Source organism: Manis javanica, chromosome 14 (assembly GCF_040802235.1).
Source record: "Manis javanica isolate MJ-LG chromosome 14, MJ_LKY, whole genome shotgun sequence".
NCBI classification, from domain to species: domain Eukaryota; kingdom Metazoa; phylum Chordata; class Mammalia; order Pholidota; family Manidae; genus Manis; species Manis javanica.
This window is the reverse complement of record NC_133169.1, coordinates 60,915,481-61,059,448: the sequence shown is the minus strand read 5'-3', so window position 1 is coordinate 61,059,448 and position 143,968 is coordinate 60,915,481. Positions and strand designations below refer to the sequence as shown.

The window sequence follows — 143,968 nt, the reverse complement described above, 5'->3', positions numbered from 1 at the left end:
TATCTATGAATTCATTTTGTTTTTAGATTCCACATATAAGTGAGATCATATGGCATTCATCTGTCTCTGTCTTATTTCACTTAGCATAATGCTTCCAACGACTATCCATATTGCAAATGGGGAGATTTTATTCTTATGGTTGAATGATATTCCATGTATATATCTACATGCCACATTTTCTTTATTCATTCATCTATTGGTGGACACATACGTTGCTTCCATATCATGGCTATTGTAAATAATGCGGTGATGAATATGAGGGTGCATTTGTTTCCAACCTAATGTTTTCATTTTCTTTGGAAAAATATCTGAAAGTGGAATTACTGGATCATGTGGTAGTTCATTTAATTTTTTGAGGAAATCCATACTGTTCTTCATAGTGGTTACACCAATTTACATTCCCACCAGCAGTGCACATCATTTCCCTTTCCTTCACATCCTCACCAGCACTTGTTATTTCTTGCTATTTTGATAACAGCCATTCTAACAGATGTAAAGTGATAGTTCAGGTGGTTTTGATTTGCATTTCCCTAATGATTAGTGATGTTGAGCATCTTTTCATGTACCTGTTGGCCATCTATATGTCTTCTTGGAAAAATGTCTATACAGGTCCTCTGAACATTTTTGATTTGGACTATTTGGGTTTTTTTGCTATTGAGTTGTATGAGTTCTTTATGTATTTTGGATATTAGCCCCTTATCAGATATATGATTTGCAAATATTTTATCCCATTCAGTAAGTTGCCTTTTCATTGTGTTAATGGTTTACCTTGCTTTGTAGAAGCTTTTAGTTTTATTCCCACTTACTTATTTTGATTTTTGTTTCTTTGCTTTTAGTATCAAGTCAAAAAAATTCATTACCAAAAACCAGTATCAAGGAATTTGCCCCCTGTTTTCTTCTAAGAGTTTTATGGTTTCAGGCTTACATTCAAGTCTTTAATCCATTTTGAGTTTACTTTTGTGTATGGTGTAAGAAAGTGGTCTAGTTTCATTCTTTTGCACGTGGCTGGTTAAGTTCCCAACACTATTTATTATCCATCTTTTCTTCAGTGTATATTTTGACTGCTTTGTTGTTAAGGAATTAACCATAAATATGTGGGTTTATTTCTGGACTCTCTATTCTTTTCCATTGATTTATGTGTCTGTTTTTATGCTAATACCATGCTGTTTTGATTACCAGAGCTCTGTGACATAGTTTTAAATCAGGAAGCATGCTTCTAACTTTGCTCTTCTCTCTCAAGATTGCTTTGGCTATTCAGGATCTTTTGTAGTTCTATTTATATTTTAGTTGTTTATTTTGTTCTGTGAGAAACGTCATTGAAATTCTGGTAGGTATTTCATTGAATTTTTAGATTGCTTTGGGTGTTCTAGGTGTTTTAACAATATTAATTCTTCTAATCCATAGGCAGGGAATAGGTCTCCATTTATTTGTGTCTTCTTCCATTTCTTACATCAGGGTCTTATAGTTTTCACTGTACAAGTCTTTCAGCTCCTTGGTTAAATTTACTTCTAGGTATTTTATTCTTTTTGATGTAATTATAAATGAGATTTTTTTCTTAATTTCTCTTTCTGACAACTTTTTGTTAGTGTATAGAAATGAAGCAGACTTTTGTATAATGATTTTCCATCCTACGACTTTACTGAATTTGTTGATTAGTCCTAACAATTTTTTGGTTGGATCTTTAGGGTTTTCTATATATAGCATCATGTTATCTGCAAACAGTAATAGTTTTACTCCTTCCTTACTAATTTAGATGCCTTGTACTTCTTTTACTTGTTTAATTGCTGTGGCTAGGACTTCCAGTACTATGTTGACTAAAAGTAGAGAGAGTGGGCATTCTTCTCTTGTTCCTAATTGTGGAAAGCTTTCAGCTTTTCATCATTATATGTTAGCTATGAGCTTGTCATGTATGGCTTTTATTTATGTTGTGGTATGTTCCTTTATACCCACTTTGTGAGAGTTTATCATGAAAGGATGTTGAATTTTTGTCAAATGCTTTTTCTGCATCTACTGAGATGATTATATGGATTTTTTTCTTCCTTGTTGTTAATCTGTTGTATCATATTTATTGATTTGCTGATGTTGATCCATCCTTGTATCTCTGAAATAAATCCCACTTGATTATGGTGTATGATCCTTTTAATTATTATATAATTAGGTTTGCTGATATCTAACTGCAGATATTTGTGTGTTCATCAGGGATACTGAGCTGTAATTTCCATGTGATATTCTTTGCTGGCTTTGATAGCAAGGTAATGATGGCTTTAAATAATGAGTTTGAAAGTGCTCAGTTCTATTTTGACGAAGAGTTTGAGGAAGATTGCTATTAAGTCTTCTCTCAGTATTTGTTAGAATTCACCAGTGAAGTTACCTGGTCCTGGAATTTTGTTTGTTTGTTTGTTTTGATTTGAGGTTTTTGATGACCCATTCAATCTCCACACTGGTATTCAGTCTGTTTAGATTTCCTATTTCTCCATGCTTCAGTCTTGGTAGGTTTTATGTCCATTTCTTCTAGGTTGTCCAATCTGTTGGTATACATTTGTTCATAATAGTCTCTTACTTTTTTTTTATTGCTGTGGTATCAGTTGTAATGTCTCCTCTTTCATTTCTGATTTTATTTAGTGACATCTTTTTTGTGTGTGGTGAGTCTAACTAAAGCTTTGTCAATTTTATCTGTTCAAAACACCGGATCTTAGTGGTACTGATTTTCTGTTATCTTTATTGTCTCTATTTATTTCCACTCTAAGCTATATTATTTTCCTTCCTATGACATTTGGACTTCATTGGTTCCTCTTTTTTTAGTTCCTTGAGGTATAAATTTAGGTTGTTTATTTGAGATTTTCTTATTTCTTGGCATAGGTATTTACCACTATCACCTTTCCTCTTATAACCACTTTTGCTGCATCCCATAGGTTTGGGTGTTTGCATTTCCATTATCTTTTGTCTCAAATACCTTTTTAAAATTTCTCTTTTCTTCTTTGACCCATTCGTTGTTCATAACATGTTATGTGTTCATAACATATATGTGTAATCTCCACATATTTATGAATTTTCTGGTTTTCTTCTGGTAATTGAGTTCTGGCTTCCTACCACATGGTTGTAAAACATACATCATGCTATGTTATGAATGAGCATATTTTTATGTAACCCCATGGTTGGACATTTATATCAATTCTACTTATTTTTTCTGCAGTAAACATTCATAAATATAACCTTGTGGCATGTCTGTTCAAGTATTTCAATTAACTGGATAAAGGTAAGATTTAGCTCAGAAAAGATGAAGCCGTACCAAGGCAAAAAAGTTAACTTTCTGTTAAATACGTTGCAATAGTTTTCCCAGTCATCATTTACTATTAATCTGTTTATAATATGTTCTAAAAATAACACTTATTGAGATTCTGCTTTAAATCTCTGTATCCACTGTTGAAATTTTGGAAAACACAGAAAAGCAAAAGCAAATTTTAAATACCTATAATCACATCTTCGAAATTATATTTTGTCAAAATATATGCTTACTTGAAGTGTATCATACTAAACAGACTGTGGTGCAACATAATTTTCACTTAGCTAGATGTAGACATTTTTTAAGTATTTTTAAGTACTTTAAATATATTTCAAGTGTCTGTTTTAAGGTATTCATTTACAACCAAATTTTGTAATAAGTGTACACTATTCATCTTTTAACTGTTTCATAAACTATTCCCATTTTATAAACTGAATTGTCTAATTTATCATTATTATGAAATTCCTTCACATACATTTTTGCACACAACTCTTATTAATTCCATCTATAATGAAGACATAAATCTGTCATATGTGTTGCAAATATTTTCCCTAATTTATTGCTTTCATTTTAGTTTTATTTATGTTTTTCTTTTGACTTAAAGAAATTAAATCTATCAATCCTTTCCTTAAGGGATTCATCCCTTGCCTTTATGTTTTAAAAGACCTTTAACACCCTGAAGTTTTTTTTTTTAATTCTTTTCCCTGGTAGGATTTATTTTGGCCTATGATATGACATTTACTGAACCGACTTTATTTTTTTTGGAACAGTTATGGCTTAGTTCACCTTCAATAAGGCTTTCATTTCTTTATTTTGTTATTCTATCAGTCAAGAACTGATCTGAGTACCTCTTCAAGCCATATGTAAGAGCAAAGGTGGGGCTTCTATTGACATTCCAAGTATTGCAATCCTTGGGCATAGGAAACTGATGGGTTGAAAAAAGGACTGTTTCAAGGAGAAGAAATAAGTGTGCATAATTTAATCATCTTAATGAGATGTTAGAAAAAGATCTGAAAGCGCAATTCCAGAAAAAATCTTCACCTATGTCCCTGAACTTCAAAACATCTTTCTATGGCTCATTAAGAGTTGTAAAAACTAGATTCACAAACTGTGGCAAGTTGGAGTCCCCATTAAAACTCACATAATATATTAGTGAGTACTCTTTCTGTGCTCTGAGAATATGAGGAAGGTATTAATAACAAAAGCTGTCATTTAGTGGGTACTTACCACATGCAAGGCATTGTGCCAAGCTCTTCATGTGGTATTTATTTAATCCTAACAGTGCTCTAAAACAGAGGTACTATTATGATCCCTCCTTTACAGATGAGGAAACAGGCTTAGCAGAGTAGAAAAACACTTCCAATGGTCACACAGCTAGCTGATTATGTGAAAGGACCCTCAACTTTTTCTCAGCAAAATTTAGTCTATTCAATGGTAAGAATAGGAGGGAAAGTCCTAGTTGGGTACATCATAAGGTATGTCTCCAACTTCCCTACTCCGGGACTTACCTGGAAAACTCAGGCTAGTTTAAGTCACATCTGGTTAATACCCACATTTGATAATGATTTATAAAGCACATTCACCTCACAGAGTTGAAGGAGGCATGGTCAAGGTCATTACTATTTAGAGGTGCTAAGAGGTTAAGTGGCAGAGCTAGGATTTAGAACTGGGACTTTTAACTCTCTGCCATGAACAGTTCTCCTGATCTCCACAGAGCAAATTTGGGGTGGGGGTTATCTCTTTGGGAACTTTTTTGATACAAACCTCAAAGTATTATGATTTTGTTGTGGTGGTGATGATGCTATTTTCAGACCACCTCTGACCTTCTCAGCTACTAATATGCTATATTTTAAATTCTCATTACTATAATCTAGGCCATCTTATACTTTATTATACATATTGAATATGAAATACTTTGGTGTTCTTGTATCTAGTCCATTCTTTAGTGAATGAGTTATGTAGTTTGGACTTTTCCATTTAATTTGTTTTCTGAGAAGACGTAAAATTACTTTATATGATGTTAACATATGTGGGTAAAATTATAATATTTCCAGAATATCTCGCCTGGCTTTAGTACATCTGCCTATCAATAAGCGTTCAGAGGTGGAAAGAAGTATGGCTTTAGTGCATTTGCATCATTCCTCAGGGCTGGAGAGAAGTTCATCTCCATATCAGTGGGTAATCACCTGGGCAAGGAGGGCTTATCTGTACCAGAGAGGTGAAGGGGGGGTGGCTAGTTTTACTTCTGCTGGAGCAGGAAAGAGAGAAGGCCCCAGACTGCTGTTTCTAAGCAATAAACAGGTTTTAAACTTCATTACTCCCTTTGACTGATTTCAGTTTTTGAGGTATTTTGCCCTGGGATTTGCTCTCTCCAGACTTACATCTGGCGCAGTTGGCAGGTTTCCTCTGAACCCGAAATCTGTTATAATGGGTGCAACCTTTGGGAGGACCACCCCTAGAAATGATGGGGAGAAGTGGCACTTGCACCAAGGGACATGTGGTTGTGGAGGCACCACCACTGCTGCTGACCGCACTGACCCCGGCCTGTGGCTTGAGCCTAAGGCTACTGCTTCTGCCACTGCTGCTGCTCCTACTGCCAGCCGGAGCCTGGTCACAACTATGGAAAGGAGCAGAGGTCCGGGTCACCTTGACAGAGAAGCAACTGGCTGCTGTGTACCATGCCTTGTTGGCTATGGAGCCCATCACCAGAACAGCTCCAACCAAGGTAATAACCACCTATCCCGTCACGGGGTGAGTGAGAGACTGGACCCAAAGGCCATAGAGTGGTGTGGCACAGACACCTACCTTTTATCATGTGACTGACCACTTGCCTTTGGCATCCCCAGGGAATGGTGAAGCAGATGCATTGGCCCAGGTATGGTGGCTAGAAGGAAAGCCTGCCTCTGATGTGGCCCAATGACTAGACCACTGTTTGTTGCATGCAGGGCAAGAGACTGTGTGGGCCCATCAGTGGGGCTTGCCGTTGACCTCTGAAGAAGTCAGCCAAGACTGGAAGGAGTGCCCTACACGTTGTGCAGATCAACAAACCACCAATAGGGGCCTAGAGCATCTCTTTGCACCTTATGGCTGGTCGCCAGTGATTAACAGTGATCAAGGCACCCACTTTACTGGACATACGTTGCAAGGATGGGTGCAGCAATGAGGAATGAAATGGATGTGGCCCTGGACATTTTGACACATGGACTGATGATGGCTGGCTCTTCTGGCACCTTGAGGAAAGGCCTGGCAGCTGACCCCCTGTGTATTCCTGGAATGACAGCAAAGTGGCCCACCAAAATCATGGTTATTTGATTCTACAGTCTTTGTGTCCTGGATGCGCCCCCTGGGTGCAGCTTCCATGTGATGGCTGGAATGGACGAGCTCTGTACTTAATCTGCATGGGACTTTGAACCTAGCTGAATCTTCTGGCTTGACAATTATCATGATTGTGTTGCTCTTGTCAAGAAAAAAAAAGCTTAAAGAGAGGCTTAACTTTCTATGATGTTTGGTAAAAGTTTTGTGAGCAATCTAGCATGGTTGTTAGGAATGAGTAAACAAGTGCAAAAACATATTTTGTGCTTAGAAAGAGATTGTGCTGTAAAGTACATTTACTTAATCTGCATAGGATGACTCCTCTGGCTTGAGGATTATCATGATTTTATTGCTGTTGCTATTGTATATCATTAGTTTTTTTGGAAGAGAGGGAACAAGTAAATTGTAAAGCAAGATTTCTGGAGGGGTTGCCTGTGGATAAAATTGTAATATTTCCAGAATATCTCGCCTGGCTTTAGTATATCTGCATATCAATAAGTGTTCAGAGGTGGAAAGAAGTATGGCTTTAGTGCATTTGCATCATTCCTCAGAGCTGGAGAGAAGTTCATCTCCATTATCAGTGGATAGTTACCTGGGCAACAGAGGGCTTATCTGTACCTGAGAGGTGAGAGGGAGAGCTGGTTTTCCTTCTCCTGGAGCAGGAAAGAGAGAAGGCCCCAGACTACCATTTGTAAGCAATAAACTTTATTACTCCCTTTGACTGATTTCAATTTTTAGAGGTATTTTGCCCCAGGATTTCCTCTCCACAGACTTACATGTATCATTCATTATTACAGATGATATTAAAGATATCATTCTTTAACACTTCTTTATAACTACCTTCATTTCTCTGATAGTGCATATATTTACACAGAAAAAAATGGCTTTTCTGTATGTAGAAAAAAATTTTATATTTCAATAACTACATTAAAAAGCAACTTCTGAGCACTTCCCTGAAAAGAACAGTAATTTTACAGATAATAGTATAAGGGCATTCTTAAGTTTTTAAAATCTTTCATGGCCTATACAAATGCTACCTCTTCTGTGACCTCCCTACTCTGAAATATTTCTATCCTTTGAGCAACATTACAAGAGTTTTTAACATTCCATTATAGTAATAATCCCATAGTATACCTTGTACAATAGTAATTCATGCACATGACTATTTGGATTAAAACCCCATTTAGGATGAGATCAATGTCTTAGTCTTCTTTCTCTCACCATATCTAGCCAACTTCCCAGAACAAAAATTTTAATTGAATAAGAGGATATCAAGGTTTAAATAGTGAAAAAAATTGATAAACCTTAAATATTTTTGGTGGATGTATGTTAGCATATGGAGCATGCCAAACAAGAAAGCCAGTATATCTTAAAGCTAGCTCTAAAGTAGAAAGGACAATTTAAGGATTTTTAAACATAACTAAGAATAAAATATTAAATCTGTTATGGTAGAAACAGTATGTGTGTTATAATTTATGATTATATAAATCTTATGCAAACAAAGTAATATATATTTTCCACTATTATTTTAAAATCCTCTGATACCAAGGTCAATAACTTTATGTACAAAAATCCAGAGACATAAAAGTGTGAAGTTTAAGATTTCTATTAAAGCTAAATTATTATGAGGTTGAAAAAGGGTGTAATGATTTTTAGATATTTTATGTAAACCTCATGGCAACCACAGGGGAAAATCCTGTAGCAATTGGACAAAAGAACATAAAGGAATCAAAGCATACTGATGCCAAAAAGCATCAAAACCTGAAAAAAGGTATCAGGATAAGAAACAAGGTACAGTGGATCTACAAAACAACCAGAGAACAATTAACAAGGTGGCAATAGTAAGTCTTTACCAGTCAATAATTACTCTAAATGTAAATGGTTTAAATTCTCCAATCAAAAGATAGCAAATGGTTGAATGGGTTTTAAAAATCCAGTGATATACTTCCTATAAGAGACTCACTTTTACCTTAAAGACACACATAGACTGAGAGCAAAGGGATGGAAAAAGTCATTTTAAGCAAATGGTAACCAGAAAAAAAAAAGAAGAGGTAGTTCTACTTGTATCAGACAAAATACACTCTAAACTAAAAATGGTGAAAAGAAAGGTCATGACTTAATGATAAAGGGGTCAATCCATCCAGAAGATATAACAATTGTAAATAATTGTACACCCAATGTCAGTGCACCTAAATATATAAGGAAAAACTAACAGCTAAAAGGGGAAAAGAAGAGTAATATGATAATAACTGGGGAGTTTAACACCCCAGTTTAAACAATGAATGGATCATTCAGACAGACAATAAATAAAGAAACAGTGGATTTGAAGAACACTATAGAGCAAATGGACCTAAAAGACATGAATAGAACATTGTATCCAACAACAGCAAAATAGGCATTTTCCTCAAGCACACATGGAGCATTTTCTAGGGCAGACCATATGTCAGGCCACAAAACATGTGTTAGCAAATTCAGGAAGATTGAAATCATACCAAGTATCTGCTCTGACCACAATGACATAAAGCTAGAAATCAATAACAAGAGGAAAACTGGAAAATTCACATACACATGGATATTAAACAACTCTCCAAAACACCCAGTGGATCAAAGAAGAAATTAAAGGGGAAATAAAGTTTCTTGAGACAAACAAAAATGGAAACACAACATACCAGTACATATGAGATGCAGCAGTTCTAAGAGGGAACTTCATAGCAATAAATGCCTACATTAAGAACCAAGAAAGCACTCAAAATAAATGACCTAACTCTATGCCTTAAGGAACTAGAAAGAAGAATAAACTGAGCCCAAAGTTAGCATAAGGAAGGAAATAATAAACATCAGAGCACAAATAAATTCTAGACCTAAAAGACAATAGAGAATATTAACCCAACTAAAATTTGGTTCTTTGAAAAAAGATAAACAAAAATGACAAACCATTAACTAGACATACCAAAAAAAGAAGAAAATAAGAGAGGACCCAAATAAACAAAATTATAACAGAAAAAGGAGACATTACAACTGACACCACAGAAATACAGAGGTTAATAAGAGGCTACTATGAATAGCTATATAGCAACAAACTGGAAAACCTAGAAGAAATAGAAAAATTGTTAGAAGCACACAACTTACCAAGACTGAATCAGGAAGAAATAGAAAATATGATTATAGCAGGTACTATTATTATCAATTACTGATTGAGTCAGTAATCAAAAACATATCTAAATCAAGAAAGTCCCAGAACCAGAAGGCTTCACTGGTGAATTCTACCAAACATTTAAAGAATTATTAACACCTTTACTTCTCAATCTCCTCCAGAAAACTGAGGAGGAGGGAATACTACTGAATTCATTCTAAGAGGCCAGCATTACCCTGATACCAAAACCAGAAAAGGCCCCTACTAGAAAAGAAAACTACAGGCCCATATCCCTGGTGAATATAGATGAAAAAATTCTCAATAACATGCAAGCAGACCAAATTCAGCAGTACATTAAAGGTATTATTCACCATGATTAAGTTGGACTTATTCTTGTTAGGCAAAGCTGCTTCAACATAAGCAAATCAGTCAATCTGATACATTGCATTAATAGAATGAAAGAAAAGAATCATATGGTCATCTCAACAGATACAGAAAAACATTTGACAAAATCCAGCATTTTGATAAAAACTCTTAATATATTAGGTCTAAAAGAAACATATCTCAACCTAATCAATATCATATATGACAAGCCCATGGCTAAGATCAGGAACCAGACAAGGGTGCTTACTTGTACCACTCCTATTCAACATTGTACTGGAAGTCCTAGCTAGAGCAGTCATGCAAGAAAAAGAAATAAAAGAGTACCAGAATTGTAAAGGAAGAAGTAAAATGGCCTCTTTTTGCATATGGCATGATTTTACACAGAGAAAACCTAAAGACTCAACCAAAAAACTGAGATCTAATCAATGAATTCAGTAAAATTGCAGGATACAAAATTAACATACAAAAATCAGTAGTGCCTCTATACACTAACAATGAATTTTCTGAAAAAGAACTGTTGAACCCATTAATAGTAACATCCAAATCAATTAAGTACTGGGGAATAGATTTTACCAAGGAGATATGAGATCTCTACTCCAAACACTGTAAGACATTGATGAAAGAAATTGAAGGAGGCACAAATAAATGGGGAACTATCCTGTATTCATGGAAGAATTAATATTGTTTAAATGTTTAAATATTGTTTAACTCTATACCTTAAGGAACTAGAATTGGAAGAATTAATATTGTTTAAATGTAAATACTACTAAAAGCCATCTATAGATTCAGAGCAATCCCTAGCAAGATTCAAATTACATTTTTTTACAGAGTGGAAAAAACACTCCTAAAATTCACAGGGAACTGCAAAAAAGACCCTGAATAACTAAAGAGATCCTGAAAAAGAAGAAAAAAGCAGAAGGCATTACACTTTTCCTGATTTTGAACTATACTACAAAGCTATAGTAATCAAAATAGCATGACATTAGAATAAAAACAAAAAGACCAATGGAACAGAATAGAGAGCCCCAAAATAAACCCAAATGTATACAGTAAATTAATTGACAAGGGAGCCAAGAATACTCAGTGGAGAAAACAGTCTCTTCAATAAATGGTTCTGGGACAATTGGGTATTGACGTATAAAAAAATGAAACTGGACCCCTCTCTTTTACCATTCACAAAAATTAACTTGAAATAGATTACAGACTTACATGTAAGACCTGGAACTATGAAACTTCTAGAAGAAAACATAGGTATAAAGCTCCTTGACATGGATCTTGATAGCACAAGCAACAAAATAAAAATAAGCTAGTGGGACTATATCAAACTAAAAGTTCTCAACAGCAAAGAAACCATCAACAGAATGAAAAGACAGCCTACAGAGTGAGAAAAAATATTTGCAAACCATATATATGATTAGTTAATATCCAAACTATATAAACAACTCATGAAACTCACTGGCAAAGACAGCCCAATTAAAAAATGAGCAAAGGGCCTAAAGAAGATACACTAAAGGCTAATACACACAAATAAACCCAAAAAGATGCTCAACATGACTAATCACAACCTCAATGAGATATTATCACCTACCTGTTAGAATGATCATCATCAAAAAAAGACGAGATAATGGATGTGGAAAAGGGAACCCTTGTTCACTGTTGGTGGGATTTATGGATTGGCAAAGCCAATATGAAAAACAGCACAAAGGATGTTCAAAACATTAAAAACAGAACTGTATGATCCAGTAATTCCACTTCTGAGAATATATCCAAAGGTGAAGAGAACACTAACTCAAAAAGACATCTGCATCCCTGTTCATGGCAGCATTATCTGTGATAATCAACCTATGGAAACATCCTAAGGGTCCATCAGTGAGTGAATAGGTAAATTGTGGCATACAATGAAACACTATTCAGCTATAAAAAATGAGGAAGTCGTATAATTTGCCATAAAATGGATGGACTTGGAAGGCATTATGCCAAGTGAAATAAGTCAGACAAAGACAAATACTGTATGATCTCTGTTATATGTGGAATCTAAAAATCAGAAAGCCAAATTCATAGAAAAAGAGATTATATGTATAGTTTTCAAAGGCAGAGGATACAGTAGGGGAAATTAGAGGAAAGTGGCCAAAGATACAACCTTCCAGTTACAGATACTAGGAATGTAATATACAACATGATGACCCTAGCTACCACCGCTGTTTGGTATTTGAATGTTGTTAAGAGAGTAAATTTTAAGTTTTCTTATCACAAGGAGGAAGTTATTCTTTCTTTTCTTTTTATGATACTTATATGAAAATATGGATGATAACTACACTTATTGTGATAATCCTGTCATAATATATGTAAGTCAAATCATTATTCTTACATCTTAAGCTTAGCTGGTACTTTATGACAATTATATCTCTCTAAAACTGAGGGGAAAAGCAAGTATTTAAAAGTACTCCCCAAAAAACCTAACAAAAATATGCTTAAAGGGTAAAACTGAAGGAACAAAATAGCAGCAGACTCACAAACTCCAAGGAGGGACTAACAGTTCCCAACGGGGAGGGGAGGGGAGGGGGAGGTTGGGTGGAGAGGGAGGGAGAAGGGTTGAGGGGCATTATGATTAGTTCACATGGTGTGTGGGGGCAGAGCATGGGGAAGACAGTGTAACTCAGAGAAGACAAGTAGTGACTCTGTGGCATTTTACTACACTGATGGGCTGTGACTGCAATGGGGTATGGAGAGGACTTTATAATATGGGTGAATGTAGCAACCACATTGTTTTTCTTGTGAAAGCTTCATAAGAGTGTATATCAATTATACCTTAATAAAAAATATGCTTAAAGGGCTAAAGAAAAAAAATGAACAAGGAAGTAAAGGAAAAAAATAATGAGCACAATGAGAATATCAACAGAGAGAGAGAAATTATAAAAGAGAAACCAAATAGAAATTTGGGTATGAAAAACAGAACTGAGGTGAAAAATACACTTCAAGTGTTCAATTGTCTACTTAAAAATGCAAAAGATCTGAATCAGCAAGTTTGAAGAGAAGTCTTTTGAAATTACTGAATCTGAGGAGGAGACAGTAAAAGAATGGAGAAAAACAGCCCAAAGGACTTATGGAATACCATACGTAGATCTATATGCACATTAGGGGAGTCCCAGAATAAGAGAGAGAAAGCAAAAGGGACAGGGATTTTATTTGAAAAGGAACAAAGTTGGAGGCCTCACACTTCCTGATTTCAAAACTTCCAAATTTGAGAAGATATATGGGAATACAAATCAAAAGAAGCTAAAGACCATCTAAGAGGGAAAAACCTATTATAATCAAACTGTTGAAAGTGAATGCCAAAAGATCTTGAGAGTAGCAAGATCAGGAAGGAAGAGGATACGGATGCCCCGTTTCACCACTTCTATTCAACATAGTCCTAGAAGTGCTGGCCAGAGTTAATTAGGCAAGAAAAATAAATAAAAGGCATTATCCACACTTGAAAAGAAGAAATAAAATGATCTCTGTTCATACATGACATCTTGTATCTAGAAACTATTAAAATTTTTTTCAAATGTTAGAACTAATAAATGAATTAAACAAGGCTGTAGGATACAAAATGTACAGGCAAAATCAGGTGTGTGTCTATATATCAACATTTAATGATTCAAAAAGGAAATTAAGGAAACAATTCCATTTACAATAACAAAAAGAATATTTTGGAATAATGTTAACCAAGGAGGCAAAAACTTACACACTGAATGCTACAAAACATTGCCAATAGAAAAGATGACACCAGTAAGTGGAAAGACATCTTGTGTTCATGAACTGAAAGACTTAATATTACTGAGTTATCAGTGCTATTAAAAGTGCTCCATGATACAATCCCTATCAAAATCTCAATGATATTTTTTTCTAGAACTAGAAAACCCATCTTAAAATTCATATCAAATCTCAAGGGACCCTAAATGGCCAAAAGAATCTTGAAAAAGAACAAAGTTGGAGGCCTCACACTTCCTGATTTCAAAACTTACTACAAATCTATAGTAATCAAAACAATGTGGTACTGGTGACAGACCTACAGATCAATGGAATAGAATACAGGTCCCATAAATAAACCCTCACATATATGGTCCAGTGAATTTTACTGAGGGTATCAAGACCATCAATGGAAAAAAGACAAACTTTTAAAAAACAGTACTTGGAAAACTGGATATTCACATGTAAACAAATGAAATTGGACCCATACCTTACACTATATTCAACAATTACCTCAAATTGGGAGTGAAGACCTAAATTTAAGAGCTAAAACTATAAAACCCTTAGAAGAAAACATAGGGAAAACTTTCACAGCATTAGATTTGGCAATGATTTCTTGGATATGACACCAAAAAGGCTACAAAAGAAAAACAGATAAATTGGAGTACATCAAAATTTAAAACTTCTGGGCAGAGGACACAACACAGTGAAAAGGCAACCCATGGACTGGGGGAAACATTTGCAAATTATTTATCTAATAAGGGCTAATATCCAGATTCATAAAAGATATGTAAAGAACTCCTACAACTCAAAAACAATAAAGAAACCCAACCTGATTAAAAAATGGCAAAGGACTTGAATAGACATTTCTCCAAAGAAGATGTACAAATGGCCAATAAGCACATGAAACGATGGTCAACATCACTAATCATCAGAGAAATTCACATCAAAACCACAGTGAGGTATCACTTCACACCCTTTAGGATGGCCACTACATATTTAAAAAAAAGAGTTGTTGGCAAGAGTGTGGAAAAATTTAAATTAGTGTTATGGGATTATAGGACTGTCACTTTGTTGTAGGACTGTAAAATGGTATAGCCACTATGGAAAAAAGCACGATTTTTCCTCAAAAACAAATGATAAATAGAATGGGCATATTGTATTGTCAGGGTTCTCCAGCTAAAAAGAACCAGCAGGTTTCTTTAGAGAAATCAAACAACAGGAAATTTATTATGAGGAATTGGCTCAAGTGACGATGGAGGGTAAGCTGTCCCACAATCTGTGGTCTCTATGCTAGAGACCCACAAAAGCCAGTGGTGTAATTCTGAGTGTGTAAGTCTGAGTCTTAAGGCCTGAGAACAGGGGAGTCAATCCCAGTCCAAGGGCAGAAGAAGATGGGATGAGGTGTCCCAGCCCCAACAATAAGGCAGGAAAAAGGGATGAAGTCCTCCTCCCCCTGCTTTGAGTTGAATTCAGGCCCTCAATGAATTGGATTGGGAAGGGCAATCTACTGAGTCCACCAATTTGAACACCAGTCTCAGCTGGAAAAGTGAAATAAGCCAATTACGAAAGGACCAATAGTGCATAATTCCACTTACATGAGGTAGCTAAAGTAGTCAAATTCATAGAGACATAGAGTGTGGGCCAGGAGGGGGGGAACCGGTGCAGCGGGAGATTTCACGCTTTCCTCATCCTCCATCCCATGGAAAACCCCCCGAATGACCCTGGAGAGAGCTACCTTTGGACCTGCCACAAAGAGTGCATCAAAGGCCAGCCATGTTAGAGAAACTGCAACAAACGCAAATGAGGATATAAAGGCAGCCCGACAGTAACTCTGTCCCTTCTCTTGCCTCCCATCCCCTTGAGCCTATGAGAGGAGCTACAGCTGGAAAGAGGAAGGAGATAGAAGGTCCTAGAAACTAAGCCGGCTGCGCTCCAGCACACTGCTGGGTGGCCGTGGAGTGGAAGAGCAGGAAGTGCCTCTTCTCCCCTCAGAATCCCCCAGCTCACAAGCCTAGTCAGGGCTGGGAGCGAGGTGGAAGTTCATGATGCAGGAATTGAGTGATTTAAAACATTTCAGTAAGTCATCTTTTTACGTGGTTCAATATTAGAAAATAACTAAAGCTTACAGGGTGAAAAATCAACCTTCCACATCAGAGTCCCAGACAACTAGGGGCTCACCAATCCTCAGCCATGGAAAACCAGCATGCTCAGATTTTTGTGCACCCTGGAGAACTTCTGTGCATGCAGAAGCCACAGTGACTGTTAACCATGTTGGTTTTTCCATTTAAAAGTAAAGAAAGTGAGCACCGTAAGGTACCCCCTACCACAACGAAAACAATAAAAAGATAGACTCTACCAAGTGTTGACATAAATGTAGTAACTGGAATCATCATACATGCTGGCATCTACTCAAGAAAACTGAATGTAGACATCCTCAAAAAGACTTGTACAAGTAGTTCATGGCAGCTTTATTCATAATCGCCAAAGATTAGAAATAACACGAACCCATCAGCAGGAGAATGGACAAATCGTGAATATTCACACAACAGAATCCTGCTCAACAATACTAAAAAGAAAAAGAATGAACTGCTGATATATGTAATAACAGGGATAGATGTCAAAAACATTATGTGAGTGAAAGAAGTCCAGAGAACACCTTTGTGTACCTTTTGAGACAGCATGCACTCCCCAAAGCAAAATGTAAATACTGTTCTGACGTCTATCATCATGGATTAGCTTTGCCTATTCCTGTATTTCATATAAATGGAATCTCTGCAGCAGCTGTCACAATGGTAAGTCTGTGACATACAGAACAGGTTTCTTGGTTTCTGTTCTGTTTCAAAAAGCAAAGGAAGATGTGACATGTGAAATAATCATTTTTAAAATGGTTAAAGTAAATACTTTCCAGTGTGGTAAATGCTAAGCCTCAGTCACCCGGAAAATCTACTTAGATGGAAAACTGTGTGCGCTCATATGGCCAAACAGATACATTGTCACTATACTAAACAGTATATTAAAAACTAAATACAATTGAAAAGGCAACCAAGAATGCCTTGGCAGCTGTTACTTTAATATTGGTATTTAAAAAAATCTAACAGCTTTATAAGGCATAATTGATGTGCAATAAATAGTATATGTTTAAGGTATACAATTTGAAAAGTTTTGGCATATGTATAAACCTGTGAAACCATCACATCAATCAAGGTAATGAGCATATCTATTGCCCCTACAAGTTTCCTTGTAGTATTTTGTAATTCCTCCATGCTCTCCTTTTCCTTACCCTGCTCCCTAATCTTGATCAACCATTGATCTGCTTTCTGTCACTACAGATTAATTTTCACTTTGTAGAATTCTCTATAAATATAACCATATGTTGTGTATAGTTGGCCTTTTTGTTGGATTTCCTTCACTCTGTGACTATACTCTGAAATTTGAAATTCATCCTTTTTGCATGTACCAAGAGCATTTCTTTTTTATTGCGGAATAATATGCCATTGTATGGATATGCCGTGGTTCATTCATTCTCCTGGTGATGCATATCTGGACTATTTCCTGTTTACCTACAAACAAGGCTACTATGAACATTCAGGTTCAAGTTTTTGTATGGACCTTTGCTTTATTTCTTGGGTAAGCAAACACCTAGGAGAGGAAAAGCCAGTCTATTTAGTCTACCTAATTTTAGCCATCTTAATTGTTGTGAAGTAGTAGCTCATTGTGGTTTTATAACTAGTGATGTTAAGCATCTTTTCACACACTTAGTAGATATCCATCTATCATTTTTAGCAATACCTCTGATCAAATGATTTACCTTTCTAAAAACTGAGTGGTTTGTTTTACTATTGACTTTCAAGGGTTGTTCATATATTATGAATACAACTCCTGTATTAGATATATGATTTGTAAATATTTTCTCCCATTGTGACTTGGTTTTTTCCACTCTAATCAGTGTCTTTGAAGAGCAGTTTTTAATTTTAATGAAGTTTTTTTTATCAATTTATTCTTTTATGGATTGTACTTTTGGTGTTATATGTAAGAAAGCTTTGTCCACAAAGGTTTTCTTGTATGTTTTCTTCTAGAAGTTTTATATTTTTTTATTTTACAGTTAGATCTATGAACCATTTGAGGTAACTTTTGCATATGGTATGAAGTATGAAAGAAGTTTCAGTTTTTTATTTATGGACATTCAATTTTTCCAGAACCATTTGTCAAAAAACCAATCCTTTCTTCACTAAATTGCATTTGCAACTTTGTTGAAAATTAGCTGCCTGTGTATATGTGGCCTTTATTACTGTAGGTTTATAAATCTTGAAATCAAGTAGTATTAGTTGACCAAGTTTGTTTTTCATTTTGAAAGGTTTTTTGGCTGTTCTAGATCCTTTGTATTTCATGTAAATTTTAGAATCAGTTTTTCAATTTCCATTGGACAGATTCCATATGTAAGTGATATCATATAATATTTATCTTCTTATGGCTGAATAATATTCCATTGTGTGTGTGTGTGTGTGTATATACATACCTCATTTTCTTTATTTATTGATCTGTTGACAGACTGTTAGGTTTTTTCCACTGTCTTGAATATTGTGACTATGATGTAAAGAACACAGGAATATACAGACAGATACCTCTTCAGGATACTGATTTTGTTTCCTTTGGATATATATATATATATATACCCAGAAGTGGAATTGCTAGATCATATGGTGGATTTGTTTTTTAAAATCTATTGGGATGGAATATGATTTTTATCCTTCATTACGTTAATGTGGTATATCATATTTATTGATTAGCTTCTGTTGAACCATTCTTTCATCCCAGGGGTAAATCCCATTTCACTGTGGTGTATGATCCTTTTAAATGTGCTGTTGAATTTTGTTTGTTAGCATTTTGTTGAAGCTTTTCACATCTATATTCATCAGGGATATTGGTCTGTAATATTCTTGTAGTGTCCTTGTCTGTTTTTGGTATCATGGTTAATACTGGCATCATAAAATGAGTCTGAAAAACGTCCCCTCCTCTTCAGTTTTTGGAAGGGTTTGAGAAAGACTGGTGTTAATTTGTCTTCAAATGTTTCGTAGACTATACTGGGAAAATCATCTGGTCCTGCACTTTAATTTGTTGGGAAGTTTTTTAATACTGATTCAACCTCCTTACCAGTTCATGGTTTTCTTGGTAGGTTGTATGTTTCTAGGAATCTATCCATTTCTTCTAGGTTACCCAATTAGTTGGCAATATAATTGGTTATAGTAGTCTCTGTATCCCTTGTGTTTGTGCAGTTTTAGTTGTAATGTCTCCTTTTTCTCTTTAGATTTTGAGTCTTCTCTCTTTTTCTTATTCCAGCTAAGGGTTTCTCACTTGTTTATCTTTTAAAAAACCAACATAGTTTCATTGACTTTTTTTTTTTTTTTAGTTTCTATTTCATTTATTTCTGCTCTGTTGTTCGTTATTTTCTTCCTTCTGCTAACTTTAGGCTAGTTTTTTCTCCTTGTGATCTTTTTTCTTAATGCAGGCATTTATTGCTATAAATTTCCCTCTTATAACCATTCTTACTGCCTCCTATAAATTTAGATATGCTATGTTTCCATTTTGTCCGTCTCATGATATATTTTCATTTCCCTTGATTTCTTCTTTGACCCTTCGGTTGTTCAAGACTGTGTTGATTAATTTCTACATATTTGTGAATTTTCTGGATTTCTTCCTGATATTGATTTCTAGTTTCATACCATTATGATTAGAAAAGATACTTATGATTTCAGTCTTCTTAAATTTGTTAAACTTGTTTTAATGTCACATATGACCTATCCTGGAGAATGTTCTATCTGTGCTTGAGAAGAATGTGTGTTCTGCTGCTATTCAATGGAATGTTCTTTATATGTCTGTAAGATCCATTTGGCCTGTGCTGTTGTTCAAGTCCAATGTTTCCTTATCGATTTTCTGTCTGGGTGATTTATACATTGTTGACAGAATATTGAAGTGCCCTATTAATACTGTGTTACAGTCAATTTATACCTTCAAATCTATTAATGTTTGATTAATATATTTAGGTGCTCTGATGTTGGATGCATATATATTTACTATTGTTATATCCACTTGATAAATTGACCCCTTTTTCACTATTATAATGACCTTTGTTGTCTCTTATTATGGTGTTTGGCCTGAGTCTATCTTGCCTGATATAAGTATAGCTACCCCTGTTTCCTTTTGGTTTACATTTGCATGAAGTATCGTATTTTCAGCATGTGTGTATCCTTAAAGCCAAAGTAAGTCTCTTTAAGGCCAGTCAGGTCTAATTTTTTTTAACCCATTCAGCCATTTTATGTCTTTTGATAAGATAATTTAATCCATTTAAAGTAGCTATTGATAGGTAAGTAGGTAAGTGTTCATTATTGCCATCTTGTTCATTGTTTTCTGGCTGTTTTGTAGTAGTTCCCTTCTTGTTCCTTTCTTCCTCTCTTGTCTTCCTTTGTGACTTGATGATTTTCCTTAGTGGCTTTGATTCCTTTCTCTTTATCTTTTGTGTATCTGCTGTAGGTTTTGCTTTATGGTTCTCATGAGGCTTACATAAAACATCTTTTGGTTATAACAGTCAATATTAAGATGATAAGTTAACTTTGATCTGATACAAAAGATCTACCATTTTACTGCCCTCTTACATCTTGTTTTTGATGTCACAATTTCCACCTTTTTTATATTGTGTATCCATTAACCAGTTTTTGTAGCTATAATTATTTTTTAACACTTTTGTCTTTTAACTTTTACACTAGAGTTAAGTGATTTTTATGCTACCATTACATTAGAATGTTTTGAATTTGATTATATACTTACCTCTACTAGTGAGTTCTATACTTTAATATATTTTCATGTTATTAATTAACATCTATTCATTTCAGCTCGAAGAACTCCCTTTAGCATTTCTTGTGAAGCAGGCCTAGTAGTAATGAACTTCCTCATCTTTTATTTGCCTGGGAAAGTCTTTATCTTTCCTGAATTTATGAAGGATAACCTTGCCAAACAAATTATTCTTGGTTGGCAGATTTTTCTTTCTTTCAGTATTTTGACTCTCTCTTTCCATTTTCTCCTGGCCTGCAAGATTTCTGCTCAGAAATCTTCTCACAGCTTATGGGGGTTCCATTGTATGAGACAAATTTCTCTAGCTGATTTCAAAATTCTCTTTGATTTTTGACAGTTCTTTTGTGATGTGCTTTGGTGGATTCCTCTTTGGGTTGAATCTGTGTGGGGACCTGTGAGCTTCATGCACCTGAATATCCATATCTGTCCTCAGATCTGGGGAGTCTTCAGGCATTATTTCTTAATGCTTTCTGTCTCTTTCTTCTCCTTCTGGGACTCCCATAATGCAAACAATGTTTCACTTCATGGTATCCTATGATTCACAAAGGTTTTCAGCTTTCTTAACTCTTTTTCATTATCTTTTCCTCTTCCAACTGAATAATTTCAAAAGACCTGTCTTCAAATTCACAGACTGTTTCTTCTCTATGATCCAGTCTGTTGTTGATGTTCTCTTGCATTTCCATTTTATTCATTATAATCTTTAGTTGCAGTTTGGTTCTTTCCTATGATTTCTGCCTGTTGAGATTCTCATTTCATTCATGTGCTCTTCTCCTGATTTTATTGAGTTGCCTGTGTTCTCTTATAGCTTGCTGGGCTTCCTTAAAGCGATCATTTTGATTTCTCTGTCAACTTGTAGTTCTTCATTTCTTTGGGTTGGTCTTAGAAAATTACCTTGATTCTTTGGTGGTGTCATGTTTCTTTGACTTTTTTCATGTTTTGTGTAGCCTTGTGTTGATGTCTGTATATTTGGTGAAACAGTCATCTCTCCCAGACTTTACAGACTGGTTTTGGTAGGAAAAGACCTTCATATGGCAGGTGGGTGCAAGGGCACTGACTGCATGGGGTGTAGCGATTCTGCCTCCAGGGAAGTCTGTCCCAGTGGTACAGTCTCCACGCAGCTCTACCAGTTGTTAGTGTCAGCAGACTGCTGGGATCCTCAGTGGCTAAGGCTGTGTTTGTCTGAAGCAGTGGCAGGGTCTGATAGGTTTTCAGTAGTGAAGGCTGTCCTATAGGAACCTCCTGATCTCTTTTCTTCCCACTGGGGATGTCATGCCTAAAAGGATTCCTCTTGGATCCAGGTCTGGCTCATAGGCATCCTTGTGGTGGAGATGGCTCTGGTGTCTGATATACAGTCGCCCATGAAGCAGCCCTGGAGGTGGGCTCTGGAGCACAGGTGCTCACAGAGTGACAGTGGCTCTGAGATTTAGGTCACTGGCTAGCTCAAAGCTGTAATTGTTCTAGTGTCTGAGACACTGAGCAGCCATGGAGCTGGGGGCTGGCGAGCAGCACATTTGCAGAGACAGCAACTCTTGAGTCTGGGGCACTGCATAGCCTCCAGTGGTATTGGCTCTAGTGCCTGATATGCAGATGTGCACAGAGCAGGTACACACAGAGCAGGTACCTAGTCAGGGTCTGAAGTTTGGGTGCATGTGGAGCAGCTAAAACTTTGGAGTCTGTGGTGAGTGTGGGATTTGGGTCGGGCAGGGAGGCTGCAGTGCCTCCTCTGGGGTCCATGGTGGCAATGGCTGTGGGTGACCTCAGTGGTGAAAGCTGCCTCCAAGTTCCATACCAGTGAACACTGTGGGATCATCTGTGGCCGTCATGTTGAGATCCCCAGTGGCAAAGGCTGGTGGGGTCCTCCACAGAGCAAGCCATAAGGAATGCAGTGGCATTTGATATGTGGCTCATGCTGATAGCCCCCACCCTTTTTTATTCCTAGCTGTCTCTAGATGCCAGCTATTCTAACCTCGCCAGAAATGCTTTCTGTGCAGTTATTCTCCATTTTTGGCTCCACTGTGTTGCTGTAGGTTCTTAGCTTAACTCTTCAGAACTCCCAGGGCTGTTTTTATTCCTGATCGCAGTCTACTTGTTTTCTGTTGAAGGATGAAGACATCTCCTACTCCACAATGTTGTTCTTTTTGCCTTATTTCACTGGCCAAAATCTTTTCATATACTATTGAATAGAGACAGCAAAAGTAGGTACTATTTTGTTCTTGATCTTCAGGAAAAGCATACACTTTTTTCATTAAGTAATGCTGGGTGGAGGTTCTTTGTAGTTGTCTTTTATCTGGTTGAGGAAATTCTCTCCTACTAGTTGGCTGGGAGTATTTATTGGGAATGTATGTTGGATTTTGACAAAGGCTTTTTCTCACTTGATCATGAGCATCACTTGTACTCACAACTGGCTATTGCCACATCCTATAAAATGCTTTGTACCTTATGGATTTTAAGGCCACCTTAGATTTCAAATGAGTCTGCCTACCCTCAGTCCCCCTTTGGTAGCAACTTTTTGGGCACAGGCTTATAAACAGATGGGTCTGTTTTCTTCATCCTCCTCATACATTTACCTCTTAAGTTTCAGTGTGATTAGCAGTAAATCTGATGTTTATAACATAAACTGTTCCTCTGGTTCAAACAGGTTTGGTATTACTGTTTTGTATTATATTGTTCTGTACTCTTACTAAATCTGAGAAAAGCTCTTGACATGAAACAATTAACCACATTATTAAAGCTTTTATTAATAATGTGACTGGAAGCTTTTTTTACTATGCATCACAGTAACTAAAACTGTCATAGGAAAGGCAGAACAATGAGTATAGACAATGGATGAGAAGGAAAATGCCCAAGTTTTATTTTGCCCATTCTTTGTCGTTGATTACACGAAGGGATCAGAGGCCCACTGTCAGCTAAGTTCACTAATACAAAGGGTATAATCTCTCCAAGGTATAATAGGAAGAAAAGTATTAATACTTTAATTATATGGAATTTTACACTAAACAAAGCACTTCCATATAGTGTATGTGTGTGTGTGTGTGTTTAAATAGACAAAATATACACACAGGCACATGTCAGATATTACAGGTCTGGTTCCAGACCACCACAATAAAGTATCACAGTAAAGCAGGTCAAATGAATTTTTTGGATTCCCAGAGCATATAAAAGTTATGTCTACACTATTCTGTAGTCTATTATGTGTGCCACTGCATTATATCTAAAAAAGCTATGTATATACCCTAATTGAAAAATACTGCTAAAAAATGCTGTCACCTGAGCGTCCATCAGGTCACAATCACTGACAACAAAATACTGTAAGAAATGCAGTAACAATGAAAAATTTGAAATATTGAGAATTACCAAAATGTGACAGAGATGTGAAGTGAGCAAATGCTGCTGGGAAAATGGTGCTAATAGACTTGCTTGATGCTGGGTTGCCACAAACCTTCTATTTGAAACAAAAAAAAACAAAAATAAGACAGCATCTGCAAAGTGCAATGAAATGAAGCACAACAAAACTAGGTCTGCCTATAAAAATATAATAATAAATGTATATATATAATAATAAATTGATGAATTCCTCAGTTTATTTGATCTCAGTGCAATGGGCAGATTATTATTTCATTGGTAGCAGGGCATGTCCCTGGGAATTGCTGTATCTGTGTACACACTGCGGTATCATTAAAACAACTATTGCACACAGGCAGCAGATCTCAAGGTGGCTTCAGGCCAGAACATACTAGGTTGATGACCGTTTGTCTTGTGACGTATACTCTTGGATTCATGGACATGTTCAGATTGATCTGGACAACGATTCTGTGGCTCAAGCAATAAAATGCAAAGAGTAATAGTGGAACCAGTGAAACCACCTGACAACCTTATAGACTTCAGAAAGAAAAGGTAGACCCAGAGGAAATTATGGTGCAAACTCCTTTCCGCTTCTTTTCTTTCTCTTGCTTTTCCTTTCTCTTTTTCTTTTTTTAAACCATCTTTTGAAAGACAATTTGGGGCATCATTTGTTCCTGGCAAACACTTCTACATGCACAGGGAGGTAAGAGAGAAAAGAGAATGGACTGATAACAGAAGAAGAGATGGTGGGCCACATGTGGGCTGGAAAATATCATTTTTATTGGTGAAAAAAGTCTGTGGGCTAATGACGTCTGAAGACTGTTTATAAAGCTACTTTCTATTTGGTACCTCTATTTTCTTTGTGCAAATTTTACACATTTCAGTTAGGTACCTAAATAAACTGCCAGGAACCAGGCCCATTCATCTCACCTACCAGCAATGAAGCTAAGTCAGGAGCTGAGACTTTCTTCCTGGAGGCAACAATCAGGTGAACACAATCTTCTCCAATCTAAACATGATGACTAAAGCTACAGTCTGAATATTAAGGGCTCACATTCTTGATGACGTATACTCCGAACTGGACTCAAGTCACGTGCTGATGGTCTTGCTTGGAATTCTGAATTTCTCTCGGGACAGCAGATGGAAATTTTGGTAATCAAATCTTTCTCTTTTTCAAGATTATGGGAAGAAGTTGTAGAGATGAAACAGTTCTTTAATGCAATTCAATCCTGCTCAGTCTATTCACTAATATGAGAATTTGCTAAAGAATTGAGTAATAATAAACTGCAGACCTACTGAGCATAGTCTCTCACTTACTGGGTTGTCAATCACTGAAATGTACAATAATAAAGTAGGATTTTGTAGTAACATTTTTTTTTGCTCTAGCCAAGTTTCATCCTAAATATTGAGGAAAATTCAGCACTCATTCATGCATCTGCGTGCTTTTGACTAGTTAACCATGTTAATCAAGAAAAGTGTCATGTTGTCCAACTATTAGATAAGTAATTTGGAAAAGAAAAAATATTTGTCTATGAATTTGTAGATGAAATGTTTCCAAGAAGAAATTATAAATGGGCCCTATTTTACTTCTCTCCTCTTATGAATGACAGGTTTAATATTCTTAGAAACCTTAAGAATATAACGACTACGTATTTAAAAGCCTCTAAGGATTCTTGTACATTAATGCTTCAGTCAGTAAATTATTTATCTATAAATTAATCTTTCTAAGCAGATTTCTGCCACCCGATTTCCATTTGAAATCTAAACTTCTGAGTTTCTACTTCAGCAACTTTATGTCTGAAGTCTACATCTGTAAAAACATTTCTAATGAAAACATGAAGACAACCCCCAGAGAAGCAAATAAAATGAGATTTAAGAAGATAGCATTTCTACAGTTACATTCCTAACAATAGTGGACTCTAATTTGATGCCAAATTAAGGTTATGTAACAAAATCAGTGAGCATTCTAGCTCTTTTTCAGTGAAATGTGTAAGTGCTTCCATTCTGTATTTCCCCGTTTATACCAAGAGCTGCGTTTCAGCTTTGTCTTCCAAGTTACAGAAGCAGAGGGCGCATCGGATAAGCGGCAGTGTGATGATTCTGCTCTAGTTCAGGGAGCAGAACAAGTGCATGCGGACAAGTCTGGCCTCTGAGACCTACGTTAAAGTGCCAAACATAAATATCAAAGAGATATTTACATTTTCAAGTCATACCATATTAAAAACTACTCCACGAGACTCCTACATCAGTTTATGAGTAAGACCACTGACCTACAATAAAACTACCACCAACAAAAAGATACTAAGCATAATTTAGGGAATTAGTAATCTGCTGTGAAAAATGATCTCTCCAGTTTATGTCCATGGTCTGGACTATCTGCTAAATCAAACAACCCATGTTTTTGTTTTGTTTGGATTTTGTTGTCATTATTCTTTTTTAAAAGGGTGACAAGACCTCCATTTTATAAAACATGAGGATGTGACAATTCCAAGTTTTAAGGATCCTTATTTTTACTGATTTCAGGTTTTGCTATTAACAAAAGTGCTACAAACATGTAATGGAGTATCTGACTCAGTCCTATAATCAAGGAAAGAGAAGACAGTAGGTTTAAGAGTGATTGGCTAGGCAACTCGTGCAGAAAACTTCAGCATAAAAACCCAAGGTCAGCAGGGTGGAAGCAAACATTGTTTTTTAATTGTAGTAAAATATTCTTAACATAAAAATGTAATCATTTTTAAGTGTACAACAATGGCATTAACACATTTACAATGCTGTGCAACCAGTTCCACTCTCCATAATTCAGAATTTTGTCATCCCAAACTGAACTGTGCCCATTCGACAGCAACTTGATTCCTGCTGCTCCCAGGCCCTGGTAACTTCCAGGCTTTCTGTCTCAGTGCACTGGAAGGAAACTTCTAAAAGGCAAAGCAACCCAACAAAACCCCCCAACTTCAAGGGCTTGCGGGGTGAGCCCAGGACAGCCTCTGTTCCCAGCAGCTGCCAGCATTAACTTCTTCTATCTATTTTGGCTGGTAGACCACATACAATCCTTTGTTTCTTTCTTTACAGAATGCAGCAAATACTGAGTACCTATATGTGGGCTGGCCCTGTTTTAGTCCTGGCAGAGGGCAGAGATAGGCCTGAGCTCTGTGCTCACGGGCTGCCTATGGTAGTTAGCTAGGCTGCTTCTCATTATTCTCAAGGCTCTAAAATGTGGAAAAGTGTGCAATTTTGAAAAGATACCAGTGGCATGACACATGCCTTGGATAACAACCCCTTGCCGGCACCACAGGATTCCTCAGAGATGTCAGAGCAGAACATTATTTAGCTTTCGCTATTATTTTTGGTCAGTGCTTTAATAAGTAATGGCTAACAGGGCAGTTGAATTATATCCTTAACTGACTGATGAATGTTTTACCCTTATTCTGGCCTCTGCATCTCTGTACCATTTAATTCACTACCTGATAAAATGTATACCATAGAAACCACTCATAGAAAAATGTTTGAGGTTTACTAATACATCTGATGTTACATAGCAAATTTGGGATGCCATTTCTATGAAATGTCCAGATTAGGCAAATCCACAGACAGAAAGTAGATTTGTGGTTGCCTGGGACTGAGGGGACTGAAAAATGGGGAGCAACTGCTAATGAGAATGGGGTTTCTTTTGGGGAGGATGAGAATGTTTCAGCATTAGACAGTAGTGACAGTTGCACAACTGTGTGAACATAGGAAAAACCACTGAATTGTATACTTTAAAAGTGTGAATTTTATGGGATATGAATTATGTCAATTAAAAAAATATCAAGTTAGGTATTTAGCCAAGTGGAGCACCATGGTATTGAAAGGCCAAATCTTACAAGTCTATAGGTAGTTACCAGAGGACCCTTCTTATAAATGGCAAGAACCAAGTTCATCCATTCTGCGGTGTCAGAGGACAATCAATATTTCTGGGGAGATCTGAGAACTCAGGTTTCAGGCTGGGCAGTATCTGGACAGAACAGTAAGTGGATGAGAAAGTCATCTGGCCGGACTAGACTGTTCTACTCTTCAGTTGTTTGCGTAGTGCCCTGATACGCCCTTAAATCATATTCAAATTCCCGCGTCTGCTCAAAGCAACATGGACCCTGATCTAGATGGAAGTCACTGGGATATACCTGAAAAGCAACTCCTCCAGTTTATACACACACGGCACCACATATGCCTGGTAGACATGCTATGGCCCGCCCACGCACATTCAATGCCCAGGCCTGGTGGTAATTTAGGATAGCAATCACGTGAAGTGCCCTATAAATGAAATGGCATTTGCTGAAGGACTACAAACAAGTGTTAAAATTTCAGACTGTCCCAATTTTAAGACATACAGAAGTTAACTGCAACAAAGCACTTAAAACCCCAAAATTCAAAGTGCCTGCACACAGGTAGTACAGGCTTACTCTGCTCAGAAACAAAAGTAACAAGACTGCTCAGGAACTCAAGCCGCGTGCAACTGTGATCTTTATTTGTTAAATGACACAGCCAAAAGATCGCTTTACAGAAGGCAAAATAAACCACACATCCATTTTAGAGAAGTCCTTTTTGTTTCTTTAAATCTAAGGCCCCCTCTAGTGTTTGAAAACAGTCACACGCAGTGCACAATGGAAGGCCAGGAACAGCTAAAATCCCCAGACCTTCCGAAACAAAAACAATACTGCTGTTCCATTCATGTGGCACAAAAATCAATGACAGAAAATATCTAACATAATTAGTATTTCAAATTCCTGATTCACATATTCATTATTCTCTCACTCAGTAATTTTCCTCTGTTATTTACTGCCCAGTTGTTTTTAGGAGATTAATACTTTGTTAATCAGAAGAAACAAAATGTGTATAGGGACTTTAATTTGCCAAACAAGGCATAAACTTTCTTGAAAACAACAGAAAATTAATTTATTGTTACCAAATAGCCTATTCTGCTTTTATGGAAGTTGCCAGTACATCGTATACACTTCCGAAAGTATACTTAAATTTATTATATTTGGAAATCAGAAACTTTAAACTACATATATTTTAAGACAATCTGTGAATTTGCTAATAAACCTTTTCAGTACCCTATAAAAGGAGGTGGAAAGTGTGGCTTTGAGGGCCAATACTGGCTCAGAAAACGACGACGACGTAAAGAATTCTTTAAGCTTATGCAGACATGGCACGGCAGGAGCCCATGACTTAATCTCAGGTGCTTTTGAAAAAGACTGATTTAAATTAGGGGAAGTTAAAAGTAGTAGTTTTTTACTCTACTTTCTCAGCTAAAGTCCTTTGTGTCTGTTTCCCCTATACTATAGGGGGTTTGAGTTAATGACTAGTATCACTATTATTGAGGAAAAGAAAAGAAAACTCTACTCTCAACAAAAGAAACTAATGAAGTCTTGAGCAGGAGACCGACAGAGAAGATCTTATTAAGCTATCACTTTATATTCTTAAAAGTTGAGAGTACCCTGAAAAATTTGAAATTCAGTAGTGGTTGAAACAAGGTGAATTTGTATTAACTTTATTTCAATAAATGACTAATTTGTTATCAATGTCATATGGCTTCCCTGCATTGATTCTGCTGTTTTCAAGCTTGTCACTTGTTACAAGTTAAAAAGACAGGTCACCTAAAGTGAAATAAAACTGGTTACATTTACAGTCGGTCTCAACATTATGATACTAATTTCTAAATGATCAGTACATAGCATCTTTAACGTGCAAAATACATTCTTTTGGCTCAACATGAAAAATTATGTAACTGGAAATTACTGCTGTCATTTCTCTGAGAACAAATTTATGCAAAGCTGTTTTAAAAGTTAGCCATGAAATTATAAATTATGAAAAACGCTGAAGTCATTAAAAATGAGTATGAAAAATGCAATTGCAAATAAAACCAGAGTGGGAGAGGTAGTATAAAGTAAATAAAATCAAATAAATACTATACAACAACATACAAAATTTTGCTTATAAAAAGTTGAAAACTGCATCTTAAAACATCCATTTTCCCTTCTTTTGAGGGTTTTACAATGAAACTAAAATTTAGACCTGGAGTCTCTGTAAAGATTTTCCAAGTGTTATTAATTACTGGCGTTATTTTTTGCCAAAACCTCTCTGATCTGTCGGTCGAGTTCACTTATTATTCGGTCCTCGTGATTGTACACACCCGTCCTCATCAAAGTATCCCTTTCTTCTATTAGGCGGGTCAAGTAATCGTCCAGACCTTCTTCCAACATGTTGCCATGTGGCTCATCCATTTTTCCACTTGCAATCTCTCTGGAATCTCGGTACCGGTTTTGTTCTTGTTGCCTTAACCTGCGAAGTCAAGAACAAATGCCACTCTATGGCAGGCAGCAAATACTGTTTTGGTTTTTCATGTTTTGCTTAACAACACCATTTTAAAACAAAATCATTTAACAGTAAGATATGTTTTTAGTAATACTTACAGTAAAATATGTTTTTAGTAATACTTTCAGGAGAAAATAAAAACAAGTATTGTACCTGGCTACCCATAGTGAGTACACTTGTTAAAAAAAAAGCAGTTTTAAAAACATACATTTTTCTAATGATAAAATACATTAAAAACTAGAAAATTTGCAATTGTGTAAAAAAAATCATAATCTTATCCAGAGATAACCAATCACAATAATTTCTTGTACTTTTTCCAATTAAAAAAGCATATATTTTAAATACATATTTTTCTAAAAAATTTTAGATGCAACGCTCTATGCATTTTCATGTATTAATATAATGAATGTTTTCCTACATCATTAATTGTTCATCTAAATGGCTTCATAACATTCCATAACTAGGATATACCATTATTTAGTCAACCTCTATTGGTGATCTTTAGGTTGTTGGTATACGTTTGTTGTTACTGATGTTTTGAACATAAAATTTTCTTCTAAATTCATTCAACAAACATTTATTTGTATCAAGCAGTGCTAGGTCTGGGGGATACTGCAGCGAATCAAGAAGAAAACCCCCTATTAGAGAGCTTTTATCACTAGTTATTCTTATTTGTACGGGTACCTCATGCTTGTGAGGGCCTCATCCAGGTGAAGAAAGGAGAACAGGTGGCAGCTGGGACTTGCCTCCTTCCGGTGGAGTGAGCTTTATCATACTGCCTTGAGAGTGGACAGTACACTTAAAACACTTACTAAGTGACAGTAGTGGCAAGTATGGACACAGAGTGTCTTTTAGTTTAGAATGTATAAGTTAAGATATAATTTTATACTCCTCTATGTAACTGGTTACAAAAATGTTCATATGCAACTGCTCCTAAATTTCGTCATTATAAATAAGTAGGAGTTGAGTCTGAGCCCCTCCTCCTGGATGGTCTTCAGAGTAAGTAAACCAATGAGAACCAAATCCCCTTCTGGACTGACGTTGCTGGGGAGAGGGTGGAAGAGCCTGTGGAGAGAGTCCTGCTCTGACATGGAGGACTGGGCCCCACAAAGGGTGGAGGGCCGACAGTAGTAGATGGTTTCATTTGTTCAGATGACTCTGTGAAACCTGAACTGGCACCTAAGATTCCCCACAAAAGAAGAGAAAACAAGTATACAGTCCTAGAACACCAAGTATCTCCATCTTTCTTAACAAAAAAACCCAGTAGAACGATGCGCTTTGGGATGAGGGGAGAAATCAGTAGTTAATGAGATCCTGGTACATCCGGAGCAATGCATGTGGATAGGGAGGGGATTTCTGAATAGTTGTTTCTCTGACTAATTCTTAGAGGTTTCTGCGGGGAAGAGGTTTTCCAGGCAAATGAATGACAAATGTCAAACTATGTACCAGATAGTTCAACCATTTCCTTGTTTGTCTGTTTATGCATGCAGGACAAATGGAATTGTTATACAATTGAAAGTTTATCCCTACCAAATCTTTACTAAAATGCTAATCATCAGTCATGATCACAATGGGATTTTAGAACCCTGCAGCTGAAGCAGCCCATGAAGTTATTAAAAAAATTTTACTTCCCTGACAAACACTATGCCTGTCACTAGGAACCTACTATTCTGTCACCTGCCCTGTTAGAAAGTTTCTTCTTTACTGGACTTAGTATGTGTCCTTATACTTTCCAATAAGTGCCTATGATTCTGCTCAAGAGGATGCTACTTCTTTTCACTACGGTAGTCCTCCAGATAGCTGAAGGCAGCTATCCAAAACTTTGCCAAAAGTTTCAAGTTCAAAATCCCTCATTCTCTGACCCACTTTCTGGTCACATTCCACTGGAAACTCTCCAGGTGGCTGATTTACTTGTAGGGTGCTGCCTGTCGGTAAGCACGCCACAGAAGTCCCCTCACCAGCGCTGAGAACTGAACACTGCTCCTGCAGGTGCCCCGACACTGCGCTGGCTCTTTGGCAGCCGAGACACACTGCTCCTAGGGGCCGCATGAATCCTCCTGTACATCCTTCCAGGAACTGTTTTATTATGTCTTGTCCCTCACTTAAGAGAATTTTGTTACAATTTATACAGAATTTATCTGATTTTGTTTCTAGTCCAGTTGATCTTGTTGGCTTAAGTTCTCTCTAGGTTCTCATTTATTAAGATGTTAATGATAAGATCCAATTTCATATGATACACAAATCTGACAGGCAAATGACTATCTTCATTTAAACCACTGAAACACTGCTTAGCAACCAGCAGAAGCTTAATATATAATTTGCTACAATGAAACCAGAAAAGTGTTGTATGTGACGGCAAAAATTTGGAAGGCAAGAAACATAATTAATTTGTAACATTTTCCGAGTCTACAACATGGTAGACACCAAATAAATATTTACTGAATACAAAGAGAAAAATAGCACAAACTGAGCCCTGTAGCATGGCACTGTAGACCTCAATCTTTTCTAACTGATATTTTTACATTAATATTCTAAAGGTTTAATTCTAGTTGTTTAATTCAGCTGTGAACACATCTAATATAGTGACTGACTTTTCCCAGCCCATATAGTGTGTCACAGTGGGATAACTGTCAAATGTCAGTGCTATGGACTGAACTGTGTTCCCCAATTAGTATGTTGACACCCTAACCCCTATTGTGGGGGTATTTGGAGATGATTAGGTTTAGATGTGGTCATGAGGGTGAGGACCTCGCAATGGAATTAGTGTCCTTAAGAGAGAAACCAGAGAGCTTGCTCTCTCCTTTCCCAAACATAGGAGGACACAGTGGGAAGGCAGCTGTCTACAAGGCAGGAATAGAGTCCTCACTAGAAACTAACCAAGTCTGCATCCTGATCTTGAACTTCTGGCTTTCAGAACTGTTGAGACAACAAATTTTAGTTGTTTAAGCCACTCATCTAGAGTATTTGGTCACGACAGCCTGAGCTAGGACAGCATGCTTTGCCGAAACAAAAACACTCATGTCTTGATAAACTAAGATAAAGCCTTCTCCCAACTTCCCCTCCAAAATGACTAGAATTTGTTCTTACACTGCTTACTAGGGATTACTTTTCTAATATGAAATATGTTAAAATTGTAACTAAGATAAACATGCATGACACTACAGAGAAGCCCAGTATCCCACAGTATTTAAAAATAATCTCTGCAAATGGATTTGAACTCTGGCTCTAGGATTTACCAGCTGTGTGACCTTGGAAAGGGTACTTAAATCTCTTAAATCCTCAGTCTCTGCATCTCTAAATGGGGATAATACCTTCCTCAAAGAGTTGCTCTGAAGATAAAAAAAAGATGAGATAAGCATAGGAGGCATTTAAAATAGCTCCTGGCACACAGTAAGGAAGGGCCCAATAAATAAGAGCTATTCTATTATTAATAATATAACTAAATTTGGAAATGTTTATATTCTATGTAATTAAAAACCTAGTATAATCAATTACCTTTAATAGTAGTAATAACCCTGAAAGTCTCATAAATCATACACAAAATTTAAAGTACTAGTGCTATGATTTTAAGCAAAAAAGCTAAATAGAATTGATATAACTATATTTGTGGCAAAACATGAGTATAATATGGTCTTTGGCATAGATTTCCGATAAATGTCGGCTACATTTGATACATGACCTACTTTTATTCTTCAAAGACCTGATGTTGTACTTTCCCGGGACCAATGACCAGTTAAAAGGTTGTCCTGTTAGAACTTTTGGTTCTGCATGAAAAGAAACATCATTTTTTAGCAATTATACCTGTTCAATTCATTTCTTATATCCAATAATTCTTGTCTCTCGGTTTTTACTGTATCTTTTTCCTCAGCTGCCAGGTAACGTAGTCTCATCTGTTCCAATTCTTCTTGCTGCTTTTTAAGACGAGCCATTTGACTTTCTTGTTCCCGCTTGAAAGAAAGAACAAGCCAGGGAAAGTACAGTCAATAATTCTGTAGCGTCCTTCTATGTCGACAGATCGTAACTGCACAAAATGGGGTGAGGATCTAGAAATACAGGTAACTGGCGAACCATGTATTGTACATTTGAAACCAATATAAGATTATTTATCAATGATACTTCAATAAAAAATAAAATAAATAAAAAAGAAAAAGCCACATCTCTAATGTTAGGAACAGATATTTCTCATGTGCCTTTGAGTTGTGATATAATCCTATTTGACAGTACCAGTGATATTGCCAGATACCGCCAACTCTGTGAGTCAGATATTACCTAGAAATGCCCAGGTTCTCTTTAAAAACTCTTTCCATTACTTCTGCCCTAAACCATAATCATTTATGGCCCCATTAGTGATTGAGGTTAGCTGAATGTCATAACAGAAGCTGAAGGGAAGAAGGGGTCCACTGTCAAAACCGAGCTGCCACAAGGGCCAATGGTAAGAGCAGCATCTAAGAAATGGTTAGTTATACAAAGATGTACCAAGAAAAGTTCAATGACTGTCCCTGCTCAGGTCACTGGTTCACTTCCACCTCAGGGAATAGTATGCCTTTCCACTCTATTCTCCAGGCTCATATAAAAAGGTCTGTGCATTTATGGTAAAATTTCTTTAAAATGTGTAACACTCCACAGAACGATATTCCATGATTTGGTGAACCACTTTCTTGATAACAATTTTGCTACTACAGTGCTGCAATAAAATCCTCATCATCTAACATAGTTAACTCATGAATCTTTCTACACATTTCTTTAGGGACAGGTGCTTCTCTTTCTTTAGGACAGAATCCCAAAATGAGGGTGCTAGATCAAACAGCATGTGTTGGCATCCTTGAAAAAAAAAAAAGATTTATTGAATAACAAGAGAAAACTGCCAAATCAAAAGTATACAAGATAAAATTTCACAAAGTAAACCACTCACATAACTACCATCCAGATCAACAGATTAGAATCTCAGAAGTCCTACCGTTTCTTCCCAGACACTAACCATTCATCCTTTCCCCAAGATAACTAGTACCCTAATTTCTAATCCCACAAGTTAAGTTTTGACTGCTCTGAACTTTATATACATGGAACTGTATAGTATGTATTATGTCCGACTTCTTTCACTTAACAATATTTTTCAGATTCATTCATATTATATGTATTTGATGATTTGCATTACTATACATAGAATTCTACAGGATGATATATTCTATTTATTCCACTGCTTTGGAATGAAGGGACCTTTGGGTTAGTTTCTGTAAAACTATGGTACTTTTTATACTATAAAGCTGATGTGCACATGTCCTTTTTGATACATAATCATATGCATTTCTATTGGGTATAAGCCCAGGATTCAAACTGCTGGGTTACAGGGTATCAGCAAATACAGTTTTCAAAGTAGTAATAGTAATTTATCCATCTGTGAGCATTTTAGTGTCCCATATTCTTGCCAACATTTCATAATGTCAACTTTTTTCATCTAAACCATTCTGATAGGTTATGTAGTGTTATCTTTTAAAATTTTTATTATTTTTTATTTTATTATTAATCTACAATTACATGAAGAACATTATGTTTACTAGGCTCCCCCTTCACCAAGTCCCCCCCACAAACCCCATTACAGTCACTGTCCATCAGCATAGTAAGATGTTGTAGAATCACTACTTGTCTTCTCTGTGTTGCACAGCCCTCCCCATTTCCCCCCCATTATACATGCTAATCGTAATACCCCCTTTCTTCTTCCCTACCCTTATCCCTCCCTTCCCTCCCATCCTCCCCAGTCCCTTTCCCTTTGGTAACCGTTAGTCCATTCTTGGGTTCTGTGAGTCTGCCGCTGTTTTGTTCCTTCAGTTTTTCTTTGTCCTTATACTTCACATATGAGTGAAATCATTTGGTACTTGTCTTCCTTCACCTGGCTTATTTCACTGAGCATAATACCCTCTAGCTCCATCCATGTTGTTGCAAATGGTAGGAGTTGTTTTCTTCTTAAGGCTGAGTAATATTCCATTGTGTATATGTACCACCTCTTCTTTATCCATTCATCTACTAATGGACATGTAGGTTGCTTCCATTTCTTGGCTATTGTAAATAGTGCTGTGATAAACATAGGGGTGCATCTGTCTTTTTCAAACTGGGCTGCTGCATTCTTAGGGTAAATTCCTAAAAGTGGAATTCTATGTAGTGTTATCTTATTGTGGCTTGACTTTGCATTATTTTGAAGACTAATGAGGTTGAGTATGTTTTAATATTTTCAGTGGCATTCTGCTTGTGTAAAGTTCCTCGGCACTTTGCTCTACTTGTCTATCCATCTTTTCTTACTGAAAGGCTTGCAGTCTTCATATATACTGGATAAATGCATTGAATTTAAATTACAGCTATTTTCTACTAGTTATATCTTGACTTTTCACCTCTTTACTGGTGTTTTTGACTTAATTTTAAAATAGTTCAAAATTACTTATTTTTTTTTGGCTAGGCCTGTGTCCAATTTAAGGAAATTTTTGCTTGTCCAGTCTTGAAGATACTCTTTTATGTTATATTCTTGAAATTTCATTTGTATCAATAACTCACATGAATCACATGCAGTTGGTTTTATGTATGGTGAGGGACCAAATTTCTTTTTCTCTCCATATACAGCTCCAATTGACCTAGCAACATTTACTGAAAAATACCATTCATTCCCCACCTCCCCCCACTTGGCAGTATCACCGTGACATCACCCCTGTGCACATACATATAGGTTTGTTTCTGGACTCTCTAACCTGATATGTTTCCCTGTCCTTGAATTAAACTGTACTGTCTTAATTACTCTCACCCTTGTACATTAACTATTGCTATATGATAGTATTTTCCTTTTACCTTTGGCTGTTTTTCAAAATTCCCTTAGCTATTCTTTACCTCTGCATTGTCATATGAATCTTAATTTCTAGGGCTGGAGTTGGTGAGACAGGGGAACCTGATAGGATCTGATTATAATTATGCTGAATCTACAGATCAATTTGGCCAAAACCAGGATCTACAATACTAATTTTTCACTCAGTAAACATTGTTTACCTCTCCAAGTATCTAGATCTTTAATTTTGTTTAGTAGTATTTTATACTTCTCTGTATACTAAGAGTAACATTTCTTCATGCTACTAGGTATTTTGTGCTTTTAGATGCTATTATAAATGGCAGAGTTGTTAAATTTTCACCTCCTGTCTCTAGTAAAACTGGTATTTTACATACTAATTTTGTATTCCACAAACCTGCTAAACTCATTAATTGCAGGCCACCTGTAGATACTTTTTGGTTTTCAAAGATTTTTAACAGTGTCATCTGCAAATAATGCAGTATATTTTTTCCTTCCCGACTAACATATCCTTTCTTTCTCTTGGCTTATTATACTGAGAACCTCTAGTACAAGGCTGATAAGATACAGTGATCAAGAGCATCCTTCATTCTTGATCTCAGGGGAAAACTTCAAGACTTTTTATTGGTTTTATGTAAATATTCTTTATTAGACTAAGAAATTTCCCTGACAGTCTTAGTTTGCTAACTATTGACTTTTTCTGCATTTTTGATAGTCACTTGATTTTTTCTTTATTTTTTTTAAGGTGGTAAATAGCCAATTTTGCCTTTAATAAATAAGCTTTGTTGTGATGCTTAAGTTTTATATCGATGTTCATGAGACTGGCCAATTAATTTTGTTCTTCTAATATCTCTGTCAGATTTTAGAATCCAGATTCATTAAATAAGAGAGAGAGAGACAGACAGACAGACAAAGTGTTCTCTTTTTCGAGTTCCTGAAACTGTTTCTTTCTAAAATGTTTTTTAAAATCAAATGTGAGGCCATCTGGGTCTGGAGGCTTTCTTTGCGGCACAGGTTTTCATTACAGATTCAATTCCCTAATAGTTACATGACTAGTTATATTTTTCTGTTTCTTTTTGTGTCAGTTTTCTAAGTTGAATTTCTCAAATTCACATGAAATTCTTCATACCCTTCTCTTACCCTCTTTAAACGTCTGTGGGATCTGGAGCCCTGTCCTTTTTCCTCTATTTCTGATACTGGGAGTCAGTCTGTCCTTGAACAGTCTTTGCCAAGGGGAAGGTCCTTATCAAAGAAACTTTTGGCTTTGTTGTACATTTTATCCCATTTCAATAGTTCTTAATTATTTTCTTATTTCTACTTTCCTTAATTTCTCATTTTACTGACCCTTTGAAAGGGATAGAGAATGCTTTTCTTATTTTTAAAATGCACTTGAGGTTATAAGTTTCCCCTGAGCAAATATTTTATTGTGTCTTGGGATGCTGTATTCTCATTATTTTTCAGTTAAAATATTTTCTAATTTCAAATGTGGTCTCCAGTTTAGCCATTGATTTTTAGAAGTGTATATTCATTATCTTTTAATTATGAATTTCTAGTTAATTTATTAATTAGCTTAATCTCACTGTGGTCAGAGAACATATTGTGAACTATAATCTTCTGAAAATTGTTGAGAACTGTTGTTTGATCCTGCATATGAGAAATTTGGCTAAATATTCCACATGCACTAGAAAATGTGTACTCTGGACTGTTTTGGTGAATAGTTCTACATACACTAATCAATGGTTGTGTTATCTAAATCTTCTAAATATTTACAGATTTTCTGTTGCTTGCTCTCTGAGTTCCCAGGGAAGTTATGGTAAAATCTACCATTATTATGAATATCTATTTCTCCTTTTAGTTCTTCTGATTTTTGCTTTATTTAAATTTGTGGCTATTACCAGGGGGCTACAAACACAGAACTGCTCTCATCTGTCAGCTGAACTGACCCTTTTATGATTATGAAAACTCTATCTATATTAATGCCTCTTGCCCTAAAGTCTAATTTTCCTCATATGTTTACTAGACCAGCTTTCTTCAGTATTAGTATTAATGTAGTATATACTTTTCCCTCTTTGAATTCAACCATTCTGCATCCTTACATTTACAGTGTGTCCCTTATAAGTAGCAAACTGTTGCTTTTTTAAGTCAGTTTTTAATTTACTAATTGTCTTTAATGGGAGTATTTAGTCCATTTGTATTTAAAGCAAATAATGATATATATGGGCTTAAGTCTTTACATATTACTACTTTATGTAAATATACATCTATTTTGTGTTCCTTCTTGTCGTTTTTTTAGATTAATCTAACAATTTATGTCATTTCATTTCCCTTCTATCAGCTTATTGTTCATTGTTATTCTTAGTAATATAGTGACTTTTAAAACTTCACAGATAAAATGCTTGAAGTATGCTACATTAACTCTATCCCTTCATATCTATTTTATTTTTATTAAAGTATAGTTGACAATGTTAATTTTAGATGTATAACATAATCATTCAACATTTATATATATTATGAAGTCATCACCATGATAAATCCAGCTATATCACTTGTCACCAAAGTTCTTACAATATTATTGACTATATCCCTATGCTCTACATTGCATCCTTATGTCTTATTTATTTTATAATTGGAAGTTTGGACCTCTTAATCCGCTTCCTTATTTTGTCCATCCAACATTCCCCCTCCACTTTCTTTGGGCAACCACTATTGTTCTCTGCATCTACGACACTGTCACTGTTTTGTTTTGTAGGTTCCACATATAAGTGAAGTCATTTGGTGTTTGTCTTTCTCTGTTCAACTTATTTCACTTAGCATAGTACTCTTTAGGTCCATTCACATTGTCACAAAAGGCAAGTTTCATTCTTTCTTATGACTGAATAATATTCCATTGTATGTGTATGTGTGTGTCTCTCTATATATATACACACACACACACACACACAAAATATCTATTGATGAACACTTAGGTTGCTTCCATATCTTGGCTATTGTAAATAATGCTGCAATGTACATAGGGGATATAGATATCTTTTCAAATTAGTGCTTTTGTTTTCTTCAAATAAATACCCAGAAGTGGGATTACTAGCTCATACAGTATTTCTATTTTTAACTTTTTGAGGAACCCCCATACTGTTTTCCATATTGGCTGTACCAGTTTACATTCCCTCCAGTGCATGAAGGTTTCCCTTTTCTCCACATCCTCGCCAACACTATTTCTTTTCTTTTTGATACTAGCCATTTTGACAGGTGTAAGGTGGTGTCTGTTTTGATTCCCATTTCCCTGATAGTGATGTTGAGCATCTTATCATGTGCTTTTTGGCCATCTAAATTTCTTTGGAAAATGTCTCTTTAGGTCCTCCACCCACTTTCTTAATTGGGTTGTTTATTATTGAGTTCTTTGAATTCTTTATATATTTTGGATATCAACCCCTTATTAGATATATCATTTACAAACATCACCTTCAATTAGAAGGTTGCCTTTTTTGTTTTGTTGATGGTTTCCTCTGCTGTGCAACAACTTTAGTTCGATGTAGTCCCATTTGTTTATCTTTTTCTTTTCTTGCCCCTGCCTAAGGAGACATTTCTAAAAATATATTGTTAAGACAGATGTCAAAGAGCTTACAGTCTATGTTTCACATAGGAGTTTTATGGTTTTAGGTCTTATATTTGTATCTTTAATCCATTTTTTTTTTGTGTGCATGGTGTAAGGCAGTGGTCCAGTTTTCCCAGCACCACTTATTGAAGAGACTTGTCTTTTCCCCATTGTATGTTCTCACTATCTTTGTCATTGATTGACCATATACGTGTGGGTTTATTCTGGGCTCTCTAGTAATGTTCCACTGATATATGTTTCTATGCCAGTACTATACTGTTTTGATTACTATAGCTTTGTAGCATAGTAAATCAGGGACCGAAATGCCTCCAACTTTGTTTTTCTTTCTCAATATTGCATTGGCTATCTGGGGTCTTTGTGATTCCATACAAATTTTAGGATTATTTATTCTAGCTCTGTGAATAATGCCATTGGTAGTTTGACAGAGATTGCACTGAATCCATAGACAGCTTGTCATGAATCTTAATTCTTTGTATGTTTTAAACCCAACAAATATCTATTTCCATTGCTCTTTATTCTGCTTTCATTTGGGATCAATTTCCTTCTTTCTGAAGAACATCTTTAAGTATTTATTTTACTTCAGATTACTTACTTCAAACTCTCCCAATTTCTGTTAGTCTGAAGAGTCTTCTGTCTTGAAGTACATTTTCACTGGGTGGAGTGTTTCAGGTAGGTGGTTATTTTCTTCTAGTACTTTATATTATTATCCACTGTTTTATGAATTCTTTCACTTCTGTTAAGTCATCTGTCTATCTTACTGTTGCTCCTATAAAAGTAACATCTCCCTTTACCTCCTACAGCTTTTGAGGTTTTTCTTTGCTTTTTGGCAATTTCACTTCTAGATATGGTTTACTTTTCATTTATCCTGCTTAGAGTTCATATTCTTGAATATATGAACTGGTATCTTTTTCACTTTTACAGAATTCTCAGCCAGTAGCTTTCAAATATTGCTTTCTCTTCCATTCTCTATTCTCTTGAGGGGTTGCTAGAGGCTGAATGTTTGTGTCTCCCCAAATTCACAAAGGTTTTCCTTGTTTTCTGAAAGTTTGAGTTAAGTCACTTTGCTCTAACAAAGACATTAGCACCTGTTTTTGCTAACTGAAAGAAATCCCAGTAGGATTTTCACTTTCACAGAAAGAAAGCCATTTATAGTACTAATGTAGAGTAAGTCTTTCATAAAAGTAAAGTGGCACAATGTACAAACTTTTGGATAACAGTGGAAACCTGTATGTTAGGGGAAGGGACTTTTGGGAAGTGATTAGGTCTTGAACCCTCATGAATGGGATTAGTGCCCTTATGAAAGAGGCTTGGCAGAGCTCTTTCTGCCATGTGAAGGCTTAGCAGAAAGATGGCCATTTATGAATTGGGAAGCAGGCCCTCACCAAACCTAGAACCTGACCATGTGTGCACCCCAAACTCAGACTTCCAGCCTCCAGAACCATGAGAAACCAATTTCTGTTGTTTATAAGCCACCCAGATCACAAATCCTTGGTTCTGCTATGTCTAATCTGTTTAATTCATCCATTAAATTCTTCCATTTCATTTCCAATACTTTTCAGTTCCAGAATGTCTATATGAATCAAAAGATTTTACTTCTCTAATACCTTTCGCCATCATATTACCTATTTTCTAGTATATAGTAAGAGTAGTTGTTTCACCTGTTTCTGGTGAACCCCAAATCTCTTACTACCTGTTGATATGTTTCTGTTGAGGAAAATATATACAAAGGCATTCCATAATGAAGACATGCAAATGGCTAATAAACAAATGAAAAGATGCTCAAGGTCAGTAATCAGGGAAATGAAAATTTAAGCCACAAAGTGATACTATTTCAGACCCACCAAAATGGAAAATATCACAAAAACATGTGATAATAGCCAAGTGTTGGACATGGTATGAAGAATAACAATTATACACCACCCTTGGGAAATGAAGATCTGTAAACCACTTAGGCAAGTAATTTGGCAATATTCAATGAAGTAGAAGAAATGAGCAAACCTTAGAATGAGAAATTCAATTTTTTCATACAAACACTAGATAACCTATTACATGTCTCTTACATGTACAAGAATTTTCAGTGTTGTCTTATTATAAGAAAACTTAGAAAAAAATATGACCACTGAAGGGTGACTAGAAAGTTTTATAAAGCAATAAAAATGAAGTATAGCTACTTGCATCAAAATAACTAAATCTCAAAAACAATTTTGAGTCTCATAAGGTAGTCACAAAAGATTGAAAGAGAATGATTCCATGTATATAATGTCTTACAACATACACAAGTAAATGCTTACTGGTATTTTTAATATGTCTTATAAAATTATTTTAAAAAACAAAAGAATAATACCAAATTCGGGAAAGCACTTACCTGTGGGGAGGAAGCAGTTGAGAAAAGGGATACAGAGGACTTCCAAACCACTGATAATGTTCTGTTTCTTAAACTATAAGGTGTTGCGGTGGATAAAAATCTTTAGTTTTTTCCTCTTTGGGATGAATACTTCACTTAAAAAGTTAATTATTAAAAAAGAAAGGAAAAGAAACCTGGACAAAAATACCTCAAATTGTTAACTTTGACTAAAGAGAGGATAAGGTTACTGGTGATTTTTATTTTCTCTGCTATCTGCTGCTGCAAAATTTGCCTTTGTTTGCCTGAGCAAGTATAATTGCAAGCAGAAAAAAAAATAAAGAGCCAATTATTTAATTGTAGGTTACTTTGTAAAACTTGAAATATTTTAAACCTAAAACATATAACAAAGGCCTTTAAATGCCTTGAATTTTTTAATCAAGTAGATAGCATTAATAATAATCACACATGCACACACAAAAATTAGAGGTTACAGAAAGAAACCCTCTCTGCTGCCAGGTGCTCCGGGTTAAAGGCTCCTCAGTCAAGTGAATATAATCTTTATTTTGCCTTGGCTGCCTATAAATCCAGAGAGGAGATGTAAACATACATACACTAGACTAAACAGCCGCTAAAAAGTGGCCACTACTTACTCTCCCACTCACACATACCATGTAAGTCTGTGGGAAAAACTTACAACTACACTAAGGAACTCAAGTAAAGTTTTCTGAAAATAACCCAGAGCTGACAAGTCAGTAGGAGGGCCTGGATGGTTTCAAGACACAGTTTTTAACCAAGACTTGGACCTCCAACTGTTTTCTTAAACAAAGATTTACATCCCATCCTTGGTTAAATTACTTATAAATTAATCAAATTAATTACTCTGAGTGGATAAGCAGGAGGCTGGACAAGATAGTGCTGATGTCAGCCAACAGAGTCTGTGTTGTTTTAACTAAATATATCAGAGCTTAGTATTAAACAGCTCTACTGTGCACAAATATGGTAAGGGACCCACATCCTACCCCAAATCTTAGCTCTGTTTCCTGTCCTGGGAACAAACATACCTGCATTTAATATATCTGATGTAATAAAAATGTTAAACTTTCTAAAATAAACCCATACCTCTTAACAATGACTCATTTGTTTTTAAAAAGTAGTGGCTTTTATTCTTCCTACATAGTTATAGTCTTCCTTGAAAATTATTCTTCCTACATAATTATATTCTAAGATGTCAAGAAATGTTTTTGGACATTTACTTAATTTGCTTAAATATTATTTACTTAGAATGTTATTTACCTAATATGTTATAAGATAACATTTATCACTTTATTGCTTGTGTATTTTAAGTAATCTTAACTTGGATAGTCATAGAACAATTTAATTCAAGTATTCATTTTGGTCTTAAAATATTTCTCTAGTATGTATCTTCATGGGAATGGTGAAAAAAGAAACTAGATTACACTCCAAATATTTTAACAACTAGAACCCTTTAAAGTCAGTGTTATACGTTATACCATAGATAAGCAAATCCAGAATGTATGGGCATGATTTCCTTGTTTTCTAAGGTAGGACACATTTCATGCTATAGTTATTTGTATTTTACAGCTGTCACTTACCCAGCTACTAAAGACCAAGAAAGCTTGCAACTTGGAAACACAGACTTTTATGGTTGTGAATCAGAAGAAAAGTTGTTTTTAAATAATTAGAAGATTATGATTTTTTTAATTCACAAATTGACTATACTAGGTCACCTTTGAGTAATGGAAATCTCTGTTTAAACATTCTTTTGGCAATAGGCACCAAGCATTAGATCTTATTTCCAAGCTTTGCCAGCTGGATTTTGTCATTAACATTTATTAACAATCTGAGCTATGGCTTTTGCCGTCTAATCCGTACTACACAAATGTTTTGTATAGCCCTCCAGAGGATTTTGCTGTGACAAATTACTGGCAAAGATTATAGCCCCGTGGCTATTCACCAGAGGCAATGTAAAATTAACATGGTACTAATCCAATTTAAACAAAAAGTTGCACAAACAATTCTCTGAATAAAAGCAGATAGAGGATTCCAATTTTATATTCAAACACAATAAATGTGTTTTTAATAAAAAGTCTCAGAAAAAACTGAATTTTCTCACATATGAATTGTGCCTATTTGATGAAGTTACTAATCTTCCAAAAACAGTGAGTGGCAGAGCACGGTTCACTACGGCAATCCCAAGGTCTATTACATTTCTTGAAGTGTTGCATCTCAAATGTGGTCTGCAGAACATTAATGGTTCCTAGTTACCTGGAAATTTGTTTACAGTGTTGTTTCTAAAGCAGAAAGTCTGTGGGATAAGGAATAGAATTGGTCTGTGATGAAGATCAGTGCTAAAAGAATGAAACTTTTTCTTTTCTCCTTAATACAGTAACTCAAGAAAAAGCAGACATCTAAACTTTTGTGACTTTGCCAACAAATTTTAGGCAAGAGGAGAAAATACATAGGAAGAAAGGGTAAAAAGAAAATAATGGACTACATGGAAAGATCCAGAAGACAGCAAGAGTGTATGAGGATGCATGTGTTAGGAAGAAGGGACACCTGCATGGGAGCCTTTCATACTCAATCTGCTTTTAAAGATGACCACCTCAAGATCTCAGTGTAATGCTAATAAAGTGCCATGAACTTAGGGAATTCTATTCAGAACATTATATATTTACTCCTTTTATTTTGAAACTATGTGAAACAGTGGAAACAATGTCATCTGTCAATATACACATACGAACATAATCAATTTACTCAAAACGTTCTTGCATGGCTCCCTCAGTAAAAGGCAATTATAATGTAATTATGTTTAAAAAGTAATGATTATTCATCTATCCAAAGGAAATGCCCTAGAGCTAACACTTTTCCATCTTTTCATTACTGACTTTGCTAATGTCTCATAATTAACTATCATTGCATTAGTTTCTTATCCTTCACTATGAAACTTTTTCAGTGGCAGGCACTATCTTCCATTTCTTCCCCATCTAGTCTCTATTTAAAATTAAGTGATATTTTAAACACTTTGAACATTTCTCCCTTATCTTTGAGTGACAACTTAGAATAACTCCACAGCCCTCTTATTATTCTAACACTTAGTTTCTATTATTTTTACTAACTTCATTTGCATTTCTCACCACCCTACTATACTGTGTATAAATATCCCGTCCACCCAGTTGAACTTAAGTTCCCTACAGTGCAAGGTGCAGAGCAGACTCTCAATAAGTACTTGAAGAATGAATGAAGGAATGAACAAATGAAATAACTATAAATGTTTCTTCAGACTTCAATGCACTCTAAGTTTAGGAAGAGCACTTACACTCTTGCCTAAATGCACACATAACCCTTACACAGGCATTTTTTTTCCTTCTGCAGTTTTCTACAGAATACTGTTATTACTCAAACTATATCTTACTCACTTCCCTATTGCTATTGTTATATAATATCTTCCTGCTGACTAGACTTAAAAACATGAAACTGTTGTTAGTGCCTATTGCTTCTTTGAATAGCTAGTCAGTCACAAATCCCTCCAATATATGTTCTGTTCATTAATATCCAAAGCTAATCTAATTAGGTTCCCATTGACTGGAACCAAGAATATTACACAATAGGGCTCATCTCCTTATAACAAGTCACATGGGCTATGCACCAAACACTGTATTAAAATGCTTTAGAGACCACTCCTAATTCTCTGAACAACCTGTGAAGAACAAGCTTTCACTGTACAAATGAGAAGACTAACCAGAGAAATTAAATTACTCAAGTGGTAGAGGTAGTTAAGAGGCAGAGCCCAAATCAAACCCAAGCTCTTGACTCCAGGCCATGTTCTAAGCACCTTGTATGCTGCCTCTGATAGACCTGTGACACTCTTATTTTGAACAGCTACTCTCATCACATAATTTCCTTGTTCCCAATGCCACAGGGGCTCCTTCCTGTTGTAGAGTATGTAACCTAAGTATCTTGGCATCATGACTTTATATTAGCCACTTCTTTCTCAAAGTTACTGTAATTCTCACTATCAGCCAGTGTAGCTAACAGTCAGTGATGCCATTTTCCTCACTAGGAAATGCCAAGTCATTACTCCTTCTGCCTCGATGCTTTGTCAGAAATCCCTAGTCTCCAATGGCCCACTTTCTCCTTGAAATTCTTCTGTTATTTGGATTCTGTGGTACAAAACCAGAACACTATGAAGAGGAAAGAGCCTGAGCCTGGATTCTGGCCAGATGCTAGCTTGGTACTTAGTATGTGTGTGATCATGGGCTACTTAGCTTCTCAAAGTCTTGGTTTCTTTTTTCTGTAAAATGGAAATAATGGTATTACCTGCTATATGGGGATCTTGGTTAGGATTAAATGAAAAGACATGAAGGGCTTAACACAACACCTAGCACAGAGTACACCTTCAATTAATGCTATCTGTTCTATTGGTATCATTATCATGTTTCCCTCTAGTTGTTGTTTCCCTTATCAGCTTTCCTTCTCCTTAAATATAAGAACTCTTAAGTTCCATCTACCACCTCTGCAAAGGATTCCTTCATCTTTTCTTTAAGCCCAACTTATCTTCCCGAGATCCACATTGTTGAGTGCTTGTTGAATTTCTTTCTGCAACAACAATTACAATATCACATTTGCAAGTCCTGTCTCCTTCCCACATCCCAGTCAGCCTCTTGTCCTCACAGCCATATTTCTAATACTAGAAAACTCTTTCCAGACACTAAGGCTTCAGCCCTTAACATCATCTTTGACTTTCTATTCTACATTCCAGTCATGTATATTGTACTATATAGAATATACCACAACCATGTCTTTTAAAAGAATCTGTGCCATATTCCCACTGCTGCCACCTCTGTTCCAGTCCTATTACCCGAAATGACCTCCAACCAGTCCTATTACCTGAAATGACCTCTAAACTAGGCCCTCCTCTTTCTCCAAGTAGAGTCATGCTTTCTGACTTCCAGCCTCTTTGCTATAATCATTCTATTCATCATACTTATAGAATTTCCCCAACTACTTTCCTAAGTCACAACCAATGCTCTAGAGGGCCATCTCAACTACCTCATCTTCGGTGACACCTTTCCTAAGTCCTATTAAATAGATGTACTTCCCTCTCCCCCAAGTACCCAGTGTGGTTCTTTTCAGGGCTCTTACTATTGGGCAGTAAATGTTAAGATTTACCTTTTCTTTCCTATTGCTAAATTGCAAACTCCCTGGGGAAAGACCTAAATTCTACTTCTATCTATAAACCTAGAGTGATAGTTCTTGAATACATTAGGCCCTCAGTACTGTCCATGATTATTCACTCATCTCTCCTTAGTCTTGTAAGCATTTACAAAATATATCCACTTTGTGTAATCTAATTTATACTTATGCTTACAATCTCAACTCATCTACAAGCTATGTTAAGGCAAACTGTGCTACTTACTCTCATGCAGTCTAGTACACACTCCTCTATGAAGGTGGTAAGCATTAAGGATATTTAATGGCATTTGATGGTTATAGAGACACATTAAAAAAATACAAATCTGAAAGACTCTGTATACCAAATTTCATTCCGAATAAAACTTACACATTAAAAAAAAAAAAGCAAAACTTGGAATAATCATTATTTAAACATTTTAAATGAAGTATATTAAATTCAAAATAATACTCAGTTTATTTTACCTTAATCATGTGAAGAAAATACACTAAAAAATAAGGTTAACTTCTCATGAAGCTAACAGCACTGGCTATCTAGCAGCAGAAAAGAAAATGCAAGAATAATTCAGGACACTACTATCGTTTTTAAACTCTTGTAAAATTATGCAAAAATTCCCTGTGATTCCTTTTCTTAATAAATTTCTATGTCTTCCTAAGATTAACATTTAAAACATGCTTTTAAATTTGAGGATATATTAAGTTTCTTAAGTCATCCTTGTATTTCTCCCCCAAAAGGCTCTCCTAATGGTAAGAAATTAATACTAAGGAAGAAAAGAGTGGTGGTTTTACAAGCGAAAGTGAAAGACATTTCCCAATTGCTTTTGGGGAAGACAATAGTTGGCAATTAAAAAAAAAAAGTACCTAAAAGTTTCAGTTGTTAATTAAGAGGAGGATCTTTTATATAACACATTAAAAAAAACAAAAACAAAAACAAAAACCTCCTAATTCAAAAATAGCACTGGCGATTCAATGCAGAAATCTTAACATAACAGATACTGCCAAATATGCAAACTTGTAAAGAATCAAGGGAAAAGACGTAAAAAGAATAATCCATCAGCAGTTATAAACTACATACCTGTTTAAGTCTGGCAAGTTCTTTCAAAGCTCGTCCCCACTGCTGCTTGTAATGCAGTTTAGACTTAGTTGCAGATTCCAACTTTCTTTCAAGTTCAACCTAACAGTGATTAAAATCATATCAAGTGAAACACTATACCACTGTGTACAATCACTGAAAGATAATATATACAAAGAGTCTGGCTTAAGAAAAGAGTTTATATAGTGTAACATACGACATCATCTAAAACTGTTATATAATTTGCTATAAATATTATGGCACATGAACATTTTCTTGTTTAAAATATAGTCGTATTTTTACTGCCTAACAGCCTATACTAAAAGGAACTGAATTAGTCTTACCCTCCAGATAGTTACTATAAATGTCTTTAAAAATCTGTGTATTACAGAGAGATCACAGAGTGAAAAATATATTCATTCTTTTCACAAAAAGTGATTCTAAGTCTGCATTCCAATTTAGTTGGCACCCTTAATCTTAGAAACCAAAGTATCCCTTTTGGAGGTCTACCACTATGTGGAATTTTGTCTTATAAAGAAGAGAGCTTAGTAGAGATACTTTTAAACTATATTTTGGTAAAAATCATACATTGCTGAAGCAAAAATAGTTTATCAGAAAGTAGGTTACTAGGAAAGAGTACAAAGTCAAAAATATTTTAAGAATGTTAAACCCAAGAGAAAAGTAATGCTCCCAATAATACTCATCTAACTCTCATTTTTTATCTTTCCTTAAATATATAAAGAAAAACACAAAAGCGAATCAATTAAAAAAACATGGTTATTTATACTTGCAGCAGGCAATCTGTTGTGCATGAGCTGAAGCCAAGTTGGCTGAGTTCTAGAATGTACTCTGAATGTTTCAAACCAAGTACCAAACAAATTCATGTAAGCCAACAGTTTTACTATTTAAGTGATAATATAATAATATGTCTGAATTACAGTAAAAACTGTTAGTCTAAATTGGTCTGATTTTTTTTTTTATCAGTTTAGTTTTTCCTATACAATAAAACTCCTAATGTTTTGCAGGAAAACAAAGCCAAAGACACTATCCAAAAATTCAAACTTCTGAAAACTCACATGAAAATAAAATGAAAGGAAAAGCAGATTGCCAAATTCCCTTCACAAAAGGCCAAAACATGCTCTGCAGTAATGTAATATATGACTTCATGGAGTCAAGGTCTTTCCTGCTTTACAAATTCCTGGTGCTTGGATTTAAACGTGTTGACATTTCACAACTAACTCACATGTCTTAAATTGATAAATTGATAATCTTAATACTCTGAGATTATCAAAGATGATCTCTTCCACTTAAGCCCCGAAGATTTATACATATTTAACAATAGGATATATGTCAGAGCAATAGCAAAAATATTTTTATAGCTGTGAGATAAGAGAATAGTATACAATCATAAAAGTGATCATGTCCACAGGTCTTGGAAAAGATCTAGTATCCAGGATGGGCCCAAGGATGAGGGTGAGGACTGGGATGAACCTAGAGAGATTGCTTAACTTGATGGACTGACTCAAAGGAGAAAAAGCTGGGTAGACTGTATCAATTTTGCCATGATTATAAAAAATTATTCACATTTGCATAGCTATTCATACTAATTTAAAAAATACATGTATAGTCAATACATATAATTTACACCTAATAAAACTATAGCTGGCAAATCTGATACACAAACCTCATTTTTCTAATTCATTCCTACTTCCAAATCTGTGATTCCTAAATTAATTTTTTTAAGGATACAGATGCTTCTCTGATTCTAAAGAGACGTATGGACTGAACTGCCAGGAAAATGCACACAACCCAAGTTTTTATATACCTTCAGAGCTCTCAAAAGACGTTGACTTAAGAGCCTTTATTGTGAATAGATCTGAGACCAGGGGAAGTCCTTGCACCTGTATCATGAGCCAAGTTAACAGACTCATGAAAAAAAAACTCAGTTCAGGACTTAGTGTCAATTCAAGACCAGTGAAGATGGAACGCGCACAACCTAGTGTTCACTGGTTCTACTGTTCCCCATTTTCCACCCTTGATGTAGCCACAAAGCTACTCTACTGGAGATATGGCTTGTATTTGTCTCTGATCTCCTATTGCCTAGTTTCAGTCTGTCACAGGAACTCGGGTTTCTCCCTTAAAATGGTTCCCACTTTTACTCCTCTCTACTCAGACTGCCATTCCCTTAGCTACGGCGTCTCATTTCCTCAGCCTCAAATCCATCTACAGATCCTGCCAACCACTATTAGAGCAATTTACTGTCTACTAAAAAATCTACAATAGCTGCTACTTGCCAATATAGAGCCTAAACTCCTCTGCCTAGGTTGTGAGGCACTGCAAATTATATTTTCCATCCCACTTGCTCAACCTACTTTCTTGGTATTCCTCAACAGGAAGCCTGCCACCAGGCTGGTGTCCCCTATACCCACCTTCTTGCCCATGTTACTTCCTGAGACTGTCAATTTTTTTTCTTCTCTGCTTACTTGAGGCTCAACTTAAAACTACTATATGATTTCTAGTTCACACTAAATGATTTCTCTGTTCTGAGTTGCAAAGAGTTTCTATCACATTCCCTGGTATATGATTATACAAGGTCATTTAAGGCTGAGTTACCTCCCCAGTTATATTCCAAACTCCTTAAAAGTGAGGTCCCAAAAGGATAATGTACTTTTTCTCTTACCCCTTTACTTTTCCTTATTTTTTTCCTTTGCCCTAAGATGAGGGTGGGCAGACAGTACTCACCAAATATCCTTAAATACATAAATTTTAGCTTCTGTGTTCAACTTCCATATGCTCTACTAAATTATGCTTTCCATATTTTATTCTTTAAAAGTCCCAATTATTTTTAAGCCATCTAAAGAACATTTCCTTGCTAAAAGCAAATCACAAACTATTACTCACTTCTCACATAATAAAGGGAATTAAGAATTACATTTGGTAAAATCGTATCTTAGTGTGAACTTTAGACCATTTCAGTGAAAATGGAAATACTTATTTTATATTGAGTAGAGTGGGTCATAAAAAACACTCTCAATCTGACATAATCAGAAATTACAGATGGAATAAGAAATTTTCACTTACGTCTTCCTTTTTGAGCTTTTAACTTTGTTGCTACTTAAGAAATAAGATTCTGCCCTCTTCTGGCCTCAGAAAAATGTTACAAAGAATTTTCAGAAGAGCTGAGAAGCCTGTTTTACTAGGCACTTAAACATGCAATGTGAATTCATTTCATTAGGACTGATACAGAAGCAGTTATGCATTTTCCCCCCTCTCTCTGAACAAGTGCATGGTACTATTTATACTTGTAGTGATTTTTATCATTTTGGAAGAAGGAATTTTAAAAATCACTTAGAATTTATTCCTACAGTGGGTATTATCTAGTTTATATTCAGAAAGACGAGTAAGATAATGCTTCTTTTCCAATTTGAGCTATTTAGTCTCTGAACTTCCCCAAGGTAAAATGGAAATGGTCTTCAATACTTATTAGAGTTTCTGAATCAGTGAGATCTTATCTGAGTGCTTCAAACAGCTCTGTTAGGTATCACAGAATTCATATTTATAAACAAGGAAAAACTTTTAATATTTGGTATTTCCAAAACAGAGGTGGGAAATGTCCGGTGGGAAAAGTTCATTGGTAGAGAAATGAGAAGGTGGCCAAAAATGGAGAGAAATGAAGAAATTGCCCAGATACATAAGAAGCAGAGTTAGCAAGACTTTACAATTAACAGATGTGGGGATACGAAGAGGAACAGACAGCATGACAATTAACAGGCTGTAGAAACATTTAATAAGTTCTGAAACACTAGAAGAAACAGGTTACTTAATACTCTGTTCAACTCAAAAGAATTTTACCATACTCATTCTTGTCTCTAAATTTTCTATATGTCCACCCTTTTTGCTTCTTAATGTTTCTTCCTTCAAAGAGTAATTCTTCTATCTATGCATGATTTAACCACCCTGTCCTCTATTAAAGCTTCAGTTTCTCCTTGCTTTTAATTTCTCGTTCTCAACATAAAAATATTCTCAGACTTTCCTACCTCTAAATAAGCTTTTGTCAACAGAGTTTAAGCCCCTAGGCTACATGTTTCCTTATCTACTTTTCCATTTCAGACTTCTATAACCATCAGCAATCCAACTTCTTAAGTCAGTGACTTCTTAACTGCCGAACCCATGGCCATTTTCTAATCACTCTTGACTTTCCCTCCTGAGCAATTACTTTTACTACTTCATTCTTGAAACTCCTCTTTGTCTTTGGGACACTGCCCTAGACTCTTCTTATTCCTTCTCTACACTATTTTGGCCCCCCTTCCTGACTCTCGTTTTTTTGTCCATGAAATAAACTTTCCCCATGGGTTTAATTTTCTGCTGTCCTTCTGAAATACTCCTTGAGCAAGTTCATTTTCTTGTAAGGCTATTTCTTTATTCAAGTCACTCAGAAATCTATGTCTAGCCCTTTTCTGTCTTCCTACTATATTTTCTCATTTCTAACCACTTAGTGAATTCTTCCACTTATTCTGCTAGCATCTCAAATGTACTATGTCTAAAACCAGAATTCTCTACAACTTTCACTGACCCAGAAGTTCTTCATCAAAAATTCCTCTCTATTCATGTTAGCATCCATTAAGTCAATCTTAGAAACTTTATACTAAACTTTGTCTATTCTTACTAATGAAGTACAAAATCTTTAACTTACATCTAAGGTTTCCCAGGGCTGAAAATTACTTTTATTTCTAGCAGTCTCTTTCCAGGCCTAATTTTGAAATTACTATTATAATAATTAAGCTCTAGGTTCTAGTTATCCAAATATGCAATAGACTTTTTAACGTTTGTACTTCTATTCAATACCTCTTCTTAGAATCACATCACCCACATATCACTTAAAATTTCATCTATTCTTTCGGTTCCATATCCAATCTGATTTCTTTGTTATACTTAATGTGTTGATTTTAGTAGAAATAACTTTGTTTCCCCTTTCCATTCACAGCAATTAGTAAGAGAAAGTTAGACGATACCTGCTATCATTTATCTTTTGCTATAATTATTTAAGTTCCTTGTCAACTTTTGTAACTTGGTGACTCTATGTACACATCACACATTTCAATCATTCACAGTAGTTTTTAGCATAGTGTCATAAATAGTACACATCTTTACTGTGTAATATAAAATCCACTGTAGCCATCAACATCCTGTCAGGGAACCAGAAATCATTCTTGGTCTTTCAAACAGAGTAATTTAAAACAGGAAACTGGTCAGACAGATAATAAAAGAGCAGAAATGCAAGAGGAGGTATGTATCAGCAACCCAGTGATCAGCAGGAGCAGAAAGCCCCTACATCTTCTGGGAAAGAGTAGTTCTTACTACCAGGAACCCAGAAATTGGGGGTGTCAAATGAGCTGAACAACAGTGGGGATTATTCAAAGGGGGAGCATGGCTGCCTGATAGGAGATAGAACCATGAAAAGATGCAACTACTTCCAGAGAAAAAAGGGAAGCAGAAAAAGAGGAGGAGGAACTACCCTGGCATCTTCCCAATTCCCACCCACCCATCTTCTGTTAATGCCCTCTAGTGACCTAACCTACAGAAGAGAGAGGGCAAGGAAGCCTTCAGTGAAGTAAAGTGGGAAAAGACAGGCAACGGCTGACACAAATCCTTAAACTTCTAAAGGTTATTTGTCTTTGTATGCTGTATCTTTTTCATAATGCCTAAATATTATATATATAAACTATAATATGCAAAAACACATGCTGTCAAACTTGGGTGATCTGTTGGACATTAAACATTTTTCAATGCCTAGAACCTGAACATTCTTTTTGAGGAATCCCAATATAAATCAGAGGGAGGACCTGGCTGCCAACACTAGAAAACAAATTAGGATGGATATCCCTTCTTGCAAGTTAAGAGTGGAGTGCAGGACTGTAATTTAAGTGACTGTTCCTATTTGGGATGCCGAGTCTGAAGGGCAGTAACATTGCAGAGAGAAACAGAGTTCAGCAGAATGACAAGAGAATTGGAATATAGAATCAAGTGACAAGGGAGTGATGGCACAAACAGGAGCATCCTGAGCAATGCGAGCAGGTAGGCCATGCCTTGCTGTCCTTGGCTCCTGTCCATACCTGGGCTGGTTCGTCAACCTCCCCGACAGTTCTGTGAATACTTTCATTCCTACAGTTAGTCAGTTTGGTGGTTTGCAACCAAGGACTCTAATGAGCATAAGCTATAACTGGTAAAAGCAAAAACTTCAAGTACTGACACTATTACATGCCTTGAATTCTCTGTCATATTCTTAATTGTTAACAGAATGCTACAGTGAGATGTTATTATGTTATATATGCTAGTACCATTAATTAATTTTATAAAATGATCATTAGCACTGAAGTGCCATAAATTGACATAGGTACCTTTTCTAAGGTGAGAAGATTTATTTCAGACTGTAGACGGATTTCTGGTTTGTTGCTTTGCTGATCCTTGAACTGATGGAACTCTTTTTCCAAAATCTTATACCTTTTTTCAGCATCATTAAGCTGTATTTAAAAAAGAAAAAACTATTAGAGCCATTTTAAAAGTGTGTGAAGTTTAGTATTACAGATTCTCAACAGTGCTATTTTTTATTATTCTAGATCATGTTCACAGTAGAAAATTTAGAAAATACATAAAATATAATGAGGAAATTTAAGATCTCTAGTAATCTTAAAAATTTAGTAAACCAATTAACAGTTTACAAAAATTTAAAAATATGAAATTTCTTATAAAACCAGTATCATGAGAATGTTTTTGTTAAATTTTAGATGGCAAATGAAAAAGTCACCTTATAAAAACACTGATACTTTATACTTAAGATGTCATATGTAAGAAAAGATGGAGTATTACAGAGATACAGGGTTATTACTGATGAAAATAAATTTAATTTTAATGCTCTATTTATTGTTTGTATAATTTGATGCTATATAATTTCATAATTTAAGTACTATTATATCTTAATTTAATTTAAAGATTATTTAGCCCAACCCCTTCATATTTCTAGGTAAGAAAATTGAGGGTCAAGGAGCTAAATAACCAAGGCAGTGCAAAAGAGCTAGTGAGCAGAAGCATTACCAGATTTCAGAACTTTTCATCCCTTAGACTAATATTTTAATGAAAGCAGGCAATACTTCCTTAAATTAAAAAAAGATGGCTTGCTTTGACTAAACATTTTATAATTTCCCTTACAACAGTTTCAAAATCACCAAAAAAAAAAAGAATAGGAAGATGTTCTTTTCAGTCTGGAATTTTTTTTTTTTAATCAAATGCAAACAGGTATTGCTAAAGATGATTTCCAAAAACATATCAATATGACTATCAATCATTAGATAAACCAATTTTCTCTTGACTAAGAAATAAGACAATGATATCTGAAATACAAAAATCTGTGATGAAATGGAACTTAAATTACCAATAAATTGTTTTGTGTCAAATACAAAACAATTCTAATTAGAATTCATCTACTATCTCTATAATGAGGTATTCCATACATGAAAATTGTCCACATAACTGAAGTGTACCTCTTTGTGAACATCTAAACTTATATTTTTAAAGTTGAATGGAAACCTTTCTAAAGTATTTCTCACATTTCTGTTTTAAAGAAAAGCGAATCAACTTAATATTTGGTATTTTTTCCTCCATTCAAGGACATTATCATAAACAATTACTCCAATCAGTGGTTACAATCAGGTTCCAAAGCAATAAGCTACAAGGCTTATTGGGATCTTTTTCCTTTGCCTAAGGGTCCATAAACTACACTGACTTTTTGAGTTCTCGTAACTGCTTTTATTTGTTTGAATGTAGATACTTTATCCTAATCAGCTTTCACTGACAGTATGTCTATCTGTCCCTTCTACCTGTCTAGTTAGAATTGCGTGTACAGTACATGTAACTTGGTTCAAGTAAGGGACTCTATTAAGTTTTCTTACATATAAAATGTGAAATTTTTATAGTTATGGGCTTAGCAATTTGGTTATCTCAGAAACTTCCATTGCCAGCTCCCTCCAGTTTTTTCCCAGGTCTTAGATGATATTCTAGGAGTGCCTCAGGTAATTTTCCCAAAATACCAGCTCCTCCACAAAGGTTCTTCCCACAAAGACCTCAGCTAACTAACTACTCCCGCCTGGGATGGTGGGTGAGGGGGCGGGTTTTCAAGAGCTCCTCCGGGGACTCTCAGACATGCGAGGAGCCTTCGCTCTAGATGGCTGCATCTTCCCGGTGAGTGGGAGAGCAGAGGCACAACTGGGGAATCCCACCACAACTGCCCACTTGTACAACATCAGCTTTCATACTTCACATAACACCTCCACAATAACAATCAAATTTACATTTACAATCACCTAAATAATGTGATCTTAACTGACTCTGAACTTCTATGGAAACTATTCTTCATTCCAGAATTTACTGAAAACTTTGGAGGCATTCAACATACACTGAATCTACACATTATCTATACTGAAAATTTCCAAGCAGGATAAGCTTACTTTTTAATAGTTTGATCCTTCTTTTTTATATCACATATTTATTAAGCCCCTATTATGTGCTGAAGACTGGCTGGGCTCCAGCATACAGATATAAACAAAATCAGTTTTATAGAGCCAACACTGATCAAATCTGACACTGATCAAATTATCACATTAATGAAAACAGTAAGAGCATTATAGCATATCATAAAGAAAAAGAAGAATAGTATCTGATGAAAGGATACAACAAAAACTTCACCTAGACTTGGGAAGCAGGAGTCTGGGAAGATTTCTCTGGGTAAGTGATGTTTCAGCTGGTAACTGACAGATGAGAATAGTACCTGAGGCCCAGAAAAAGTAGCACCCATTAAGATGTTATGGGTGAAGCAAGCACAGTATGCTTGCAGACCTAAAGGAAGACTAAGGTGGCTGGAGAATATACAGCAAAACTGAGAGAGCAGGAGTTGAGGTGAGAGAGGTAGGCTGGGTCCAAACTATGCAGAGGCTTATAAGACCAAGTCATGATTCTGATTTTTCCTATGAGCAGTAAGACGACACTGAAAGGTTTCAGATGAGGGTGTCATGATTCCTTAATTTCAAAATTATCACTCTGGCTGCAACAGGAAGAACAGATTAGAGGTGTCCAACTGAAATAACACTTACAGGAGGGTCAGGTATGGATAAGAGGATCACGTTGGGTTTTAATGCCTTCAAGACATTTGAGGACAGATGTTGAAAAGGCAATGGGACAGATGGTCAGGAGTACAAAGGGAAGGTCTGTGATATAAATGTGAAAGTCCCAGAGGTTCAATGGCTCTGAAGCCATGGGCATAAGACTATTTAGTACAAAGTGAGTCTGAGCTTGAAGGAAGTTCAACATTTAATGGCTAGACAGAGGCTTCTGGATAGACGGCCAGAAAAGTAGAGGAAAGCAAGGACAGCGGAGTTCTGGAAGAAGAGAGAAGAGAACATACAAAACCATGGTCAGTAGTGTTGATGCTGTCAGTAAGTCTGCCCGGTGAACTGGCCAGCTCGGCTGCTGGTGGCTTCTCTGAGAACTGGCTGGCTGGAGAACGCAGATGGAAAGCAGAGTGGCGTGGGGTGAGAGGGGAGCGGAAGGTGTGAGAAAAGGGAGAGGAGCATAGGGAATTCTTTCATGAAATTCAGTTCCTAACTGAATTTGGGCCAGCTATATACAAAGAATATCTATGTTTGCTAAAAGGAGATTTGTTAGAAAAAGATTTTAAGCTGAAAGTTCCCTGAAATAATTCCATGTAAATAATTTTAAAGGAATAATTATATTCTGGTATAGTCCTGATTTAGGGAAATAAGATCCAATTTAAAGTATATTTGGTCTCAGTGCAATAAATTTGATTAACAGTCCAAATTACTGTGAATTTTTATAACTTTTAAAACTTTTTAGTAAACTACTTCTATTATTTTAGAATGCAAACAATTTCGAAGTATAAGGAGATGAGAGGTATTTTATCCAACCTGCTGGTGAAGTCGGTGTTTATCCTCCTCCAGCGGCTTGATCTTTAATCTTTCTAGTTCCACCTGGTGAACACAATCTTCTTTGGCCCGGCGGATGGAGTCCTGAAGTTCTTGCAGGTTCCGTTCACGTTCTGATTTCAGTTCCTTTCTTTCTCTTTGAAGCTTAACACACGTGCATCTTTAAGAGGTTGGCCTATTCCCAGCTGTGTTATACTAATCAATATTCTGTTATCCCTATATACAGTCAAGTATTCAAAACACTTACACATTTATTTTTATATCCTTTTCGGTTATTAGAGAGTTAATACTTTAGTATACCAACATTATAAATTTTCAATCATTTAATTCTAATAGAGAAAGTATATATAAAAATCCATAAATGACTTATATAAATTCAATTGAAAAAATCCAATCACTTAAAATTCATATTTGAACAAAACCCATTTTCTTATGTAAGCAAGTATGCCCAAATTTCTTTTCTTCTGTAGAAACTTATTTTCTGCCTAATGACATACAAGATAACAGAGCCTTAGTATTGGACAAATATACATTATATTTAAGTTTAAACATCTACATCAATTTAGAAATCCCAGAAAGTCTATAAAGGTTAGGGTGATATGCTAAGAAAATTTTAAGAAAAATATGTGGCTAAGGAAGGGGCATATAAAATTAATGTGGAAGAAATTCTAATTATTTTGAAATGACCTGGATAGTAATTTTAAAAAGTATTTATGTAAAGATTTAACAAGTATTTAGCTAGAAATTAATAAGACGTAACAAAAATGCCAACTAGGCATAGTGGACATAAGTTTACATTCGTTCTTGGGGTCTAATCTTTAATGAGCAAGAAAGAGGAATATTCTCTTCTTACTGAAAGCAAAATCAGAATTCTACTCTTTTCTCTGGGTAGTACAACTACCAGTCCCATTTCCATAATGGAAAAGTTAACCAAAAACCCTCACCACCACAGAAGTCAGCCAAAGCTGGCTGAGTAACAGTTAATCATTTCAAGTAACACTTTCCTACCCAGTCCTCACACTCTAACATAAAAACATCTTTTACTCAGATAAATAGCAGTTTTCTCCATTATGTCTGATAGACAATTTCCATAAAGTCTATTTAAGTATTAAGGAAAAAGAAGTGAATGGTATGAACTTAACGTATGGATTCTGTGAAATGTGGGTGTGATAGATGAACACATTACCTCTGATTCTGTAATGGCAAGCTGCTGCTCTCGCTTCTCTAAGTCAATTAGGGTTTTCTGAAGTTTTCCTTCTAGAACAGTATATTCAGCCACCTAAAATATAATAAAAGTCACCTTATCTTTTCCCTAAATTCAAACCATAAGTTAAAAAATGCATGTATTATTTTACTGAAACAGAGGATCCCAGAATGGGAAAATCATGAATTACATACACCAGTTCAGAGCAGAACTTCTTTCTATTGTACTCTAAGGAAAGAGACCCACCTAGCTTCTGCTTGGATTATCTCTAGTGCTATTAGTCTCCTGTGGAAGCCCATTCTCCCATAGAGCAGTTAGATTGCTCGTAAAAAATTTTGTTTAGTCAAAACCTAGCTCCTTAAAATCTGCCTTGCTCAATACTGCATACTGAGAATATTCTGATGCCCTCTTTGTCACTTACATTCTCTCCCTAGAACTAAACCTGTTTCTAGATCAGCTAGTCGGTTTCAAGTCAGTCCTTTACTAGAGGTACACTTAGAGAGCTCTTGACTGCTTCTGAAGCCAGAGTCCCTATTGGGCCCCTAGCAGAGTACCCCAATTTCTACAGGCCTGAAGTCCTGCTCTACTCTGTAAGATGTGGGTTTGATTCAGGATAAGAGATCTACCTGCTCAGCCTATACAGGATGGAGGACTATCATGGTTTTCTATCTTTCAGCTCAGACTAATCATTTTCAGTAGGAATGTCTGAAACAATTTTTCTGTCATCTTCACCAACTGACCTCCAAGTCCTAGCCCCATCCTGATCTCACCTCCTACAGCCAATAAAGCCCTGGTTTGGAGCTCTTTGGAAGCCTACCCTTCAATCCTATTTCTACCTCTTGAATGGAGAAGAAAAGTGTATCTTCACATATTTGAGTCTGGTGATAGCCATCACATATCCTCCTAGTCTTTTTTTCTTCTGCAAGATAAACAGAAATTTCAACTCTTATCCATATACTATGATTTCCACATACTCTAATATCTTGGGTTTAATCTAGAGTCTAGATACTAAACTAAGTCCTTTAAAAAATATGGTACCCAGATGTGATCTCACTAATTCAGAGATCAAAGAATGTGTGCTGCCAAATACTAGGGCAAGGCATTCTATTACCTTACTCTAAAATCGTTTCTTGTTATTTGAGAATCCTAGTCCCATTGTTTGTGATGTCAAAGAAAATCCCCAAGGTTTTTGTTTTTAAAACTGAGACAACTATACCCACTATCCAAGTGACAGTTTAATATGATTACAGAATTTGATATTTGTCCTTGTTAAACATTATTTTGATGGCTTAGGCCCAACATACTAACTAATCAAGATCACTTATATTAATTCTGCTAATTCTACTACCTACTTTTGGTTCATCTAAAAATAGAGTAGGTCTAAAAAGACTGCCAAAAGGATAGACAAGCAAAAATTACTTGGTAAGTTTTCAACTTATTACACTGAAACTAATTTTGGGGGGAGGGGGCAAAAGTAAGTTCATTTATGGCACAAGTTGAATTTGTCACAATTTTAGTAATTTTATTAACTTTTCAAATTTTTTTATGATTTGAATTTTGCAAACTTCAATACTGGAAAACTTAATAGCAGGAAAATAAATGGTTCAAGGATAAACTCACTTTAACTTAAGGGCTAATGAAAAATTCAAAAAATTTAAATATTTTCCAGCTCACTCAGATTCAACTAATATGTGATATTTAAGTACTATACATATCACTTAATATATAATTCACTTTTAAGTAAAACTAACATAATGTATAAATATGTGTGAGGGTTTCTAGTTACACTATTGATTATTTGAATACTCCTTAAGAATAGAGGCTTTGGAATAGTCTTGTTATCTTTTTCTTATTATAGCTTTTTTTAAAGCTTACTGGTCTTTCAAGTTTTTAATGGTTGAAAATTAAGTTAGATAAAGTTGAAATAGTTATTTTCAGGTCAAAGGCCTTGGGGACTTCTGCTTCCACCTAGAAAGACCAACTTCCCTTGGCCTCCTCTATAGTGCTATTAGTCTCCTGTGGAAGAAAATGAAAACTGACCAACATGTATGAAGCAGTTGTTTCAACACATTGGACAATGCAGCACAGGACTATGATCCCTGAGACACAGGAAACAAATGAAGCAAACCGTACAATAACTCTAGCTTACTGCCTGGAGGCTTTTTCCAAAGTGCAGCTCATAGGAAGGGAACCCAAACAGAACCTAGCAATCTCGCTGAGTTGAGGAAACAGACTGGAGAGGCTGAGGCAACTAAAATTTTGTGAGGAGAGGGGAGATATATATATATATATATATATATATATATATATATATGTAGAGAGAGAGAGAGCACTGGAGATCTGCAGACTAGTCCCCTCAAATCTGAGGCTGAATACCGATCAGTGTTGCCTGAGCTGAAGCTCCATGAGGCTGGGGAAATAACCACTGGAATGCAACAGGTGGAACAATTCCCAGAGCTCAGAAAGGTCTGAGAATAGTTTACATTCCGAGTAACCAGAAAAGGGAGACTTGTGATGCACTAGGCATCACAGAGTCCTCCGGACAACAGTGCTAAACAGCCCAATGCCAAAGGATGCTCTGGATTTAAGCCTAACAAAACTTAAATAGGTCAAACTCATCCCAAGCAAGTAATGATGTACCAGAAAAAAATGAACACTCTTTCAGGGAATAAAACAAAATCCACCCATCAACAATTTAAAATTGACAATGTCTGGCATCCAAGAAAAAATTACCAGGTACACAAAGTAGAAAAATGTAACCTATAACCAGGAGAAAACTAATAGAAATAGACCTCAAAATGATACAGATGCTAGAACTAGTAGATAACCTATCAAAAATTCCAGATATTGAGAACAGTAAAGGAAAACATGAACATGATGAAGAGTAAAGAGGAATATATTTTTAAAAAAGGACCCAAATGGATCTTAAGATGAAAAATACAGTATATGAAATGAAAAATTATGCTGAATGGCATAATTAGGCCCTGTAAAACAAATGATCAGTGAACTTAAACTCACATCAATAGAAAATATCCAAAATGAAACTGAGAGGTTTTTTTTGGGGGGGGGGTGGAGCAAAAGAAAGTTCAATTATGGCACAAGTTGGATTTGTCACAATTTTAGTAATTTTATTAACTTTTCACATTTTTGAAATATTAACTTTTCAAAAAAAATGACTTTGTAATAATCCAGTTATCTATGGGTCAATATTAAGCAGTCTAACGTGTAAACTGGAATCTAAGAATGAGACAGGACACAGGAAAAATATTTGAAAAACAATAACCCAAATGGTTCCAAAGTTTATGAAAACTGTTAAAAACAAACAAACAAACCATATGATCAAAGAAGCTCAAAGAATCCAAACAGGTGAACACACACACATAAAGATACAGAAAAGCAAGGCCCAGTATAATCATATTGCCGAAAACTAGGGTAAAAAATGGTGAGAGGAAAAAAGAGACACCTTACACATAGAGGACCAAAGATACTGTCACTAATATTATTTCTCCCCTCCTTCAATTTCTTTATGAGTTATTACCTTTTTCTTTACTAGTGATTCTCTCTCTCGGTCCCTTTTCTTCCATTCCTCTGCAAGAGCCTGCATATGAGCCAGTTCTTTCTGCTTTAGCTACAAAAGGGAGAAAAATAAAGTCCCAAGGAAACCCGAAATATTTCAAATAAACAAACCAGTAGTTTTCAGTTAATACTGATCACTGATTTATTTCTTTCAGGCATTCCATTTCATTCTTAAAAAACAAAAAACAGGATGCCTGAAGCAAGTATTTCCATATAATTCAGGAGATTATAAAGCCAATTGTAAGGTCTGTTTCCTAACTCTCTTATTTAAAGACTTGTGGTTCCAGGTTCCAGCAGTGTATGCTACATGAGGGCCTTGAAATAAAGACACTTTCAAGTTCTTAACCTCTGAATTCTAACCTTCAGTCTTAATTTTGCCCAAGATTCATGGAGAAAGTTTAGGGGAATCCTGCTGAGACACTTTTAGCAAGCTGTCACATATTGAGAATTTTTTTACTCTCATTTTTTCTTTATGAATACAACTTTCTTGATACTCAAAGGGACTGGAATGTATACCCATGGAACACAGAAAAGCCTAAAATGGAGAAAGAAAAATATACCATGTAGACAAAAACAGACTTTTTAAGTAACATTTAAAAAGTAACCTGATTTTCTAACAACCATTTGATCAATAAATATGAGAGATGCCCTCTCAAAAAAAAAAAAAAGTAACCTGATTTTCAAAAATGTCTTCCTGCATCTCTTTCCACATTTCTAGCTCAAGTGCTGCTTTGTATTCCAGGGTTTCACGAGGCTCTGTCTGGATTTCTAAAGGACGTGGCGCTGTAGGAAGAGAAGATGGCTTCTGTTGTGCAGCAGATAAACCCTAATACATGAATGAAAAAGCATAATGAAACAGTCACACACATGCATACATTAGACTCATTTTAAAGAATAATTTTACAACATTCAATGATAGCTACCTGAGATGAATCAGAGATAAAAATCTCACGCATTTTTACCAGTCCATAATCTTCCAGAGTCACTGTGTAAGAAAGATCTATTATCCTGTTGTTTGACCTACAAAATGAAATTTAAAAATTCCTTAAATTTCACGGGAATGCATTTGTATTACTTTTCCTTGTATTTCCCCAATGCTAGAGCATTGTGTAGGGCACCATTTCTTGTACCTGACACTTGCTGCTGAAACTGCACTGGCTTCTATAGGCTTCAAGACCATCCAGATACATGATTTGTATTTTAACACCCTATTAAGGACATACCTATATTTATTACAAATAACCTACACCAGCTGCAGATTATTTGGAACTAAAAATCAGAAAGGAGAAATTTAAAACTGCACTGCTCACAGGTAATTACTACTAAAATTTAATTTCCTTCCTCTCTTTAACTGTATGTAGATACACTTGCACTCATGCTCATTAGATCATACAGTTTTGTCCTTTTTGCCCATTCACATGAGGAGCATTTTCTCATGTCATAAACATCAATTCAAAAATGTCATTTTAAATGCCTATAAAATATACTAATGAATTACTGAGTAAAAGAAACGTAATTCCCTGCACTTGATTATGTATGTTATTCTGAATTCTTTTTGTACATTCCTGGAATGAACACACTCATACATCTTTTATTGGATATGCACACTGTGTTAGGATAACTATGTGTTATTTTCATCAGAATGAGTAACTCATTGCATCACAAAATAGCATGTGTCATCTATCATTAAACAAGTAAAAAAAAAGACAAAATGTTATAGGAAAAAAATCTTTTAACAAAAAAGTGTGGCTTTGTCTAAATCAAATATATTCCACAAGCCCTTGGTCAAACAAAACTTTAATGAATAATATTCTACAAACTTGAACTCTTAATTAAATAACGTTTATATTTTCTTCTAATCTCACAGATTTTAGAAGAAATGACTAAAGTATAATGAAAAGCACTTTCATGCCTGAAGTTTTCACTCAGGTAAATTTAAAACTTTTCTGCCTACAGAGCATGGCAATAAAAGTTACAGTTCATAACAAACAGCATTAAAATAATTTCAACTCATTATGACTTGTTTTCACTGAATTCTACTTATGATGAAAGAAAAGAATGCTTATTTTTAAAATGATTTTCAGTTAACCAGAATATTTGATTCTCTAAAACATTTATTCCCAGGATCATCAAAGGGAATAAAATTTTACTATAAACCCTTCAGTCACTAAAAGTGGTTATGGATGGGTAACACTTAGGGAAGAAATTTTAATAACACTTGTATTTATCAGCTTTTTACTGAACCTGATTTCTTTCTACATTCTTACTGTGCTTTAAAAATAAAGGCATGTAATAGATCATGTTAAACTATATTTAGATCTCTACTGTTAAAATGATCATTCACTTCTTTGTTTAAGATATGTGACCTCATGTTTTTCACTGTGGCATAAATTTCAGTGCAAAAAAAAAAACCCAACAACTCATTTTTAGATGTGTCAAACATTCTCAGGCTTTCTTTCAGGGGCAAAAGTTAAAATACCTTTCAAGTAGAAAAATAATCACAGTCCTTAACAATGCAAAATAATGTAAAAATACATTATAAATTTGATCTTGGACTAAGTAAATAAAAAAACAGATCCTGAATTTAAACTTTTTATGCTGAAGAGTGGGGAAGGAAATACCCACCAGCTGCAGTAATATCACAGTATTACAGGAGCATAGATTCTTCACACCATGAAGTATCATGGATATAAAAAGCAAAAGAGCAAACCTGGTATATAGCCCACAGAGGTCAAAGAAGAAAGATCAGAGAAACGATTCCATGAAAGGAGAAAATGTTATGTAGCTAATCCGAACAAAAAGCAAAGGTAAGACTAATGTTGGGAAATACATTACCCCTGTGCTGCTATAATAGGTACACTTTCACTGAAAGTTTGACGCCAACATTGTTCACCATTAGAACCTAAAAAGCGAGTTTTTTCTGAAGACAAGATGTTAGAAAGCTGGATTCTGGCAATTCCCAGAAGTAAATCTTTACTCATTTTATCCTTGTGCCATAATTCAACCAGCAATGGAATCCTAAAGGAGAGAGAAACGTGTTCATACCTATCAACTCTGAACTAAGTGTTTTCTAGACTAAAACCTTTGCATTTCCTTAATGCAGTCAAAGATGTTTTTGTTAACTGGAATGAAAAGGCTCAATTCCACAGGTAACAAATAGGAAATACTACTACATTTTCTATCCTCTTTCCATGCAATAAAGAAAACCCTTCAAATACTATTATTTCCACAAATGGTTAATTTTTAATCTTCATCCTCATAAAATCATATACAATTTAAATAGTGATACTTTAAGAATAAAAAGACATTTTACAGATCTCATTTTTCCTCACAAATCCATTCCATATGACTGGATTAACAACCCATTTTTATCTAGATGAAAAAATATAAAAAACAAATTAAATACTACAGTCATTCAGTGAATCAATAATAAGGACTAAATAGTTCTTAGCCAAGAACTATTCTTCACTTATTATATTAGGACAAGGCAAGACTACTTTTTGAAGCTCCTTCATTACTCATAGATTATTAATATCCAAACTTAGGCAAAAAAGATGAAAATCTGAAAAGAGCCTTCATAAGCACATTAAACTTAATGGAAGCACAAATGTCACACATGTTACTAGTATATTTGTTTCTAGATTCTCAAACGCATAAACTGCTGTGGGTTTAAACTTACAGGAATTCCTCTTATTAATAAGGTACAAATTTTCAAGAGCTGATTTGAGAGAAAACTATCATACACACCATGTACACATTACCTTAAGAAGGTATCTTGCAGCTGCTGAGGTACAGTTGCAAAATCAAATGCACAGTAAGATTGGGGAAGAAAAACTTCCATGTTTTTTCGAACTTCTACAGGAGGATTAGTCATAATAGGAGCTGCACTTCCAAAGAATGGATACGAGTACCTAAAATTTGAGAAAAAAAAATTTTAAATACAGTTTGATAGTCTTATAATTTATCAATCTAATGAGATTGATAGTCTGTTTAAAATATATATAAGATGAATATTATGAATTAATAGAATTTTTAAATAGATAAATGGTACAAACTCATGGTTTTACTCCTATCACCAACTTTAAAATCATACAAGTATTTTCAGTGTTTATATAATAATTACAGAAATTAAAGAGAAAATACATTATTTGTATAGCACTATAGCCAAAGTTGCTTTACAAGTATCTTTCAATGACCTTCTAGGGAAGGAGCAGAATGCTGGTACTTTAAAGGTAATGACACCAAATGCAGAAGAGACAGCTATTTTTATACACTTCGTAGGAATGAAAATGACTCCACAAACAAACCAAACTGCCATCTGTTTAAGAATTCCTGGAGGGTACAGGTCCTATCTTTTTAATCTTTGCACTTCCAGGAACAAACAAATAGGCAGTTTTCACCGTATAATATACACTCAATAAATATATGGTAAATTTAATTTCTAAAACTCTTTTCCTTTATGTGATAATGTCCTGATTTTTTACGGGCTAAAAAAACCTTAGTTAACTCCAAAAGGATGCATACATGGTATTGTCTTTAAACTGAGAATCAAGGATGAAAGCAATTCAAATATACTACATATGAATTGAAGGGTGACGTAACACTATTTCTTCATCATAAAAACACACCAGATTAAATGGTAGAATGCTGACTACTGCTAAACTTTTTTTTGTATTTAAAGCCAAATGTAAAGATATGATAATGCTCATTTAAATTTCATCTCGTATCTTGTTATTCATTATAAAAACGAGAATTTAAAGCCTACTAGTAAAAACTGATTTCCTACAAGAATCCTATTCAATCATTCAATTCCTATATGATCACATATCTACTGAATTAGGCCATCTTCATCTCACAAAGAGAAAATCAATCCCCTATCACTCCACTCCAGGATGTACTGATTATTTTTTAAAAGACAAACGCATTAAACTTTTTCAAATACCAGTGTTAATTTCACGAATTCCATGATACAGCTGCAGACTACAATTGCATACCAATGCAGAAATGACAACATAAAATTTACCAGAGCAAGTTAAACAGCTAGTACTTTAAAAAGTGCCTTAAAATGAATCAAAGACAAGTCTAGCAGTCTTTATCAAGAGAATTCTATGTACAGTGTTAAGTGGATCATTACTATTTCTTCAATTTGGAATGTTCTTTCCCCTTTTCTTTGCCAAGTAAACTTGTAGCCTCCCTCACATACTGACTTTTTTCTGAATCTATCTTCTTTCCTAGGTTAGCTCTTTATTCACATGGCCCATGTATCCCTAATACCAGGCACAGTGCTGGCACAGTGTAAGCACTTAATGATTAAACTAATGGCCCTTGTGGCAAGAAGGAAACCCAACAACTAACATTAGCACTTTCTCAGTGGGCTTGCACAAGGCTCCCCCCTCACAGCATCCATTTAATTTTAGGTCATTCCTATGTTTCTATGTTTCTGGCCAACATCATCTCTAGGTATCCTAAGATCAAATTCTCCAGGACAGCAGAAAAGAGATCTCAGTTTAAGGAGTGGAGGGAGAAAAGACAAAAATTAAGAGAATAAGTAATAATTCTATTCTAAAAACAATTTTGAGATGGTTCATATAAGCCCTTTGAGAAAAGCTGTGATAGAAAGCCTTTTTCTGGCCTTCACTTTTCAAATTAAAGCACGTTTTAGTAATGATTCTCAGCACCTAACATGAGGTAAAATGCAAACTTAAGCTGTGGTGGACAGTCTCCCATTCTATGAATTCATGAACTTAGTCAGTGCTGGGTCCCTTGGGTCTATTATTCACATTGAAGCTCAGAGGAATTTGGAAACAACTTGATAAGAAATCAAACAACTGAAAAAGTAGATGCAAGTAAGAGTTGGTTTATGCATTTGAAAAGGCAGGTATGCCTCAAATAATAGCAGGAAGCAATGTGTAGTCACTGACATTCCTGGGAATGGCAATCCATGATTGGATTGAATCCTGGATTGAAAATCTTTCAGGACAGAAAGATTTTCTCACTTTAATCACATAAAGACCATCAATGTCATTACAAATACTAATGCTTGCTCCAAAGAAATTTATGAGGAGAAACGAAATACTACAAACTAAAACACATTATTTTATTACACTTAGCATATACCTTAGCCAAAAGTCTATGAAAATGTATTATTAAAAACAAACTATTGTATAAAGCCATTTGACTGAAATACATATATATATTTTTTGATTATATATATATATGTACATATATTTTGCTTCTTTATATTGAACAGTGTGGGCACATTCCACTTATAATCATTAAACAAGGTTTTTAGATTCACAGCTACAAAATGTAAGTATTGAGGATATAAACACCCATTATAATACAGTTTTGTAGAAAAGTAAGATATCATACTTCCATTATTTTTAACTGTGGCTATTTCCAGAAACAACACAATTTAGGTTCAAGAGTCACTGTTTTTAAGTAGGAGCACTAATAAATTATTATGAAAACCTGTAATAATTATACCAGAATTAGGTAAGCCTTTACTTCTCATTGTCAGTGCCACCACTGCCACCGTAAGTTCCAAGTCACAGGACACAGCCTTACCCCTGTTACAGTCCACTGGCTTAACAAATGTGATCGCTTCTTTGGTAACATTTCTCCCTCGGCAACTACCCAAATGTAGGAAAGGCATTTCTCCTATGAAAATGCTTTGAAACAAAACTATATCGCACCTTAATATACAGTTGATTGGAAACCCAACTTCCAAATCACGGATACTCCTTAAATCTATTGAAAAGCAAAAATGATGCGATGTTGCTGGAACAGCAACCTTCTGTCCTGAAGCTGTTTCTGAGGCATTCGATGTCAACCCTGGCTGGGCCACTGAAGCAGGTACAGAAGAACTGATGGCTAAAATGAACACAAAATTTTTTTTGAAAATTCCATTTAACAGTTTCTCTTAAGTTCTTTACATAACTTCAAGATGTCATCTCATTTACCTTCAAGCAAAAAATTTGACTATTTGGGTTTATAAACATATGAACTGAAGCTCAACTTCTGAAAGTGACTTGCCTCAAATTATGTAGGCTTTAATTCCCATTATGGAACTATGGAAAAAAGAGCTCACTCTCAACACTTATTGTAAAACCTAAAAGGACACAATACCAATGCAGAAATGTACAACAGTAGCCTGGCATATCTACTGAATAAGGCACTAACTTATTTCCATAAGGTACATGAACATAACTTAGTATTCAAAAGGCTGTGTTTGAGACTTCCTGCAGATATAATTGCACCACTTTTTAAAAAGTAGTTTTGGTTAGTTTAAGCACATATGACAAAGTTTAGCAAGAAGTTAAAACTTGAAAAGACAGACCTATCTGGTCTAATCTTATTATAGACCAGAGACATGTTGTGAATGGCCCAAGTCCTATAGCTACTCAGTGACAGTTACCACTCACACCCAAACTTCTAACTTCTAACCCACCACTTGCTCTGATTACTTACATTACTGCATATAACTGTAGATCCTTATGCAATGGGTGGAAGCATATTATAAACCCAGATAAATATGCATTTTCAGACTCTCTCTTACTTTTAGGATGAAAAATGATTATGAGTTTACTATAACAGGAGTACTTATTTCCTCTAAAATTGCAACAAATTCAAGATATTCATGAGTTTACTAGTTAAATATCTATTTGCAAGAACTATATTCCTTAATTTCTTTTGAATCACCTACTATTGCTGATAAGGAAGTAGATGAAAAATTCTCTTACCTTTTAGCAAATTGTATTACGAAATTAAATAGATTGCAATTATTTTAAATAGAATTTTTCTTTTTACACCACCACACATTATTGGGTCTTAAAAGAACTCCCAATTTTTTGCTTAGAATCCATGAAAACTTTGTCATTTATTAGATGACTGCAAAATCTATACCAAAAAGATTTATAGAAAGGACATAAAAAAAAAAAAACAGAAATGGGGACACAGTTTGCAGTGATCTCAAATGCAAATGATAAAGAAAATGAATAAAATATTAACGAGCAAATCTGGGTAAACGGTTCATGAGTATTTCTAGTTAATACTTTCCTTTCTGTTAACTTGTTTTAAGCTTGAAATTATTTCCAAATAAAAGTTTCAAAAGAGAAAAAAGGACATCTTACCCTTTGGATTTGGTTTTGTGACCTTATCATACCGTAAGCTTTCCACTTCACTCTCTGTTGCATCTTCTCTTGTTGGAGGTAACTGCTTTTGAGGTGGAACAGGGGACATGCTTGGTGACTTTGGCCCAGTAAGTGTCTTCTCCTCTATGGGGGTTAAAACTCTCTTCTTTGAATGCTGTGGTTCATGTTCATTCTGGGTCTTTAATTCAATTAAAGACTAAAAACAATTTTTAAATAAAGCACAATTTGCAAAGAACTTTCCTTCATAATAAAGCAAAAGATGTGACGTTGTTTTCTAAAAATATAAGCTTCCTTTCCCAGTTTGGATATTCCTAGTCTATTTTTCTTCATAATTTGCAAATTTTCTTATTGCATCTAGGACCAGAAAAAGAAGATGAACAGGAAGGAAATATGATATCCAGGCCTGAGTACCAAAATGCATCCTAGTGGATAAAGAAGGGATATTCAATAAAAGAAGTCAGGCATAGGAGTCCCTGGGAATGGTTATTCATACCAAGGCAATACAAATGGAAGCCTATACTGCTAAAAACAAAATCAGGTATCTTGTATGATATTCTTCCTCTCTGCTCCACCACCTTCTAAAAACATGTGCATATATATATTTTTTAACTCTCACTTCAGTTTTTCTATCTTTAATTCATAACATACATAAAGATCAGTTCTTTAAAAGAACAGGATATAGAGGTTGATTCTGGGACTATATGCAATAAAAAGACATATACAAATAAACACCCATCTCTGTTGTCTAAAGAGTATGTGGTAAAGCACTTATGAACCAAAAACCTCTTCTTAGCTAAGCTTGAGTCAACAAAAATTGTAACACTAATGCAGATTCCCAGAAACAGATCTAAAAATGTTTCACTCTTTTGCCAGAGTTCCTTCTCTGCCATGGTCATCGACTATGAACTGGGGTGGGCGCTGGGAAGCGGATCCCCCTACATGTAAAGACTGCACTGAAAGGTTCTGGACAAACTGTCACTGATAAACCACAGCAGTGGAAGCCACAGTGCTTTTGAAAAACATCTTTTCTGAGAGGAAGTCTCCTAAAACATAGGCAACTAATTAAGAGTAGTAAATACTTTCTTATGCTGGTTGCTCTTCTGAGGTTCAGCTTTTATATCATGATGATACCAGAGCTGGGGAAGGAGGGTCACTACTTGCCTGGGTATCCATGCCTTCCCTCTGCAAAGCCACAGACACTCCCACAGTTGGGGCTAGCTCCACAGGAATAGGAGCAAGCTTTTGTTTGGCTCGGTTTGGAGGCTCAAGGGTAAAAGCCCCCTCAACTGTGACTGGACGTTGGTTGATTTCCGTACTACCCTTTTTCAGTAACCCGGTTAAGGGTACTTCTGTACTTCCAAGTGACTGGTCTCCACAGCAGAGATGAATCTAATACGAAAGGGAGAATCCAAAGAGGGCTTGATATTTTCTCCTTTTACCTAAACATATAAACTTAACAGAAGTGATAAAACGATGCATGGAAGGAAAGTATAATACAGGTTATCCTATTGTCTTGCAGAGGCTATTAACGGATTCTCATACATGATTATTCAAACTGTCAGGAACTAAGTATATCAACAACTCAGTAGTAAAGCTATTACTTCTTTTTCATTTTTCTTTCAGTACTCTGTGTGTGTGTATGTGTATATCACCGTTTTCTCTTTCCTTGGTGAGCTAGGGTTACTTTAGTATTTTATTATGCTGTTTTACATTTGCAAATTATATCATGGATACATGAATTTAAACAGAAAACAAATACTCCATTTTTTTCTATTTCAATTTCAACATTAATTTAAACTCAGTTATAAAAAATGTTAGTGTATTCAAACCTTTATGGAAATTAAAGAAGCTCAAATAATTGTTTTATTCACCCATAAAGCACCATATATCTCTTTTGCTGCTTTTCAGTCTCTCTCTACAAAAGAGTGTCTAACAGTAAAAAGTAAAAGGGAATACCTCTGAGGTGGAATGTACTGCTAATCACTGACAGCTAATGAAAGTGCTGACATTAACATCTTTTGCAACTACAAAAAGGCGACTGTACCAGGTATGTTGTATAATGATTCTTTTCCCTTAATTGAAGCCTTGGTAAACTTAGCATTTATATGAATAATTAATAATCAATCATTACATGAAAATATTTTTAGTTCTAACATCAGCAAGACTTACAAGTTAGTTTCAATGCTTTTAGGTGTGATATTTTTAATAGGTTGGAGATGAAAGGATTTTTATGACTTTAAATGCCCATGAGAATCAAAATTAATACTTTTGGAAATGACTGATGTATTAAATATAGAAAAAAACTCAAACTGCTTTTTTTTCTGCATTTCAACATTTTATATAGTCTTCAGCTTTCTAATACCTTAGATTTAGCAGAACAACATCTAAAATTTAGCCCTACTAAAATTTCTTATGCCTCTCTCACCTCCTACCCAAAATGCAAGCAAGTCTACTGACTTCTCAATGACCTTAAACAAGTGACTACCTAACCCTATTTTTCATTGTTCCATTTCAGTATGACTAAAAGCAATCACAAAAAAAAGAAACAGTATTTTTACTAGGTAAGGTTCACTTTTAAATACAGCCCAACTTAAAAATTAGTTTACAGTAATTCAACACTGCAAAATCTGTGGGATGCAGCAAAGCCCATGCTAAGAGGGAAGTATATTGCAATACAGGCCTACCTCAAGAAAGAAGAAAAGTCCCATATGAACAGTCTAAACTCACAATTAACGAAACTAGAAAAAGAAGAACAAATGAGGCCCAAAGTCAGTAGAAGGAAGGACATAATAAAGATTAGAGCATAAATAAATAAAATCTAGAAGAATAAAACAATAGAAAGAATGAAAGCAGGAGCTGGTTCTTCGAGAAAATAAACAAAATGGATAAACCCTTAGCCAGACTTATCAAGAGAAAAAGAGAGTCTACACACATAAACATAATCAGAAATGAGAAAGGAAAAATCATTATGGACACCACAGAAAGAATTATGAGAGAATACTATTAAAATTATATGCTACCAAACTGGATAACCTAGAAGAAATGGAAAAATTCCTAGAAAAATACAACCTTCCAAGGCTGACCCAGGAATAAACAGAAAATTTGAACAGACCAATAAACCAATAACCAGCAACAAAATTTAATTGGCAATCAAAAAACTACCTAAGAACAAAACCCCTGGACCACATTGCTTCAATGCTGAGTTTTATCAAACATTTAGTGAAGACCTAATACCCATCCTCCTTAAAGTTCTCCAAAAAGTAGAAGAGGGAATACTTTCCAACTCCTTCTATGAGGCCAGCATCACTCTAATACCCAAACCAGGCAAAGACACCACAAAAAAAGAAAATTACAGACCAATATCCCTGATGAACATAGATGCAAAAATACTCAACAAAATATTAGCAAAAGAATTCAAAAATACATAAAGATCATCCATCATGATCAAGTGGGATTTATTCCAGGGATGCAAGGATGGTACAATATTCAAAAATTCATCAACATCATCCACCACACCAACAAAAAGAACAAAAACCACATGATCATAGCCATAGACGCTGAAAAAGCATTTGACAAAATTCAACATCCATTCATGACAAAAACTCTTAACAAAATGGGTATAGAGGGCAAGTACCTCAACATAAGAAAGGCCATATATGACAAACCCACAGCCAACATCATACTTAACAGTGAGAAGCTGAAAGCTTTTCCTTTAAGATCAGGAACAAGACAAGGATGCCCACTCTCCCCATTTTCATTCAACATAGTTCTGGAGGTCCTAGCCACGGCAATCAGACAACACAAAGAAATAAAAGGCATCCAGATTGGCAAGGAAGAAGTTAAACTGTCACTGTTTGCAGATGACATGATATTGTACATAAAAAACCCTAAAGAATCCACTCCAAAACTACTAGATCTAACATCTGAATTCAGCAAAGTTACAGGATACAAAATACACAAAAATCTGTTGCATTCCTATACACTAACGATGAACTAGCAGAAAGAGAAATCAGGAAAACAATTCCATTCACAATTGCATCAAAAAGAATAAAATACCTAAGAATAAACCTAATGAAGGAAGTGAAAATCCTATACCCTGAAACCTACAAGACACTCATGAGAGAAATTAAAGAAGACATCAATAAATGGAAACATATCCTGTGCTCATGGATAGGAAGAATTAATATTGTCAAAATGGCCATCCTGCCTAAAGCAATCTACAGATTCAATGCAATCTCTATCAAAATACCAACAGCATTCTCCAACAAACTAGAGCAAATAGTTCTAAAATTCATACGGAACCACAAAAGACCCCAAATAGCCAAAGCAATCCTGAGAAGGAAGAATAAAGCAGGGGGGATCATGCTTCATAACATCAAGCTCTACTACAAAGCCACAGTAATCAAGACAATTTGGTACTGGCACAAGAACGGACCCACAGACCAGTAGAACAGAATAGAGAGTCCAGATATTAACCCAAGCATATATGGTCAATTAATATATGATTAAGGAGCCATGAACAAACAATGGGGAAATGACAGCCTCTTCAACAGCTGGTGTTGGCAAAACTCAACAGCTACATGCAAGGGAAAGAAACTGGATTATTGTCAAACCCCATACACAAAAGTAAACTTGAACTGGATCAAAGGCCTGAATGTAAATCATGAAACCATAAAACTCTCAGAAGAAAACACAGGCAAAAATCTCTTGAATATAAACATGAGCAACTTTTTCCTGAACGTACCTCCTTGGGCAAGGGAAATAAAAGCAAAAATGAACAAATGGGACTACATCAAGATAAAAAGCTTCTGTACAGCAAAGGACACCATCAGCAGAATAAAAAGGCATCCTACAGTACGGGCGAATATATTTGTAAATGACATATCTGATAAGGGGTTAACATGCAAAATATATACAGAACTCACATGCCTCAATACCCAAAAAACAAATAACCCAATTAAAAAATGGGTAGAGGAAATTAAAAATTAAAAAATTTCTTCCAAAGAAGAAATTCAGATGGCCAACAGGCACACAAAAAGATGCTCCACATCGCCAACTATCAGAGAAATGCAAATTAAAACCACAATGAGATACCACCTCATACCAGTTAGGGTGGCCAACATGGAAAAGACTAGGAACAATAAATGCTGGTGAGGATGCTGAGATAAGGGAACCCTCCTACACTGCTGGTGGGAATGTAAGCTAGTTCAACCACTGTGGAAAGCAATGTGGAGTTTCCTCAAAAAACTAAAAATAGAAATACCATTTGACCTGGGAATTCCACTCCTAGGAATTTACCCAAAGAAAACAAGTTCTCAGATTCAAAAAGACATATGCACCCCTATGTTATTGCAACCCTATTTACAATAGCCAAGATATGGAAGCAACCTGAGTGTCCATCAGTACATGAATGGATAAAGGTGTTACATATACACAATGGAATACTATTCAGCCATAAGAAAGAAACAAATCCTACCATTTGCAACTACATGGGTGGAGCTAGAAGATGTTGTGCTCAGTGAGATAAGTCAGGCAGAGAAAGATGAATACCATTTGTGGAGTACAACAACGAAGCAAAACTGAAGGAAGACAATAGCAGCAGACTCACAGACTCCAAGAAGGAACTAGCGGTTACCAAAGGTGGGGGTGAGGGAGGGAGGGGGGGTGAGGACGGAGGGTGGGTGAGGAGGAAGGGAGAAGGGGATTGAGGGATATGATGATTAGTCCACATGGTGTGTGTGGGGTCACAGGGAAGACAGTATAGCATGGAGAAGACAAGTAGGGACTCTGTAGATCTTACTACACTGATGGGCAGTGACTGCAATGGGGTATGGGGGGGACTTGATAATAAGGGTGAATGTAATAACCACATTGTTTTTCTTATGAAACCGTCATGAGTGTATTTCAATGAGACCTTAATTAAAGTAAAATAAAATAAAATAAATTAGTTTACAAAAAGTTCTCAATATAAGGGCAGTAGTTTTAGAAAGCTGGATTATCTCTTCGCTTCTAATCACAATAAGGTATGTCAATTATGAAATGTAGAGGGTGAGCTGTGTGCCTAGATCTACTATCTCTACTCATAATAATGAAACCTTCCTTGTGCCCACAACTTTAGGCTCCATGTACAATTTTTTATTATAAAGGACTGATAACTGATACACCTCTTCTCACAGCAACTAGGTAAGGAGGTAATATCTCCTAAAAGTCTGAAGTAACTATTACACTAAGACTTTACAAGTCAGTAAAACTCCTAACAATTAAAAGATGTGGCAGAATGGTGACCTTCACTACTGAAACAAGACAGAATTTAGGTACCTCTCAAATGCTTAAAAAATCATCTCTATTAAAAAACAATTTTCTGCAGTACTTACCTGAAGTTTAGACTGAAGGGCTAGGTAAACACGAAGTATTTCTATACTGCTACGTATTCGAACAGATGCTCTCTCTGGCTCAAAGTCTGGGTTGATCAAATCATTGAAGGGTTCGTTTGTAACATCATTTCCCAATAAACAATAGTAAAAGAAAAATTCAAGCTGTCTTTCTGGAAGTTTCATAGTACATGGAATTAACTAAACATTGAAAGAGAAAAGAAAAAGAGAAAGAGTATTACTTTGTAAACCACTAAATATGCTTATGAAATGTCTGGTGAACTTCAACAATATTTCCTAAAATGTTGATTTTTTCATTTCAACTCTTATTATTAATCACTTAAAATTTCTAAATCTCTGCCAAATTATGATTTTCTTAAGATAAACTTTAAAAAATTAATTAAACTAAAATATTTTTATAGATTCATGTTTCTTTGAAGTTTGCATTTCATTCAACTGGCCTATTCCACAAGACAGTGGTAAAATATTTTAAACTGGGCTTTCCTTATTTCCTCATACCTTATTTCATATCTTTATTCTGCCATCCTCTTTATAAATGAGGTTTTTTAAAAATCTTAACCCAGGCTCTTTAATGTAACATCTTAGTCTAGGCCTTTGAGAAAAAAGCTTTTTAGCCACTTTATCAAAATTTGGAGACCTATAAATTAACAGGTGCAAAAGGAAGCCTTCTGTACTAGAAGTGTTACTTCTCAAAGCTGGTAGTTTCATTGTCACAAAAGATAAAGATATGAGATTCTTGTCCCGTAAAATATAAAATATATTCTAACAGACCCTTAATGCTTGCTAGTATGTTGTTAAAAAAATAAACTATAAATAATTGATATGTTCATCAATAGTAGATGGCTTAAAATGTTAGAGTTATCAAACAGTGTGGCTGCTAAATAATGCTACACTGACATGAAAGTAATCTAAGACATACTGTTAGGTAAAAAAAAAGTCACAGGACAGTTTGTGAAAAGTACTAACTACTTAGATTAAAACAGCCTAATACAAAGCATGCAGTAAATAATTAATCAAGTTATTTGTTATTTAACGTAAAGTATAAACTAACTTCATGTAGTACTCAGTCATTTATTACTTTATAAAAACGCTTATTTTAATATAGCTATTTAATCCTATACTTTAAAATGTATTAATTGCAATTTTAACCTTGTGGATTTTAGTTACATGGAATTATACATCCTGAGAGGCAGCACCTATAACCTGCAGCTGTTAAGAGCGCACATTCTGGGGTAAGCCTCCAACCCCCAACTTGGTTCCATTGTCGGCTTGCTGTGAAGCCCCGGACTGACCACTTCATCTTTCACTCTTTCTTTTAGGGTTGTTGGGATTAAAAGAGATAATACATGTTCAATTCTATAACTCTGCCTAGTACATAGTCAGATGTTGTTATGTGAATGGGAAAATGTCTATGGAAAAAATATACTACACTTAATAGTGATTATTTCTGAGGAGTTGAGTTAGAAGAGACTTTTTTTGTTTTCCTTTCTTCCATAATCAGAAAGCAGTAAAACTTATAATAAACATGTAACTTTCAATGTTTCATAGTACATTTAATTCTGAGTAATTCTCACTAAAAGAGATTCTTTTACAAATCCTTTATCATCCTTGGATTTAGAAACAGTGTAGTCTTCCTGCTCTGAGTTCATTCCTACATTCTACAGCATTATAGCATCATGCTCTAAATCACTAAAGTGCATCAGAAAAGGTATGTCTCGTTAGTTTATTGCCCTAAAGTTGCAGTAGGACTAAAATGCAACATGTGCAAAATAGCACAATGCCTAATTCATAGAACATAATGCATAATAAGTGACTGATGCATATTAACAATTATGCCTCCCTACGGAGTTGAATATTAAAAGTAGCAATTTAAAATGCTTTGCAGATATTTAATAATACAGTAAAAATGCAGTAGACTCATTATCTAATGTATGTTCTGATGTGGTTAATGAAAAGACAGTGGACATCTGGCTGTCCCCAAACAGAGTGACATATTCAGCTAGGGCAATCCACAAACAGAGCTTTATGAGGAAAAGAAATATAAGGAACTTGATGGAGAAAGACAAAAGCACATACATCAAGTATCAATAAGGAAATGACAGTACCAAACTAGGAGAGGAAGAGTAAAGCTCAAAGAGTAGATACATAAGTACTTCTTATAGTGGGCATGAATTCAGTGTGACACAGTTAAACATATTTCCCGAGAAAAATCTTTAACTGATAAATCTCCCAAGTCAGATAAATATGTGGTCACTAACTCATATTTCACTTGTGAATGTATACTATGTAGGAATTTTTTTATCTCTAAGAAAGTGGATAATCTGATAAAAAGTTTAGAGTCACAAGCCATATTCCCTATTTTTGAAGATAATTTATTTCAGCTGCTAAAGACCAACATATCAAAGAAACTAGACTTGATTGTGTGAAGACAACAGACTAACAGCTAATTTTGTGTTGAGCTGCTACTGAGAAGAGATGGTCTACCATGGGCCCCGAGCATCTCTGCATGTTGCGCTGACTGAGCCAAGCCTGAGAGGCCCTGACCACTCTCACCCAGGCCAGCTCCCAGTGCTGTGTATGCAGCTGGTAACCCTGAGGAAGCAACGAACACTTTCCTGGACAGAGATCAGGACTGCTTACAATAAAAGTGGTATACTCCCTAAGCACTGTGTTCCTTAGCTGTGACGCAAACCCCACTGCGTGCGGAACAACCTGGGTCCCTCTGTACCATCCCACACAGCTTTGGGTCAGGGGAACTGAAGGGAACATGCTGGTATGAACTGCTCACTATGCAGTCCTTTGTCTCTGACCCAGGAACCTCTGTCTTCTGCTAGCATTCAAGAAACCATAATAGGCTAATTCATTAGCTTGTAAGTAAGGTAAAATCTAATCCCAGATCTGACACCTATTAAGTATGACTGAGACCAGGTGTTCCTCACACTGCATATTTTTCCAAAAAGCAATTTATTCAATACTTTGAAAAAAATCCTTTTATACCAGCCTTACCATGCAACACAGTATACAATGTGAAACAATGTTTGCTGATTATCTTTCTTCTAACTCCTGAGACTTAATTTATTCTCTTACAATCAAGATTATTCCAATTACTTTTCCTAAAGCAAAAATGCTTTCTGATGTGGAAGAAAACATTTTTCTAAATTACTTTTAAAAAGTAAAAAAGTCTACTTGCAAATCTTTTTAATACTTACAAAGCAGATTTTAAAAAATAAAATGTTTCCAAGTTCTGCATGAATCACTAATCTGAGGGAAATCCTCACCTGCTCCAGTTGGGTGGCAAACGCTATGGTCACTGACATAACGAAGGAGTCAGTACAATACTCAGCGGGTCCGATCTGATGGTAGCCTCCCTCCTCATTCAGCACTGCCACAATATCCTTGGGATCAAGTCCAGAGAGGCTGGCAGGTACTTTATGGAGAAAAACACAATTAAACTACATTACAGTTTGACATAAATCATTGTAAGGTTTTGAAAGCTGGTTTTTATATTTCTTACTTTGCTTGGCAGTTTTCATGAATATGGTTAATATCTCGATACGGTTCCCTTTGATCTTATACACAGTCTTCAAAGAAACCTTATTTAATCACCATCTTCTTTCTGCACATAAATGCCACATTTTGAAAGAAGATAACATTTTCAAGACTTAAACTGAATAAACCCCACAGAAAAGGCATCATAGGTCTCCTGAAGGAAGTAAACCTAAACTGGGAACTGAAAAATAAGCAAAATTTAACTGAAATGAGAAAGGTAACTGAACAGAGAATAAGGGAGTAAAAAAAAGTATTCTAGGCAGAAGGAACAATATGTACAAAACTCAGAATAGCAGGCATGTGGTTAGAGAACTAAAATCAGTGCCATGTACTAGAGGGTACAGTGAGGACTGACATACACAAAGAAGTGAGGCTGGAGGGATAAGCCAAGGCCATATCGTAAAGAGTCTTCTTGAATGCCATGTTGAAACATCTGGATAGTTTTCTAAGAATAAGAGAAAACCATTAAACAATATTGACAAGAGAGCTGATATAATCAAATAGGCTTAGTATGAAGTGACTGAAGAATGCAGCAAAGTGGGCACTTCCCATATTGGCAGGTTACAGACTAGTACAATGTTTTGGAAGGCAGTCTATCAGGGCTTGTCAACATTTTATATATGCAAAGCCTATCAACAAGCTATCCTTGACTACTTCAGGAATTAGCCTGAGGAAATTTGCTTACTCCACACTGGCAAAAAACAGAGTAACAGTTAAGAGTACAGACACTATAGTCACACACACCAAGGTTCCAGTCCAAGTCCTGTGAAACCCTATGATCTCCTTCAGCCTCAGTTTTTTTCTTTCTGCAAAGCTTTCATGGTGTTGTTGAGACAGCACTACATCTGACAATGAGCACTTCAGTAAAGGTAGCCACTAAACGGTAAAGTCAGGAGAGCTTAGAAGTCAAAACAGCAATTATGACATGTCTCTCTTTGTTAGGGAGTTACAAGTATGGAAAGGAGAATACTAGGATAAACCTTGTGGTGTAGGAATTGAAGGATTGACAATATCACTGTGAATGTATGCTGTTCAATATAGGTATGGGTAAATAGAGATATAAAGGTATACATGTATATATACTCGTGTGTATATGTATGTGTGTGTGAGCATACATATAAGTGTATGAGTATATATATATATATATGTGTGTGTATGTACTGAAAGGGCCTGGAAGCAGCAATACGCCAATAGCAACTGGCATTCCTAGCACCTGGATTTTGATTTCTAAACATCATTCTTTACTAAAAGGAAGCAGGACCCCTTAAAGAAATGGCTAATTCCAGGGCTGAGACACGTAAAGTACAAGATGAGCCTGAGTCACCTTCTTGGGCCAGAAACAAGAAAAAGCTCAAAGAATTCTGGAGAAAGGCAAAAGGAAATAGAAGAGACTTGAAGGGGCTCCCAATGCCCAAATCTGGAACAATTATGATAGAGATTATAACCCACTAAATAAAAAAATAAAACTAAGTCTATACTTATCCAACATATATAAATGAATAAATTGAAGGTTTAATGAGGAATGAATATTTTCATAATTTTCTAACTGTTCCCCACAAAATACTTATAAATTACAAAGAAAAGAAGCATAAGCTTACAGTTGCACACATAGACACTACCTTAATCAAGTAATCAAAGGACACATCATCAGTAATGAGACAATCAAAATTGTGCTCCACTTGGTAAGATTCAATGAGAAGAACAGAATACAACTTCTGTGATATTCCTGCCAAAGATGTATAACTTAAATCTAATAACAGACAAATCCAAACAGTATAGGGGCAAAGGCTCATCAAAAGACTGAAACCTAATCATAGACTATAAACATTTCCCCTGCCCCCACATCTTACCACTATATTACTAAAAGCCTATGTTCCTTTAATCCAAAATATCATGTCTGCCTTTCAACAAAAAATTACAATACATACTAAAGTGAAATAAGACAGAGAAAGAAAACACCATGTGATTTCACTTATATGTAGACTCTAAAAAAAAACAAAAACAAATGAAAAATCAAAACTTAAACAGACTCACAAATACAGAGAACAGACTGGCGGAAGCCATTGGAGTTGGGGATGAGGGAATGGGCAAAATAGATGGGGAAAAAATTAGTGAGGATGTTTGAAAAAAAATTAGAAAATCCATTAATGTAATCCATCACATGGCTAAAGAAGAAAAACCACGATTGTATCAACAGATGCAGAAAAAGCATCTAACAAAATTCAATACTCATTCATAACAGAATTCTCACAGCAACTAGAAATAAAGAGTAACTTCAACTTGAAAAAGAACATCTATAAAAAAACTTAGAGTTAACACCATACTTAATGGTGAAAAGCCTTACCACTAAGATCAGGAAAAAAGCAAGGATATTTCCTCTCAACACTGATTTTCAATATCATACTAAAGATCCTAGCAAATGCAATAAAACAAGCAAAGGAAATGAAGGCATGTAGATTGGAAAGAAAGACATAAAACTGACTTTGTTTGCAGAAGACATGACTATGTAGAATATCTAGCAATGGAAAGATTCAATGATAAAACTAGAACTAAACAGCAATTACAGCAAAGCTGCATGATACAAGTTTATATACAAAAGCCAACAGCTTTCAATACACCAGTCATAAGCAAATGGAATTTGAAATTAAAAACAATACATCAGCACAGAAAACAAATACTTAGGAATAAATCTAACAAGATATGTAGAGATCTATATGAGGAAAACTACAAAATTCTGACAAAGGAACTCAAAGAACTAAATAAATGGAGAGGTATTCTATGCTTATGGGCAGGACAACTCAATGTTGTCAAGATGTCAATTCTTCTCACCTTGATCTATAGAGTCAATGAAATTCCAGTCAAATTCTCACTATTTTATGGACATCAACAAACTGATTCTAAGGTTTATATGAAGAAGTAGAAGACCCAAACTAGTCAACTCAGTACTGAAGGAGGCCAACTCAATATTGAACACAGGCTGAAGCAGCACAAATGCTGCTGCAGTGACTGGACATCCACATGTAAAAAGTCAGTCCACACATACACACAAATTCACCCTTAACAAAAGTTAACTCAAAATGGACCACACACCTAAGTGTAAAATAAAAACTTGTAAAATTCCTAGAAGATAACAGGAGAAGCCTAGATGATGTTGGGTATGGTGATGACTTCAGATACAGTATCAAAGGCCTGATCCATGAAAGAATTGATGAGCTAGACTTCACTAAAATTAAAGAACTTTTGCTCTACTAAAGACAATGTCAAGACAATCAGAAGACAAGTCACAGACCAGGGAAAAAAGATTTGCAAAATAGATATCTCATAGAGGACTGTTAACTAAAATATATGAGCAACTCTTAAAATGAAACAGTAACAACCAAACAATTAAAAAATGGGCAAAAAAGATACCTTACCAAAGATATACAAATGATAAGTAAGCATATAGAAACATGTTAACACCATGTATCATCAGGGAACTGAGTATTAAAACAAAATGCCACAACATCTATTAGAATGACAACATCAAATGCTGGCAAGGATGTGGAGCTATAGGAAGTCTTATTCAATGTAGGTGGGAATGCAAAATGGAAGATAGTTTGGCAGTTTTTTATAAAACTAAGTATATTCTTACCACATGATCTAGCAATCACACTCCTTGGTGTTTACCCAAATGAATTAAAAACATATGCCCACACAAAAACCTGCACATACATTTATAGCAGCTTTAGTCATAAATGCCAAAACTTGGAAGCAACCAAGAAGTCCTTCAGTACTTGAGTGGATAATAAACTGCAGTACAACCAGACAAAGGAATATTATTCAGCACTAAAAAGAAATGAGCTATCATGGCACAAAAAAATGTAGAAGAACCTTAAAGGCATTTTACAAAATGAAAAAAGCCAATGAGAAAAGGCTACATACTGCTATGATTCCAATGATATGACATTCTGGAAATGGCAAAAATATGAAGACAGTGAAAAGATCAGCAGCTGCCAGGGGTCGTGGGGCAGGGAGGGATGAGTAAACAGAACACACAATTTTTATGGCACTGAACCTATCCTGGAGGCTACTATAATCGTGGAAATGTCATTCCACATTTGTGAAAATTGATGGAATATACAACACCAAAAATGAATGAGCCCTAGAATAAACTATGGACTCTGTGTGACAATGATGTGCCAAAGTAGATTCATCAATTTGAATGAATATACCCCTCTGGTGAGAGATACTGATGGGGGAAACGGTATGCAAGAACACTCTGAACTTCCCACTCAATTTTGCTATGAACCTAAAGCTGCTCTAAAAAATAAAGTTTATTAATTTAAAAAAAGAGACAGAAAAATATAAAAGTTCTGTTAAATTACAGTTGAGTTAACAGAGAACAGCATAACGATTTTGGGCTTTCCTGCAATCATTAGGAAGAAAGTTTTACTAAACAGCATTTATTTTTAATTAAATTATTTTAATTTTAAAATATTTTTTAAAAACAATACAAAATTCTGTTTTGCTGTTATATATCAAATAAAGAAAAGCATCTGTTAAGTTTTGTAAATGAGCTAAAAGCAACAAGTGTTACATGTTAAATGTTGCACATTTGTCTCATGCACTGAAGTAAAATCAGGTTACAATCCCGCATTTACCTCCCTAGAATACCCCCACCAAAGAGCTCCAGAGGTAACCTCTCCCAGAATGACTTTAGAGATGACGCACAAACCTTTTCCATCTCGAGGTGGGGCTCCCTTTGCTTTAAAAGTATCCACTGGTGCCTTTGTGTCTGTTTCCAAAGCAATGCTTATCTGTATCTCAGACTTGAACTTGGTGTATTTATTACTCAGCAACTGGTACCACTTTGGTGCCTAGAGAATAACAACATGATAAAACAACAACAGAACATCTTAACAGTTAATAGGAAATAAACAGTAGTGGGAAATGTTCTATAAGGTTCCAAACAAATTTCCTGTAGTTTCTCGATACTTTTTCCTCTTAAAAATTTTTTTCTTCACATTTTCCTCAAAAGCAATTAGTCCTGTTTAGGAAATTAGTCCCAAATTTCCTCTTGAAAGAACTGAGTAGAAATTTAGGTTGTTTAGGTTCCTTGCTTCTATTCCCATGATTCAACAAGGAATACATTAAAGAGAAGAAAACAATATATTTCCTTCTGTCTTTACTCTCCTGTCCCAAATCTCACTTCATCCCTTAAACAAAAAAAAAAGAAAAAAAGAAACCAATTTTCCATTTCCCAAACCCCTTTTCACTTTATCTGTTTTGCCCTTTCTGTCTGCCACATTTCTGCTTTGTTACATATATATTAAATAAAGGAAAGAAAAGCTGAATGTTAAAAAAAACACTAAAAAACTACTAAAGTAAAGGCCTAATGGTAGAGTGCTAGGTTATGAACCATGCACTTAACTGATACATTAATATAAAGCCTTTCTCACAGGATAAAATATTCTCCCTACCCCCAGAGCAACCTCAGAAATTTTAGTACCCAAAGTAGCCTGCAAAAGAGCAAGGCTCTGGATCATGTGCATCATTAGTTGCAGGGCCACATCTCAGAGCCTGGAGCCTTATTACTCCGACTGCTCTTACCTAGAAGCAGAGTAACTGGTGCTTGTGCTGACTGCTCAAACCCAAAAGTTGCTGTTTTACATTTCAGTTATGTTTGATAAGCACAATACAATTACTCAGGCCATAGGTTTAAAAAAAAATTTCGCAACTAAGTTTTTTTTAAAGGCTACATATAAATATCATTCATGTATTATTCATATATTCATAATATAGTTTGTTGCTATATCTCTTAAGACAGATATTTTCTCATTTTAAGTATAAGCTTGGAAAAATATTTTTAGCTACCCACAAAATTTATAACATTTTTTTTCTGTTATATAACTCAAAAAAATAAGTCTGGGTTTTTCTATATTTCTGTTTATTTACAGACAATCTATTTTGAACTTCAAATATTCTACTGGCTAACTTTCAATATTTCTGCTGGCAAACACATAAGAATAAGCAAGACAACAATTGGTTTTTGAAAAACTAACATAATTTTTGAAACATTTCTCCCTAACTTTGATCACAAGTATGGTGACAAACTGTCCTATAGGACTAGAGGAGGGGAGAAGGGATGCCAAGGGCGTTCAAAGGCATGACAGCCTCCCAGATCTCCTCCTCCTAAGAGGTCTACCTCCTCTGTACCTAAGCGACTGCAGGAGTGTCTGTGCGGGTTGCAGGGGAGAAGCTGGGTAAGAGAAACATCAGGGGCACAATCACGGCTCTTGGTTCAGGGTCTAATACCAAAGAAAGAAAACCTTTTTTAAGACCGAGGGACAGAAAGGTGATGGGTACACCAGGAAGGAGGAGCAACAAACCCTCTTTCAAAGCATTTAAAAATTCCAGTTTCTTCTGAATATTTGAAATTTGGGCCAGGCTGACTGCTCAGTTGTAAATATCATTGCTATCAGCAGCAAAAATGTTAGTAACAGATCAACTTTTTGTCACAGAACCCTAATTTAGGATTCAAATCAAGAATAGAGGACTTTACAATAAAATGAACATTTTTTTTCTTAAGAAATTTATGACAAAATTACATCATTAAGAAAACCCAAAATTAAGCATTTCTGAAGTAAGCAATATACAAAAAGGTTGGAAGATATTTAAAAAGACCTAAGAAGAAACTTTTTCAATAACAAAAGCACTAACACAGGAATCAAGGCCGTGAGTTCCTTTTGCTTTCTTTTTTTTAAAGTGTGTAGGGATACTGTTATATAACAGGAGTATGTTGCCATAAGGTCACTTACTCTGACTCCTTCATATGGAATGTGAGGAGTAGGACGCAGGCACACCAGTCAGAGGGTGCTATGACTGCCTCCATGAGAAATGATGGGCTTAAGCTGGGATGCAGTGACAATACAGAAGAGCAGACAAATCAGGAGGGGAAAAACTGTATAGGGTAGCTGTGGAGGCTGGAAAAGGGAGGTGCTGAGAAAGAACCTCTTTCTAGCTTGCAACGCTGGAAGAAGAGCAGCAACCTGAAGCACGTAACATGAGAGGACTGCCCCCGTTGAAGGCACTGCTCAGGAGTTGTACGTGTTAAGCTCAAGCAAACAACAACTTGGACATATGTCTGAGCTCAGAGAGAAATTTCTTTGAGAAAGATAATTCTAGGTCAAGGAATGACCAAAACAGGATTTTCTAAATCAAATTCATGAAAATGTAAGAACTACCATCCTGGCTCAAGCCCATGCTCTCTAGGTTCAGTCCTTTCCTTCAATCTGATATCTATTGAAAATAATCAACTGTCTAACACAGTCAGTTATAAAACATAGAAAGGGCAATACCTGCTTTGTTTCTTGAGCAGCTCTTAAGTCTAGAACTATGTAACCTATAGTTTCCTTGGCTGAAGATAAAGGATCCAAGGCAAAACACTGGAGTTTGACAGGAGTACGCTGCAGCCTGTAACAAAACAATTTATGTGATAAAATAGCTTTCACTTAAAATTGAACTTTCTATTAGCCTTGAAAAAGCTGTCTGATATGAAGACAATTTTCATTTTGTTGGTAACCTGTATCTATTCTGTATTTTCTGAGAACTCAACTGGCATGAACCGTTAATTATGTCTACTTATCTATAGACCAACTAATATACAAAACATGTCAAAAATCTCATTCTCACTCATTGAAGAAGCTCTCCTCTAGGTCATGTTTCTTAAGCTTCTTTAATATTTAGAGCTCTTCGAGAGTCAAATGTTATCATGAATTCTCAAGACTGATTTTAAATTGTTTTTCTTATATTGTCACACATATATAAAACTATAAATACACATATGTATATAGCTCTTTCTGTAGCTAAAGAACCAAAATAAAACTTAGGAATTAAATACCTATATAAAATCATAAAATCATGAACTATTAAATTAACAATAATGTAATAATTTAATATGATACATGACAATGTTCTGTAAGCATGACCTTGACTGGTCTAGCACAAGTTCTTTTGAATCTGGAACCCCTCTACTGGCTTATACAGTAAGCTGATTAGATTTTACCATCATTATACCTAATGGAGTGACTATGAAACCTGGCAAGTCAAGTAAAATCTATAATAAGCAAATTAATAGAAATTACAATGAATTACAAACCATATTTAATATTTCATTACTAGCACTTCTAGAATATTCTGTTCTCTCAGACATTATCAAAAACAAAAAAGCTAGGTTAGTGGTTAAAAACTTAAGTTTCTGGAGCTGGACTGGCTGGACTCTACCACACTCAGCTAACGGACTAACTGAGGGCAAGTGACTTAACTTCTTAGGATTCCATTTTCTCTTTTAGAATTTAGAGGAAATAATAATACCTATTTCATAAGGTTACTCTGATATTGAAATGAATTATTGTTGAAAAGTATTTTGAAAATTTCCTGACACATTAAAAAAAGCATTCAAAATTATCATTACTATAACCTCAGAGATATAAATGGATTTATTTATAACAGCTTGAGAAGAAGCAGAATAAACTGAAAAGAAGTCACCTGTGCTGATGAAGCGCCTTCCTGTCAATCTCCCAGGCTAGCTCTGTAGCAAATTCTGGCTGGTCAGTATGGTCCACAGGATCAGTGGCCAACTGTTCTCCATCAAACTTTGCTTCGACTATAAGCAAATGCTTTGGACGTTTGGGGAAATGGCGACCTGAAAAAAAGAGATTATACAGGTTAATGAGAAGTGTACAAAAATCAAATATGACCATTTAGCATGTGTCTTAAAAATGGACAGAAGTCTTATCATATATTCCATAAACTACCTTGCTAACACATACTCACAAAGGCAGTGAAATTCACAACTTACAAGGAACATGAATCAAACTGAAAGTTGTAATTTACAAATTAGTGGTTCTCAAACATTAATATGCATATGAATCACCTACGATCCCTATTTGAAAACTGTAGATTATGGTTCAGAAGTCTAGGGTGGGCCTGAGAGTCTGCATTTCTCACAAGATCCCAGGTGATGTCAGTGTTGTCCTTGGTTCACACTTGGCTCAGCAACAATCTTAGTAACATTTACAATTAGAGAGTTAAAAATGTGATCATACCAATATTAGACATTGATATCACTGTACAAGTATTTAATGTGAAACAGTTATCTGGAGAGTTGGGAAATAATCAAATTAGCAAAAACAAATTTACTTTCATGTTAATTTTCCTATTATAGCAGTTAAGAATATTTTGTTATTTAGCCAAAGAAACATGAACACATGTATTCATTCTATTCTGAAAGACACTGTGGGTATTATCAAGAAATAGTAAAATATTCTATCTACATATCACTTTTCTTCTGTACTGCCAACTCCATCCTTCATTGTTTACTGAAGCCATATTCAGAGGCAGGTATTAAGTCAGATGATGTGATGCAAAAAGGGTTAAAGAGTACTTGCCCTCCAGGAATTGAGAATGTGGTGGAAAGAAACACACTTAAAAATGCTGAAAACAAGAAGCTAAAGAACTAAAGAAAAAGCACGCAGAGTTACTCAACCTGTTTACAGGTCCAGTGAGGTGGATTTTCATGAAGAGTTTTAACCACTGTTAAATAAACACATTGCAACTGCTTCTCACCATGATCCAGCCTGCTCAGTAAGGAATTAAGCTGGTCAGAGAGGCCTTGATTGCAAACCTGTGAGTTTCAACCTGAAGCTCTCATTTGAAGTTCCCAATCAGGAGACTTGCCACATACAGACATACAGCCCCAGCCACGTATGGCTCTCCTAATAGGCACTCACAGAGGCCTCTCTCTGGACCTCATCTTCAGCTGCTCTAAAAGATCACTAGATTTCCCAAAATGAATTTCACACGTCAAAAAACACCCTATAGTTTCAGTCATACTATCGTTAACAATAACCTCCAGTAAGTCTGAAAAAAGAGGATATGTAATGAAAAAGCAGGTGCCTGTGTCTTCCCAAAGATAACGAATGAACACCTGGAGGGCATAAACCCTGTCTTTTTCATCCTTGGAATCTAGTACGCAACCCACATATTGCTCATGGCAGAAAACCCACCATTTACTTTTGAATAAAGCACATTTCTAAAAGTGTACTCAAGATTGGAAGCAGCTCAAGGGAGACAAAGGCTGGGAACATATGAACACATGGACAGAGGAGACATGAGGCTGAAAGGGTAGGCAGGAGGTCTACCATAAAGGGTCACGTATACTATTCTAGGCAGAGATGTTATCATTCAGGATAATGAAGGATTTTAAGAAAATTAGATTTGCATTTCAGAAAGCTTATCTGCAGGTAGCAATGTGGATGGCAGATGTCTTCTGGAAAGGATAAAAACATTTTCAGACTGCTGAAAAGATTATGACAATAGATTAGGTGGATAATGAGGGCCCTAAAGCAGGACCCTCACAATGGAAACTCATTCACTTAAACGTTTATATGAAGCACCTACTATTATTTTTAAAATAAAATAATAGTAACCGCAACACTTGGTGGCCATCTGGAAGCTGGGGATGGAGAAGGAACCCACGAAGATGGTAACTCCCAGGTTCTTGCCTTGCGACAACAGCCCGGCAGAGATGGGTGGAAATATAAGCACAAGGGGCGGAACCGTTTGGAGGGAGGCCCACATGTCAGTTTCAGGTATGTTTTCGGCAACATTTAACTGACATCCTTGACTCCAAGTTCTCTCCACTGTGCACTTCTCCTAAAATCAACTTGCAGGAAACACGCTCCTATTTAGGAATATATTCTGCCTCCCTACTTTTTTAGGACATTAAACTCCTTGACTTTCTTTACTCTTCACTCTAGCTATACAAGCTTACTTCTTACCACAATATTCCTAAATAGTCACCGTCCTCCATCCTGGTCATCTTGCTGATCTTCTCTCTGTTCCACCCACCTTACTCACTCCCTAGCTGGCTCAGGTTGTTTAATCACCAAGAGTGACTTTCTTCTATCTTGAGCTTATTTACCATTCAAGGAACTTCAGCCATCATTCCCACCCAAAATCTATGTTTACAGCCCACATCACATATTTTTAATATTATACTACATTCCAACAGACTGTGTCCTGCATAGTAACATGATCTCCCCCTGAAGAGACAGAACCCTACATCCTTCAACGGAAAGTCAGCGCGTTATATTTGTTTACTCATGGCCTGGGGCACAGTTTCAAGCCCAATAGTTTTGTTAACCAAATTATGGGGAGATTTCAGACCTCTGTCTTTAAAGAAATCAGCAACTGAACAGCATAAACTGGCCACTTTATGATTTCCGGTCAGGATTCTGTTCCCAAACTCAAAAAATGAGGTTTACAACGTTTTCTCCTCTCTCTTACCCCGCAAATAGTACCAGGCCTCCACAATACACCTCCAGAAAAAAAAAACAAAAAACAGCCATTCCTCCAGCCCACTGAAGATGACTTCCTGTCCACGTATCCTCAATTTACCTATTAACTGCTATGCCCTCCACTCGCCTGCAAGCTTTTCTTCCATCACACTGAATTTCAGGAGTCACTCAACAGCCTTGCTTGTCCATACCTTAGGTGCTCTTTGCTCTTCCCTCTGCCTGGAATGCCCTTCCTGCCTTTTCCCACCTGACAAATTCCTAATCATCCTTTAGGTTCCAAATATATGTCACCCCCTCTAGGAAACTTCCCCCAGCTCCTTCACACAGATGCTCACTACCTCTTCCACACCCCGATGAACTATTTGTTGATGAATTACTTATTCTCCATGCTACACTGTTAGCTTTTAGAAAGAACCACGACGGCTTTCTTCTTATATTCCCAGCACAGCGCCTGACACTCAGTGAGTGTCCAGTAAACAAATTTCACTCAAGGCACGTGTACTAGACGACCACTGCAGTCCCCTAAGTCCCTGGTTAAGGGAAAGGCCTCCGCAATATTTCTGAAATCGCCTAAAACACGTATTCGAGTTAAAAGCAGCGTTCTCACAAATGGCATTAAGAGGAGTCACTGAACTGAGCAGGCTTTCCAGGCACACTTTCAGCGCGTACGTAGAAGTCATCGACATGTAGCTTCTGATGGAAATCGTTTTTCCTCACCTTCTCGGGCTACCTACGCTTGCCACGCTAAATACCATCTCTCCCTAATAGCTCTCATACTCCCTCGACAGAGTTTTAAATCAATTCTCTAACAGACCTCACCACGTACAACTGGGACAAGTCTCTGGGGACCGCAAACGCAAAGGTGACGGGGTTCGTAAGGTTCCCAAAGCCTCGGTCCCACGCGACTGTTACACCTCAGGACGCAGCAGCTGCAAGAACACTCCTGGGCTGCTCACCTTCTAGGATGGACACGACGATGAGCAGCTGGTCGGACTTGGAGACCATGGTCGCGGTCGGCAGGCCTCAGGCGGGGTCCGCGCGGGCGAAGGGAGGGCCGGCGAACTGCGGGGAGGTCGCGACCACCAGCTGGGCCCCCGGAACGGCTCCCGCCGCCCGTCAGGGCCCCGGACGCCGCCGCCGGCAGCGCGCCGCGCTCCCCAGCTCTGGGGCGCCAGCCCAGCCCCCCAACTCCTCCCGGACGGAGGGAAGTGCTACTGGGCAGCCCAGCCCGGCCCGCCGCCAGGTAGTGGCGAGCCCGCCGCTTGACGACCTTCTGCCGCCTGCGTAACCGCTTTTCAAACGCCCGGGCAATCTCCGCGGCCACCGCCGCGCCCAGCTTCCGCCTAGCAACCAGGTCTGCAGGCCCAGTGGCCCGGGAAGGCTGGAGGACAAAGGGTGATAGAGACTGGAACAGGCAAAGATAGAACGCCCCTCAGCCCGCTTCGCCTCTTGCCCTTCTACGCAGCGTTCCAGAGCCCCTAGAGAAAGCGAGGCCCTTGCCCCACAGCGCCCCCTGCTAGCCGGACGGGGGAAGGCGGGCGAGTCAGCGGGGGCAATAGCGCAGGCGCACTACTGCAGGAAGCGCTGCTTCTGGTTCCCCTCCTTGGAGTGAGCACGTAATGTATTCTCCGGACTGTGCCCCAGCCGCAACCTGGGAAATGGATCAATAGGGGTTTAAAGACAGACAAACTAGCTCCGTTCACGACCCCAGTGTCAACCCTGCTTAAAAACTTCAGTCACGGAAACATAATAAACAAAGTCTGAGATTTGAAATCCCTAAATTGTTCTTCCGCGGCCCCTCAAGTTTCCACGTTTTGAAAACAAGTAGCGTCAATACGGTAATTACTGTAACTTGGCGATGACGTAAACTCTCCGAGAATTTCCTGTGCATTAGAAATGAACCTAAAACAAAAACATTGTCGCGTGGCCAGGAAAATTAAAGGTTACGGGTTCTTCCACCCTCTGACAACAAAGGTACTGGGAAGCAAACTGAAGACCAATCATTAAACGAGGCATCTAAAAGCTGTCAAAAAAACATAATTTTCCGTATACACGACTTCTCCCCGCCCTCAAATTTAAGGCTTTTTTCTAGGAAAGATTAGAAATCTTGCGGAGATTAGACTGAACCTTGGGCGAGGTGCGGGTGGAGCTAAAGGGAGAACAATCGTCACCCTCGCTTTGCGCCCAAAGTAAGAGGAAGATGTGGAGGCTGGACTAGATTATAAGACCCTTTCAGGTCCCTTCAGAGGCCTGCATGAAATGAGGCATTAGGAGATGTGAAATCAGTAATCTGCTCTGGACTCATCGTTGAACGATGCATGCTTTTGTGGAAGTTGTCAAACAGATGAAGTAACAGAATAATACAAGGTACCCAGGTACCCAGAACACAGTTTGAACTATGATTAACTAAAGATTAATCATCTTCATCTGTTGAGTTCATTTGAAGGAAACCCCTAACATCATATCCATTCAGCTCTTTCAATATGTATATTTAAAAGATAAAGGTATTTTAAAATTTCTTAAAATGTTAGACACTTAACCACAATTGCATTATTACACCTAAAAAATCCGTATTACACCTAAATAAATTAAATATACACTTTTCAAATTCCTTGATTGTCCCATAATTTTTTTCTGTTGGTTTGTTGAAATCAAGATCCACACAAGTTCCAAACACAATGAATCTGATGGCTCTGTCTTCTGTCTCTTAACCTATAGGTACTCATTTTCAGTTTTTCTTCTATCTTGAAACTCTGAAGAAACTGGTCTTGTTTCCAGCAGAATTTACCAAGGTCTAAATTTTTTTGATGCAATACCAACGTTGTTGTTTAACATACCCTGTGTTGAGCAATCTAATAAATATGTTCATGTTAGCAATAACAAGATTAGCAAATGAATCAGCAACAAGCAAAATACAAGCTTATCAGTGGTGTAAAATACAATTTAGCATTAAACTCTAGACAAAGGCAGGTCAAAACAATGAGACCCAGTGTCTCCAATGGAAATACTCTAAGAGATCAGAGTTTAGGACCTACCTCTGTCATTCACATGCTGGGTGACCTCAGGCAAGTCACCTTACCTCTCTGAACTTCAGTTTCAGCCATACAATGGCAGTACACTTAATTCTCTAGTTCAGGACTTAAATGTAGTAAATGTCATGTAGTTACTATCTTTTTATATGAACAGCCACAGACCTTAAGTAGTAGTTGGAAAAGAAGTAGGAATGGCCATCAGTATACCTCGGTGTGTATCTGTGATCTCAGATATCCAGTAGGGCTGAAAACCTAAACTGAGAACCATCACTGAATGCCAGAAAATAATCTCAGGTCAGAAATTAGTTAAAATTAACTAAGAAACTTTTTCATTTAATAAAATTTTTACATAGTTCCCTTTATCTGGAATTCCCCCTCTGTGAACAACACTAATACTTCTAAAATTACCTCATTACAGCTTCTGAAAAGTCATCAACTTATTTGGCATTTTTTTTTTACAGTCTAAAAAAAAAAAAAAGTTAATGACATGAAATGTCCCATCTATCCCATCTAGAAATGGAATTATAGTTCCATCAGCATCTATAGCCTCTCTGTTATTTTATGAATTCATTTCCTTTTGCAGGTGATATTAACAGTAGTAACTTCAGTTCTAGCATAAATCATCTTTTAGCCTAAATTCAAGAGAGAAAATTTTATATTGTTTATAAAGTATTAATTACTGCTTCAAAATAAATAAGTAAATGTTAATAAAATATACAATTTTTGTCTATTAGACAATATGAGATTCATCACACTATAAGCATACAAATTCAAACTGACAAGTTTGATTAATACTTGATTCCAAATTCATTAGTTTGTCAGCCTAAAAGCTTATCATATTAGGTAACTTTCTGGTTCTATGAACTTCTGAAAAAATAAAAATCCAGAACAAAATAAAGCTTTTGACTTGGTTTTGAACCTTCCTTTTTCTGTAGTTGCTTTACATTTTGGAAAAACATTTTTCTTGTAGTATGTGTCTATGAATTTTATCATTTCAACAACTTCTGTGGCCTACAATAGGAAGGCCCAGGAGCTGTGCTCCCCTTCCTCAGCCCCTTCCCTCTTTCCTTCCCCTCCCTGCCATACACACATGTACTCACACACGTACACTTAATAAAATCTAAGGCAAGCTCCCAGGACTAATAAAATTAACACATCTATTGGATGACTGCTATTTATAAAAGCACAGTGCCAGACTCAGACCTTCAAAAGGTGCTTAGAAAATAGCCTCCTTCTGGTAGGGGGAGTGGGAGTGGAGGTAGTGACTAGTCCTTGCTTAATGCCAAGGAGACTTGACTTCCAATCCAGGATCTGATATCATTACACTTGGCAATGATTTGTGGACCTTTAATCCTTGAAGAAGGGCCACTAATATCTACGGTCGATGAGTCAGGGTAGAGCACAGGAAAGAGTCATACATCCCTGCATTCCACGTACCACAACTTATTAGCTTGGTGACTTAGCCAAGTCACTTTTCTCTGAACCTCAGTTTTTCCATCTGCAAAACAGGGGTATTGGTATTTGTGAAGATTAAATGGCATTGCTTCTGTGAGGTGAGGGGCATAGGTCATGATGAAATCTCAGAGTGAGTTAGCTATTTTTATTGGTAATGTAGAGGGATATTTTGTGCTGGCATTATTTTGTGATTTATTCCTTTTCTGGTTCTACAAGGACAACCAGATCCTTGTACTTCGTCACCTAGGCCCATACTTATGTTCTAGGGGTCAGCCCCTGCTGGAAAAGACCACAGCAGAGCATTCCCAAGTGAGACGCTCCTTCAGGGCAGGCAGGTGCTGTGACCTGGTGAAGTGAGCTGAGCCGAGCCTGAGCAGAAACAGAGCACCTCTGGTGTTTGTCTCAAGGGAGAGCCCTTCTGGTTATTGTCATGCAATAAAAACCAGATTTTTCAAATTTCCATTAGAAGCTAAAATTATGGATTTTTGTGTGAACTCATCCAATTTTTAAATGCTGGTAACTAATTTCAGTTAAAAACAAAATAACTGCATGAGCCAAACCAAAACTTCCACCAGTCACAGGTCAGTTCCCTCCGGCCTGAATTCATTAAAGTGGCACTAGTAGGTGCCCTGAAAGGCAAAGAAAAGAGAGTAGAATGAAAGGAGAAGAGGTGGCCTGAAACTGGGAAGGAGAGATATGAAGGGGAGTGGTGGGGACCCACCCATGTTCCACTCCCCAGCAGAATGTCTGGGATGGGACAGAAACAGGAACTGGCCCCACGGGTTCTCTAGGGAAGTGAGACCTTAGGCCCCAATTTACCATCCTGGGTGCCAGTTCTTAATGCCCCTGATCTGACACAGAATCAGCAAACCCACTGGACTTCAAGGAACCATGGAGGCTTGGACAGTGAATTGCTTATCAATGACCAGCAAGGGCAAGACCTTGCAAGGCCTCCCTAAATATTTGCTCAGTATAAACCCCAGCACCTTTGCAAAACACTTCGTGTGTGGACGGAGCAGTTCAATGATGACTGAGATTGAATTTCTGCCTGGCAGGAGGAGCTTGGAGTCAATTGAAGAGTCTGAAGAAAAACAACCTTTCTGGCTCTCCCTCCCTTGTGGTGTAAGCTTCTTAGGGTTACTTTAGGATGGGACGAGCTTTGAGCCCCCATGTCATGGTGTACCCCCATGGCTCTCTCTCTGAAGTGAGGAAGGGCCTAGCAGGTGGGAGAAAGCCTCCTACTCCATCAAGAACAGACAGAACTAGAGATACTTCGGGAACTGCAGGAATGGGCTGCAGGCCAGCAGCAAATGCTGTGCAAGTTTGCTTTGCAAAGACTAAGCCATCGGTAAAGTGTCTGTCCTTGAGGCAGCAGGCTTTTGAGAGGGCTTCATTTTAGGGGTGGAGGATAGAACTGATGGTAGAGGCTGGGATGAAAGAGCCACCTGTAACACTGTGACCTGGAGAAACACCATGTGACATTGTGGGGACTTTGATTCATCTATTATGTAATGTCTGATGTGTGTTGATTTTTTTTCCCCCTCTGAAAAGCTTCCTTTTGAAACACTGAAGCCAATAGTGAGGAAGAGCTGGTGCCAGCCTCCTCAGCTGTCTGGTGGAGAAAATCCCCAGGCTTCTGTGTGAGTGTTTCTGACCCCTAGAAGCTGTGCCCGCTAAATGGTAACAGAGTCTACCTCTGGTGCAAGGGTTCTGTTAATGCTGATACTACAAGTACACCTGCAAGGTGTGAGACTATTCCCTACCCCTCTGTGCAATAACGCCTGCAACATACTCCAACACACGATCACCCTTGAAATCAGAGAAAGGCTCTGAATAGATGGCCTAGGTCCAGAGAAGAGAGAAGCCTCCCTCAGCTTCTCACCTACACCTCTAGGCAATACCACCAACAGCTTTTGCAGCCGCCAGCTAGCAAGTTTAGTCGCATCACTTCACAAGTGGTGTAACAAAGCCCTTATCCTTGACAGTTGCATAAATCACAAAACTGTCCTTCCTAAAATATTGCATGTGTTTGTGCTGCCAACATACTATTTTTTATTTGCATAAATGTGTACATTTCCAAGCAGATTCTAACAAGTGTAACAGGTAACAGGATGTTGCAGGGGGATTTTATCTGTTGTCTTGATGTTGTTACCCATGACTCAAAGAATGACAAAGACATGTCCTGTCTCCCTCATTCTGAAGAGCTCCCTAGATAATTAAGGCCCAGACAACTCTCCCAGGCTTTGCAAGAGGTGACCACTCTTCTGCTACACACAACCATCAGTCCAGCACCCACCTAACACTATATGCAAAGATGATGGGCTGAGGAGTGGTGAGTGATAAGCACAAGGTCCTTCCCTTTGCAGAGGGTGGACGTGCTCCCCCTCCTCATCCCACACAGAGTAAAAGGAAGTGAATCCAAAGGAACCTCCTACAGAGGTGGATACATTTGATGATCAGCAACTCACTGTGGTTACTTTAGTAGGAAAAAGAGAGAGAGAAAAGAGACTCTTCGTGGGTGTGTGTATGTGAGAGAGAGAGATTAGCAGCCAACATCTCAACTGGTTGTAGCCAGAATGTGTGAGATTCCCATGGATGAAGAGAATATGGTGGTCGGTCACTTTGGTTGTGCCATCTGGGTGCGCAAGAGGGCAGGCCACCAGGTAAGGAGACTGCGGCAGCAAGACACTATGGGTGTAGCACCTGACATGGGAACTGATCCTGTTTCAGAAGCAGTTGAGCAGGAGGAGTCTTAAGTGACTGATAGAGGCAGGTCTCCTAGAACAGAGTACATTGCACGGGCACTCCCCAACACCACTCCACCAACAGTGTCCCTAGACAAAACTCACACATGTGTACTGACAGAGGCAGGTCTCCTAGAACAAAATACATTGCACGGGCACTCCCCAACACCACTCCACACCACTCCACCAACATTGTCCCTAGACAAAACTCACACGTGTGTCCCAGGAGAGGCTCAGTATTTATCTGGGAGCCACTCAGAGGGCATCAGAGTAACAGACATGATCTGCCATGGTTACAGCCTGTATCTGCCAGGTTAGGGATGTCTGCAGTCTTTATCTCTGATTCTACTCATTGGAGGAGAAAAAGTCTCAAAAGAAAGAGAGGAGAGGAACTGAAAAGATTGCTTCTGCTATACTTTCCCAGTCTAAGTTCCTTAAGTGGGAACTTTCCTGGAATAGGAAGTCTGGGAGATGAGACCTCAGATAGGAGGAGGAATTTTAAATTGGATGAAATTGGATTGAACTGATATTTTAATAGCTGCAAGTGATCAGAGGCTGTGGGATCTGACTACACTGCTATTAAGAGATGGGAGAAAAGATTCAGTGGAGCACACATGAAAGCAGTAACTGGAGAAAAATGGAACCACTTTATAAATGTTAATATTTTATAAATACCCTGACCCAAGTCAGATCGTTGAGCAAACCAGTTATTTAATAACAGTCCCAGTAATGTCCTGTTGACTCCTCTGATGTTTCTGGCAACACCATGGAGAGTAAAGCAGAGTTTTTCCTACTTTTTAACAGAAGAGGCGATGTGAAGTTGGTTAACTCAAACAATTTGGTAACAGTCAGAGCCAGGCCTTCTGATTGTCTGCACGAAGCTACCCCAGTGGCTCTCAAACTGGGGTACATATATGATCTGACACCATGGAGCTAGCTGTGTCTGGAATCTGGAAAAGAAATTCCTATATCCGACTGTGTAACAGCAGTGTTGGTCAATGGTAAGAAATTAAAACACACATAAAAGTGTATGGATATAATAAACATTTTGCATGATTTTTAAAGATGAAACACAACACTTGAAAGGAATTGTCTTGGACTACATCTTCAGCCTTCACCCCACCCAAACCACATCCACATCAACCCTCCTCTCTAGTTAAGGGGTCACTTGGACCCTTTGGAAAGCTCCTCACATCCTTGAGCCAGATTCACTTTAAAAGCCATTTGCAATAGTAAAAGGGGGGAAATATAACACCTAAAGGGAAGTAATGTCCTCCTTCTACATAATGCTCCATGGGGCTGTAGAAGAATAAAGCTATTGCCCTAATTATATGGTGACATCATTGTTATTTCAATACAGCAAATGAAGTTCTTAGGAAGGTTGACTTGGATATTCTAGTAACTTCAGATTTAAATGGTTGCCTGCTTAGCTGAGAGGTGCTCTTAGGATTGCTGAGAGTAGTGACAGAATGTTAGTGGACTCTGTAATTTGTTGCAAATGTGAATTGCTTTTTTATCATAAAAATGATTGATGTCCCAGATAAGAATCAAATACAAAGTAGAAAGCAGTGATTTTTTTTTAAGTTTCTGGCTAAGAATCTGCAGTGTCAACATTGGCTGGTTTATCCTAACATTAACCAGAACTATATAGTCCTCCAAAAATTACTAAACATAAATTCCAGTAAGCTAGAGAACATGCTTATTTTGTTCATTACCATATTCCCTATTCCCTAGTGCCTATAAGAGTGTCTTGAGTGAATTCATAGCATAGTAGAGGCTCAATAAATCGTTGTTGAGTAAATAAAGCTAAATTTACAATAGTGTTGGAATTATATCTGCACCAGAGAAAGAAAGTAATAGAGATATAATTCTTACATGTGTGGAGGACAAAGGTGAATACATAATTTGGTGATCAAGAAATAGCTATGATGTTTTGTATGGACATCAGGGATAAGTGTAAGTTGGTTTACCTTGAAAAATATGATTATTCTACAAGTGTTAAGAGAAAGAGGAAAAATCAGGGGGTTGGGGGAGGAAAAGAAAAGAAGAGAGACAAAATCTTAAACTTCTATGTCCCATTAGTGTTCCCACTGGCAGTGCCACAAGAAGCCCTACTAGGAAAACAGGAGTACCCCAATAGGGAGTGAGAGGGATATTTCAAATAAGAAAGAAAAATATTTAAAAATCTGGACTTCTGAAGAATGTAAACTAATACTCACAGATACTATGAGAGGTATTGTCTAAATGTATTTTTTAATGTACTTTTCATCCAGTTGTAACAGATCTTAGTTAAAACAACATTCGTATTATACCCAAGATATGGGATATTATAGGTTTGACTACCATCCGGGCAGTCTTTATTAACAAACTGGTTTCTGCTATCTTTCTTAAGGAATATGAACATCCCAAAATTATCTCTATTCAACAGGGTGAAGTTAAAAAGGCATTTTATTACTTGTTTGTTAGTATTTTCTTGTTGGGAATCTTAACATGGTTTGGATATGATACATCCCAAATCCTTGTTTGATTTAAGAAGTCATTATGCCAATAGTATATGTGCCACTGAAGTACAATCTATTAATTAAATTTCAAGAGACAGGGACCTTGTTTATTCAACTTTCTATCCCCAGGGTCTAGAATAGTGCTTGGTATTCAATAAATATTTGTTGACTGAATGGACAAAACTATAATGGCTTTTAGCCAGTAGGTGGATTCTAAACCTAGCCTAATATGATATATTTGACTCATATCCTCTATTATAATGTAAATTTATAAAAGTGATATTTATATTTAAAACTATATAATTTATTGTGTATAATTTATTATATATTATAAATTATACATATACCAGTCTTAATTCAAATATATTTAAATGTATTATATGTTATACATAGGTACATATTCCTTGTATTCATTTTATATATTTATGTATAATATGTAGTTACATATTTATAAAGCAGGGTTTTTCCCACTTTTTAACAGATGAGGCAATGTGAAGTTGGATAACATAGTGGGCTTTATAATATGTAGTTATATATTTATAACTACATATTATAAATATGTAAAATACAAATTTTATTTATAACATTTATTAAAATATTAGACATTTTCTTGGAATGTTTGTTTTTTTCAAAATAAAATGCTATAATATTGTTTTGTTATATCTGACTAACAGCTTTTTACTTTTGTCCAACTTTTATACTTCAAATTTTTAAATGTGGAAAATCAAAAGCTTTCAAGGACTTTCTCCTATTTCTTAACAGGACCAAACTAAAACCATTAGGCTCCATACGATTCCCAGGAGTTTCTTCGGATTTCAAATCTCCAAATTCACATTGCTGTCTATCTTGGCAAATGTACCTCTGAACTTAATCAGAGGAATTGAATAAATTTATCATATATCTATGTTCAGTCAAATTTACCAGTGATTTTTTTTTAATTAAAGAAAGCTTTTTAAGTTTTAGGAAAACTGACCAGACATCCCAGGGTTTGAGTCTGCTTTCATTTTAAAAGTATTAAATGGTATAACAAATGCATTGCAATGGACCCAATTATCAGCCCATCCAAATAGTTAATTTACCACTGCTGTGAGTGGTGCTTAGGGAGCACTCATCTTACACACATAGCCTGGGTTCTTTTCTTCTTGTCCCTTCCCCTAAAGTGTTTCTGCCTAGATCAATTAGCTTTCTCCCTACCCAATCTGGTTCTCATGAGGATGGGCGCCTAATATTATCATTTTGATATGAAAAGGTGGAACCTTATAGCAGTTCCCTGTGTTCATGAACTTTGAGTCCATTTAAATCAAGCAGCATACTTTAATCTGATACTTGGGAATGAGACAAAATTATTCCATGTTTTTTTTCTCCCACTCCCTTCAAATCAACATAGCTATATTCAAAGATAATAACATATTCATATGTTATTTATTGTCAAAATTTCACACATTGAGATAATTTATTTGCTAGTCCTACCCCCAAAACAAAGTCCTGTTGGGTTAAAATGTTTTAGATTTTTGGAAGTAGGACCTACAAATCAGCTTATATTAGTTGTTTGGACCTGAACAGATGCTGCTTTCCATTCTAAAATCTCAAACCTGAACCTCCACACACACAAAAAGGAGAGAGGTAATTCAATACATTTTCCCTTAATTTAAGGGCTTTCTCTTTTGGTATCACTATTTCTTTTTCCTACTTTGTTGTGTCAGCAAAATAGAAATCAATTTAAATCTAGGTGATCAATATTCAGTTAGCCTGAATACTTTATTTCCTCTGTGGTCACATGTTGTTATAATGTGTAGGAATGTGTGAATCTAGCAAATTAAATATAAGTAAATAATGGAGGATGGATGGCAAAGTGTCCATGGATCTGCAGATGCAAAACAAATACTGCTGAACTTAATGGAGCAAAAGTGAAACCTCAAAATAAAAGTCTTTGAAGGGTGGATTTTCTACCTAAAAGTAACACAGATTTTACACAATTATTTTGGCATCTTCAAAAACGTATACTTTCAATGCAGTTACATTTCTTCTAGAAAATAGTCATGTGGATTACTTTTTGTCTGTTTTTTTAATTACCTCCACTTCTCCCCGTACCCTTAAGGTATTGATTTCCTAGACATACAAATTATAGAACAAAATATAAAATGACATCACAAAGACAGAAAAAGTGAGTTCATTTTGAAAAAGTGGACCTGCTTTTTATTTGTATAGTTTTCATGTTGTTATTTTAAAATATTTCAATAAAGTTAAAGGAATGAATGATCTGAATTATTTTTGTGATACTGTAGTTACTGAAAACGCTCTTCAGTGTAATTCTCCTCCTTGAGGTGATATATAAATTATTCACAAAGAAATGTACCTTAATCACTTCTTATCATTAAGTGATTATATATTTTAAGATTAGGTCAATTAGCTTTGATATTTTAGGACTAGATTTCAAGGACATTATAGATAAAACAGTTTAAGCACAAATCCCATTACTGAGATTTGCATTAAGATAATTGGACTTTTGTGATTGCTAAAAACCCTCCTTTCTCATAACCAACCATATTATTATGCTGAATTTAATGGACACTTTAGAATTAATATTTAAGATGCTATTTAAGGTGATTAACCTAAATGGATAGTCACAGAAACTAAATCAACTTTTTTTTCCCTATTCTTTCCAAACTACAAAATGAAACCCAGTTCACACTAAAATCATACACCTATGTATTTGAGGACATATGATGCATCAGTATTAGCGGGCTTTCAGCTGCAAGAAATGGAAAACTTGGCCTCAAGTGGTTTCTAGAACAAGAAAATGTATGCACTTGGTATTGTAGAAGTCAGAAGAGTCTCAGGGCTGTGGCCATCTCTGCAAGTCCCTCATTTATGCCCTGCCTTTAACTTGCTTCATTCTCAACGTCAGTTTCCCTCACTGGGGAGTGATTGTAACAGTCCCATGCTTCACAATAGTTCTAAATGACTTCCAGATAAAGAACATGTCTCTTCTGGGGGCTTTCTCCTATAAGTAAGGAATTTTCTTTCCAAGTAGCTGGAGTCTCATTGGCTCACATTGCTTCTCCTGTTCATTTCTGAACAATCCTCTGCCCTTGGGAATCCCCCATCTGCCTTTCCCAGATCCTGTTCTTAAACCAGCCACTGTTGCAAGGGTTTGAATTACCCTCAACCAACCAGTCCTAGCTCTGAGGCTAGAGATGAAGTCATCTTTTCCCGAAGTACATGGGTTTTGGAGACACAGAAGAAAGTTGGGGTATAGTTAGGAATGGAGAATGGAGCAGCAATGTTTAGCAACATACAGTAAGCTTTTTAAAAATATATGGGTAGTTGCCTGTGATATTGATGTAAACATTCAATAAAAGGCAACAAAATAATACAGAGCAGCAGTTATCCAAAGTAAGGGGATATCAGAAACATCAAGGGGTATTTTCCTCCAAATAAAATTCCCTTCCCCATTCTGATTTGCACCTGTATGAACCTCTCTACCTTGTGCCTTTGAAAATGAGTTACTCTTAGGGCTAGGTTGGATCTGATGGATGATGGGGGTCAAAAAGGATTGAGAACTATTGCCATTGAAAAAGCACTATGATGCGAGAGACCAAAATAAATGGTTGCAAAAGAATAAAATAATATATGTGGTTATTGGTATTTCATTCTCGTATTAACCTTTTTTCACTTACTGTTGTAGTTTCATAGATCCTGTGATAAAAGCTCTTATTGTTTTATGATCTCTTGTAGGGAAAAAGAAGATTTTACCTAATTCAGTGCTGGGGAAAGCAAATTTGTTTTGTTGATCCTACATCTGACCTTAGATAGTTTTTCTTGATTAGAGAATGATTTAGAACTAATTGTAGCAATACTATTCCTTCCTCAGTAGAGGACAAAAGAGATTTCTCAAAATGTCCTAGTCAGCAGTGGTCAGCTTTAGGTTGTAGAAATTTCATCTTGGAAATACTTGAATAGGGGAACTTTTTTTTCACATGAGCTCTATTTTAAATCTGAATTTTTTTTCAGATTTCAAGCAAAATAAAAATTAGATGAAGAAACTTAAGAACACATAGAAAAGTATAAAAATAATGTTTAAAACCCTCATAATTCCTCCAGCCAAAGAACAGTTGATGATATTATGGCATAATCTTACAATTACATATAAATCAACTGTAATATGTATATATAATGCTTTTAAAAATTAACACTTTACCAGCAATACTGTTTTGTAATCTGCTTTCTTTTTTTAATACACTATGAGCATTTCCCTCATGTTTTAATAATTCTTCTAGAACCATCATAGAGATACAGGATAGATTGTTTAACCAGTCTTGATTGGGGAGTTAGTTTACTCTTGCAAATAAAACATTTGGCAAAGCTAGAATGTCCAACACAAACATAAGCCTAGCTTCCTACTTGAGTTATATGAGTGCTAAAGTTAACATTAAATCAGAAATCCAGTAGGCAAGCAAGGAATGAAACCCCAAATAATAAAACAAAACTATAACAAAGAAAGAGAATAAGCAATGGGAAAGAATCGTGAATCAGATATGTGCTGGGATTTCCTGGATGTGTTCAGATCCAAATCAGAAATGTTGCTTTGCATGTGTCTGTACTAAATTTCTATTATCAGCTGCTCCTTTATTAAGATGAGGGCCTTACTAATGTCAAGGTTGGAATTGAAGTACAAGGAGAAGGTTCCAGAGAGTGAACCCCTGTCCTTTAGGTAGAGAGCCGTTTAGATTTGGGGTATGTGAGCTCAGAAGACAAAATGGGAAAGCAGCTCTGTCCCACTCTCTCTTCAGAAGTTCCAGAGGAGAAGGCATGTCACTCTGGGGAGTGGGCCAGGCAACCAGAAACAAGTGTTGACCCCAATGTGGATGGCAGTGGCTCAGGGTGGAGCTAGAAGTGCCATTTCTGTAATAAGGCATGTCCCTTAGTGGACAACTCAAGAGTCAGTAAAACCAATATTTCTGCATTACATTACACATTAGCACAGCATTTCTAAGACTTCAGATCCTTATAGACCATCTTCATGATTTTTTTGTATCTGCCTACCCCTTGTTTGTTATTAGTATTTTTCTTTCAACTGACTTATTTTTTATTAACTTAAATACTTTAGGTTAAATAAAGAAACATATCATAGCTTTAATTAAAAAACAGAATCACTTAGCACAGATGGAATTGTGGATGACCTCATGAATTCAGTGAAAACAAACACCCAACAAAAATAGTATTTAGTCAGGGCCAGATGCCTTGCCTGTCAAAGTCTCTGGAGCCTGAAGCCTGGTTTCTGTTTGTTTAGGGAGAAAAGGAGAATGGGTAGGGAGGAATCAGCAAGTGTTAACATCATCAACAGACTCAGACTGCCTAAGGACCTCCTCAGGAGACCTGAATTGAATTGCTTTCACTCTGTTATTCAACGTTATTTATACCACATAGCTTCCTGTCAAGTGGTGTACCCCCCTTCTTAGCAAGCACTCTGCAGAAGCTGACCTCCCTAAAAGGTTAGGGAGAAGATCCCAATGTTGCCCTTAGGCTATAACTTTAGGAGCTATAAAGAGATGAATAGTTACCATAAACCCCTATACTCTCTAACAGAATGGTCGATTGGACAGAGAATGCTATCATACCTTGTAAACTCTCTTGTCATGGACTGTGTTGTGTTCCCTTACCCCACCCTCCAAATTCATATGTTGAAGTCCTGACTCCCAGTACAACCGAATATGACTGTATTTAGAGACAGGGCCTTTACAAAGGTAATTAAGTTAAAACGAGGTCATTAGGGTGGGCCCTAATCCAGTATGATTGGTGTGCTTTTACAAAAAGAACACTAGGACACACACACACACACATGCATGCACACATGCACGCACTCACACATGGCCGACCACCTGAAGACGCAGAGAGAAGAGTTAGAACAAACCTGACCAAGCTGACACCCTGATCTTGGACTTCTAGCCTCCAGGACTGTAAAAAATTAAACTTCTGTTGTTCAAGCCACCCAGTCAACTCTAGAAATTAATACATCTTCCAAGTGGGACAGAATTCCAAAGAGACAATTTTGTACAGTAGCTGGAACTTATCTCCTGAAATATTACAAAGCTACTAACGTCTAGAGCACATGTGAAAACCATCTGGATTTGGTTCCTTGGGTGGCAATGGGTATTTTTAAGGTGACTAATGGAAATTATGTACAGGGAGACATCCCATAATACATATATAAGGGAAATGATTGAAAGCAATCTTGTGTATCCTTGATGTTATGAGGTGTGTACTCAAGGGAAGACATAGCCTTAGGCTAAACTGGAACCATGAGTCTGCTTGACAGTATTCTTGGAAGTGTGACCCCTGCCACAAGATGCAATCGGAGCTTATTCCCAAATGAGGCCCCCATAACATTGTGAAATAAGCCATAATGAGATAGTAATTGGGTTGTCTCCATCAACTGACAGCCATCCATCCTGGCGTACAAATGTGAAAAGCTACTTGGAAGAGGAGCTTGACTCCTGAGACTGATAGCGAGCTTCTGATAAGGAATGTGGATCATCCTTCCAGGCGTATCTCCCTCCAGCTTCCTTTATGGTGGGAGAGATGATCCAGGTGGTAGATTTGCAGTAATAAAAATCAGAGACACTTCTGTATTCTGCTACTTCAACCTGCTTGAGAACTGAGGCAGTGCAGGACAGAAGAACTTCAAAAAGATGCTACTGTAAACTCGATGGGCCTGTGATGTTAGGGAGAACCACGTGACTCAGCAGAGCCGCAGTCTCGGGAAGTATATACCTGCACTAGAGGGCTTACTCAGTGTAATCAGTTTAGTCATTTGTCTTTTTAATTTTCCTTGTCTTTCTTTCTAAGCCCCATTGAGATCAGGAATGCTCTCATTGACTACTTTATCCTCAGCATCTAGCAGAGTGCCTGACACCTAATACATGCTCAATATGTATTTTCTGAAGTAATGAATAAGAGCTAAGGGCACTAGCTATGAAGCTATAGCAGCTAGATTTGAATTTGAGCTGTGCCACCCACTAGCTCTGTGACCTTGTCCAAGTTACTCTTCCTAAGCCTCAGTTTCTTCATCTGTAAAATGGCTATAGTGATACCTACTTCAGAGTGTTGTTTTAAGGATTCAATGAACTAGCCCAGCAGTTGGCACATAAGTTGCCTAATGAATATTAATGTCATAGTTATTCTAAGAGAACAGAAAAATTGAATGTTTCATTGACAAGAATGGACTGTTTGGGCAAAAATAGATCTTGCAAATTTTCTACTTTTTCTTCTGTGTGTCATGTAGATTTCCATTAAAAAAAACCGTGACCCTTAAAACATATGTTTGGAAATACTCATATTATGCTGTTGCAGTTCAAAGAATCAGTCTGTATTTTTATTTAGAATTTTGATGTTCAAATTTAGTCCATCTATTTTATGCACAATTAACCCATAATTCATTATGTAGACTAATGCAGATATTGAAAACAGCCTGTTGTAACATAAAAATACATTAAAATGTTTTTAAGATTATTATGAATTTAGTGGAGCTTTCCACATCTTTATCCATTATTAAATGTCTATAAAAGATAACAACATTAATGCAAATCATTATGAAAATTTAAGAGTGATTTATATAACCAAGAAATGAAACACTTCTGCAAAAAAAATGCATGCATTAAATATCTTTTAATCTCCTGTTATCTAGAGCAAGTGTGGGTGTGTATTTCAGGAACATAAGACACTCTTGGGTCCTCTGAATATAAAGGGTTGTAGTTAAAAAGGGAGGCTAGCAAAACTTGAAATTCCAGTTTAGCTTTAGAAATATGTCTAATGCCAGCCTTTTATGTAAGAACAAATGGCTGATGGTAGATTTTACATTTATTGTTGTTTTTCAAAGGTTTTTAATAATGTGATCTTACCTATGAATCAAACTTTTATAAAATTCTGTTTCTATTCTTGATTATAATGTCTGGGGCTACCGTTGATTTTCCACCATGGTATGGAAGGCACACACACACACACACACACACACACACACATATACAGGGTACATGTAGAATATATAATGACTGATTTTCAGTGAAGATTCACTATGCTCTGTGAAAACCATTAAACATGTCTTCAATTATTTTGAATTAACCCTGTTCTGCAGAATTCTTTAAGGGAGTTTGATATTTTCTTCAAGGCACTATTTCATTATTCATGATAAATTTACTATTCATAAGCTTTACTATGAATAAATTGTGTCACACAATTGTAGGTACTTTCAGCTCATTTTCCCAAAGCCTTGCAAAGCTGTCTATAGACAAATACTCATTGTATGTGCTGTGAGGGAATATAAGAAAAGTATGAGATAAAGTCTCTGCCCAAAAGGACTTGCAATCTAATTAGGAAATAAGATACTCTCATAAAACCAGTGGTGAGCATATGAACAAGACAGGATTTTATACACATTTAATAAAAATCACATTTTATTCTGATTTTATACAAATGTTTGGTATCCCATATACTTTCTCTAATTTAAAAGGCAATTGGTTAAAGGAAGAAGAAATTCACACTTTCGTTTTTCATTCTGCATTACTTGTGGCTTGACCAGGGTGAATGATCCTCTGCCTTTCAAGAGCAGAGTGTTGTCGTAGACATCACATTGAGCAAGGAATTCCTTCTTCCACTGGAAGCGGGTGAAAGTAGAGCCAGGTAGATAAGATGCCTCCTTTTCCTTGATAAATGGTTTAAGAAATTCTATGGCAGATCTATTTCTTGATGACTTAGAACTTAAGCTTAAGTCTCTATGCACTGCTTGTATGCCAGAGATCTGCATATATGGTATTCTATCCTTGATGGCTTAAAAACTAAACCAAAAGGATATATTCAAAGGCAACACACACACATATGTTATACTTCTGCTCTCTATTTTTTGACTCTACTCTGCAAACTGGCACCAACTTATTTGCTAGGTTCAGGGAGAGTAAGAAAAGCTTTTGTCTGCCTGTATCTCTCATTCTTAAAGCCCCTGGAATAATGCAGAATCTGGAGACTTAGTTGAGTGGGAGGCTGAATTTACCATGTTCCTCAGGAAACAATGGAAAAGCCTTAATTGAGGGTGGTGTGTGCTCTCCCTGATGTGATGTGGGACTGGGGACACAGGTGGCTCCACAATTTTCACAAAAGAAGCATGCTGCTTGCTAATTTTCTTCTTGATGCCAGTTCTTGTCTGTAAATGATACAGAGAGTAGACATTGCATACTACCATTTTGAGTGCAAAAAAGAATTTACAGGGACTGTAAACTGAAAGCAGTGTGCACGCAGGCATAAATTAGCTTTGTGTTCTTTGATTTGTCTTGATTTTCACTACTGGTTAATAACTGAATTTGTAATATAATGACTAGTAGAAATTACTTTTTATAACTGTCATTTGAACTCTCTTTTGAGAGTAGAAAATGAAGCCTTTGAATCATTTGTTCTAGCAATATGAATTTTTTAGCCGCATTTTAGTAATTTGCCTGTAAACTTTGGGATAAGACTTAAAATATGAGGCTTCCAAACAGAAATGTAAAAAAGCAACTCCTTTAGAAATTCAATAAACTCATTTTGAGTAGTCTAATATATACTAAGATACTCAGTCAATAAGAAAAATGTTATTTAATAGGAATATGGTCAAAACACAAAATTAATACAAATGGCCAACAGGCAAATGAAAATATGCTTAACTTCTGATTTAAATAAGTGTAAGTAGGTACAACATTGAGATATAGTTTTTTACCTTAGAAGCACTTTTTATTTTTATCTAGCAAATGCTCAGTTAGTGAGCTAGTGAGAAAATGCCAACTCTTTTGTAATGTTGGTAGGAGTTAGATTGGCACAAACCTTTTGGAGGGCAATTTGGCAAAATACAGCAACCTTGAAAATCTATATATGCCTTAACTTGATAATTATGCAGCCAGTAATTTATCTCAAATAGATAATAAAATAAACCCTCAAGAATATTCTATGGGTATATGACCTTTGCATATCAAATCAAGAAATTAGAATAATGTAACTTCTAATCAAAAAGACATTTGTAAAATAGAGTATGATACAACTACACAATGGAATACCCTGCAGCCATCAAAAATGCTTAATTAGGTCTGTATTTAACATGGGAAGATGTATAGAACATAAAGCAGATTTAAAAAAACAGATTACCATACAACATACACAGTATTATCCTTATTTTATAAGCTTATAAATTGAAACATACCTGGAAGTATGTTACCCAAAATATTGATAGTGATTTTCTCTGGGGGATGAAACCTGGCTTGGTTTTTATCATAGTCTTAATATTTCTTTCCACATTCTTAAAATTATACTGAACATGTTTTACTTATGGTTTGAACAAAAAACAGTTGATCTGTCTTCATTTTTGAACTAAAACCTCCTTTTCTTAATGACACTGGTACTTTTAAAAAAAGCTGGAAAACACCTCAGTTCCATCTCACCCTCTAGGGGAACACACACATTATAATTATGCAGTACTTTGAGTAAATCACTGTGAATCTTTTGTGTCTGAAGCTTTGTCTGACTAAGAGTAACCAGTAAAACAGGTGTGCTAGGCAGGGTACACCATCTGTTTCTGTTTGTAGAGATTTTTTTTAAGAGGATGGAAAAGGATTTAAAATCAATCCTCACTGGCTGAAAAGCTAGAAGAAGAAAATTAATACCTTTCCTACAATCCAGCATTACCTTCTGTTGTTTTTTCCAGTGAGTATATATTTAGAAACTACCAACAATACTGCTCACAAAGTTTTGGAAATACAAGCTTTGACTCAGGCCAGAATCTCAAAGTTTACTTGCCAAAAAGATGTTAATTAATAGCTGAGGTTAAGGTGAAAATAGCCATGAACACTAAGTTCTTTTAAAATTTTTCCATTTATGATGAAAACTTTGTTTTGTATTAGAAAGTTCTGAGGGTCTCTTGAGTAGAGAAAATCTCTACTTGCCCTCTTTGCTTTATTTTTCCTTCTACTGCCTGAAGAGAGAAGCAGGTCTGAGTCTCTAAGGGATTGGTAGGATTTCACAAAAGTATTATTTTTGCTTTTTAAAGGGACCACACAAAAGCTCTCCTATAAAAAAGTCATTAACATGGTCCAGCCACTTTGAAAGACAGTTTGGCAGTTTCATTTGAAACTAAACATACTCTTACTACCATATGCTCCAGTGCTCACACTTCTTGGTATTTACCCAAATGAGTTAAAAACTGCCACATGAATGTTCATAGCAACTTCATTCATAATTGACAAACGTTGGAAACTACTAAGATGCCCTTCAGTAGATGAATGGTAAGCTAACTGTGGTACATCCATACAATGATAAAAAACAGGGCTTTCAAAAGAACCTTACATGCATATCAAAAAGATATGAAGGAACCTTAAGTGCATATTGCTAAGTAGAAGAAGCCAATCTGAGAAAGTTATACATACTGTATAATTCCAATTATGTTACATTCTGGAAAAAACAAAATTATGGAGACAGTACAAGTTTCAGGGGTTGCCAGGGAACTGTGGGGGAGAGGTGGAGGGAGGGATGAAAAGACAGAGGCACAGGGGATCTTTTATGGCAGTGAATGATATTCTGTATGATACTGTAATGGTGGATCCATGCCATTACACATTTGTCAAAACCCACAGAATGCACAACACAAAGAGGTGAACCCAAATGTATACTGTGGATGTTAGTCAGTAATAATATATTGATATTGGTTTCTTAAATGCACAACATTAATGGCAGATATTGATAATGGGGGAATCTGTGAGGGGAAGGAACAGGGAGAGAGGAGATTTCTGAATTCTCTGTACTTTCTAGTCAATTTTTCTGCAAACCTAAAACTATCCTGAAACATAAAGTCTATTAATCAAAAACAAAGAAAATTGTCATTAATGGCAGCTCTATGAACATCTGGGTCCATCATAGAGCTCTGAATGGTGTCGAGAGCCTTGCTCTTAGACAAGCACTGCCAGACCTGGGTTGTGGCTCTGTGTTCTGCAATGGATAACATACCATATGAATGGTAGAATCATGAAAGAATTACATTGCTATCATAATTTGTATCACATGACATGTTAGAATATTCTGGTCTCAAATCATATTTTCAGAAATGTAACACTGAATTTCTTTAAAAATATTTTAAAGAATATTTTCGTATGCATTTGCTGTATGCATTTCAGATATTCCCAAGTACAAGGAAGATAATTTGGGAAATCTGAAATGTGAAAATTGAAAGCCCATTTTTTTTTATCATTGTATGGATGTACCACTATGTCTTAGCAGGATAGTAACTATGCAGTCTAAAGAGGCAGAGCATACACTTTTCATAATTACGTATTTTATATTTTTGAAATCACTTAGTTGAAAATTCCAGTAGCCATAAAAATTCCAGTAGCCACTGCTCAGATATCTTGCTGCAGGTTGCATAGTTGGTAGAGAGCTCAGCCCTCTGGGTCCATCTCAGTGCTTGAGCTGAGGTCACTTTTCCCTGGGGCTTCTCCCAGCCGGTGGCTAAGCACAGAGGGCTTACTGGGGCAGGTCTGTTGCTCCCAGATCTGGGACTCATCTATGAGGCAATTTTTGCTCAAGAACTCCCCCTTGGAATGGCCAAAACTTAGACCCCTTCAGTCAGGGACTTCTTTCCACTCTTCTTTCCTTCCCCTTCCCCTTTCACAAGTGTTAGACCTATGTTCTGGTCTGATTACTCTCCTGCCCACTTCTACTTCCTCCCCTTTCTCCTTCACAAGCATCCCCCCTAATAAATATCTTTCATGTCTCATCCTATCTTGGCATCTGCTTCTCAGAGGACCTGCACGAATACAAAGACAGTCTCCAACACGTGGTCATTTCATAATCTAAATCATGTCGATGAAATCTACAAAGCTTACACTTCTACTTTTCATGTAGAGGTGCATAATCATGTAGATGAAAATCTATAAAGCTTATACCTCTACTTTTATGAATTAAGAATATAATATATTCTGTGTGTGTGGTTTTTAAATTTGAGGAACATCAATTTAATTGTTTATAATTTATTGTGCAGTTCCCAAGTAGACATTGTTTCTTTGGAACTCACGGGTTTCTCTCTTTCTCTCTCATTGCTATGAGGAACAGAAGAGAAAGATTTCAATATAACACAGGTTGCTTAGTAAATATCATTGACAGAAATCACACAATTTCAAGTTTTTAAAACACTTTTTATTTTGAAATAATTATAGACTCATAGAAGGTTGTAAAAATAGTACAGAGAGGTACCATGCATTCTTCATGCAGCTTCCCCCATAACAAAGATCAACATTGATTTTTGTACACAACAAAATATTTCAAGTTCTGGCCAATGCCGACTTATTTTTAATTAAGTAAAATGGATACATTTCAATAATTTTAACAATGTCTGGCATTCACTCCAATTATCCAATGGGATTTATGAATGTGGTGGCTCATTAGTGTACATCAGAATCACCAGGAGAGCATGTTAAAACAGATTATTGGGCTTCTCTAGAATTTTGGATTCACTAGGTTTGGGTCAGAACTGCCTTAGAAGTTGCAGTTCTAATAAACTCCCAGGTGGTACCAATGATACTGGCTCAGGAACCAACTACCCTTTGAGAACCAGAGGGTGAAAACCACAGAGACTACGGCTCATGTCATCCATTTACAATCTAAGGTGAAGCAGCTTAAAACTATTTGAGAGTGAAAACACAACTCATGAACTTAGTCATCTTATTATGTGTAAATGCGTGACAGAAAAGATTTGGAAACAATGATGTCTGGCCAAGGTGCAAAGGTTGTATCTCCAATGAAATTAAATTACTAGAATGTGATTGTGACACAGAAAGTTGAAACCAAATCAGTTGAATTGCAGTTTGTCTGAAGGAAAAAGCCATTCACATAGAATGAGTGGTCTGTATAGATTCTGGAAAAGGAAATCCTTCCAAATAAAATTTGTAGACATTCCTCATTAACCAGAAGAGAGAGCGCTTTGGCTAATTTATGGGTATATTCAACCTTGAATATAGCCTGAGTGGTCTTGCATGTGTCAGACTTGATGATCATACCATTTAGAAAATATAATTATATCTCTTTGATTATTACTCTTGACTTGCATATGGGAGAGAGATGGCACTTAGCTTTCTTTTCTGGCAAACTTCTGATCTGCTTGGAAATGATATTTATTATATAAATGAGCAAATCAGCATCATGGACTGTATCTGAGTCCCATATGAGTTTTTTAGTTCCCTGAGCTATATCAACTCTAAGGACACAGACAATATAGAATTTCTGGATCTACAAGTACTGATGCTTATAAGGGCTTATTGGGTGAGACAGATTCTATACACACATCTGTATCTCTTCTTTATATTACACGTCCCAAAAAATCATTCATTTTAAACACATGAAGTGTTTTTCATTACACACCAAAACCCCAAAGAAGAGACCACTTTGTTTCCAAGGTAATTACCAATGTACGTATTGTCAAGAACTGTTAAGTGTTGTGAGATTTTTACTTCACTTGCTAGCTCACAAGTTAGCCTGCCACAGTATCATGGATGATGGTAGGAAAATACATGCCCCCTGGATCAGACAGCAAGAGCTGTAGCAGAGTGTCTGCATTTTGTCCTGGCTCTCTGAGTCCCATCTCCCACAGGACAATATGAAGAGGGCCAGGTGGCACGTGGAACACACACAATTGGTTGTATTACAGGGAAGCAGCACTGGGTCTAGAGAACCAGACTCTTTTATAATGGGCAGTAAGCATGGCTGCCCATTGTCCCCAGGCTGATACGACCTCGTTCCCCACCCCCATCATACAAGGCTGTAAGTAAACCCACCCTTTGCTCCAAAGGGCAACACTTTCTCAATTTTCCAAGTGCGTTCCCCATACAAACATCCTTGAGATTGCCCAGAACAAAGGGCAATCAGTGCCTCGCTTACAGTACATGGAGATATGTGAAAGATTCAAGAATTGTCTCCCAACAAATATATATTGCAAAAGTTCTTGGTCTTGAAAACGGTAATGAATAGATTAATGGCTTGCTTCTAAAAATCTTGCCCTTCCATGATCCTATTCATATAAATTAGAGCTAGATAAAACTTATTACCTAGCCTAATCTACTTTGAGATAAAGATTTTAATGTAATACGTAATACAAAGTGGCATATATATATATTTTTTCAGTTCATGTCCTTTCAAATAAACTTGTTCCTCTTGATTTTTCTACTTATCTCTATCACTGCAAGTTTTTGTAATAATTCTTTGGTTTCTGTTCTTTCCTTTAGAATTATTAGAAATTTTCTGATTTTCTGATTTTATCCTTCAAAACAGCTCACTAGTTTAGAGTCACTCTGAATCTTGAACATTTTGAAAGGTTACTTAAATGTTATGTTGTTTCTATGATGGGTCCAGTTTTTTCCCCCCTTCTGTTTTCTGGGCTTTTGTTTATGTCATGCCACAAAATGCTTTTGATCCTCCCTCGATAACTTGTACCAGACATAATGTCTCCTATCAGAGATCTGAGACTGCAGAAAAGAAAATCTCTATTGTCTGCTTATGCTAATTGGAAAACACTGTCTTGTTTTCTTTTTCTCAATAAGATGTAGAAAATGATAATTTTGCCTTACTTAATGTTTTTTTAAAAAGGCATTTAGCATTTTACACAAAACAAAAAAGTGGTTGTCTTTAAAGTACAGTGGGTAAACTTCAAGAAATTCCCTGTTGTATACAGCTAAACTCTAGGGGAAAAATTATGACAACCATTTCTAGTTTTTGTAACTACAATGTCTTTGGCAGGTTCATTTAATGTATATATTAGATTTGTAGGCAATGGAATGCTCTTAATTTGGAGTCTGCTATTGTTTTATTATAAGCAGGCTGCTCACTGTAAGAATAAAAGCAGTTTTAGCCTCTTCAAAAGCTCATTATTTTGAGGGGCTGGCTTTGACTTGATAACTAGGACCCATTCTGGTTCCTGGCCAGCTTTGTCTCCTTGCTCACACACCTTCAGCAATTGATTAGAATCCCAGAACTGTACTGTGGAAGATCCATTAGGGATTACCTAGTGCCCTTGGTTCTCAATATTTTATGTGCTATAAATCCACAAGTTCTGGGGTCCCACCATAACAGGAAAAACAAAGACAAAAACAAAACCCGAAAATAAAAAATTTCCTCTGAGAAGTTTTGTGCCTCCTGCCAGTATGATAACGTCTTGGAATTCGTTGAGAAGACTGGGGTATACCAACTACGCTATATTGTTCTTAGTTGAGAGCCACTGCTAGTTGCAAGATTAGGAAACAGGCCTTGAACATCCAAGATCACACAGCTGGCTGGTGGCAGAGTCAGGATTATGTTCCACATCTCTTTCTCAGGTGTGTTTTTCAATATTTTGTTTCCCGAGATTCTGGGTAGATGCTCAGTGCCCCTGCGGTGATTTCACCCTGCTTCCCTTTGTAGCCTGGGCAGGACTTCACTTGATTAGTGATTAGCCTCAGGCATAAATTAGGCAGTTTTCATTAATGCTTACACTGCATTAGGGTGCCATTAGCAAATTAGGATTTTAGTTTAACTAAAAGGCAATCTTGTATCCTGAAAGAATTTATGTACCTCTAAGAACATGAAATCAGAATTGAGGATGTTTGATTTAGCAGTTCAACAAACAATCCCAAACTTGACCTCTTAAAAATTATTTAAGAAACTACACTTTTCACCTGATGAAAATTTATCATATTTTCTTTTCACATATTCATCTTGGTGACAATTACTGGATCACCGATTGGTGGCAACTTGAGAATAATAAAGGTAAATCCAATACTCCCTGAACTTGTCACTCCAAAATCTAGGAGAGGGTAAAAAACATACAAAGTCACCTGCCTTAAATAGGAGTGCAGAGTGTCATAAGTGCTTTAAGACCACTATCTTCTATAATGTATTGTAAAAATCCCTGCTTTTGCTGCCAATATAGAAGCCTATTATATTAACATAATCAGGGCTATTGATGGAACATGATAGCAAATAAATATAAAATCATATTTCAGTAACTGCTTGTTAGTGAAAGTAACGTATTGCTTCAGTAACTGCACAAAGGATTTTTGTAGTTTTCTAAGAACATCATCTTATTTAATCTTCAAAACAACTCCAGGAAGTAGGATATAGGATGCTATCATCATTTTATAGGTGAGACACTGAGACTTAGAAATTTGACACCTACCGTATTGTAACCAGTTAATACATTGTGATGTCCCTTCCGATTTCTGCCCTTACTTAAAGTCCTTAAACTTACTGCAGCAGTTATCAATCCCACACAATGTCTTTGGGCCCTGAATCCCTTCCTCCTTTGCCTCACACGGGAAGCCAGAAAGAAATATAATTCACTTTTGTCTCTGTCCTAAGCCTGGAGTAAAATTCAAATAGAATGTAGCCACTGTGTGCTCTTGGCACCCTTGTCAAAGATCAGTTGACCTTCTATATGTGGCTTAATTAATTTCTGGGCTCTTCATTCTGTTCCATTGGAATATGTATCTATCTTTCTGCCAGTACCATACCGTTTCCAACAGATGAATAGATTTTTTAAAAAGGGGGGTATATACATACAGTGGAATATTATTCCATCTTTGAAAAGAGGATGAAATCCTGCCATGGATGACAATGTGAATGAACCTGGGGGACATTACAATAAGTGAAGTAAGACAGTCACAGAAGGACAGCGACTGCCTGATTCCACTTATGTGAGGTCTCTAAGATGGTCAAACTCACGGAAGCAGAAACTACAATAGGGGTTGCTAGAGGCTAGAGGGTAGGGGAAATGTGGACTTATTATTCAATAGGTATAAAGTTTCAATTACACTAGATGAATAAGTTCTGGAGATCTGCTGTACAACTTAGAGCCTAGAGTTAACACTATGGTATTGTGCATTTCAAAATTTGATAAGAGAGTAGATCCCGGGGTATGTGTCTTCCTACCAAAAAGAAAACAAAAATGTAGCTCAGATGAGAAGGTTGAAGAAAAAGGTCTTGACCCCTGTTAGGCTGAACTCTAAAGACCAGAACTAAGAAAACAAAACAAAACACAAAAAACAAACTACATCTAAAAAAAAAATCTCTAGAATTCCTAATGATCAAACAAAACTTTCATTACATGCAAATCCCATCCTCAGGCTATAATGCTTCCACTTTCCAAAGGTGGAATGATTCAGAGAGAGGAAGCCTGCTCTTCCTAGACTTTGGTCTCCTCATTCATTCTCCCTGTCATTCCCTAACTAGCTCCTTACTGTGAATGAATGGTGGTTTTGGAACTCTTTCCTTTCCTGTCATCTACTAGAACCCCTCCTGGAGGAAATTCAAGTGAACACGGTAGAAATGTGGCCAAAAGTGCCAATACGGAACTTGTTTTTTTCTCACTTCATGTCCATTCCACACAGCAACTACCCTCTTTCTATATTTATTTTTGCTTCACTGATATGATAGTTATTCATGAGTTTTCAGATGTAGAGCTTAAAATAAGAAATAAGTAGTTCTGGTGTTTTTATATCCTGATTAGCCACCCCTAAGTTAAAGAACTGTTTATCTTTCAAGTCAAACTAAATTTAGAAATCTTTTGATACTATTGAGTTATAGTAATATAAGCAGTCTCTAATTTTTTATTTGAATTTATAAGGGCAAGATCATGCTGCTAAAATAAAAGAGACAATCATTTATGTAACTTGATCATTCTTCAGACTCATGTGGTTAGTATGGCAAGAAAAGTAGTAAAGGGGTAAAGAGTGGGGTCTGGAGTTGAACTGCTTAGGTGGATCTGATCTGGGGCTCAGATTTATTCACTGTGCGATTTTAGGCAAGTAATTTAACTTCTCTGTGCTTCAGTGTTTTCGTCTCAAAAAAAAAAACTGGATAGTAATAGTATCTTTGCCATAAGGTTGATGATTTAGGATATGTAAGATGCTCAGAAGAAATGTTGTCTATGGTCATTATTGCTCATAACCTAATATCGGCATAAGGACCCTGGTTCATTCCCCCTGCCTGTTACTGCAGGAATTCTGGCTCCACTTAAAGTCTGACCAATTTATTTCTGGAACTTCCCAATTATGGTTCCCATGGGCTCATACAAAAAACTCACATTCTTCCATTGTGGACTGAATCATCCAGGGGCATCTTTTGACTTCCCTGTTTCTGCCCCTGTGATGAGGTTGGTGTCTAGTCACCCCCAAGGTGCCACCTCTAGATGCTTCCAACTTTGGATTCCCACCGCACCAAAGCAGAAGGCTGTTCTACCGGAAGGGAAAGGACTCCTCTTCCTGCCTCCTGATGGCATCTTCTACCCACTCAAGTGTCTCAGGGACTTTGTGTTTATGCCTCATGCCTCCTGCTCCACACCTGGGGCCTTGACTGGGGGGACAGTGAAATCTGAGGCCCAAAGGCCCTGGTCCTCTCCACTCTCTCCCTACTCTTCAATGAGAACCTCTCCTGCCAATGGACTTGTGGAAGTCCTGCCCAGCATCTCCTCAGGCAAGGAGTGTGTGGGCCCGCAGCTCACTGCAGGTCAGTCCGGGACTCTGCGTCCCCCTACATGGTTGCATAAAGGTGCCACAACCAGTGGAGTCTCCTTTTGGTGATTCCTTTGGGGCAATTGTGCATTCCTGTACTATTTTCAGGAAAATATATTTTCTAAATAAAGTAAAGTTTTTCATATGTTTTTGTGATTTTTAGCATGCCACTAGTAATTATAGCAAAAGCCTGAAATGTGTGCATTGTTGGTGAGACAGTCTCTCAGGTATCTGCTTCCTTAACAAATTTCCATCAAAAGGACTAAATTCCTCCATAATATTAATAATCAACTATGTTCTCAGCTCAATTTCATATCACCTGAGGCAATCAATTCATTTAAAGTTATCTAGAAGGCTTTTTCCTTGAGATTCACAAGGGTGGGCAGAAAAGGGAAATTTGTATGCATAAAACTCTGGGGAAAAATGTGCAGGTTTTCATGGTAATGGAGAGTGGCAAACTAGTTTTGTTTCTGCAGGGCATTCCTACTGGGTAATGTTTCTTTAAGAACGTTTACCCACTCTGTCTACAAGCTTAGCAGAGGTGTGATTGGCTGCAAGGTTGTACACAATAACCTGAAAGCTAGCTGTAAACCCCTCTCTTCCTCTCCCACTAATCTGCACACACTGGTGATTAGGAATCCCTGGTCCCACCATTAATCTTTTTTACAATGAACATACTGCCATACAATACAATTTGTGATTGCTCTTGGTGATATATCCTGAAGTAACCTTCGTTTGCTGTCCCATCTGGTGGTGTTCCCAGTTTTGTGAGTTTTATTTCTGAATCAGCTTTAATAGAACATGGCAATGTCCTGATGCATTATTAATAACTCTGTTCTGGAAATCTATTTGCCTTTATATTTCAATAATGCACATTTTTATTTAACTCCAGTGTTGAAAGAATGTTTTACAAAGAGATTCCTTAATACCTGCATTCAGTAGGCTCTGACTGTGCTATTCAAGTGCATTGCAAGATAAGAGGATGGATCAGTCTGGTGTGGAGCAATTCAGCTTGCCTGAAACAAAGACTAAGGAAAAGATATTAAGATCTAGACCAGGCTCTACAAGTAGCAGTGGAAGCCTGAAACAAACAAACAAACAAACAAACAAAATTGGTATGTATAAGTGGACAGGACTATTGTTCATTCACAAACTTTTCAAAATCACTACTACCTTCCCCCATCATCGCTGTCACTAATATCACCTTGCAAACATTTATGTTTAAAAAATAATCTGCATAGAATGATCAGGATGCTTGTTTTAATATAAAACCAGATTTTACAGTATAGTGACATATATATTACTTGCAAGTTTAAAAGGAAGAAGAAAGACGGTAAAGGAACTACCTGAGTCATTCAGAGAATGCAAAGAGACTAAGTTCCTCTCCTGGTCACCCACCGTCTCTGATTCAGCTCACAGGGACTAGTGGAAGCTTCAAGCAGCCTTCCTACTGCAAGGAACCAGAACACATCAACCAACGTCTTTCAATCTTGTGCAACTACGAACAGAGACACTGCACCACACCCACAAACTTCCTTGTGGTGCACTAGGCTATTCCTTGCTATCAAATCCCTATGACATTTCCATTAAAGAGGAAGGGGGAGGGAAAGGGAAAGGGAAGTGAAAGAAGGGCAAAAAATCTTAGCCTGTGAACGTAGGCTCACATTTTTGCACTTAATACTTTTTTGCACTTTATGCTTTGTTGATTTGGCAGGTGCAATGGGAGAGTCTAATGTCCAACTTTGGCATTTATCTCAGCTTATTCTTTGGCCCCACACACAAACTCAAATGGAAGCACCCCATAATATAAGCACTTTAAACTAATGGGCTATTTTGCATGAAGATGTCCCACCAAATGAATGAATTACTCATTATTTATGGAGGGCTTTTCCCCTAAAGAAGTAATAGGTTTTTGCCTGATCATCTATGTACACTGATTCAGTTCCTGTCAGTGACAAAGTTCAATCTTTCACCAAGTAATTACCTAAGGCATGGAGTACAATGCCTGATCACATGGACAGAGATTATTCTCCATGGAGTCGGAGGAGAGCCATCAGAGAGTGAACCCTTGACCTGGGACTCATAAATACAGTGCACTTGCCAACTGTACTCATTGGTTAAAGAAAGGTTTTCCAATTAGGAGTCAAAACTGGTTGCCCAGTACTTTCTATTGAATATTAAATTATTGTCAGCACTTTTGTCCCAGGTTAAGTAATTCTGTCACTTGGATTCTTCACTCAAAAAGCTCTCATTTCCTGAGACCCAACAACCAAACACATCTATGAACTTTGACTGGATCCTAATTTGAAAAAAATATATTTATTGCATATTTGCTCTGTGCTCCATAATGTGGGTAAAATGATATTTAGAATTCCACTAGGAATTAATTCAGTCAAGAAAATAATAGCAAATATTGTTGATTCTGCCACCAACATCTTTCCATCACCTTCAACATCTCTATCTCACCACCATTTAATGCAATTAAAACTACGGCTGAAAATCTTCATCATCCCTCCCCTAGATCTCTGCAATTGCTTTAGACTCCCTCATGCCATTCCCCCGTATAAACTCTCCTGCCTCTCCACTGGCCTCACACCTCTATGATTAACTATGTCTCTGCTTATCTCTCCAGGTTTATCTATTGCTATTTCATACATCTCACTTTCAGAGTTTGCCCAAGACATTCTCTCTGCTTGAATCATACTCTCTACCCACTTCCTCTAGCTTTACCTATCTACCTCTTTTGAATCCTTTAGTTCTCATACTCTATGTCACTTCTTGCAGGAAACTTTCCTTGACCTCCAAAGTCATCACCTTCACAATACCACCTTCTACTTTCCCTATCATTCCACTTAACACAGCATATTGTAATTGCCAGTTTAATAGCCTCGCCAGTGCTTAAAAATTAGGATGGTGCTCTTCTCATTATGAACTCAGGCATCATTGGTAATGTAAATAGTAACATTGGCTGGAGAGGTTTTAGAGAGTTTCTAGTTCTTTAAGTATGCGTAACCCAAAAAGTAATGGCTACTATCATGCTGTCATGGGGAAATTGTCTAGTTAAGAATTTCCAAGAGACTAGATGGCAATATATTAGCTGGGTTTTGTTTGAAATTATAATATCGTTAGGAACATGTGGAAAGTCAAAACTCAACTCCATTATACCTGTCTGGTACAATATCATGTGCCTTTAAAGAGAGTGTGCGCGCACACACACACACAATTAAAATGGAATGGGGTAAATGAAAAACTCACAATCTGATGATATACTCATCAGCTCTCCTAGTTATTTATTTAACTATTCACTAGAAAGCCTTTCCTGCATCCTCTGGTAATATAAGTAATCTAATTACAGGCACTCTATGTTTCCTGTGCATCTTGCGACCGGACACTCTCTCTGTCCTTACCTTTTCTTTCCTTTCTTTCTCTCTTCCCTTCTGTCGTGGATCATTAATGATGGCCAGCTATGATTTATTAGCCTTGCACAGTGTTTCTTAAGTGCATCGTTGACGTTAGCAAGGTGCCAAAGCTGTAACCCTGCTGTAATCTCTGCCACACTGATTTCCATTTAAACACTTGCTGTTTTCCCCAGCCTTCTTATCACTGATATCCTTCTAAAGACCAAACAAATACAATGCCATCTACTATATTCTATTTATAGTAATGTTTATTTCCATTCAGCTTATTTAAATTTTGAAATTCGGTTTAAAAGAAGCTCAGATATAACATTACATATTGTCATGCATGTGCCTTTAACTATGCCCTTTATAGCTTTAAAAACCAAGTGGTTCACATAATATACCAGTTACTGGGCTGAAATGACAATTCGCTCTCATTTAAAAGTGAGGAATCACCTGATGAATAGCTTGTACCAGACATTTATAATGTATGTATCACAAAAACATGTCTACCCATCATTCTGTCCCTGTGCTCATCCACACAGCTACAGTAAATGAAGCTCACAATGATGAAGTGAAAAGCATGTAAGATCCTGAATATTAAGCTATGGCTGGTGTATTTTTGGTGTTGAGTGCATTAAATTGTTAATCCTGTTTGAGACGTGTATTGTACAGATGTTCTGGGTGAGTGTATATTTTTCACTGTTGATTATCATTAGTCTCTTTTCCTTTACAGAGTGCCCAGCACAAAGTTGTTATTATATACTCTAGGTATTTGCCCAGTTCTCATGTGGATGTTTGGTTTTTTTTCCTGTATGGGAATGTTACCTGAGTCATTTCAGAATCCAGAAAGAAAATTATAATGCATGGTTCAGAAAGCTATTTCTCTACACGTGTCACCAGGGAGAGTCTTATATTGCATTTTCCACCAACTGCCCTTAAACTGTGCAGTTGAGCGGCAATAAATGTGAGCATTCCTTGCAGTAGCTTTAAAAAAGATTTCCAACCTACCTTTATATTCTGGTGGTCAATCTCAGTCTCTGGCTTCTTCCTCTCAAGGAAGTGCGGTACAAAATGTTCATGATTCTATATAAATCTCACTGGCCAATACAGAAAAAGAATATGCATTGTATCGTATCTTTGTTTAGGTTTTAATGTTTTAAAATAAGCTTTAAACATCTGAAGATGTTCATTAGAAGAGAGAAAGCAGAGCCAAATGCTTTGACTTTTGTCATTCAATGAACATTATGGACTTTTGTAGTACCAAAAGGTTTGTTCAAGCCAAAAGTTTGAAGAAGAAAAAAGGAATAAAGGAAAAAAATACAACATCACTTGTAATCTTTCTTGATTTCCTCTTAACATTTTGGATTGTGTCTTTTCAATCCCCAGTTACACATCCATATAGCACTAGATATTTCATCCTTTGTAACAGTCATCAGGCTTATAATATTACTTTAATATTAATAATAATTATTAGTTCAGTTAATTAATTAAGCAGGACTGTCTCTACCTTAGGCACTCTCAAATCCAGAGTGCCTAGTACAGTGTCTGGCTCATAACAGACTCACTCTATATTGGCCACAGAAAAACGGCTGTTTTCTATGCATTTGTATACATATATTTTTTGCTTCCCCCCCCCAAAATAGTACTACATAGTGCACATAGCATGTGTTTTCAAAATGAAATTTTTTCACATACAATCTAAATATTAGCTCAGGTGATACAATGATTGACACCTTACTCCATTTCTAGTTCAAAAAATATATAGTAATAAATCTGCAAGGAAATACTTCACAACACAGTATATGCTCCAAGCCAGATCACACTCACACAGCAAAAAAAAAAAAAAAAAATCAATAGAACCAAGTATAGATATCTAGCAAAAGACATTTATCTAAATATTGATAATGCTGTAGTGGCTTTTCCAAATGTATAGCACCACATATTTTTAATTTGTGACAGTTTCTCAATTGGCAAGCAGTTGAATTGCAATGCTCTCTTGAGAATCACCTAAGCTTTAACAGAAATTGGTAGGGGGAGACTAGAACAGAACAAATCACTAGCCTGTCCAGAGGAGATGGAGTCTTCTAAGAATTTCAAAACCAGTGCATAATTATAATGGTGACAAGGGGCTTTAATGTGAAAAAGAAAAAAAGATAAGATCTTTTCCTCCAATGCCTAATAATTATATTTCTCAGGAAATCTGAAAGATCTAAAATTAAAATATTGAATTTGCTGCTTTGTATTCACTCTACAAGTTCCCAAGAGTACCAAGAACTCATTAATCACCGAATACAATTCTCATCTCTGCTCAACCCTCTTCTTCAATGACCTCTTTTTCTTTTTCTTTTTTTTCCTCCAGTTTTAATCATGCAAGGCACTGTTCTAGGCTCCTCCCAACTGCTGTCACTTCTCTAATTTCAATGCTTTGTATTGGTTGTCCTCTTCCCTCTCTGGCCATGATTTCCTCTCCTTTTAATGTGCTGAGTTTCCTCTCCTTGATCTGTATTTATCGGTGAGCTTTTGTTTTCTCATACTAGGAGCTCTCCAGAGGCAATTTCATATTAGTTTCATTATTTCAACAATAGCAACCTCCAGAACCATATTTCCAACATCCTAGTCACTTCCTCTTCTATTCTCTGGAATTTTGGCCCTTAGCTCGCTCTTCCTCTGCACTCCAAGCTAGGCTTTCATCCTAGGTGATTCACCCTGGATGCCCCCACAATTTCCATGGTTTACATCAACCCAACTCAGCCACCTGTGCCCACAATCATTCCTTGCAATTTACAACCAACTGGAAATAATCTGCCATCAGAATGACTAAATCAAGCATTCTGTGCTCTGACAAAAGCTTCCTCATTTACCAGTTTCTGCTTGAACTGTACTGTCATCACAGTTTTTCTAAAGCCTCATTAGGTCTCTAGTCCAATGACTCTTTATCTTTGTCCTGGCAGTCAATTCCTTGATTTTACTTCCTTTCTATAGTAACCATAGCTTAGTTACTGTAACCAACACTTCAGTATTGTCTTCCCAATATCCTGAACTCCTTTGCCTAATTGTTCCTCTGTCCTATGTCCTCACCAATCCACTCAGGCTCTGACCTTGTGCTGGAGAAAATCCCATACTAGGCAGTGTTGCCATACAGTCATGACTATTAATTAACCTTGATGCTTGCATGGCCTAAAGACATAATTTTGTTATTTAGCCAACTCTTCAATTCCTCACCATGATTATTCCAGGATGTTTCCCATTACCCTCAAAATTCTGATAGCCTCTCTTCCCCCTTAAATTGTTAGACACTTCCAGAAGATTTTCTCATCATTTCCTTTACTGAGAAGAGTGTGACTATGAAAGCAATTTCCTCAACTTGTCATTTTAAGACCTAAAATCTTACATCTGCATCAATTTTTCCTCCCTCCATCTTACTATAATCCATTTAACAAGCATTTATTGAATCTTTATGATGTGCCAGTCACTGCATTAGGCGCTGGCAATACAAAAAAGATTAAAATAGATACAGCCTCTGACCTCATGGAGCTTATAGTTTGGTGGATAAGAGATCCATTAAATAACTATCCTAGTAATGAATTAATCACATTTTGATAGGCATTATGATGAAGAGGGGGTACTATTAGATCGTATGTCAGAGGGACCTCACCTGTATTTAAAGTAAGACTTAAAGATAAGTAGAAATTGTTCAGGTAAATGTATATTTATGCAGAAAGAGTCTCAGCCAAGAGAATGGATAAGAGCACATTACATCCAAGGAAATGAGAAATGGTTGATGTGTTAGGAGGACGGAGGAAAAAGCATAAAATGGAATGGAGAGCAAATAGATCCTTCTGAACCATGCTAAGGAATTTGGTCATTTTTCTAACAACAGAGGAAGTTTATGAGAAGGGGAGTACATGATTGGATTGGTTTTTTAAAAACTAAATACCTAATGCTAGCATTTTTTAAAAGATTGCTTAAAATTGGGTGGAGGGACTGTCAAAGTTGATAGAGCAGAAGCCTGATTGGATTGTACTGAGGAATGAGTGTGAGAACAGGAAATGGGTTAGCAAGAGCATGCTCATCTTTCTACTTTAGTTACAAAGAAAAAGGTAATTACTACAGGGAGATGTGAAATCAGAGAAGTTTGCTTTCTGGGGAACACATCTGGGCGTGGATGTTGCAGAGAGGGTCAGAGTGGATATAAGAAAGAGGCAGCATTTGCAAAGATTCAGGAAAACCTAAGAAATTAGACTTTGGGAGCTCACAGTATCATTAGGTATAATTATGAACACTTGAAAAGATCCCACCTTATACCAGGAAAGACATATGTCACAATACAGCACATGCAATAAGCTTGGCAGTCTAGTGTGAGGGAGAGATTGGGTGGGGGGATTTAGGGAGGATGTGGTATATAGAAGGAGCCTTGGAAAACAGGTGGACTAAAGATGTCTCAAACTATGGCGATGGAAGTTTAGATGCAAGAGACATTTCAAGAGAAGAGTCTATTTCCTCTTGTGATTAGGGCCAATATAGACAATTAGGACTGAGGGAAACTCCAAACCTAGGTATGTGTGAGTTGGTAGTACTAATTTTTGGAAATAAAAAGGCTGGTCTCTACTTCGTCTCAGAGATGTTTTTTTTTTCTCCCCTTAATGAAGCAGGGAACGAGGATCAGGAGATGAAGGGCAAGTGGTGAAGTGGTGAAACTGACCAATATCCGGAAGCTACCAAACTGAGTCTCCATTCTGAAGCTAATTTTTCTCTTAAAGTTCCCCAGAATGGCAAGTCTATGCACATTCAAGTGTGGGTTCAAAGTTAGTATCCGTTTTTGTCTGTCAGTCGGCAGGAAAAAAAGTAACAATTCCTTAAAATGATGAGGGTGTGGGAAAATCAGCACCCTCATATGCTTGTAGTCAGTGAATCAGAACAAACTTTGTACAGTCTGGCAATAAGTACTGAAATCATTTCTTCAGGATAAACCTCGTTTCTAAAAATTTGTCCCAAAGAATTAACTGCAAAAATGTAAGTGTAGGGGTGTTGGTGGCAGAGTTATTTATGAAAGTGAAATTTTTGGAAAATCTTCATGTCCATTTTTTGGAGAAATGATTACAGTGTATCTGTACAAGGAAATAACATGAAGATGTTTTTATAAAAGCAAACCCAGACATATCAATCTGCATGTATCAACACATGAAGTTCCCAATACTGACAAAAGATAACATGTTACATAATATGTATGATTGCATTTATGAAAGAACTATTTACTTACACATGATTAAAGTCTGAAAAGAGAAGCAACCAGAGACAAAAAAAAAATTATTTGGGGAAGATATATATCGAAGTGTTAAATGTGATTGAGAATGGGATTATGGGATTATGGCTATATCTAGTTGGCTTTTGTTTGTTTATGTTCTCTTGAATTTTCTAATTATTTGGTAATTTATATAGCTTTCTCTTCTAAGGAAAGCATTATTTTTATGCTTAAAAATCCACATCTAAATAATCTGGGATAGTACAAACACATTAATATTCCCAGTCATCTGCATGCTGAGCAGGCTGTTCATGATAAAAGGGAAAACGAGTAGAAATTTTGTAGCTAAAAATGAGTAAATGAAAAGCCATGTTCATGCTTAGGACACCACAGATCTTTTTTTTTTTTTTCTTAACGTGACATTATGCTAAAAAGGTCTCTAGGGACTGGGGAGTGTTAATGCACCTCTCTAAGAACCCAACAAAAAGTAAGAGGCGCAAGTAAAAATGGCCTTTCAAAATTGGATGGATGCCCAAGTAAAATCCAATTAGTGGCAGCCTCCTCCAGAGTTGAGACTAAGAACCCACTTCCATTAGAGTGCTCCCTGGTCCAGAACAGAGATCACTCTTAGGAATTCAGGTCTCTCCATCATGGACGCAATTTAGCTTAGAATTCTTGTGACCTTAATGCAAAAGGCCTCTCCCTTAGAAGACTCACTGAAATGAATGAACTAAGGAAATAATAAGTAAATAAAGATATGGCCAACACTGCAGTCTGAGCATCAGGATTTTAAGAATCTGAATGTGAAAAAATAAACATAATGTTAATAATAGCAGTAGGAATAGTAGAAGTAAAATAATAGTTGATAAAGGTAAGGCAAATCCATTGCTGTTAGAGGCTTCTAACTGTGACACTAATGAATGGTATCAGAAAAATGCTGTCTCAGTTGGCTCTGGCTGGTATAACAAATACCATTGACTGGGTGGCTTAAACAACAAACATTTATTTCTCACAGTTCTGGAAGCCGGGAAGTCAGGAATCAGGATGCCAGTATGGTCAGGGTCTTGGTGGGGGCCCTCCTCCTGGTTATGTCCTCACATGGCCTTTCCTTGGAGTGTGGACACGGAGAGACAGACCTTGTTTCCCTTCCTCCTTTTATAGGGGCATTAATTACCTTAGGGAGGATCCACCCGCATGATCTCATCTAGACCTAATTACCTCCCAAAGGCCCCACCTCTAAATACCCTCACAATGGGGATTAGGACTACAGTATATAATTTGGGGTGGGATCGGGGGGAACACACATATTCAGCCCCTGCCAACATAACAGAGGCAGAATGCCTTTTTAATCACATTCTTAGTGACTGACCATCAATGGATGCAATTGTTTCTATAAAGAAAGAAATGGGTCACAGAGAGTTGGGGAGTCAGCATGAATGCCTAGAAAGAAAGAGACGCCAGAGGGAAAACAGCAATACCACTTGGCCTGTCCCAGGGAGGGGTATGCCCCAGCCCTGGGACTGCTCTACCCAGTACCTATGCCAGGTGACCTTAGATTCAAGGCTGATAAATCAGATTATTATAGGGTGATGTCATTAGGTGTGTAAATATTACAATTGTCCCTCCTTCCTCTCAACCACCACCACTCATTCTCTCATTCCACATTCACTAAGTCGTGTCTGACTGTAATGTGCTTTCCCTTACAGATTTCCTACAGGGAAAGAATGGGCTGCTCTTGCAGACTGGAAAAGTCCATGGCATAGCTGTGGGCTCTTCTCAGCTAGCTGGCTGTCATTCTCATTTACACAAGCCATCTGCTCGTCTGCTGGATGCCGGATAGCTAGAGGCTAAATACAGTCTAGCAATGCTGATCAAATACGATGCAATAGAATTTGGCCCCTTTCTCACAGTCCTCCTCTTTATTCCAAATTCTGCCATCCTCATGGATAATTTAAACATCCATATGGATGTCCCATCCAACATTCTTGGTTCTTTGACACACATATTTCCTTAGCTTTTCCTTCACTCCATCTCACCCATCTGCTCCCATGGCCACATCCTAGATCTTGTCACTGCCACCTGAACTGTTTTACATTCCAAATCATTAACTCATATTTTTTGTTCTCTGACCACAATCTTTCCTCCTTTTAGCCTGCTAGTTCACTACTCCCAGGTCAACTACTCCTTAAGTTTCTTTAAGGAATCAGAGCCATTAACAGTTTCCTCACCGATTTTTGTAGTCATTTTCTAAAGATTTTTATTCATTCATCTTTTTTTTGGTTATGGGAAAACATACATAACATAAAACTTACATTCTTAACCATTTTCAAGTATACAGTAAAGTGGCATTAGGTCTATTTGCATTGTTGTGCAACCATCGATGTCCAGAACTCTTTTTATCTTGCAAAACTGAAACTCTGTGCCCGTTAAGCACTAACTCCCTGTTCCATCCACTTTCCCCAACCCCCAGCCCCATTCTAGGTATAGCATATAAATGGAATCTTACAGTATATGTCTTTTTGTGACAGGCTGATTTCATTAGAATAATGTCCTCAAGGTTTATCCCTGTTGTAGCATGTGTCAGAAATTTTTTCCTTTTTACAGATGAATAATATTGCATTATATGTATAGACCATATCTGTGGATAAACAAAAATTCATCTATTGACGGATACTTGGGTTGCTCCCACCCTTTGTTGCGAATGATGCTGCTGTAAACATGGCTATACTTGTTCATCTTTCTTGTTACTGTCAATTTCTGGAAGGTTTTATAACTTACTCATTTATGAACCAAACCAGTAGTGAAGTAATTCCTCAAGTGTTTGCCATGTATCTCCATCTTTACTTTTTCTGAAAATGTGATAATTCAGACCGACCTTATGATGGTGCTTTTTGACTAAGCTGTTTTATACTTTGAAATGCTATTCATCGATTAGCTATGCTATCAATGGATATGACTACCTAAAGTATGTTTATTGAATTTGCAAAGGTATATGGTGTGCTTCCTTAAGGGGTTCAGTCTAATTACATTGCTTTCAAATACAGTTTTTCAAAGGATTTCTAATTAATTGCATGGCCAACTCTCCTCTCCTTCAGGCACATGGGAGAGCTGTACTTGCCTACACTCCTTGCAGTTAGGAGAGGCCTAGAGACTAGTTCTGGCAAATGGGTTGCAAGAAGAACGTGTGTGTGTCTTTCAGGCCAAAGCAATGTGGGTTTACTTCTGGGCCAAAGCTCTCTCTTCCTCTGCTGCATCAACTCAGGAGGGTACTTGCTCCAGGTGTTACAGCTACAGGATGGTGGAACTGTTAACAAATGATTACTGAGTAGCCATCTGGGAAGCATTTGCCCTGGACAGTTGCCCAGAAGCTCAACAGACATTTTGTAAACAAGAAATAAAACACTGAGATGTGTGGGATTATTTGTCTCTGTAACACAACCTAATGTATCCTGACTAATGCAATAGTGGACTATTTAGGCAAATTGTATGTTGACATACATCTATTCATCATGCAGCTATTAAAAAAGAATGAGGCTGATAGATGTTGATATGGAAAGGTCCTCCAAATATAGCAATTTAAAAAGCAAGATACAGAATAGAGTGTATAGTATGGTACCATTTTTATAAAATACAAATAAACACTTACACATGCATTGAAATATCTGTCCAGATACACATAATAAAATGGTAAAAGTGGTTGCCCATGAGAATAGGAAGGGATTACAGACAGGTGTGAGAGGGAGACATTTTTCAGTATTTGCGTATTTTTAATATTTTGCATTTAGTAATAGTTTAAAGTAATAAATGTGCTTAGATTATATGGTCATAAATAAATAAGCGTTAAATTTAGTAATGAAAGTCTAAATTACTGCAGTGGTTAGGGGATCAGAAAAGAAAAAGATTTAAGAAATCATGCAGAAATCAGACTGACAAAATTTGACAGCATGTCAATATTAGGAATATGGGGAAAGAAGGAGTCAGAGATAATCATAATGTAAGTTCCATGAGGATAAGAATTTTTTTGTCTCTTTTGCTCATTGACAGTAAGTATTGACTGGTGACTGTATAAGCTATCATTTATTGTTATGTTGAGAAAAATGTTTTTGTCCTCTGCTGTTTCCATATGTTTAAAAGTAGAAGGTCTTCGTTTTGTATGTAATGAAATTTTAATAAATAATTTCTTTCTTTTCATTTTGGTTTGTTAGTCACCTTCAACTGCAGGTAATTTTTGAATGAGAACATGTTAACAAAAGATAAAATGAGACCGTGGGGCTATGGAATCATAGATAATGCTTTTGAGTGTATCAAATGAAATTGTCAGGACTTAATGGTCTTTATGAACTGATGGCTACTTACAAGCTATTTTAGAATTCAGAAATCACGTTAAGGAACAAAATGTTGGCTTTAAGGTATAATAGCATTTATATGGGTTTTCGCTTAAATTTGTTCAGAAGCGTCCAAACAACAGCACTCATTTGTTTTGAGTATTACAATATATTTTGCCTTACAGGGCCAAGGTTGAGTTTTTTTCTCTTCCTTGTGAATTGTTGGAATTTTGCACTGATACACTATAAAGAGCACTGCCCACAAGAAGTGTCATCCTTTTTCTTGAGAATTTGGAAGCTATTTCAGCCATGTAGACCCAGTGGCATTCTATCATGTGTCACAGAACTGTTTCTAATATGTCAAACATGGAAGAGAAAGGCAAATTGCTTGGTGTGGAGGGAACTCCTTTATGTGTAGGCAGCCCAGTTCTTTCTCCAAATAAAGGTGGAAGAGGTGCTGAGAGTCCTCGTAACTCGATGAGGCAGAGGGGATCACCTTTCTTCCTCACTGCATAGGCAGCCCAGTGACTCAGAAAGGAAAACGGGAGGCATCTCTAGTCGCAGAGGTCTGGCTCCCAGGACTACGCGACTGGCCTAAGTATAGGCAGAAGCCTACCTGAATCTGGGGATGGCGGGGTTTGATCATCCCTGATGTCTGAGCTGAAATCAAGAGGCTTTCCACATGCTAACCACCACCTGTGACTCAGCCTCCCACCTCAGGCCCAGAAAAGTTCCACCTACTGCCTGGTCCGGCATGGTCTCAGCATTTTCTGGGCTGCTTACCTACTGCACAGCTGGTACTTGAGCATCTAGTGGGAACTTCATGCAGAAAGCTTTTTTCCCTGGCTCTTCCATTTTCAGATTTATTCCTGCATTCCCAATATCTGAGCTCATACATGATTTTTTCCTTGTTGTTGGCATCTCTGTTCTATCATGGTTTATACTCATGTCTCTGTCTGCTGCTTCTGGGTGCAAAGGGTGTACATATACATGGGATATATGTATATATATATATATATATATACACACACATCACCTTTCCCTGCTTGCCCTCCACCTCCTCTCAGGTTTCTATGGGCAATACCTGGAAGTGTACCCTCATCCCTCTAATGGAATCTAGACAAATAAGTAGGAGATACGGGGATACTGCATCCAAGAAATCATATAATTATTCACCTCCATGATCATAAGGAAATGAGACAGTCAGCTTGTCACTGCATTTGTCAGAGTTATAGGATAGTCTGTCTGCCCTTGAAACTTAAATTTTATTTCAACAGATCATGAGGGGTTGTCAAGATTCTTTGCAACATTGAAATTGTGTTATCTTAAAACAAGGTTGTTTTAAACATAAATTGCTTTCATAGAATCATAGATTTGTTTTTAAAAAGAGCTTTCATATTTTTAATTGTAGGTTCACTTAATTTATATAAATATATCACATGCTAATTAGAGTGATATTAGTTGATTGATTTTTAGTTGCCTTTTTATGGGGCTGGAGGAAGGGATTCCTGCATCTCAGTCCCATTGTTATTTGGGCAGAATCCTGCATTGTGCAATCTTTTCTGTAACAGAGGCCACAGTAGTCAAATATTTTATCTTCATGCTCCAGGATGCTTTCATTGAGGCATATGACCAAGACTCTGTTCACTGGAAATTTTTCTTGAGAACTGTGGGGATATCTGAAATCATTCATGGTGACTTATCTGGAAGATTTACCTTAAAAGAGGAAGTGAATTGCCCTCATGCTCCATCCTCATCTAAACTCATTTCTCCAGACATGTAAAGAGAGTCATTTCAGAAACACCCTCAGGGGAATTGTAAGCAAGACAGAGAAGGAAAAATCCAGCACCACAAAAGATTTCCAAGCCTAGTATGCAAGCAAGTATCTCTTAAATTGCATCCAAATACTTCTTTACCCTCTTGTATGATAGCAACTACACTTGCTTTTGAGGCATTCAGTTCCCCTAAGCAGCTCTGTCACCAGGGACTCCAGTGGTCTGTGTGGCGCTGTGGAGTCTATGCTCCTTCTTCAAGACATTTTACTGACAGCTGTCCCAAAATCATTAGGCTATAATGCTTTTATTAGAATACGATGCTTCACTAAGTGTCTTTTAAGTCTTTAAGCTGTCTTTTAATGCTTTAAGTGTCTTTTATGCCAAAAAATTGACATTATATATATATATATATACATATATATCTAATTTTTTTCAGCATGAAACATTTTGGAATTGGTAAATATATATATGTATATATACCAATTCTATAATGTTAACAGTATGCCTAAATGTGGCAGACATGACTATCACCCCCATCTTAGCTTGTTTTCCCATGGCTTGAAGTGTCCCAAATGACTAGGTGGAAGCTGTTGCTTCAGTGGAACCCTAATTGTTTATCTGGTGGAAGAAATTTTTGAGTACTAAGAATTCTAAATCAGCAGAGCCCCAAGAAAGAAGGACAAGTAGATCATGAGTTTAATAGTGAGAGATGCCACTCCCAATTCACCCATTGGTCCTTAGGCATATATACCATTGCTGTGGGAGAAAAGCACCAAATGCTAGTATCTGGTTCAGAGCATATACTGCATTTATAAAACAGCAACCCAGTTTGGCAAGATATTGTTTTCTAAGCTGCATAGCTGAATATTGAGTAGGCATTTTGCTCCTCTGTAAGGCAAACTGCCTTTAAGGAATTGTATATGTGACAGCAGTGAACCCATGGCACTGATATATTGCCTTATTTCACTAAAAATTAAGCTTATTAAGGGTAATATTTTGAAAGGGAAGTTGCTGATGAATAGAGTGGTCCTTCCATGAAAACATGTAATCAGCTTGACACCAAGTGCCTTTTTTGTCCCCCTGGAGTTGGGTACCACACTGGAAGCCCATATCCAGTTACTGAAAATGTCCAGTTGGCCATTCAGCAGTGGCGGGAGGCTCGCCAGCCTTGGGGAGGGGAAATCCATGGAGATGAGCCCACATAGGTTCCATTTGTCTCAGTGTGACCTCTTTGTTTAGAGCTCCTCACAAGCAGAGTGCATCAGGGAATGTCCAGTTTAATTGCAAATATCCCATTAATGATGGGAAGTTCATGAACAGAGTCCTAAGGACAGGTATTCAATCCTTACTGGGACCCAATAGCAAGCCCAAAGCAGTTTCTCAGAAGGAGAATTATTACTTGGCAAAGAGAATGTGCTTAGGTTCAAACATCTGTGGGCCTCTCCTCTGATTTGTTCATTGGAATTTTCATAGGATTTAGAGAGCAATCCAGTGCGCTACAGCAATTTTGAGTCCTGTTGGATTCCCTGGGTCATAAAGGGCCAAGTGGCAGAGCTGGCTGTAGTGAAACTTGGACTTCCTGGCCTGCTCAGATCCTAGCTCCCACTCAAGTGTGCAGACATTTGGGTCACTCTGTAATTGAACCAAAGAAGTACACCTATATTACATGCTGCTTCCCAAACCCAATCAGGACAGTTGAGTGTTATGTCACCTTCTTTAATGGTATCCGATGCAGGGTATATTAACTTGCCCTTCATATTTGTGAGATGTTCCTATAGGTTTAAGGCAGATGAGAGGTCCATCTAAAGACACAGTTACTTTCTATTCCTGGTTGTTTTCCTGCATGAAACAATAATTATGTTAGGCTACCATATGCCCTGCGAAATGGTGAGACCATCCAGTACCCTATGGGCCAAATTGTGGCTCAGAGTTCAAGAGCTATTACAATCCTGAGACAAGATAAGTGTACTACTGTTCCTGCCCAGTGAAAATAAACTCCTAAGATTCCCTATTTAATAGGATTTTTTGTATCAATAGATGCAACCAAAAACTTTTTATTTCCTCTAAAAGAAATTATATCTGGATTGGCCACTATGATTTGAAAACCAGATTGAGTTTACCATAATCAACTGGATGAGAATGTTTGTGCAATATTTTGGAGTCCAGGTGATTTCTGCAGAAGCCAAAAAGCTACTTGAACTTTTTGTCTTCGAAGGTGATATTTAACTTTGTATCTCCACCCTACCTCTTCCAGCCTCCTCCCATGTGATAGGATTCTTGATTTACATTCTGACAGGGAAGGGGAGTTGTAAGAGTTTTCTTGATCCTTCCTACCATAATAGCTAGGGTGACCATATAATTTATCATTAAAACCAGCATAGTTTTGAGAGTGAAAAGGAGTACTATTATAATTACATTAGAAAAACAGATACAAACTGGTACTTCAGGGGTCAGGAGTTTAGTATGGGGATTTGGTAATTTGCTTAGGTTATCTATGCCAATATTGCATTTAGGAACCATGGAGATAACCATCAAATAGATTCAGGAACCCACTAGACCTCTTCCATGAGCTGGATTTGGTTCATGATTATATTCACAATCTCTTTTAACCTCTGTTTTAACCAGTAAACCACGTTGACAGACTACCCTCATTCCCTCGAATTAGTGTTAACTCAGGGCCAATGTCCAATAATTCCCAAAAGGTCTGGTTGTTTCCCTTTCCCCAGTTCATGATTACTCTGTTACATGAACCATTTCCTTTGTGGAATACTAGAACGAAAATCATAGAACACGCTCGAAGTTATTACAGGGCGCTTCCTTAAATGCATCCTTCTTCATCTCAACACGCTAGGTATGTCTGCGCATGGACTCAGGTCCGAGAATTAGGTGAGCTGTGACGGCTGTGGTAGTGAAAGCAGGCCTCCCCAAGCCTATAGGGGTGGGGGTGCCACATAAATCAACTAGGACCTCAATGGGTTGTTCTCTAGGGACTCTAATTATAGGCCTAGGGAGAATCAGGGTCAGTGCAGGGCAGGCCCATGGACTCAGATTTCCCTTGTTTGATCAGTTCCTCAGGAAAGGCTATTACAGGGTCTTCAAGCAAGGCTGCTGCAGACATAACCAAAAAGGGAGAAGGTACTACCCTTTGAGACATTCTACTCCTTTCAAATATCCCTCTTTCTATTCTTTTAGATTCTCTTGTTTTCAGTAACTCCTCTAATTTTCACACAAGAAACCAGGAGAAGCTGTGGATTCCACTGACATTATTCAACAACCTACTGGATCAAAAGAGTTTTATTTTTGGTCATTTAACCCAGCAACTTCAAGAGATAAAAGGTTTGGTGTGTTTATCTGCTTGATTTTTAAATCACTGCTATAGAAGTTTGGCCATTCACTAACTTCAAGCTGTAGGGGAACCAACCAAAGCAGTCGCTCCATTCAATTTTCCTTATCTCCTCATCTGGGTTGAACACAGGATTTGTCACACACACCAGGAGACTTTGGACAGCGAAAGGGGATGCTAATGAAAATTATGCTGGAACAATAGGCATAAAATATCCAGGAGAAACTGGACACAATCACTCTACTTATGCTCTTAATACTTAATGCTTAATACTTACTTAATACTTAATGCTTTTATACTTAATGTCTTACAGCATTAGCCATGATGTTGCCCAAAGTCTTATTTCCAATGGGTATTTCATGCGAGGTGACAATCTGATTAAATCTGAATGAACAGGCTGCCGAAGTAGCATGCCTTAATATGAGCTTAGTTGTATCATCTTTAATTCCAGGCAAACCAGATAACGAATTCCAGATTCCTCGATTTTCCATCTGGGTTCTGTTCCCAGAGGTTTCCCTATATTCACTCATCTTACCAATTTCTGATCAGTTAGGGTTCTGGGTACAAAATGGTACCTAACAGAGGGTGTTGAGCCACCTGTATTCACATTAGGTAACTTTAATTCACAGGATGGTGTATGCTAGATGCCTCGAAGATCTGATGCAGGGTCACCTAGTTCCATTGTATCTGATACCGACATCAGATCTACCACAAAGACAGCACAACAGCTCTCTTTCAGTTATATTTTTGACATCTAACTATTATCATTCACAAGTTTTAATGGGATGTGGCCTATTAAAAAAAATTTACACTAAGCATTTACTTTCTACATGAAGAGCACACACTACTTTTGTGTAACTTGCAAGCTCAATTGCATAGTTTAGTGTTAAGTATTACTTTTTTTACCAAGAATAAATGAGCGATCCCAGGGTGTGTGGTAAGAGAATAGAAAACAATGCCAATGGAAAGGCAAATTATGGCAAAAAGTGATGATTTTCATGCTTTGGAGGAGAAGGGCCAGGACCGACCCTCTGGCTCTAGCACACAGTTTTGTCTTGTCAATAAGTGACGAGCTGGATTAGGTGAACTATATAAAGTAACTCCCAGCTCCATTATTCTATGAGTTGTTAAAACACCAGCATGGAATAAAAAGTCTGAATAATTACAAGTCACTCAATGTTAGAAAAGAAGTAATCATAATTAATAAAAATGTGTATGCTTACAAAGTTTAGTGTTTTTATTTTTCCTGCTGTTAAGAGAGGTGGGCTGAAGGGAAAAGAGTTGTTGAGATTATTCCACAATTTAGCAGAAGGAAATCAGAGCAGACATAGTGTAGGAAATCATTCTGTCACCAGTCTGGAAGATTCCAAGTGCTTGACAAGAGACTGAGCTGCTGAGAGAGATCGAACCCCCACATGGACACTGTGGATTCTGGTTTGGACGTGGTGCTGTAGGCTTTTTTGTTTTTGACATAGATTATACTCTTTGCCAAGTTGAATCTCAAGCCTTTCCCACTATGGGACTCTACCATTTGCAGCAAGACACACATTTCCTTTGTGGTTACAAGAAGTTCAGCTTTGGGAAAGGAATGTGACTCATGTCCCACACATTGCACTCCAAAAAATTAAATGATCTTCTCATGTTACTACTTTGAAGTGTTCTTTGACAGTTATTTAAATGATCCATCTCAGAACCTTTGATGCCAATTAATTGTTGCCTTCTTTTGGACGTCAGTCTTGTTAAGAGTAAATGCTTGTTAGAAACCATATTTTAAAAAGGTAACTGAAGAAAATACTTGAAAGTAGATGTTTTGCAACTGTTCTTGTGATTTAGAGGCAGACACAGCTCATCTTCTGGCATATTTACTTTGTGTGTGTGTGTGTGTGTGTGTGTGTGTGTGTGTGTGTATGTGCATGAAAGAGACTCTTGCATTTGATTAAAGATACTGCAAAACAATACTATAACATCAGAAAAGCAATAGATTTACCCTTTGAAAGTAATTTTTATTAAATTGCTCAAAACTACTGAAATTATACTTACCAAGTAAAACTCTTTGATTTCATGTTCTTCTATTTTGTATCCAGTTTTCCAGTTGGAAATCTTCTTGATCTTTATCTGTGAATTATTCAACATAGGCCTCAACATGTTCAATTTTGTAAAAAACTATCATGCTCCTCTTTCGGAATGAATTTCCCCCAGGCTTCTTAAATAGCTTATGCTTTAATGCATGATAGTTAAACATTTTTCTAATTTGGTCAATTCCTTTTAAATTTGAATGAGATTCTGCTTTTCCTCATGTAGTCAGAAAATGCAATAGACTCACAGTGAGTAGGGGATCACTCTGAGTAGAGTTTGTAATAGTGGGGAGTGGTGACGCTCTCAAATACTCCTGGGTACTCTCAGACACTTTTTCTTGTGACCAAGGATGTTCCTAACTGATTAGGATATCATTTTAGTCTTTAGCTTGAGTGAAACTGGGCTACTCTCAGCCCTGGTCACCTTGTCAGCAGACTGAATGAACTGACAACAGACAGTTATTTTCATCTCTGAAGTGTATACAGGCTTTTGCTGCCTTCTTTTTTCATTTCCATTTCCTTAGGTTGGAATTGCTTTATTTGCTAATATTTCCTAGTTTAGGTTGAGTTTCAAGCCAAAGACATGACTGCAAGAGTAGCAAGAATGCAAAATCAATACTATATTGATTGCCAGCGAAAATGGTTATGAATAACTTCAGTTACCTTGTAGTTTAAGGCTCATTGTTCTGTCTTCCCCATTTTATAGCTTTCTGAGTTTTCATAATGAAAATGTTGTGATTGAATCAAAGACCTAGAAAAAATGATCATGTCTATACAAGTCTACAAATTCTTATATGGTATCTTAGCATGGACATAAAAAAGATTGTTTTCCTCTTTAGCTTTTTTATAAGAAACATTGTCATTTTTTTGGTTACACTTA

General features: G+C 36.6%; 1 protein-coding gene across 4 annotated transcripts; it reads right to left on the bottom strand.

Moving 5' to 3' along the window:
• Positions 1-28,514: 28,514 nt before the first annotated feature.
• On the bottom strand, positions 28,515-95,148 carry CEP120 (centrosomal protein 120). Of its 4 annotated transcripts, none has more exons than XM_073222022.1 (20): positions 94,611-95,148; positions 90,842-90,998; positions 89,653-89,767; positions 87,030-87,171; positions 82,045-82,193; positions 78,749-78,946; positions 73,536-73,763; positions 72,354-72,435; positions 70,917-71,094; positions 67,983-68,132; positions 67,057-67,239; positions 65,145-65,241; positions 64,895-65,047; positions 64,184-64,273; positions 60,628-60,720; positions 59,424-59,585; positions 55,848-55,970; positions 49,453-49,551; positions 34,188-34,333; positions 28,515-30,353 (listed from the first exon to the last, which is right to left on the bottom strand). In XM_073222022.1, the coding sequence occupies exons 1-20, from the start codon at positions 94,657-94,659 to the stop codon at positions 30,119-30,121; spliced, it is 2,829 nt and encodes a 942-aa protein (XP_073078123.1). In that variant the 5' UTR covers positions 94,660-95,148; the 3' UTR covers positions 28,515-30,118. The 4 variants fall into 4 exon arrangements, with proteins under 4 accessions (XP_073078123.1, XP_073078121.1, XP_073078122.1 ...); XM_073222020.1 differs by having other exon boundaries at positions 72,354-72,570; positions 94,611-95,147; XM_073222021.1 differs by lacking the exon at positions 64,184-64,273 and having other exon boundaries at positions 72,354-72,570.
• Between the last annotated feature and the right edge of the window lie 48,820 nt (positions 95,149-143,968).

Coding starts and splice junctions, on each gene's coding strand:
- CEP120 (XM_073222020.1), bottom strand. CDS start 94,659: ATGGTCTCCAAGTCCGACCAGCTGCTCATCGTCGTGTCCATCCTAGAA. Junction 82,194..87,029: donor CCCACCTCGAGATGGAAAAG/GTTTGTGCGTCA, acceptor TTCTCCATAAAG/TACCTGCCAGCCTCTCTGGA. Junction 49,552..55,847: donor ATCTTCTCACCTTAGAAAAG/GTACCTATGTCA, acceptor AATCACTGTTAG/GTTGAACTTGAAAGAAAGTT.